This window comes from Ochlerotatus camptorhynchus, unplaced genomic scaffold (assembly GCF_037179485.1).
Source record: "Ochlerotatus camptorhynchus isolate MF236.1 unplaced genomic scaffold, CSIRO-AGI_Acam_v1.1 ptg000167l, whole genome shotgun sequence".
In the NCBI taxonomy this organism is placed as follows: domain Eukaryota; kingdom Metazoa; phylum Arthropoda; class Insecta; order Diptera; family Culicidae; genus Ochlerotatus; species Ochlerotatus camptorhynchus.
Window position 1 is genome coordinate 2147865 of NW_027040657.1, and position 137136 is coordinate 2285000.

Genomic DNA, 137136 nt, shown 5'->3' on the forward strand with positions numbered 1-137136 from the left:
CTGCGGACAGAAGAGTGACGTTGTGTGTCCGAACCGATGCAGGTACTTCCTGAAGCAGCCATGACCAGACAGGAACTGCGTCAAGAGGAAGTTGACTTCTCCATGCTTCCTGTTCACCCAGGTCGAAAGAATCGGTATTAGCCTGTGTGTCCATCTACCGTTCTCTGCTGCATCCCACTCCTGCTGCCACTTAGCCATCGACCCCGTTCTCACCATTTTTCGTAATTCTCTGGTTTCTCTCGTCATATAGCACTCGTAGTCCTCCGCCAAGGTGATGCCGATTGGGATCATACCGGCGATAACGCATACTGCCTCCATCGAAATGGTTCTGTACGCACTCATGACTCGCATGGCCATGAGCCGGAACGTACTGCTCAATTTCCTTTTTTTAAGTAGTAAAATTATGTTTATTTCTGTTGATTTGCATAGATATATCATTTTAATTGATTAGCCTATCTGGCTCTTCATCTTTGTTTAATTTGATATTCTAATTTAATATTTGCGTTTTCCAACTAGTTTACAGAATACCCCTTTGGGGATTTGTTTTATTTGAATTGAAAAAAAGTGATTACCTACCTAACTACGAGTATAATTTAACCTAACGTGCTAGATCACGTATGATCTGATGAGACAAGTGTCTCTGAACCTTTCCAGGATGAATACTCTCCGTTCTTCTAATGTCTGAATTCCAGCCAGGAGGTGGATCTCAGAATTTCTAGTCCGCGGGGGACTGTTTCGGACCATCCTAAGGATCTTGTTTTGGATCCTCTGGAGTTTAAGGTGATGGCATTTTGCGCAACTCTCCCAGATTGGCATACCGTACTCGATTACAGGAAGGATAATTTGTTTGTAGACAGCAAGCTTATTTTTCAGGGACAGGGTTGACTTCCTATTGATAAGTGGATACAACGATCTTATCAAGATGTTGCACTTGGTTTTTGTTTTATCAACGTGCTCCCTGAAAAGAAGCTTGCTGTCTAATGTTAGCCCGAGGTACACGACCTCTTTGGACCATTCCACCACTGTGCCGTTCAGGCAGATCTTGTTATTCTCCGACGGAACAAGTCTAGGAGATTTAGAGTGTGGAAAGATAATGACCTGGGTCTTTGCCGCGTTGATACGGATTTTCCAGCTGTTGAAGTATTCAGACAGGACGTCTAGGTCTCTCTGAAGTTTGGCAGTCAGAGCTCCGATGACCCTACCCTTGTAGACGATGGATGTGTCATCTGCGAACAGAGACAATGATCCACCATCAGGGAGAGCCGGCATATCGGAGGTGAACAGGTTAAATAGGATGGGGCCAAGGATGCTTCCTTGTGGAACCCCGGCACCGATGTTGAAAGCATCCGATGTGATGCCATTCAGAGAGACTCGGATGATAGATAGTTGTTTATTATCTTCACTAGGAAGATTGGAAGACCGCACTGCTGCAATTTGAACACCAGACCATCATGCCAGACATTGTCGAACGCTTTTTCAACGTCCAACAACGCCAATGCAGATGTTTTCGAAACAGACTTGTTCCGTCTGAGAATGTTTGTTACTCGAGTCAGCTGGTGGACGGTCGAACGACCTTTCCGAAAACCAAACTGTTCTTCGAGTAACAAGTTGTTTTCATCGGCAGATGTTAGGAGCCGGTGGTACACTGCTCTTTCGAACAGTTTTGATAACCCTGAGAGAAGGCTGATTGGTCGATAACTTGAAGGAGAGGACGGATCCTTCCCAGGTTTCCGGATAGGTATGACTTTAGCTGACTTCCAACACAAGGGGAAGTAGCCAAGTCTGAGGCACTGATTGAAAATCAGTGCCAGATGGTTTTAGAATCTGGAACTCAATGGTTCTGTACGCACTCACGACTCGCATGGCCATGAGCCGGAACGTACTGCTCAATTTTCTTGCCTCGTTTTTAGCGCTTCAATCCAGGCTGGACCTCCGTACTTTAGTATCGATGGGGATACACTGGCCAGAAGACGCCTCATGCTGCTGCTTGAACCAGAATGGTTCGACATGATTCTGGCTTCTGGCTATTGCGTTGATGACCTTCGCCGCCTTCTCGCAAGCATGTTCAATGTAGCTGTTAAAGCTTAGCCGGTCGTCGATCATCACTCCCAGATACTTCAGCACGCGCTTCGAAACAATGACGTGCTCTCCAACGGTGATTTCTGCCCGCTGAACTGCTTTGCAGTTACTGACCAACATCACTTCTGTTTCGTACCTATCGCCTCGGCCGCCAGCATTTCCACTTCTTCCAGCGTCTCACCGGTTACCGTCAAGACGACATCGTCCGCAAAGCCAACGATCTCAACTCCTTTGGGCAGCTTGAGCGTCAGCACGCCATTGTACATTCCGTTCCACAGCGTGGGGCCTAGAATGGAGCCTTGTGGAACTCCCGCCGTGATTCTAAGCGATTTCTGCCCCGTGTATGTCTCGTAGACCAGGACCCGGTTCGGGAAGTAACTACTTAGAATCCTGCAGAAGTAGTCTAGAACCCTCATTTTTCTGTATGTGTGTATATATGTATGTATGTATGTAAGTTCGTATGAGTGTAATTCACTCAATTTTGGCAGAGATGGCTGGACCAATTTTATTGGAACAAGTTCCAGAAGATGTGTTTCAGATCCTCATAGATCGTTATTGATTTTTTTCCTAATCGGATTTATATGAACAAAAATGTGAATTCCAGATTTCACTGGGGGATTCGCAAAAGACTGATATACCATCATGCGATTGAGGTGTCGAATTTTACTATTAGATCAATGGTGGACAGATTCTGACATGCGCCGAAATGCCTCTTGCGATATAAGAGATGAACTCTCTAAATAATCTCTATAATAAAGACTAAAAAAAAAAAAAAAAAAAACCTCTTGCGATACCTCAATAGGAATCACATGGAACTCAACATTATGATTAGTGCAAGTATTTAAATTGATTTTCCTTAACTTATAGCTTACGGGATCCTTTGAAAAAGTTCGTGATGGGGTTTCCTCCCGGGTTCCTTTTGATTTTTCTCGATTTTATCCACATTTTTACGATTCGCTAAATCTCTATAATAAAGACTAAAAAAAAAAAAAAAAAAAACCTCTTGCGATACCTCAATAGGAATCACATGGAACTCAACATTATGATTAGTGCAAGTATTTAAATTGATTTTCCTTAACTTATAGCTTACGGGATCCTTTGAAAAAGTTCGTGATGGGGTTTCCTCCCGGGTTCCTTTTGATTTTTCTCGATTTTATCCACATTTTTACGATTCTTATGAAGGTACAAAACGGCGAAAGTGGCCAGTCATGTTATAGCCCGGTCAACGTGAGTTGACATCAAATCGTATCGAAAATGTTCGTTTTGTATACAACATGGCAGCACATAGACAGGTCTTTAACTATGACTAAAGAGCCTGAATTTATAAAGCGACGATATCTTATCCATTTGACAGGTCTCCTGCTGGATTGGAATGGCTTTTCGTATGACTTTGACAGATAATCGATTGTTCAAATTTTGACATGTCGCCTTTTTATAAATTTAGGCTCTATAAATTTGACCATCTATAACAGTGACAGCTCGTTCGTGTGGTGGATTTGAAAACGGGCGAGTTTCTAATGCGTGTTGTAAAATGTCGCACGTGTAATTTGATTAAAGATGTAAAACAGTGTTACCACATAAATTTTAAAATTTTCTCTTGATTACAAAAGTCTGTAAACATATTTAACGAAAAAAAAATGTCGGTGAAAAAAATTAAAGCCTGTAAATTCACAGACATGTCTGTAAATCTGGCATCTCTGGTCTATATCCACATTAATCCGGACGCTTTCAAATCACAGTAACTTTTGAAAAATGGCACGTAGTATCCCATTAAGTACTCATCCCCTAGGTAAGGAGTACTTAATGGGGTTGGATTAATATCCATAGAATCATCTAATGATTTCCTCAGAGTTCATCGAAGGTATTCCCTTACAATTTATTGCTCTAGAAACTATCTACAGAACGCTATTTTTTTGTCTTTATTATAGAGATATGTAGCCATCTCTTACAGAACGCCATTTGATTCACTCTGTAATTCTGATGAAAGTCTTAAAATTTTTAGGAATTTCTCATAGAATTTTCCTGAAAATATCTCTCCTCAGTATTCACCAGAGATCGAAATTTTCTTGAGAACAGAAACGTCATGTTTCACCTGCTAGGAGAAATAGATGAGAATGTGAGAAGCGAGAGAATATTATACGCTCACAGAAGTTTTCGCGAGAAATGTAACAGTGATTTATTTTTTTCGGAGAGCATGAGCGGCAGATAAATCGTTTCTTTTTCAGTAAATTCTTGATGCCGATTAAGATTATTCACTTCTTTCATACACCTGAAAATTCACTTTGCGCACGCAAACGATGATCCGAAATTAAGAACCAAAACAACAGTTAGGGCACATCACCCACCCATCCAGTCGTAAGTTGGTAGGTACTACATTCGCTTTTCCACTCCTTCGCTCGTCACTGGCTCGAATTGGATCAAACGTTTTGAGGTGTACGAATTTACTACTATCTGCCTTCGGTAGCACCACTGGTTCTTCTCACAGGTGAGTTGAACAGTATATGTCCAGCCGAAGCAGACAATTTGCATACTACATTGCCGATTCCTTTCGATTCTCGGATATTTCAACGTTTCGCCAAACATCGCGTGGAGCAACGCATCACTAGTACCTACCAACTTACGACTGGATCTTGGTTCTTCGTTTCCGTACCTTGATTCCTTCGACAACAACCATGTCAACGAAGATTACCAGGTCAACCGACTCCTTGAAGGTGTTGAAGTCAAAACTCAAGGGTCTTCGAGCGTCGTTAAACAACATAAGTCAGTTCTTTAGGTATTATAAAGCGGGTACAACAGCTAGTCAGGTCACTGTCCGCCTCGAACGCATAGATTTGTTGTGGGAGCAATTTAGTGAGACTTCTTGGGAAATCGAATCGCATGAAGACTACGAAGAACAAGAAGGTGTCGAAAAGGAACAACTGGAGTTCGAGAATCGGTACTACGATGCGAAATCGTTCTTGATGGAAAAGGCCAAGAAGTTCCAGGAAGAATCAGCACTAAACCAGTCAACATGGAGTGGGGACACCGCCAGTACACATGGTACAATGGACCGTGTACGCCTGCCGCAAATCAAGCTGCAGACTTTCGACGGAGACATCGATGATTGGCTGAGTTTCAGGGATCTCTACACCTCTCTGATCCATGAAAAGCCAGATCTTCCGGAAGTGGAGAAATTCCACTACCTCAAGGGTAGCTTAGCAGGCGAAGCTAAGGCACTATTGGATCCGTTAAAGATCACTAGTAACAACTATCCGATTGCTTGGAAGTCGTTGCTAAAACGATACAACAACCGCCAAGGTTCATGGACTACATACGTGCCCAGCCTTCATGGAAATGTCGCTGTCCAGCAGGGAGTCGTTCATTCGAGCACAGTCACTCTGCCGAAACTGTCTCAAGCGAGGCCATCTAGCTCGAGATTGTTCGTCAATGTTCTCGTGTCGCAACTGCAAGGCTCGACACCACACACTGCTGTGCTTCAAGGTCGAAGGAAGAAGCAGTAAAAATGGATCACCCAAGAAGTCCAATACGGGTAAAAGTGGTAACTGGAACGACTCAAGTTCTGATCCCAAGGCAGCGAATGCCGCATCGGTTCAGATAGTATCGTCGAACACAGCACAGAGTCACACGTCACAGGTACTTCTGGCTACAGCAGTTGTTGTGATCGAGGACAACCAGGGTTCTCGCTATCCGGCACGCGCACTGTTGGATTCCGGGTCGCAATGCAAATTCATCTCTGAAGATCTAAGTCAGCTGATGAAGGTCTCTAGAAGGTGGATGTTTCGATATCGGGTATCGGACAAACCGGAACAAGAATCAATCGCAAAATCCAAGCTGTCATCAAGTCTCGGTTCTCGTCATTCTCTCGAACAATGGAATTTCTCGTCTTGCCGAAGGTCACAGCTTGTCTGCCCACTTCTACAGTGCAGGCAAATGGATGGGACATACCGGCAGACATCGAACTGGCAGATCCAGAATTCTTCCGCTCGAGAAAGGTCGACTTGGGGCATCCAAGCTTTCTTCAGCTTCTTCCCATCCGGAAGAGAGATTCCACTGGGAACCGATCTGCCAGTACTCACCGAAACAGTTTTCGGTTGGATAGTGACAGGCGAAGTTACTACATCAAGCCAAGGTACGAGATATGCTTGTAACATGTCAGTATCGAACGATCTGGAGAAGTCCATGGAACGGTTTGGTCCTGCAAGGAAGTACGAGCCGTCAGCAAATACCCGCCGGACCAGACACGCTGCGAGGAGCTATTCGAGCGTACAGTCGAACGGGAATCGGATGGTCGGTAAACTTTAACTCTTTCCAAGCACAACGAAGTTCTTGCGAAACTGGGTGGATTGAGCTGCAACTGTGAAACGGCAAGGTATTCAATTGAACCTACCTGGAACGGTGGGTGAGGAATGGCGAACATTCCACGAGAGAAATGCTTAACACGATTGAAATTACGTGGCGAACAGGGTCGCCAAAATTCAAGCGCTGACAGAGGGGAACGATTGGAGAATGATTTGGGAATCACCAATCTTGCTGATCCAAGACATTATCGAGAATGCCCATAGGTCTACCTGGTTGGAGGATCCTCCCGAAGATTGGCCAAAAGGTGTTGGAAATCCACCAGAAGAGGAATAGGAGAGACGACGCAATGTGGTGGTTTGCGCTTCGTCGAAATAATATGGGTACATTTCGGATTACTTAGCAAATTTCTCTAACTAGGCTAATTCAAATGACTGTTTACCGACTACGCTACACGACAACTTACGGTGTCCAGGAGACCAAGGATGGACAGGTTTTCTTCTTAACCAAGCCGAATGGACGATCATCCGGAAGGTACAATCTGAATCATTCTCAGAGGATGCTCCTGTTCGTCCAAATTCTACTTTACGATGATTACGACGATTACGACGACGAACACGGAAGCCTGCGAGTTGGTGGTAGGCTAGCGTACTCTGAAGAAACACAGCAGATCAAACATCTGATGGTTTTGTTGACCCTCCGTCCACCATTTAATCAGCGGAAGAACAAAAAAGACGGCGAATTACCAAGCCTCAACTGTTTACATCACATTGGGTTGGAACCGAACAATTTGGGGTGGTAACGGTTCACAACTCACCGAAAAGTAGCTTGAGTGAGGAAATGCTTGTCGTTCAGCTGAGTGAGAATTTCTATCGCTGGTATTCACTGAGCATTCGTCTAAAATAACTATGAATAATCTTTGGAATTTCTTTTCAGAATTCCCTTCTCCTTCTTCTATTGGAATTTTACTTACAAGTACCTCGGAGTTCTTTCATCTTCTTTAGAATTCATTTTCAGCTCTCCTTACAAATCCCTTAGGAAAGCCTCCTCAAAATTGCTTTGCAGTTTAAGTCAGAACTCTCTTTGAAATTGCCTTGGAATGCTCCACAGATTTCTCTTATAAATTTACTTTAGTTTACTTACTCAGGTTTCTTTGGAATTCTACTCCTTACGATTCACCTGGAGAATGGAATCCGTAGATTTTCTAGATTTTTATAAATATTAATCCTCTGAATTCCCTGTAAATTATTCCAATTGATCTTTAAAAATTTTCATCAAACTTATTAATGAAGATCATAAGCTTTTAAATTTTTGCGAAGCCCTTAATTAATTTGAAATCTGGGTTCTTATAACTCATTCAAAATTCGTAGTCTTGTATATTTATTTATGTTCGTTCCAGATTGAGCATGAGCATAGACGACCATACATGTCCGAAAAAACAAACAACATATTATGCGCGATCAAGATTACCACGCCGGCAAATCTAACCATGACCAATATCAAAGACCAATATGCAACCGTGCGGATTCATACGTTATGAATTCAAACTGCATTTGATTCAGAAATGGCACATAACGACCCGGAACTCGACCACCTCAAATAATATTTATACATTGTGCTAAATGCAGACGGTCCCGAATCATATTTATACACGTTCCAGAATCTGGAAAATTATCCTTAGTTTAAAATCAGTTGAAATTATCCATGCTCCATAACCTTAAACAAACTCAATTCAAGCCTGAGAATGTACGGTATCACTGAAGATAAATTCACATAAAATTCCAGAATTATTATGTTGAAAGAGTAAAAGCTTCTTACGGGGAAGATAAAGTTAGTTTTACTATGAAATATTTTTAAATTCCTGAGAAGGTACTATGGCATACTTCAATATATTCTATTCTTAAACATTTTCTTAATGAATGAATTTGAAAATCACTGAGAATTCCAGGTTTATCCATGTAAAATAAACTCTCCTGAAGATTCCAGGTTTTCCAGATTTTTCCAAGCTCTGCTTAGGTAGTAGACACCCTGTACTGAATACGAGTTATAGGACCTACGGATGATATAAGTTATCGGACTTTCTAATTATACAAATTATCGTTATAACTTTTCAAACAATAGCTTATTAAGTACCCACCACTAGACAGTTGAAAACCAATCGTTTGAGCTGACCAGACTGCATATCGAAATTCTCGCCAATAATTAACTAACAGTGGGAGAACTAAACATAAAAATAGAATGTAATTTTTGTAAACAAAATTCTTGTACGTTTCCCAAAATAATCAATGAATCACATTATTAAAATACACTAAAAAATCAAGCCTCTGTCGAGTAGGATAGTTTGTGTCACCGAACAACGATCAAAACAACCCAAATTTCATCGCACGTGTATTAGAATGTGACGTCAACTGCCTAAGCCATAGATATCTCATAGTTCCTTTACCCATGCTTTGCGTACTATAAAACCCCTTGTCATTCCGAGATAACAAAAAAATAAAATCCTAAATTCATATTTCCGCTACCCAGTGAAACCGCACCCACTGTTCACGGTCAATCACCCTGTCGATTGAACCGATTTGTCATTCTCTGGCAAGTGCAATCTTTACACAGTTGCAAACTCATAATTTCGCCTCTCAACAACCAAGCTAAAGCCTGCGTACTTGAGAAATGCCAATTCAGTTCGATAATCCTAATCGCCAATCACTCAATCACGCGCGTCTATCGGTTGTCCCGCCATTACCCTCTTTTTTCTACTTTCAGGTGCAAAAGGCTGTTGAAAAAATGATTTCGATTCCCACTTGACGGGACCGGGAGTACAGTCGAAACTGATAACAACGCTAGCACGATGGAACCAGCTGGAGTTCGGGCACGTTTTGATAATGCTTCGTTGTGTGTGTGTGTGTGTGTGTGTGTGTGTGTGTGTGTGTGTGTGTGTGTGTGTGTGTGTGTGTGTGTGTGTGTGTGTGTGTGTGTGTGTGTGTGTGTGTGTGTGTGTGTGTGTGTTGCTATTCAGTGTCTATGGCCACGAAAATTTGGTCATCGTCTGACGGTCCATCAAGTTCAAGGGTCTTCTGCCGTGCCGTGGGTCAGAGAGGGGCTTTCTTTTCGTTCTACGTCAACCTGTAGACAGATCGAACGGTTCTTATCGCAAATTTTTACTTTTCATTTCATAATTCAGGTGCAGATTTGATTTGTAGTCAAATGAACTACGTTCGATTCACTAGGGAGAGGGAGAGAGACTTTGACGTTGATGTTCAAACATATGATTTTGGTATTGGTAGCTAAAATTAACGGTTTAATACGATACCTTTCAATGTAAGGAAAAATGTGCTATCACGTAATCACAGACGATTGCTTTACATTCTCGTTAATGGTGCTTTTTCCCAGAACGATAGCTTTAAGTAGGAGAAAGAAGACTCATGTAGGCTTTCAAGGGGGGAAAGGGATCAATGGTAAAGGAACAATGGCAAGATCGTTGGACAAGTGGTAGGATTAAAGGTCAATCGTTTCGCACGTAGCTAAATGATTGATAAGACAGCATATTTGACGTATGGAACCCCTCGGAAACTCATTGCACGTTATCATCATCGTACCAGCCGAACTTAAACAATCTACCCGAATGCTAGAAAAAGTGTACCTTAACAATATACTATGCGTTGCAGCAGATCACTACCGTTTGTTCAACTTGTACCACAGCACGAACAACGTTCCGATGTACATTGTTATCACGATCGACACAATCAGGATGAAGTTTTTCTCCATATCCACGTGCTCGATGTCCATGTCCTTCTGGAACAGAACGGGGTTCTTGAAGTGACAGTAGATTTGCGTTTCCGGACAGTACAGGTCGTCCCGGTTCATGCCGTAAACCGAGTTGAGGATCCCGTGGAAACTGGCCCGGTAGTAGCTAATGTGCCACATCCATTGGAACAGCGGGGTGATGTCCACGTACCGGGTGCAGAAGCCGAATACGGAGAACAGAACGGCCAGGATGGGCCCGATGAAGACGGCGAGCTGAAACGAATAAAACACTGATGAGCACTCGGTTGATAACTGTGGTAGTATTCATAAATCATATAAAAAAAAATAATTAGCAGTAGTTGTATAATTAAAGCTACACAACCATCCTACCATTTTTCTCCAGTGTATTCAAAACTTGCGTCGAAGCAAGTTGCGATGCATGCCATAAAACAACTCACACTCAACTTGCACGCAACTATTTTTCTCACTCAGCTCAACACACCCTCGTTTCTCACTCTCATGCGCTCTCTTGCTCACTGTTAACCCATAATGTGACTCACCTTAATCGAGAGCGTCGCCCCGATGAAGAAGCCCCACGCCTGCGCCGAAATGGATCCCGCGACGCAAAACAGCGCAAACAGTAGAAACCGATCAAATGTGTGGTAGTTCCCGGTCAGATGGTAGCTTATCACGACGTAGATCATTGAGCAGGCGATCTGAACGAGGTGGAGAGGAACATACACAAACGTTATCAAAGACAAATCATATGTTTGCAAAGAGTAACGAGGCTTTAGGCAATTAAACTTCAGCGCGGCCGCGAGTTTCGACGGCGTTCAAGCTCACATGTGTTGTTTTACAATATTGACTTTATATCTCATGTCGGACTCTTTTGAGTCAAGAAAGCGTGCGACGAAGGAGTTGTCTGGCAAGAAAAAACATGACCCACTGTTCAACGAGACGGGCCTCTGATATTTTGTTTATGTGATTTGAACTTGACTTTGAGTCGTCGGGTTGGAATTATGTCGTTTCGACAGCGGCGGTCAAGGTTTTGCTTATTTTTTTCGTTTTATTTGCTCTGATTATACCAACCTGGACAGGAACTTCAATGATCAACACCGAGAGAAAGTAGGGTCCCAGCTTGTACCATCGGTTGAAGTGCTCCCGGGTGAGAGATTCCATTTCGACTTGGACTAGAACGAGATTTTAGGTATTATATTCAAATAATTGCTATTGGAGGCCGATCGAACCGCAAACTTACATGATAATACGACTGCCATTTTCCCCGTGTAGACCAACATTAGCAGAGATCCGTACAGGTATACGTAATTGGCCAGCACTTGATTGGCGTTCGGGCCGACGCCTTGGTAGATGTATCCGAACAATGTTGCGATGGAAGCGTGTGCAAATAGGCGAATTCCCAGTAGGAACTGCAATTGGAAATGTGGTATTTGATGAGTAATTTTCAATCGATAAAATGCGAAATGTTAAATCGGCAAGATAACATTGAAGATGATTAATTAACGCGCATGAATGTAGTATGACCACTCGTACAAGTTCATGTGATTTCGAACCGGTTTACCGAGAATAAAATCAATTTGATTGCCATAGGGGTGAGCGGGGTGAGGATCAATTGATCTCTTTTGTTCTTATATTATACGGGATATATATTGTGATTGTCTATGAGAAACCATCTGTCTCAGAGAATACTTAACCGGTTTCAACTGCAGGAACAATGTATTCAACCATGCGCTTGACCGGCGAGTTCAAATAATAGAAATATTAATAAGCGTTACTCCGTTCTGTCTGTAAGTTGTAAATTTGATTGATGGTTTAACTTCATCAAGGGGTCAGACAAATTTTATACATATTTATAAATATCATCAAATATTTCAAAATTTAAACGTATATTTCCAAAAAGTAGCACAATGCTTGTTCTAAAAATACTATTGTTTTGCAGTCTGTATGAAAAAACTGAGCATCAAAACATGTTTTGAGAAATTTAGCCAAGTGCACATTACATATATGAAACTGCATGGAAAATAACTTACTAAAAGCCCTTTTTTTGTTGCCTGGGAGGTATAACTGTTAGGGCCCATGCATTAATTATGTCACGCTAAATCGAGGAGAAATTTACCCCCCCCCCCTATCGTGACATTTTTCTTATACCTAATGCATTTCTTGTCTCAAATCTTAGACCCCCCCCCCTAGAGCGTGACATAATATATGCATCAACCCTTATAGTTAGCCATCGATCTGTCAAAATAAATTTGTTGTGATATCGACACTGTGCGTTCATAAAGACCAATGTCGAAAACTAGTTGAATGTGTAATGTGGTGTTCGTATTTCACCGCAGTGTTTATCTTTTTACACGAAACAGCTGTTGTCTGTGTGATCAAGGTAGGCCGTGCATCGAAACTGACGTGTTTTGAAATTGCTGCTGCTTTATTTTCCGAGATGTTTATTGAAAATTTAATGCAATAAGTCCTTTAACTGGTGCATTTTGTACACCTGAAAACTTTTTCAATAATTTGGCGTGTGTTTATTAGTGCTGTGTTCGGTTATTTAAAAAAAAAATAGAATCGAAAGAGTTTTTAAGATTACCGCCGCCGTGAAACGTTGCGAAAAAGCAGATCTCTTCTTCTTCTTCTTCTTTCCTTTATTTAACGTCGGTTTCTGTTCCGCAATCTAGTGCCAATCACCGACGGACATCGATTGCCATCCATTGACGGCAATCGAATGTGCAGGAAGGCAGCTTCCACACCTGCGTACGATATCGCACCCATTCACAACACACATGGGCCGGGACCAACGGCTTTACTTCCCTTTCGAAGGAAGACGTGACCAGAGATTTTTATGCCTCAGAAAAATCCCACCGACCTCGGCTGGGATTGAACCCAGACCCAGAACACCACTACACCACCGGCGCCGGCAAAGCAGATCTCCACTGAATTTTCTAATGTACGCTGTTGAATCGTGTCCGTTTGGGTTTAGTTACAAGTGCATAACGATCCGGAAGCCGGAAGTTATAAAATAAGTCCAGGAGGTAACGGTGATATCCAGTGGAAGTAGGTTAAAATCGAACGTGCAAATTTTCTCCAGCAAAGTGCTGCTGCCTGCAAGCCAAAATGGGCGCGTATCTATCGGAAACACTCACAACGAAGGATTCGAGCGAGGAGGCAATTGATTTGCTTGCTTGCGGTTCCAGCTCGATGCAAGGCTGGCGCATCAGCCAGGAGTAGTAGTTTCTAGTGAAAGAAATGATCTCCATCACATCACTAAACATAACCACGAGCAATGACGAGGAACTGCATCCCAAAACCCATGATAAACAAGGAGCGGATGCATCCAACGAAACTTTTAAGCGCAAAAGAATCATTACCAACATAGGAAAAAAAATACAACGGCGCCGGTGGTGTAGTGGTAAGCGTGATTACCTCTCACCCCAGCAGGCCTGGGTTCAATACCAGTCGGCGCCGCCGGGATGTTCTGAGGCACAACATCTCTGATCACGCCTTCCTTCGGATGGGAAGTAAAGCCGTTGGTCCCCGGTTCATGAGTTGATGGGTCGATAGGTAGGGTCCAGGTGTGGGAGCTGCCTTCCTGGCACGTCGGTAGCATTTTTGCTCAGCACGGAAAACAAGATCGACGGAAAAAACAAACCAAAGGAAAAAAAAAAAAAAATAGGAAAAAATTCGGTAAGATCCTTCTATTGCATTATTTTATGAATCTTCAATATTGTACAAATATTTACACATTACACACAACTACACATAGTAACTCGGAGCGTTTGGTACGGTATGTCCACGCATACTTCCACCCCTGTAGATTCAAGAAATGTTCCCATTCATTTCCAAGAATCATCTTTGCGGCAAATACAACGCAGTAGGCCTGGCCGTATTGATGTTTATATCATATCTCAGATATGCTGTAAACATCAATTAGACAAGCAAAATGATTAGACCTCATCTAACCTAATCATTTTCCAGGATGCTGCGCTTGTATTAGATTTGATTAGATTAGAAACAACTCTTGTCTGTGATGTCACCTCTGCTGTTCGCGGTATGGAATGTTGTGCTGACGTGACGTCATCATTGTCGGAGGTTTGGGCAGTGGAATCCGCGTGATTCAAGTGTGGAATTCGGGGTAATAAAATATGACTCGCGATTATATTGTACTTAACTGAATTGCGTTTTATTTGTAACTGATCGATTGCAAAAACAAAGAGATAGAATAGGGTTACCAACTCTGTGACATCGCACTATATGCCCTGTGGGGACAAAGCGGTTCAACACTCCTCCTCGATGTTCAGGGTTGGCCGGCTGCTTCACTCCGGAGGCCCAGCATTTCGGAAAACTTCCGAACCTTGACAGCTCCCAACGGTTTTGTCATTATGTCCGCGACCATGTTGTCCGTTTCGCGATACTTCAGGATAATCTCCCCTGATGATGAAAGCTCTCTGGTGAAGTGATACTTAGTATCTATGTGCTTGGAACGAGGGTTCTGCTTCTCCAGAGTAGCGAAATCCAAACAGCTTTTGTTGTCTTCCCAAACGATGGTTGGACTATGTTGTTCCTCGTTGAGCTCCTTCAACAGCCTACGTAGCCACACAGCTTCTTGTCCAGCCTCTGCCAACGCCACATATTCGGCTTCCATCGTTGAAGTAGACACGCATGATTGCTTGCGACTTCCCCAGCTCACAGCTGCACCGCCAAGAAGAAAGACGAATCCGCTGTTCGACTTCCGATCGGCAGTGTCACTTGCCCAATCGGCGTCGCAGAAACCCTCCAGCTTCAGGTTGCCAGCATCGAAGTACAATCTGTAGTCCACCGTTCCGCACAAGTACCTTACAATCCGCTTGAGTTCATTCCAATCCGCTTGCAAGGGGTTGTTGATCTTCCGGCTCAATATTGACACTGATGCTGCTATATCAGGCCTGGTATTGGTGGCAATATACAGCAGCGATCCGATCAAACCATGATACTCGACGTTGTTCGCCAAGCTCTTCGACTCCAATCTGCTCTTGTAGTAGCCAGTATCCATCGGAATAGTCGACCGTTTCGCCTCCTCCAAATCGTAGACCTTGGCAATCTTCCGGATGAAAGATGCTTGGTTGATTGAGTAAACTCCATCCGCTCCTCGTTTCACACTGATCCCAAGAAAATGACGGATTACTCCCAAGGAAGCGATGTTGAACTTCTTCCGTAACTACTCCTCAACCTTGCGGATCTCCTCCTGCAGACGACAAACGACGATCATGTCGTCCACGTATAAGAGCAGTTACATTCGCTCTCCGCTCCTCAGATCCTTGATGAACAAGCAGGCATCCGAGGCAGACTGTTGGAACCCAATGCTAATGAGGAAATCCTTTATAGTATGGTTCCAAACCCGAGCGGCCTGCTTCAGGCCATAGATGCTCCGGTTTAGCTTGCAGACCCAGTCCTTCTTTCCGGGAACTTCGAAACCGGGTGGCTGAGCCATGAAAATCTCCTCCTTCAACTGGCCGTAGAGGTAAGCACACTTAACGTCAATATGCCTCACCTCCATCTTCTTGCTGCTCGCCATAGCCAGTAGTACCCGGAATGTTTGTTGCATCGCAACCGGCGCGAACACTTCCTCGAAGTCACGCCCGAATCGCTGAAAACAGCCTTGCGCTATAGCCCTGGCCTTGAAGCGCACAACTTGACCATCCGAATCCTCCTTCTTCTTAAACACCCATCGACTACCAACGGGTTCGCGCCCCGCAGGAAGCTTCACCAACGCCCAGGTATCATTTTCTTCCAGGGAACACATCTCCTCCTTCATCGCTGTCAGCCATTTCTTCTTGTCAACGGAAGCCATCGCTTGCTCGTACGTCGTCGGTTCTTCACTGCAGTAGGTAGCTAGGCTAACCTCACCTACTGCATAGTCGTTCAGCCGCTGCGGAAGAACACACCGCGTGCTTCGTTGCGATCGGCGCAGACCACTAGCTTCTCCTCCTGTGGCTTCACCGTCCGTATCTCCCGCTGAATCGCTTTACTAATCTGATCCGGAATAGAAAGATTCATCGCCGTCTTCGTTATCTTCTTCATCCTCATCCGGGACCACTTCCGGAATCAAATCCTCTTCGGTTCGGCCGATCACGACTTCAACATCCTTTGAGCCGCAATCTCCTTCTGAACGGATCTCCGCTCCCAGTTCCAGAAAGTGAGCGTCTCTGCTAATAGTAACCCGTCGAGTCTCCAAATCGAGGAACCGATACGCCTTGGCTTGGCTACAGTAGCCAATGAAAATCATCTTCTTGGCCTTGCTCTCCAGCTTTCCCCTCTTCTCGCTTGGGATGTGGACATAGGCCTCGCATCCGAAAACTTTCAGATCCCGCATCACTGGCTTACGTCCGAACCAGCGTTCAAACGGCGTCCGGTCGACGGAACGGGATGGCAGCCGATTCTGGAGAAACGTCGCTGTCGACACTGCCTCACCCCAGAATTCCTTCAGAAGGTTGGCATCGATAAGCATACACAATGCCATTTCTTGGAGGTAACGATTTCTTCGTTTGGCTACCCCATTCTGCTGAGGTAGTGTACTCAGTATGGGGTAGTGTACTCAGCTTTAATGCCTTCCTCAGCGAAAAAACTTCGGAGCTCGTTGTTTACGAACTCGCCACCGTTATATGACCTTATCACCTTCGGTTTCCGGTCGAATTGGTTCTTAACCATATTCACAAATTCCTTGATCTTCCCAGGCACATCAGACTTATTTGCCAGAAGATAGACCGTAGCATATCGACTATAGTCGTCGATTAATGTGAGGAAGTATTTGTTTCCTCCTGGGGTGACGTGCTTGAACGGACCGCACACGTCCGAATGCACTAGCTCGAGTATTTCCGTTGCACGCCTCTGCACTACCTTCGGGAACGACTGCCAGTGCAGCTTGCCTTCAAGGCAACACTCGCACACCAGCTTTATCCCGCAATCAACCACCTTCATCTGGGTGCCGAGCTCCTTTTTGTTGATCAGGTCCACCACGTCGTAGTCCCTGTGGCCAAAACGACGATGCCACGTATGCTGGCAGAAATCGGTATGCCGAGCAGTAGCAGCAACCATAGACCTCGCAGAACATCTCAACAAATACATCCCGTCGCACAGGTCGGCGACGGTCACCGTATGGCCCTTGGTATTTCGGATTCGACATCCATGTGAATCGAACACAACAGAAATATTCTTAGCTACTAGCTTACTTACTGACAACAGGCTACCTTCCAGCTCTGGAACGAACAGGACATCTTGTACCTTCACCTCTTGATCCTTTCCGTTGCCGTTCACGCACAGCAGCATCCCGTTGCCGACGCCTGCAGCAACTGTCTTCTTCCCGTTCGCAAGAGTAACATCGACATGCACGTCTTCCACCAGCTCCGAGAAAAATCTCCTGTCGCCTGTCATATGCTGCGACGCGCCGCTATCGACGAACCAGTAGCTCTTCAAACCGTTTGCAAAACAGCACTTCACCTCCTCGGCATCGGTGGTTCGACCTGCACTCGCCCAGAATAGTAGGGGTGCACCGGAATCCTGTGCTTGCTTCGCCTTTGGTCCATTGGAACTCCTGCTGCTTGCTGCTTCTGGTTATCCGGCTCGCCTTTCAGTGAAGCCAGATACTTCCGGCAGTTCTTGCGATAATGGCCGGGCTTATTACAATGGAAGCAAACCTTTTCCGCAGACTTCGATTTCGCCATCGTCTTCAGTGCCTTGCTGTCATCGGAGCTGCGACCACGATCCATCCGCTTCTGGTATTCGTCTCGAAGTTTTGACTTCATCAGCTCCATCGTAATATCCTCGTCGGGGCGACTCTCGAGCGCAGTCACCAGGCCATTGTACGTTTCCGGAAGGCTTCTCAAAACCATGGCAACTTTCATCTCCTGCTCGAGCTCCAAACCAGCCGCCTGCAACCGATCAAAAAGCTCCTCGACGTCCAGCAGGTGCGATTCCATATCGCCTCCTTCGTGCAAATTCTTGTTGCATAACTTTTTGAGCAACGAAATCCGTGACGTCACAGTAGCCTTTTCGTGGTGCGTTTTCAACGCATTCCACATCGCACGCGCACTCGTTGCATTTTTGAGCAACCCTAGCTGATTGTCTTCGATGGTGAGACCGATGGTAGCTTTGGCCCTTTTATCCTCCTTCGTCCACTGCGCAGTGACGGGCTCGGGCTTGGCCTCGTCAATGACATGCCACAACTCCTCACGAGTAAGCAGCATCTTCATCCGGAACTTCCAAACGTTCCAATTCGTGTTGGAAAGTCTCGGGAACGAAAACTTCGCAGCGTCCGCCATCTTCCTCCACCTCGAGAAAAAAAATCCTCGTGCGCGCGACTGACCGAAAACTTAAAACGCGTAAAACTCGGAACCTCCCGATTGTCCGCACAAAAAAACTGGGCTCATAACCTGTCGGAGGTTTGGGCTGTGGAATCCGCGTGATTCAAGGGTGGAATTCGGGGTAATAAAATATGACTCGCGATTATATTGTACTTAACTGAATTGCGTTTTATTTGTAACTGATCGATTGCAAAAACAAAGAGATAGAATAGGGTTACCAACTCTGTGACATTGCACTATATGCCCTGTGGGAACAAAGCGGTTCAACAATCATTCGCTTGCGCAGCAATGTTAACAACATTTCTGCTTCTAACACCAGCAAGCTGCCTGCTGTTGCAAACCTTGTATGATTGACATCGGGTAATGCGGCCTTTCATTTTTCGACTAGCTCTACAGGGGGTTTATCAAGGGTTATATTTAACTAGTATTTTCCAGAGACAATATTGTATAAGAGACGCGCGGAGAGAACACAAGTAAATCTGGTTGCACGGCCAACTAATGTCTTTTTCTGCAAGGTTTGGCAACCCGTAATTTTGTGTTTACTTCGAGTGACTTTTAATTTGAGCGGTTCTCGTCTGCTTCAACATCACGGTAAAATGAATACTTTTTAACCGCATCTGTAGTATCGCTATTCAATGGAAGTATTTGAAGAATCAATTTTTGACAACTCTGAGTGAAACCACATTGGAGGGTTTATTCTACGGAGCGTTGTACAACATTATTTAATCTGCGATTGTTGCTTCCTATCATGTAAATATGAGTGAAATCTCTCTTTTGAAGTCTTTCACAAATTTTACTTTCTTGAAAAATTACACCGGAAGCGCCTTGATCTTTGTTACAGAGCCTGTGTAGATATATTTCGTTGCACTGGAGCAAATATTTCGTGAGAACATAACGAGGGCCTCCCTTAGCTCAGTCGGTAAAGGCGCAGCTACAAAGCAAGACCATGCTGGAGGTGGCTGTGTTCAATTCCCGGTCCGGTCTAGGAATTTTTCGGGTTGGACTTCCCTGGGCATAGAAGTATGATTGGACTTGCCACACAATTATACCAATGCAAAAATGGTACAGGCATCTAAAGCTCTCAATTAATAACTGTGGAAGTGCATCTAGAACACTAAGTTGAGAGCACGCAATAAGCTCATATGCGATATGCAATAAGCTTGAAATGCAAATAAGAAGAAGAATAACGAGAATACAGCTGGTGAATAACAATAATATTCCCTGTCCAATTTCACTTTTCATACGCAAACCTAATTATAATTATTTAAATCTCAACATTTAACCAGCGTCTGGTTAAAAATCTCCTTAATAAAGACAATCAACCTCAACAATAATCAACACCAATCTCAATACTTCCCACGCTATTCCTCGTAAAGTGCTCGTGTTTATTTACATTGCTCGATTGGAACCGCGTTTGGCGGTACGATTGAAAATTTTGGCTTCAGTCTTCGCGCGTCTCTTATTTAACATCGTCTCTGGTATTTTTTAGCCGGTCAGAAGCCAATCAAGAGCGTTATTAACCAGTAATTTTGAATATTTACAGATGCAGGGCTGGTAGTGCTGATGCGATATAATAGTAGTGACTTTAGTGACTAAAATTACGGAAATAGTGACCAAATAGTGACTTGTAAATACTAAATAAGTAACCATTTATATGGTAACTTAGAAATTCAAATACGGGTTTATATTGAAATAAACTTTTTATGTCATGGAACTTGAAATCAAATTTCATAAATTTCTCTAATTTAATCGAATCTCACAACGGAATCTCCTGTGAAGAGCATTTGAAGTGATTTGAATAATTTACTTTTGCTTACGTTGTACATGATGACTAGCAAATAGTAATTTCCATTTTTTTTTTATCTTGAATTTGATTCTGCGTTCGAAATCTTTAAATATTTGATATATCTAGGTAGATAACTTAAACAATTTGCTATGAATTTTTCACAGAATTCCTTCAGAATGATCTCTAGAACTTTTTTAGAATAATTCCCCTTCTCTTAAACTTAGAGGCAAATCAGCTTTTACAAACATAATATTGCATTCTTGAAATTCTTTGCCGAAAAATCAACAAAATTCTTGGAAGTAGATTATTTTCGTAGTTGGAAATGCTTAACATTAAATATCAGAATTAAAATGGACATTGAATATGATGAGGATGATGAGGAGATGAAAGTAAAGTAGATTATTTTCGATTTTTCATTGATTCTTCTAGGAACTCCCTGAAGGCTCCTTCCATAAATCCATCCTTATAATTTCCATGCAATTAACCTCATAAATTTCATAAATTTCCGCTTAGAACAAACATAATATTGCATTCTTGAAATTCTTTGCCGAAAAATCAACAAAATTCTTGGAAGTAGATTATTTTCGTAGTTGGAAATGCTTAACATTAAATATCAGAATTAAAATGGACATTGAATATGATGAGGATGATGAGGAGATGAAAGTAAAGTAGATTATTTTCGATTTTTCATTGATTCTTCTAGGAACTCCCTGAAGGCTCCTTCCATAAATCCATCCTTATAATTTCCATGCAATTAACCTCATAAATTTCATAAATTTCCGCTTAGAATAATCTTGGACTTCGCCCTTGCATTAAATTTTAAATTCAATTCGCATTCTCCTTAGAATCCTCAGAATTTTCAAAACAAAAATGCATCACAAGCTTTGAAACTCGTCTCAGAATTCCGTTGGGATTGAACCCCCAAAATTCGATTCCATTGGAATTCTTCTCGGAATTTATTTCGAACTCTTTAGAATTCTCTTTGCAGTATCGTCAGAAATCACCCCAGAATTCTTTTAGAACTATCCACGTTACAAAACAAGTCCAGGAGGTAACGGCGATATGTGGAAGTAGGTTAAAATCGAACGTGCAAATTTTCTCCTGCAAAGTACTGATGCAAGCCAAAATGGGCGCGTATCTATCGGAAACACTCACAACGAAGGATTCGAGCGAGGAGGCAATTGATTTGCTTGCTTGCGGTTCCAGCTCGATGCAAGGCTGGCGGATCAGCCAGGAGTAGTAGTTTCTAGTGAAAGAAATGATCTCCATCACATCACTAAACATAACCACGAGCAATGACGAGGAACTGCATCCCAAAACCCATGATAAACAAGGAGCGGATGCATCCAACGAAACTTTTAAGCGCAAAAGAATCATTACCAACATAGGAAAAAATTCGGTAAGATCCTTCCATTGCATTATTTTATGATTCTTCAATATTGTACAAATATTTACACATTACACACAACTACACATAGTAACTCGGAGCGTTTGGTATCGTCCACGCATCCTTTCACCCCTGTAGATTCAAGAAATGTTTTCTCAGAATCATCTTTACAGCAAATACAGCGCAGTAGGCCTGGCCGTATTGATGTTTATATCATATCTCAGATATGCTGTAAACATCAATTAGACAAGAAAAATGATTAGACCTCATCTGACCTAATCATTTTCCAGGATGCTGCGCTTGTATTAGATTAGATTAGATTAGAAACAGCTGTTGTCTGTGATGTCACCTTTGCTGTTCACGGTATGGAATGTTCTGAGAATGAGAATTCTTTTAGAACTATCCACAGAGACCATCTTTGGAGTTCACGGGATTTTCATGGAATTTTCATCCGAGCCCACTTAAGTAACATTTCAGAAATAATTTTGAATTCTTATTAGAATTTGACCTAGAATCCTCATCCAATCATCATAGAATTCTTCTCAGAACTCTCGTTAAAATGCACTCTCATTTGTTTCTCTCAATTGTTTCGGAGCTGAATTTTGTCTCAAATAATTTAAACAATTATCAAAAGCGACGCTCGTATGTGTTAAACCAAGTTTAACTATATAGGTAAACCTGGCTTAAGATTAAAGCGGAGAAGAAGAAATCGGTCCTAAGAGCACTTAATTTTTCATGAGACCTTCGTAGTCTGTACTTTGATATTCTTCTCCGATATATCTTGGTGTCATCCCTAGAATCTTTTAAAATACTCTTAAAATCTACTTTGGATTTTTTAAAGTTCTTAATCATCCTTGAAAGACTTTTGAAAATCTATCACAGACAAATACCTTTGGAAAGTTACAATTTATTTTCTGGAAAAGGAGGTATATTTTTCCCGATTTTTAATCGAAATTGTAGGCATTTCCCAACAGATTTCCTGGTGTTCAAAAGTTTTGCGGTTCACTGGTCACCCTGGTTAAAATTTTCAATTTTTTAACAGATATGTCTATTTTGTTAAAACTACTGTAGACTTTCTTAGAGCCAAGTACTCAATTTAAACATTTTGTTGATATTTTTAAATTTCACTCTATTTTAGTAGTGAAAAAATTACTTCCCTAAAAATAGTCACTTATATAATTAGGGAAATAGTGACTTTAGTGACTTTTTGGTGTAAAAAGTGACTTTTTAGTGACTGGCTTTAAAATAGTGACCAAATCACTAAAAAGTGACCTGCTACCAGCCCTGCAGATGTAATATTTCTTAGTCTCTTTGATCTGGTTGAATTAAATTCGATTCATTACGTAGATGTAATTGCATGCAAACAATTCGAAGATTTTATGTTTGCGTTGAATAGGTGTAATAAAACATTTTATATAAATAATAATGTTCACTGTGTCATAACAAAAGTCAACTTATGAGTGTCATAATACATCAAGAAATATTCTGTTGACATTTATAAAAAGTCGCAATTCAGCTAAGAAAGCTAGAAACATAACTAGGGTAGGTGTACCAGTTTTAGGCCCTAGTGTTCGTCGAATTGGCCTTATCTCAAATTTTACATTTCAACACTCTTTTAAATTTGTTTCGATACAAGGTTAGAACATGGTACAATGGCCAAAAACTGGTACAATTATCCTTTGTAAAATAGATTCAAACGATTACTTTCGCTTGTAAATAGTGCTTATTGTTGCTAGAAAAAATAGCAGTTCCAGGTAAGTTTGAGACAGCTAGCTGGGAGCCCAAGGATGGGACCTTAGCCATAGTGAACTAAAAAAGTTTGCTGGGAACGCCCTTCCTTTGCCTTTTCGATCAATCTTTCCACTCAGTAAAAAAAAAATTTAATATTACATCAAAGTAGATGCACTTCAAGCAACCGGTGGAAACTAGCGATTTTAAATTGGCTCACTACTTGACTAGCCTATTGGTACCAAGCAAATCGATTAACGTACCCTATTCTAGTCAAAGTTCTAGTACTACACTATGTTTGTTTTGATTCGCTTTGAAAGTTTGACAGATAAAATGAGGGGTTCGTGGATTTTCCTATGTTTTGAGTGGTGCACCGATTAGATAGTACCAGAGCTGAGCCAAAAAGTTAAGCATTTTTCTTCGGGACCTACTAGTCTTAGAGTTACCTCTATGACCCTACTGCTTTTTCTCTGAGATGACTACGTTGGTCATGACGAGAGCAGCAAAACAATAGTTGGGTAAAGAAGAGTTGCATTATAACACGCCATTGCCTGGATATGCTTTCGACAACTTGGGGGCTTTAGTTAGTGATGAAACATCGCTAGAACTTTTCCACAGCCGCAGATAGCATGAGCAAGTCAAACGCACTATTCTACCTCTGGATTTGAGAGCATACCTCAAATCAAGCTAAACAATGCATTAGGTCCGATGTAAAATTTATCGATTCTCTTCATCGACTTTCTCTTTTGGGACTTAACTGGCCATGAGGATGCAAAGAGAAAGTCCACGAAGAGAATATGTAAATGTGTTCAGCTTGAAATTCCCTCTTCCATCCAGGGTTCCTTCCATTCATTTTGGCTAAAAAAATGTTTTATAAAATTATGGAATAATAAGATATTATAATAATATTTTGTTTGTGTAAGCAACAAGAAAAGATTGTGGAGTTTGTGTTTGACACATAATACCAGCCAATGTTGCTGCATGAGAGTCGCAATAGCTTGCTTGCTTGAGCTTGAGCTTGAGCTTGATTGACCGCCCACGGTTGCTACTCTGTTATTGCCAGATCAGCTGTAATTACACAGAGAACCAATAGATAATGCTTGGGACTAGCAATCATCCTCAATGTGTAAAAACTGGTGATCTTAAATTAGGCATGCTGCATGCTGCATGAGAGTCGCAATAAGCGATTTTGTCATTTATCTCACCCACTCTTCACTCTTCACTCTTCGCGAAGAGGCGATCAGAAAATCGCTCATTGTGGCTCTGTCAAAGCTAAATTTACAGGTTTTATGTGTCAAACACAAACTTTAAAAATTTGTCTTGTTCCTTACACATACAAAATACCATCATAATATCGTATTATTCCATAATTTCCTAAAACATTTTTTTAGTCAAAATGAATGGAAGGCACCCTGCTTCCATCAATGTATGAGCTAGGTAAAGGAGTGCGCTTTTGATTAGTATTGTCGCATTAATGGCCCTTCGTTCAATTTCAACTTCTGTTCAATTGTCACACTGCTGTACTCTAGCGGAACTATCAATCTATCACAGCGTTTCACAATCTTCCTTTTTTTTCTTCTTTTTCTTATTTTGAACTTTAATAAGCTCCCAATCCATCAATATTGAATACAGATGTAGTTTTTCTATACATTTTGATGCTATATTATACATATGATTAACTGAAACGTAAAAACAGATTGACATGAAAAACATGAAAAACATAAAATTCCTACGTTCGGTCGTGACCCGCCAGTTGGATCGCGACCCATATTAACTCTAACTGATAAATGATCGCACTAAAGCTTCGAATTGATATAAGTATAGCATTTCCTCCCAACTCTGAATATCGTAAACTTCACGTATGAAGTAACAAAAAACACTTTTAATGCAATACAATCAGTTCTGGCAGTAATTTTGTCCACATTTAAACAAGAAAGCAATTTTGAAAATCAACCAATTAACCACTTCATTCGAGCAGTTAAACTGACGTTTACTACCACTCGAACTTTGAAATAAAACGTTTTTTTGAGATTTTTTTCTTCTAGAACCTCGAGAAAAGTAGCCAACATTTGTACGCTTCATATAAAAATAGAAATTTTTTGGTCCAATTTTGTGAAATCGCTGGTAGAAAGTCACGCCAAAACTGCTTGACAAAATGGTCAATTAGCAACTGAATCAAAAACTATACCGCAGTTGACTATTCCTAGGAACTATCACAGTTAAGTGAATCAATTTTCGGAAATTATTCTACAGGGTGATTCAAAATAACTGTCACCGATTTCACAAATATGCAATTCTCAATGGGTAAAATGGGTATATGTTCAAGTATTTTTGTTTTAAGTGTGTACAAATATCAGCTTGTATTGATAGTAGGATTTGAAATTTCATTCGTTTGTGATTTCAAGCAGCCATTGACGTCAAAATGGAGAATGGCATAAATCTTTAAAAAAATCGTGTGTTATCTTTTAGAAACTGAAATTTCTTCGAAAGAATGTAACATTTATTTTTGCATCATTATAGAGGTACAAAGGAACCATGCTTGGAAAATCCGTTCAATATCAGAGCTTAAACGCATCAACAGGACTCAAAAACTGCTGGAACTAAAGCGTGCGTGCCAGCTGTGGTTAATTTTCATGACAAATGTGGCTGATAATTAAGGTAAAGGGAGAGAGATTTGGAATAAACTCTGCTTAGTTGAAGATTATATATGTAGAATATCTGGAATATAATGATATCAAAAATTCATGCAAGCGTTCAATCGTTATGACCATTTTAAAAAGGGACAGTTATTCCGAATCACCCTGTAAGTGTAGTAAAAAGTTGAATCAGCATGGTTGCAAATACTTATTTTGCATAAAACCATATATTTTAGGAATAATGAAATCAAAAGATAAGAGGATGTATTTGACACAAGGGGTAGGTCACTCCGCACACCAATCTTGGGTCATCTTTTTTGTCAGTGTGCCGCAGATGTACCGATTGTGCCGATCATAGAGCAAGCTGCGATTGTTTGTAAAATACCCATCCCGGCAACCCGGTATTTCTGACACCTTGAATGTTTTGGTTTGAAATCGCAAGGATAAATCGTATTAAGAATGACGAGGGAAGTGGTGGGTGTGCGAAATTTTGATGTTTTGTATTCAAAGGATAGTAAAAGTCCTGTGTTTTAGGGTTCTATAATGCCCTCAAAGGCAGACCAGAAACCTAGCATTTCGTGATGCGAAAACAACGGTCTATCAGGGGTCGTAAAGAGTTGGAACCGGTGGGGAACATTTTTGGAAATCGACTATATTGTTTTGTATGAGTTGCAGCATTATTTGAATTAAAGGTACTAATGAGGTCTGACTAAATGTCTCTTTCCCTTGAGCCCACTCAAGAGCCTACATTTCGTTTTCAGATCTATAAGTGAACTGCTGGTCTGAGTTCCTCTGGTATATTCACTTAGAGGATGTTCCTGAATATACAGTCAAACAGCACGTACTGTTGTGAACAACTTCAATAATTAGCTTGGGACCGAAGATAGTACCAGAGCTGAGACAAAAAGTTGAGCAGGTTTCTTCGGGACCTTCTGGTCTTAGAGTTACCTCTATGCTTTTCAGTATTGTCAGCACGTCGGAGGGATCAATAGCTCTCTATGTGACTACAAGCTCGCATGCTTCGACGACGCGTGTTACGACATATATGCCTTCACGGCGTCATATTTATTCCCACAAAATTTGCATTAGCTTGCGCAGCGCACAAATGGGTTATAACATTTCAACAAATGGATGCAATTTTACCCCAGTGTGTATCGGAACGTATTCTATAACGCCCACTGTGCAACGACCGAGAATCCCATTTCCGTGCTAATGGCAGTAATTTCCATTAGCGCCTGGGATTCCAACTCACATTTCAAGCACGCGCACGGCCATTAGATTCTACTTTTCACCAACAAATCCAACAGATGTCGCCCCACAGTGGTGGAGATTCTCGGTTATTCAACAATTCTTCTAGCTAAGTTATATCAATCGAATATACATATCAATTTTACATTTCATTACAGTACAATCGTAAAACAATTTGTTTTAATGGATGGTGAATATACCCATCATTCTCAAGTTGATTTTCCACCAGGCCATTTGAATGCGACTCGCCCTCTCGTGGTGACTACTGTCAGAAGCAGTGCGAAATACCTCATTGGACAGAAATTCCGAGCTATGATGCCCACGAACAGTTCTAATGAGGGCGAGAGGCGATACGCGGCGGGGAACTAAATCAATCAGACAACCTTTCAAATTGATAAATGAATAATGAGATTGTGTGCAAGTGGAAACCGGTTTAGGAACTGTGTTCAAACCGATTTATCATCAGCACATGCTACAGGTTGTAAATCATCTGACCGATTTGCAAGGCAGCCGGCAATGAAATCAGCGAACGGGATCAATCGGGTAAATCACAGTGATTACGCTTCTCTTTCACAATGCCGGGGTGTCAAACGGCTCACTATGGAATTATAAGACCGGAGTTATTTAACGCTTCAATTACCGCATTTAACAAAAGACTGCACTTTAAGATTGTGGCGTTTTTCATTGTTTGTTTTTTTTTCCTTTTGTAGTGACTCGTCGCATGATCATTATGACAACTTAGCACGGAAAATGGAGATCGCTATCGGAGCAATTTAACATACGCGAAACGAAGCGCTACAGGGAACCTCCGCATTTAAATCGTATCCCCATTTTATTTTTCGCGCCGACTTCCTGTTGACGTGCGTTTAACAAACTTGCGTGATTTAACAGTGCACACCATGGAGGAGTGAGTGGGGAAAGAATTAACACAACTTACATAATTCCGCCTCAGCATTAGCAGATTCCGATAGAGCAACAGTAGAAACTGCATCACCAATGACGCCGGCATGGTGTTATCGACAATCTCCGGACACAGCTCACTGTCTGGGGAGTCTAGGGTTCCGCCAGCGATGCCACCTCGTTCCTTGATTTGAAGCAGCTCGTCCACTTTGCTGGCGGCAGTGTCCTTTGAATCAACATCGGAAAAGTCAAACCTGGCCACGACGGGTTTCACTGCAATGGAGAAGTTTATTAGAAATTTGCGGTTTAACAGTGGCGATTATTTGCCAGCTTGAATTCATATTTTTGACGTAGACTACATCTTACGGGAAGGTACAGGGGGTAGATCTTAAATCTAAAATTGCGACGGTCACAAAAGGTGTTAGGTTTTGAACGCTCCTAACTTTGTTATTTGTAGATGAAATTGAAATAAAAATACAGCAATCGATCGCAAATTCAGCAATGCGCTGAAATAAATCATTATTAGTATTGACTTCTTCAACCATCTTACCCTTATCTTCAACAAATGTTTGGAGCTTGGCTACTTCCCTGCATGTTGGAAGTTAGCCAAAGTGATTCCAATACACAAGCCTGACAAAGATCCTACCAGTGCCAAAAGCTATCGCCCCATCAGTCTCTTGTCCTCCATCTCGAACTTATTCGAAAAGTTGATACTCAGCCGTCTACTGGTGTTTTCAAATGAAAATAACATCTTTCTCAAAGAGCAATTCGGGTTTAGGAAAGGCCACTCTACCATCCACCAACTCGCACGGGTTACTAACATCATCAAGCGGAACAAGTCCGTTTCCAATACATCTGCCATGGCATTGTTGGACGTCGAGAAGGCGTTCGACAATGTCTGGCATGATGGTCTAGTGTACAAGCTGCATCGATACAACTTTCCGAACTATCTCGTGAAGATCATCAAAAACTACTTGTCGGGCCGATCATTCCAGGTCTACTTGAACAATGTCCCCTCTGATACGTTCAACGTAGATGCAGGAGTCCTTTAGGGTTGCCTGCTTGGGCCTATCCTTTTCAACATTTTCACGTCAGACGTACCTCCCCTGCCGGGTGGTGGTATCCTGTCTATGTTCGCAGATGACATCTCCATCATCTATAAGGGTCGAGTGATCCGTGCTCTGGCAAGTAAACTACAATCAGGCCTGGATGTTCTGTCCGACTATTTCAAGAGCTGGAAGATTTGTATCAATGCAGCTAAAACACAAACCATTCTGTTTCCACACTCGAATTCACCTCGGCTTGTTCCACCTGTTAACGTCAAGGCCCACCTTGATAGCACTCTCATTGAATGGTCGCGAGAAGTAGTCTACCTTGGTCTCACCCTTGATAGCAAATTGCTATTCCGAACCCATGTGGAAAAGACATCCACCAAGTTTAACATCTTGATCAGGTCGCTCTACCCTCTGATAAACAGGAAGTCCACCCTGTCCCTCAAAAACAAGCTTGCTGTCCACAAGCAGATCATTCTGCCGGCTATTGAGTATGGTATCCCAATCTGGGAGAGTTGTGCTAAACAAGGTTTTAAATACTCATTTCAGCTAAAACAATGTTTTTTTTTAATTATGAAATAATTAGATGCTTCGATCATATTTTGATATTAATATATCGATATTGATTTTTGGTAAGATACAAGAAGAGGTTGCAAATAATCTGTTAGACACAGCGAATCCAAACACATAAAGCAACCAACGATACAGACAAAACGGTTGCTACGACTACCATGACAAACTCGCTCTGTAACAAAGCTCGATCCGAGTGGTAGAAGGATAATGATATATTGCTTGCCTGCTTTGTTGCAATATACACGGATGAGGACATATGAATCGGGAAAAGACATAACAAAAAAATTCCCATTAACACACGTGTATCATCTTCGGCTTTACTTCGTGAAGCAGCTTGCCAACAATTTGCTCGTTTCCTTCTACCGCCCCGAATGAGTTGGGTCGCACGAGCTGCTTGTCATGAAAAAGAACGGTGAAGATTATATCATTATTGTTTTCCACTTCTGACATAGCGTTATTATTCGGTTCGTTGATCGCTTGTTATTTTGTCATTTGGAGATATTTTTGATTCCTTGGTTAGACATATTAAACCTGTTTATTTCACTTCATGAGAGTCACATCCAGAGATTTTTCACACACTCACTCACTCAGCGATCAGCAAATCGCGGATTGTGACTCATAGAAAGCAAAATTTACTGGTTTTATGTTTCAAACGCATACTGTGTAACCTCTTCTTGTAAGTTACAAGTAAAACATGTCATCATACCATCTTTTGGTTTTATTATTCCGAAAAACATTATTTTAGCTGAAATGAGTATTTGCAACCTTGGTGCTAAGTGCCACCAACTAAAGCTTCAGATGATCCAAAAGAAGATCCTCAGAATGATCCTTAACAGTCCAACACGAACTCGTAATTCTGAGATTTACCACCTGGCCAGCCTTCAAACACTCGAGGAGCGAAAGACGTCCACGCTGTAAAGGTTCAGAGTCGCCTGTCTGCGATCAAACCACCAGATCATTCGTGATTTTGCAACCTAGTTAAAGACGTTAGGTAGGTTTCTGTGCTCAAGTAGGTAGGTTATCAAATTTTTTAAATTGAAACGAAAACAATCCCATAAAAGGGTATCCTGTATATTAGCGCTAAACGCAATCATCACATTAGAATAACCAATTAACTAGAACAAAGATGAAGAGCCAAAGGCTAATCAATTGAAATGTTAAACTAAATGTTGAAACATGAAAAACCAGAAAATAAACGTAAATTTTGCTGTGGCATTGTAAGTCCCTCCTACTTTGAGAATTATGCTATGAAACGGCTTGCTATGCCCCAGATCCATTTAAATTTCCCGGATTTTGTGCAGATCGGGGGCGGAGCATAGCGAGCCATAGCAAGGTTCCATAGCAAAATTATCCATGTAGGAGGGACTACATAGTCTACATAAATTATGCATGATTCTACGAATACGCTGTAAAGTACATAATGATCATGTTATAGGGTTGACCTCCTAATTGGAGAAGATGATCATTATACCATACCATTACCATTATACCATTATATCATAATTGACAGGCAACACTGCTCTGTGTGCGTAATATTGACAATTATCGGTCGTGATTTTTTCTGTTATTTTCCGTGTTTTTCAACTCCGTAAATATTATTTCCGTTGTTACGTCGTCCAGTTAAGCTCGGTTAACGAAATTCGTGTGTGTACGTGCTTGTTTATTTGTGCTACGGTGATATTTTATCCCATTCCGCGAGTGTTTTGTTTTCGTCAGTGCGATTAAACAACAAAGGCCTATTACCTCCCCACGCCGATTTTCTCTCCTGAAGCGACATCTGCTGGCGAATAGCGCGAACCAACATTGCTTTGTGGGCACATCATCATTTTCCAAGCATACTGGTAGGCGATTTTGGTTTACATCAACGCGGTACACATGATGGAGAAGGCTTGCTCAGAATGTTGCCAAGCTATCGTTGGTATCGATCAAGTGGCTTGTCGTGGTTACTGCGGTGGAATTTTTCACATGACGTGCGCTGGTGTGTCACGAGCGCTTCTAAGCTACTTTACGTCGCACAAGAAGAATTTATTTTGGATGTGCGTGAAGTGTGCCGAAATGTTCGAAAATAGCCATTTTCGTTCAATTTCGTGTTGTTCACATGAGCCGTCTCCGCTTGCATCGTTATCGGAAGCAATCAACGAACTACGTACCGAAATTAAACAGCTTTCAACCAAACCCGCCACTCTTCCTGCTCCTCCTGCATTACCAAGGCCTGAACCCCGGCCCCCTCAAGCTCCAAAGGCACGTTACATGGCAAACACAGCAGCTCAATACGGATCGAAAGAATCAAGTCAGAATATTGTCACAGTTCAAAACTCTACTGTCGGCAATGACAAATTCTGGCTTTACCTGTCGCGCATCCGTCCCGACGCAACGAACGAATTGATTTCGGCGATAGTGAAAGAATGCTTGGAAACCACCGTTGATCCTGAAGTGGTGAAACTGGTACCAAAGGGCAAGGACACCGCTGGCTTGTCATTCATCTCTTTCAAAATCGGCCTCGACCAGGATTTGAAGACAACGGCATTGGATCCCTCAACATGGCCAGAAGGAATCATGTTCAGAGAATTCGAAGATTATGGTTCGAAAAACTTTCGGAAGCCATCAGAAGACTAATCATTGCAATCATTACTTGAAGACTCCCAACCTGCAGCAACCGACTCCACCAAAACTCACCTCATCACTGGGATGCACGCCTGAAAGCCTCATGGAAGCCCCTAATCCTATCGTCACAGTCGAGCCATTCCTGCCAGCGTCCTACAGCCATCCCGGTCCTGTGCACGATATCGGTGAAGGGGTCTTCCAACCAGCTATTTCAGGCAAGTACAAAATCGATTTGAACATTTCACTTCCGGTAATGCCCATCGCTTCCAGCCGTTCAACGCCAGGAGATCAAAGTTCGAAACCTCACCGATGCTTCTCGGAGGATCTCGGCGAATTCAGTCGATCATCGTTTCCTACCTTCTCATCATCAGCACTCAAGCCACCGGGATGCACGCCTGCAAGCCTCACGGAAGCCCCAAATCCTATCGTCACAGTCGAGCCATTCCTGCCAGCGACCAGCAGTCATCCCGGTCCTGTGTACGAATCAGGTGAAGGGGTCTTCCAACCCGTTATCGCAGGCAAGTACACAATCAATTTGAATACCTCACTCCCGGTAATGCACATCGCTTCCAGCCGCTCAATGTCAGGAGACCACTGTGCACTCTCATTATCAACACTCAAGCCACCGGGATGCATGCCTGAAAGCCTCACGGAAGCCCCTAATCCTCTCGTCACAGTCGAGCCTACACCGCCAGCGACCTGCAGTCATCCCGGTCCTGTGTACGAAGCTGGAGAAGGGGTCTTCCACTCCGTCGCAGCAGGCAAGTACGCGCACAGTAAGAACATTCCTTGTCGGGTAACGTCTATCGCTTCCAGCTGCCCAGGGCCGTCAGCGCAGTTCCACTCAGCCGCTCTTCAATGCATCACTGAAGTTATCACAACGAGTCCAGTCAACATTACGACGTCCCTACAATGCTCCGTTGTTTCTGGATCAGAAACTAAAACAAGTTCATCTCAACGCCTCATCTCGGTGTACTATCAGAATGTCAGAGGCATGCGTACCAAAATTGTGCAGTTACGTTTGCTTCTCTCCAGCTGCGACTACGATGTGCTCGTCTTCACGGAAACTTGGCTTCGAGCAGATATCGATAGTACTGAAATTTCGTCCGACTATACATTTTACCGTTGCGACCGTAGTGCATTGACTAGTCAGCATTCTCGTGGAGGAGGAGTGCTAATCGCGGTCAAAACTCACCTCGTTTGCAAAGCTATGCCACTGTTGGATTGCGATCATCTTGAGCAAGTCGCAGTTTGTGTACGACTGGAATCTCGATCACTTTACCTTGTTGCGATTTACCTTCCACCAAACTCAAGCGCCGACCTTTATTCTGCACATGCTAACGCAGTGCAACATGTTGCAAACTGTGCCACCGCAGCAGACATCATTATGTCTCTGGGTGACTTCAACCTTCCTAATTTACGCTGGCAGTTGGACGAAGATGTAAACGGTTTCATACCCTTGAATGTTCATTCCGAACACGAACAGGCACTCATAGAAACTATGTTTGCTACTGGTTTGCAGCAAGTTAACCGCTACGTGAATGGGAATGGCAGACTACTCGATCTCGTATTCGCCAGTCTTCCAGAGCAACTGGACCTCGTTGAACCCTCCACGCCTCTGCTGCCCGCTGACATTCACCACGTGCCTTTTGTTTTGCTGTTCAATGAGAGCAATGACAATTTAGTGGTAGAGAATGAGTCGGACGAAAATCTTAACTACGATTTCCACTCGTACGATTTTGGACAGTTGAAATCGGCTCTGGCTGCAATCGACTGGGAAGCTTTACTGCTATCTGAGCCTTTGGATGAATTATTATCAGCATTCTATGAAAAACTTTACGCAGTGCTCAACGACTATGTACCTCGGCAAGGTTGCAAAGACTCATTTCAGCTAAAATAATGTTTTTCGGAATAATAAAACCAAAAGATGGTATGATGGTATGTTTTACTTGTAACTTACAAGAAGAGGTTACAAAGTATGCGTTGGAAACATAAAACCTGTAAATTTTGCTTTCTATGAGTCACAATCAGCGATTTGCTGATCGCTGAGTGAGTGAGTGAGTGAGTGAGTGAGTTTGTGAAAAATCGCTGATTGTGACTCCCATGAAGTGAAATAAACAGGTTTAATATGTCAAACACATTCTTTGCAACCTCTTCTTGTATCCTACCAATTCAAAATTTGATCATGGCATCTAATTATTTCATAATTTAGAAAAACATTGTTTTAGCTGAAATGAGTCTTTGCAACCTTGTACCTCGGAAAAGGCGAACGTTCAGTCCAGTTTCCAGTAAACCATGGTGGACCCCTGAACTACGACATCTTCGCAACATCCTCAGAAAAGCACGTCACCGTTTCTTTCTTTCGAAATCTGAGAACGACCGCGAGTACCTTCGTGAAGTGGAGCTGCAGTACAAAACAGTTCTTCTATCCACCTATGAACGCTACCTATCCAGGATCCAGGACAGTGTAAAACAAAACCCGTCGTGTTTCTGGGACTTCGTGAAGAATCGGAAAGCATCTACTCGCATCCCATGTAACGTTAGCTACAATGATCTCCAGGCTAATACAAATGTGGATGCTGCTAACCTTTTTGCCATATTCTTCGAGAGCGTGTTTAGCAAAGTGTCACCTGTACCAAGGCGCGACTGCTTTGCACATATTCCGTCGCACATCATCAACCTTCCTGTCATTCAGTTCTCCACCGAAGAAGTTCTACGAGCCATCGATGACCTTGACATCAAAAAAGGATCCGGAACAGACGGTTTACCACCTCTGCTGCTGAAAAACTGTTCCGAAGAACTGGCGAATCCAATTGCTCACTTATTCAATCAATCGCTTCGTGAAAGGACCTTTCCAGCGGCTTGGAAATCTGCTTACGTTGTTCCTATACACAAGTCAGGCAACTGTAACCAGGTGACAAACTATCGCGGAGTATCTATTCTTTGTTGTCTCAGTAAAATATTTGAAAAACTGGTGCACAATATTTTATACAACGTAGCGTCTCCGATTATCTTCGAAGGTCAGCATGGCTTCATGAAGCATCGCTCTACAACAACGAACCTCATGTGTTACGTCACCACAGTGTCCCGCGAAGTAGAAGAGAGGCGGCAAGTTGACGCGGTGTATGTTGACTTCGCGAAAGCCTTTGATACCGTACCGCACATTCAGCTCATTGAGAAACTGAGGCACATAGGTTTTCCAGATTGGATTACGGAGTGGATTTCTTCGTACTTATGTGATCGTACCGCATATGTTGTGATCAACTCGGCTCGTTCCCGCTCTTTCAACATCACGTCTGGTGTACCCCAAGGAAGCGTTTTGGGACCACTATTATTCAACATTTTCATCAATGATCTGTGTTTGCGGCTTTCCTCGTTCAAGCTCTCATTCGCTGATGACCTTAAATTCTATCGTGTCATAGCTTCTCTCTTGGACTGCTTTGCTCTGCAAGAGGATATCAACACTATGATGATATGGTGTAGCGATAACGGCATGCGAGTTAACAACAAGAAATGCAAAATTATTTCCTTCAGTCGCTGCAATAGCCCCATTCTGCATCAATACAGGATGGAAACGGCGGAATTAGAACGAGTTTCGTCCATCTGCGACCTCGGTGTTACCATCGATACGAAACTAAGGTTCAACGAACACGTGGGAATTATGACTGCCAAAGCTTTTTCTGTGCTGGGATTCATCCGTCGCCATGCGTCCGAGTTCACCGACATTTACGCGTTAAAAACTCTCTACTGTTCGTTGGTTCGTAGCATTCTGGAGTACGCTGCTCCAGTTTGGGCCCCTTACTATGTAGTTCATGTTCTTACCATTGAACGGGTACAGAAAAGGTTCGTACGTTTTGCATTGAGACAGCTTCCCTGGAACGATCCGTCTAATCTTCCTCCCTATTCTGACCGATGTAAGCTCATAGGATTGGAGCCACTATCTACCAGACGAGTTACGATGCAGCGATTATTTATTTTTGATGTCATCGGAGGATTTATTGATTGTCCTGAACTTCTCGCACAGATCCCACTAAACATTCCTCCCCGACGGTTTCGGAACTCACCTTTATTAGCAGTTCCATACCACAGAACAAACTACGGATACAACAACCCGTTCGATTCGTGCCTTCGCTCGTTCAATGTTGTTTGTGACGAATTTGATTTTAATTTGACCAAAAATGTTTTTAGAAATAGGATTAGAAGCAATCTTTAGTTTATAAGAAAATAGTTCAGTCTGTACGACTAGTCGAAGACGGTGATATATAAAATAAAAATAAATAAAATAAAATACCCCTTCTTCCCCTACATTAAGTTCAAATTGAAAGTACCGTCTTCTGATAAGGAAAACACCACTGCCTGTTGCGTTATTATAAATTCCAACCTTGACTCTCTTCTTTGCTTCAGAGACCAAATTTAAAACTAATGACGGAACAACTGAAAAAAAGTTATCGTAGTTTTTGAGAATTGGGTTGCGTTTTGGATCAGATTCAAAAATTAAGGTGGGGAATTTGTTTATATTTCATTATATGTTCCTATTTTAATAATCATATCTAATTGCAAATTAAGGAACCAAATGTCATAGACTATGTGTTCGCATTTGTATGAGGTCCTGAACTTGGATTAGTTTTACTAGTATATAATCCAAAATATATGTATAGGACCGATATAATAGGTGACGTCTACTGTACTTTAAATCAATACCAAGAAAAATGTACGAGAAGTTCACTAAACAGCTTAACGTAGTCTACGTCAACCATGCGACCGCACCGATTTTTTTATGATCACTTTTTTTACTGAATAAAAATTCAAGAATTTGTGAACAGTAAGCCACAACAAATGTAAAATGGCAATTTGAGAGCAATATTTGTGAAGTAATGTGAATACATTTTATGGATCTTAATGAAGCCTTTGGCCAAAAAATACGTGGCACCACTGGTTTGTGGTGCCACGTATTTTTGGCCAAAGGTTTCATTAAGATCCATCAAATGTCTTCACATTACTTTACAACTTGTCCGACTGAATATTTCAAATTTGTAGAAAATAATGACACTATTTCAAAGAATTTACTAAACCATGGTGTACTCAGGCCATTTAAAACATTCTCAGGGTATTTTCAATATCAATTTCCAAGCAATAATATACTCAAAACGCTAAACTAATTTCTCAGGAATTTTTAATGTTACATAATGCAATCAACTTTATCTTTCTTGTGGGTTTCTTTAACTCATTAAACTTAAAAATTTCGAAGCGTATTGAGGTTTAGCAAAATAAAATAAAAATCTTGGGCTATATTTCAAAATTCCATATTTTTACAATCTCTCTTAATTATACGAAGATCTTTGAGCATCTGTGCCCTTTTGGAGAGTAACCTATCATCTACAAATATTCCTGAACATCTGGAAAGCTCCTTGAAATTAAACGAAGTTCCCAAAACCCCCAAGAAGTTGATGGAGCTTTTTCGAAGTAAAATCTTTGGCAAACTGCAACAAAGTTCCCTAAACTGTAGTTTATTGAACTGCTTTTTGATTTTCTACAAAATTCCCTGAATTTTTTCAAAATTCCTTACATTTATATAAAGTTTTAAGCAGCTCCTCAAAATGCTAGAAAATTCACATAACACCTGAAAAGTTTGCTGCACTTCTACGTTTTTCGTTGATTTTCCGCGAAGTTCCCCGAACGAAATTTCTTGAATTTGTACGCAATTTCCACAACTATTCCAAGTTCACGTGACTTCAAAAAAGTGCCCTGATATAGAGGTTCCCGATCAATAATGAGCTTCACTGAAATAAAAAAAAATCCCCTAACCTCTACGAAGCTTCTCAAACTTGAATAAATTTTCCACTTTTACGCAGTTTTCAGAACTTTTCGAAACTCCTTGATTCTAAGAATGTTTCTGAAGATCTATGAAGTTCCCAGAATTTCTAATAAGTTTCTTCAATTTCTACGATGTTCCTTGAACTTCTTAGAAGTCCTTGAAGTTTCACGAAGTTCCCAGAAGTTTAAGAAAAATCCCTGGGCTCATGGCCAATTTGTAGAGCCTGAAGACGTCTTAATATGCCATAGATTAAGTACCGATCTAATATAATTTCTCAAAATTGCTTCTTTTGGTCCAAAACATAAGAAAATTTGTCAATTTAAAAGACTTTACAAAATAGTAACATCGGTGAATAAAAAAAAAAACACCAAAAATTGGCACCCCCATTAGCTACGCCAATGGCAAATACTGAATTTAAAAGGTAGCGAATGTATAAGCAGATCATTGAATGTTAATGATTTAGGAAAACTAGCAAAATACCACAAACATTGCGTCAATCGGCTTCCAATCTATCAAATCGTTTGAACCTTCAATGACTCTACATCATTCGATCTACTGTTCACCAAAAATGTTAGATCAGACGAATTTGAAATTTAAATTGAAAACGGAATGATAGTACAATCGAATTTGCATAGCGAATTTAATCTCCAAAGAAGAATGCGAGGATGACGGCATTCCGCACAGAATTTATAAAAAACAAAATCGACTCCATTACCGGAAAAGGAATAATCAAACCATAGAATGAGAATTATAATCACAATCTTAATTAATTCAACCCGGCATCCAAAAAGCCAAAAATCTTCCAAAAAACCAGAATGTTTTCCACTGACCGAAACTGGTTTCAAAGTTCATTCGCGCGTCAACCGGATCGAACAGCATTCTTTTTAATACTGTTTCAAGTTGCTGTGTTTTTTTTCCTTGATTTGTTTTCCGTCGATCTTGTTTTCCGTGGTGAGCACCAATGCTACCGATGCCAGTGAGGCAGCTGCCACACCTGGACCCTACCTATCGACCCATCAACTCGTGAACCGGGGACCAACGGCTTTACTTCCCTAGCGAAGGAAGACGTGATCAGAGATGTTATGCCTCAGCTGCGTCGATTGGGATTGAACCCAGGCCTTGCCTTAAAAAAATCCCAATAAAATGATCTCCTCATCAAACGGGTTTTTTTCAATAGCTGTGAGTGTACCGGGCTAAAGCTTAGCTAGAACCAGTCCCGTCTAGAAGTGCGTGCGTGTGTGGCTTTTTTGTGTCAAGGATCCAAGCGGCGCGGTCGATCGAGAAGTGTCACGCCAACTAAAACAAGAGGGTGGGTCTTGGGAATTCTCGCTCAACTCAGGGTGGCTGCCAAATGAAAAGCAAAAGTTCACGACCACCCCAGTCAAGCAACAGGCCAAGCTACTTTGTTGTAACAGTGTTGAACTTGAACTTGACACCGGTAAAAGCGTGAAGCGTGTGCCGCCCGTGCCGCCGTGAGACGTCTCTCTGCATTGTGTGCATAACCCATTGTAAGCAACTTGGCGAGAAGACAGCCGCGATGAGCCGTGGACGATTTTTTGGACCAAGGGAACTACATTTTAACTCAGACAAAGGTGCTAATGTAATCAGAGGTGCCTCGATGAGCAAACTAGAAATCCTCCGGTTGCCGATCGCGACTTGACCATGACTCATTGAGGAACACGATGAACACACAAAATTAGCATTCACCGGCAGTGGCCGGTTTGATCGGTTTCCAACGGCTTATTTATGTTTATGTTTTCGTTTCGTTTGCTTTCGCACGGAAGGGATTGGACAAGTTGAACGACACCCCTCCCGATAGGGTATGGTGGGTGACGGCGATGTGTCGGTGTATGTTCTCTGCTGGAACCGGCTTCGAAACGCTGGCACTGCAAGGTCGTTCTATCGGATAGTTTTACTACACTGTTTTTAAAATTCACCTCGTGAAGCATATCGGACGTAAACAAACTGACCTTAAGGTTTGTTGAATTGGTAATGCGGTAGAACGGATTTATTATTCGGACTAAAAAGCCGACAGTTCTTGTCTGAAACCACTGTTGGCTGGTCAGATTGGCACAAAATATGCAACACAGGGTGGATTCGAAACTTCGCCAAATTTGAACAAATTCGGTTACGATCTGGATTTCCGTGGAGCTTGTCAAAATTTAAAAAATCGCTCAGTTTTTAGTAACCCTGGGATTTAGATGTAAAAAAAATTATACAGAATACCAATTTTTACGAATTACTGAGAGCCACTTATATCGTTTTGTTATGGAATGGATGAATAAGTCTCTATGTATATGATATTCATATGAAGTGCCCAGGACTAGTCATGTTCTAGGAACCCCGGAAGGAATTGAAACGGAGACAAATGAAAACAAATCCTAGGGCCTACTTTTTCTCAAGATAATATTATCTGTTTCTTTGGTAACAAAACACGCCGAAAACGACGCAGAAATCATCGCCATAAAAATTCCTATGGCGACGATTTCTGCGTCGTTTTCGGCGTGTTTTGTTACCAAAGAAACAGATAATATCAAAAACGAGATTGTCCTGGGCGACAAAGGTTCTATACACCTGCCCGGTGGATCAATATGGGTTTTTACGGAGGTAAATGGGTTTAAAGATTTTAAATCCCACTACCCTTTAACAAATGGTTTAGGTCATATTTCCGGGGAAAATTGGAATATTAAAAATGTCGATTACAGGTGTCCGGAAGCAAACATTTCATGGAACATATCCTGAAAATCTCGTATTTTAGCGTCCCCTCCCTAAACCTGACATTCTCCCACGATTTACGATCTACAATAATTATACAGCAATTAATATATACTTCTATCGCGGCATTTTATTCACTCCCATCGATTCAAATTCTAATCATTAATGCACATTGCAGCACGCTGAATCAAACGTCAATCGTAGCTGCTTTCTCACAGTCATCATCTTTTAAATATTCACAACAAAATGTTGCAAGCGTCAATCATGAATCACTTCCTGTGTAGTAATTCTGCATCTGCTATGTAGAAAGCAGAAAACAAATAAAAACCACAAAGGCGACAACGCACTTACTGAGTCTTCTTTCGATACGATTCGATTAAACTCTGCTCCCACCGAGGGAGAGCGTGGCCATGAACCAACCGTACGCTTTGTCAAGGTTCAACGAATCAACCGAAGGGCTTGTAGATTAATTGCAGCGGATGCCGGACAACAGCATGCGCATAAGTTTACGGTACATTCAGCAGCAGAGCCCTTCAATCATTGCTCAATATGGTCTGCAGCACGAGAGCCCAAGTGCTGCAACTGCAAGTGTAATTGATTTCAACCAAGTTAGCTGAAGCCACAAACGTGCAGAATGCGAATCGGTTGATTTCTTATGGCCACTAATTGAAAACTTCAATGACTAATTCCTAGTTCAACCAACCAGTCGTACTTGATTCTATGTGTCTATTAGCCATATAAATCATAATCCGAATTCCAGCAAGCAAATGAAATCCTTGATACAGAAGAAATCCATGAACCGCCTCAACGAACTCTATTACCACTATTAAACTTTAATTACATTGAACAATTTCTGCACTTACCATCGTCAAAGACTGGATCTAGCTTGATGCATTCGCTGCTCATTTCGTAGTACTTTTTCAAGGCAGCCTTTATCACTTTGGCCACATCGGCTCCGTACTCACCAACGGCGATCTCCATCACTGTTGGAATCAAAAACCACCCCATTAGAATCTCCAGTCCAATCTGCTGCCATGGTTTGAAATACTTACTGAAATCCGCTGGATTGTGGTAACTTGGGCAGTTATATCCTAGATTAGATAGGAATGGTAACAGTTCTTTCGCTGGGCCCTGATAGAAACAGTGACCCTGGGTAACGGTGTACAGTTTGTCGAACATTTCAAACAGCAACGCACTGGGTGTATGGATCGTACACACTATCGTCCGACCGTCTTGGACCAACCTTTTGAGCAAAGAAATACACTGCGTGCAGGACGAACTGTCCAATCCGGTGGTCGGTTCGTCCAGGAACAGTATCGGTGGGTTGCTGATCATCTCCAGCGCGATCGCGAGCCGTTTCTTCTGTCCTCCCGATAGGCCGTGGGTGGGTGTGTTGCCCTGATGCTCCAGTCCCAGCATGAACAGGATCTTCTCGATCAGTTTCTGCTTCTCTTCGTGACTTATGCTAAAGCCCAGCTTCAGGTGGGTGGCACAGCTCATGGCTTCGTTGACCGTTAGCCAGGGACGGAGGGCATCGTGCTGTTGGATGTAGCAGGACAGCTTCTTGAAGCTTTGTGAATTATGCGAACGGTTTTTGCCATTCACCTGGACCAACCCGCTGACGCCGGAGGATCTGGTTGAGGGATGAGGATGGTAAGAATAAATGGAATCAATTTGAGGGAAATTGTTCGATTGAATACAAAAGAAAGGAGAAAGATAGATTTATAAAAATAATAATAATAAACCAGTGCAATCCTGGGAAGGAGCCTGGGATTGAACCCACGATTTTCTGTTCAGTAAGCAAAAGCGGTCACAGTTTGACCACCGAGCTCGTTATACAGCAGCAAACTATTGCTATCGAAGATCGTTTATGCCCAACGTCATAAAGTTTATGAAATAAAATGACATCACTGGAAAGAGTTCGCTATTTTTTCGAACCCAGATCAAGCATACACACTTATATATATTCATGTAAATTTAGGTGCTCTGAGAGTGACATATATGAGCGTGAGTTTTTACATAAATTTAGTCAAAAAAGACGCTAAATATGGCTTAATCAAACGTACTTTTCGTAAAGTTCAGTTTCGGAGCACTTCATATCACATGACATTATTGTTTACGTCTCATCTTTTATTTCAAAGATGGATTCCATCACTTGTAAAATTAGTTTTTTTCTAAGTGTTTACGGCATAAAGATTGTACTCGAAAAAAATGCAACACTCTCTTTTGTACACTCAGGTCTTTTTTTACACGGGGGATACGTACCGTGTAAAAAAAAAACCGCGTAAAAAAAAACATGCTTAAATATTTTGAAAAAATCGGATGCCATTCGATTACTTATAGCTTGAAACGGATAATGTGATTGGAATGAAGTCGATAGGTTGTATCGTTGTCGAGAAATCGTTAAAAACGTACCGTGTAAATGGCGAAAAACCGTGTAAAAAGACTTAAGTGTATATAACTTTTTATTGCATGGGTAAAAACTGATGAAATTTTGAGTAAAACTAGTTTAGAGTGTAATATTTACATGTGCAAAATATCGTCACAATCTGTCAAGTGGTTATCGAGATGGCTTCCAAGCAAGAAGTGCTTCGACAAAAAATTATGGGAGCGGTCGTGGAAAATCCAGGCCAGTCCCACAGGTGGATCGCAAAACAGTTGGGAATCGACCGTGTCCAGCGACGAGCTGGCAGCGGAAGAAAAACGAAGACGAGTGAACCCGGTGAACGCAAGGAAGGTAAGGAATTACTTCAAGCGCAATCCGAACCTTTCGATTCGGGCCGTGGCCAAGAAGGTCAATTCTTCCGTCTGGTCCATCCAGCAGACAATGAAGTGGGCCGAGCCGATAAACAGAATACGGTGGCCAAATCCCGCGCCAGGAAGCTGTACCGCGAGTGGTTGGTGCAGCCGAAATGCATCGTAATGGACCAGGCTTCCGAAAATCTCACGCGTACACAAATGCGACAGCGAGCTGTGAGACGGAGCGACGCATGACTCTCAAATCCATGGTGTGCTACATTAATTGTACAAAAGAGAGACCAGAACGATGCGCGCGACAAGCAACACGCTCTCAACATATTTGAGCGTTTCAATTTATTTTTGTCTCATCGCATTGCTCATCACATGCGACTGTTTCATTGAAACACCTCAATGCGCTCTCTCAGGGCGCCATCGCCGTGCGCTGTTTCGTATGCCTTGACTCTCGCGGTCCCATCATATGTGATGTTGTCGGGTGACGAGAGAAGAGGCTGCAAGGGTTTGTTCACAGAAGACTTGCGTGCCCTTTTCACACGTGGCTTTTGAAATGAGGTGAAGTTTTTAGATGGTTCCAGAAATATCTTCTAGTATAGATTCAAGCAGGGTCAACACATGGTTCCAGAGATAAAGGGTGATACGGTCAAAATTTGGTCAAGGGAAAACGCGTGTAAATCGGTGAAATCGTTTATTTAAAAAATCAAATTAAATTTCTTTTTCAAGTTCAATTAGTATAAAATTCAGGAAAAATATTCAGTTATTCTTCCGCTTTTCCAAATCCGAATTGCCGGGCCTTACGCTTGACCCCTGCCATCAGATTTTGTACAGCCACCTTGTCCACCTTCTTCGCCGCAGAAAGCCAGTTTGCCTTGAACTGCTGCTCGCCGTTAGCAGTTTTTTTGGTCTTCTTTAGGTTCCGCTTGACAATAGCCCAGTATTTCTCAATTGGGCGGAGCTCTGGCGTGTTGGGAGGGTTCTTGTCCTTGGGAACCACCTGCACGTTGTTGGCGGCGTACCACTTCATGGCCTTTTTACCGTAATGGCAAGATGCCAAATCCAGCCAAAACAGTACGGAACAACCGTGTTTCTTCAGGAAAGGCAGCAGACGTTTATTCAAACACTCTTTCACGTAAATTTCTTGGTTGACAGTCCCGGAAGCTATGAAAATGCTGCTTTTCAAGCCACAGGTACAGATGGCTTGCCAAACCAGATATTTCTTTGCGAACTTTGACAGTTTCATGTGCTTGAAAACATCTGCTACCTTTCCCCTTCCTTTTGCCGTATAAAACTCCTGTCCCGGAAGCTGCTTGTAGTCGGCTTTGACGTAGGTTTCGTCGTCCATTACCACGCAGTCAAACTTCGTCAGCATCGTCGTGTACAGCCTCCGGGATCGTGCTTTGGCCGTCGTATTTTGTTTATCATCGCGATTTGGAGTCACTACCTTCTTGTAAGTCGATAGTCCGGCTCGTTTTTTGGCTCGATGCACGGTTGTAGACGATACACCCAGCTTATTTGCGGCATCTCGGAGAGAGAGGTTAGGGTTTCGCTTGAAACTACCGGCAACTCTCTTTGTCGTCTCAGCGGCTTCCGGTTTTCGATTTCCCCCCGATCCAGACTTCCTGGCTGTCGACAAACGTTCCCCAAACACTTTAATTACATTTGTAACGGTTGATTTGGCAACTTTTAGCGATTTTGCCAACTTTGCGTGCGAGTAGCTCGGATTTTCGCAATGCGCGAGCAAAATTTTGATACGCTGCTCTTCTTGCTTGGACAGCATTTTGACAACTGAAGAGTGAATTCCAAAATCAAAATAGGAGCAACATTCTACACACACACACCTTCAAAATGAGGGGTGTTCAGGTTTTTTAAATGCAAAATTGAAAGAAATACGTCAAGTTGATATTGACCAAATTTTGACCGTATCACCCTTTAGATTCAAGCAGGCTCAACACATGGTTCCAGAGATATACTGGAATCACCGTAAGATCACCACTCATGCTCCTAGGAAGACGCAATTGCTTGTCGAAAGGATGCTAAAGGAAGGTAAAGGAAGACTACGTGAGCGGTGGATGGCAACCTTACGGTAGTTGGGATACCGTTAGCATGTTAGCACCCCAAATAATACCGGAATATCTCTGGAACTATGTGTCCTTCAACAAGTCCTTATGCGGAAATCTTCCAAAATACATTTTTTGAAAGCCTCTGAAGCTTTCAGCCCATTTGGTGGAAAAATAAACAAGTTATTGCGCATTTGCACCAAATTAGACTGCCGCGCTAAAAAAATCCATCAGAAAACTTTTACTCAGACCAGTAAAAAAAATAAATGGACGATTTTGAATGTAAAAGAGCACTATATTTTACTATACAAGTTCATATGGTCGGTGTTAAGTCAGAAGGGACTAAGTAGCAAAATAAAAAAAATGAGTTAATTATATCATAAGATCAAGAATTCCGTCAGCTACATTTCACTTTTTCAGCCAGATTTGAAAAATTAGAGTAGCAAGAGAAAGCAAGAGAAAACTTTGACTATATGTTTTAGTATTACTTCTACGTGAAGTCAACGATTTAAATAGTTGAAGATGCTAATTTCAAATAACAGACTAGTGGTAATTTTTATACGATAGATGGAGTAGATGAAAGCATAGAGTTGATAGTTCCGTTAGAGTACGGCAGTGTGAAGATTGCATATAGATATTCGAATATAGCGAGCTAGGACAACTTTTAAGGAAGGTACAAATCGGTTTTTTGCCAGTGGTGGCGGGGGGACACACCCCTCACCATCCCTCTCCAAAGGGGGAGTTTGGTAAAGAGAGATGAAAAAACCGATTTGTACCTTCCTTAAAAGTTGTCCTAGCTCGCTATATTCTAATATCTATATGCAATCTTCACACTGCCGTACTCTAACGGAACTATCAACTCTATGCTTTCATCTACTCCATCTATCGTATAAAAATTACCACTACAGTCTGTTATTTGAAATTAGCATCTTCAACTAAGAGAAAACTGTCAAATGATTTGTCCCATTACATAAGACACAATATTGAACAGCCAACTTCGTTTTTCTCGAAATCAAAAAAAAAATGTCACAGTTCGGTCTGACTTGACTGATCATATGAACACGCTAGTAATGATAGAACTCTGAAGATTAATATTTGTATTTTGTCTGGCTTGAGTGAACACTATTTTAATGGATTATTTTCAACGTAGAAGTGTACTTTGCTACAAAAACGTTGATGGTGACTTCTCATAACATACACACAAGTCTACACTTAAAAATTAACCAAGTTTAACATGTTGTAAATTTGTTCTGTTATGATAAATTGAGCTGAAATTTTGACTAAAAACTTGCTTTTTTATTGACCTTTGTCCGATCAGCTATGCACAAATTTTAATTTTATAATCATCTTCCAGCAGGTGCTTCAAAAAATTTGGTATTTCTTACACGTGAAATTCAACATATTTGTAGTTTTTCGTCAAAATTTCAGCCCAATTGCTCATAACAGAACACATTTACAGCATGTTAAACTTAGCTAGTTTGTATGAAAACGACCTTTGTCCGATCAACTTTGCACCACAGTGTACGTAGGTACGAAATGCTGGATTAATGTTAAGGCAATACATTTAGGAAAAAGTTGTGTCATATCTGTATTAAGGATTGTTGCTAAGCTTCTTGCTTCAGGAATTGTATTGAATACCTGTCAATCAACAAAATTTACTACGGCAGCATCTGAATTCTTCAGATGTGTTAGTGCTCACAGGATAGTTCATACCAGCCACCATGATGCTGAATTGAAACAATCAATTTGCGACAACAGATTTCCAAAAAGTCCTAAATAGTGTTAGTACCGTGGACCCTCGGTGAAATTGAAAAAAGCATATTAACGAGCAAATAAACCACAACGTGATTGTACATTTCGCTTACCAAAGCCACATCTCTTCCTTCGTTCGTTATGAATGGGCTATTTTTCAAATTGCCGCTAGGAAAACTTTGTTGGTTATAGCCATCTGACGCCTCTTCTCCATGTTCGATAAGAGTGTAGTAGCTAGGTCACTTTCCATCGTTTTCAAAACAAAACAACACTTTTTCCACATCAAGAACACGAGTTGGTCTTCCAGTTGAATTTGTCATTTCGATGTCGCATTGAGACGTCGCTTAGCGACGTCTCATTGAGAAAAGCGCATGAGCTTCGCCTCACGCGACGTCGCATGATACTCGTTCTGATGAAACGCATACATCCGGAAATGTGCCGGTGTGACACACAAACATTATGAGAATGTGAGATGACACAAAACTGAAGAGAGAGAAACAGAGTGCTACAAATCTCTTGCGCATGAGACTGCTATAACTATGAGGCTATTCGTATTGCGTCTCGCATACGGTAGTGCGCGCACTGGAAGTCTGGTAATGCACGACGAGACGTACACTACCAAGGACACCTCCAAAAAACCATGCAAATATGTTTTGTTCAATTTTCGATCTCCAAATGTTATTTGAATGGTATGAATGGTATAGCATAAAGTGCTCTACTACTACTTTTATATCAAAATTTATATCAATTCTGAGAAAATCAATCACGATTCTTCAGAGTAAATTTTGAAAAATATTGTAACTTTGGGTGAACTTTAAGCACACAAAATTTTGAAGTTATATTGAACAATTTACCTACGAGAGAAGTTCCATTCAATACCTTTCAAATGATCTAAACAGAACGAAAATTGGACGTAACATGACAGAGATATGAACATAACGAAATTGTCATGGTTTTTTGGGGGTGTCCTTAAACTTATGATCGGGAGTGTAAATTAAAGCGACGCCAAGCGGATCCCCGGCCTAGCGGTTTTGGTCCACAAGTCCCGCCTGGATGTTCCGGAGAAGTCTGGATGAAGAAGGTCGACAAATTTGCCAAGAATTACTTAGTGTGGTAGGCGATCTGTGGGTGCGGCAAACTCAGCAAGCCGTGCATAACGACCGGCACCATCAACGGCGAAATATATAAAGAAGAATGCCTCCAGAAGCGTCTGCTGTCCTTCCTCCGATCCAACGAAGGTGACACTCTGTTTTGGCCGGATCTGGCATCGTGCCATTACGCGAAACCGGTGATGGATTTTACGGATGTTTTCCGATCTTCCGGAGGACCGTTTTGTTGTCTCCAGGATCCATATGTAGGAACCATGACTGCATTCTGACTAATTACTAACATTTTTCTTCATTAATCTAAATTATAGGACTTGAGCCACTTGCAAAACCCATAAACACACCTTTAAAAAACGTGTAACGACTTTTAACGTAGGACTACGTGTTTGATTTCTATATGGGGGTACACTTTGTGAAAACCGAAAATAGAACATGTAACAAATTAAGAAAATTTTGAACGTTAATAACTCAGCTGCCCCTGGTTCAATTTCAATAATTTTATCTCCAATCGATCAGAAATATGGCTACGCATCGATAGCAATGCTTCCGGATGTTGATTTTTAACAAGAAACTGTTGAAAAACTGGTAAATGTCCAGCATTGTCCAAAAGCGTCGAATTAACTAACAAATCCACCAATTACCTACATGCATATGCTGCTTCCCCAGCACAGTCGTCAGAGAGTAGTAAGTAGACGAAACAAGTCGAAGTATCATTCGCCTCCGATCCTCGGGCGCGTGCGAATAGGGAGGATGGAATTGCGTAATATTTTGCACACTCATCGCCATACTCAGAACCACACGCTCCCAACGACCACACCACTGTGTGGTGGTGTTCGGTCGTCGAAATTAGTAGCAGCAGTAGCAGTGCTTTCGGCGTGTGGCGTTGAAAATTGTTCTCCAGTAACAACGAAAGGCTGCCTGCAAGCAGCGAGCTGCAGATCCCACATAAGCAACCATCAAAGTAGGAAGAAGCTGCACCGCTATGCTATGGATCGGAATCAGTAGCTCTTCGTGAGTCGCTGTGGGTTGGTCATCTATGCCATGCGTGTCACCCTCGCTCCAAACGACATACAGCTCGACAGCCTCATCTGTGTTGAACACCCAGCTCAGAATTACTCAACCATCACTACAAAACGTTTCTTTTCAGGACCACCATAAATTTGTTAAGAGTATTATTTGGACATATGTCAAGGTCATCAGTTCCCGCAAGCAGCTAGCTATCAAGGCTCAACCTGGTCTCTATGTAAGGTGTGGAATTGTAGACCCGAATGTATTGGTGAGATTATTCATCGTCCGACCATTTTCCAGAAACGCTGGTAGGAAGTGTTAAAAGTCGATATGTAGATGGGTAGTCGGGTAGATGAATCGAAAATACTCAAGTTGACAGTTCCTTGGATTCTCTTCATCAACTTTCTCTTTGAAATAAATACTACACATTTGATACGCTTACAAATAAACAACGGAGAGAGTTAGGATAATTGATGATTGATCAATTAAAAGAACTAAATGTTCACATTTGTTCCGTCCACTAGCGGTCCTACGTCAAGCTTCCGTTCGTGCCCCTAGGCACAGACCCTTCTACTTTTTTCACTTTTTAAAAAAACTACAAAACCCTATTTTCAATCTTTTTACGATCGAAACAATCTACAGACCCGAGGAATTCTAGAGGTAGGGGGAATGGATGTAATGTCAGCCTAAATGCCCCTAATTTGGGCCCAGCAATCGAGTAAATGTTCAATAGCCATTAGTACCGTCCCAATGACGCGTTCATCTAGATAAAATTGAAAACAGCAGATTTTTAGCTATGGGCCCAATCTTAGACCCATAGGCCAACATTAGAGCCATTTCCCCTACCACATATTATGAAATTCATCAAGAAATGACTAAGTTATGTCATTGCAAATTTGCCGTTACACGCTTTTCGGAGGGTTAGTTGTCGTCGTAAATTGTTTTTACCCACCGTATTTGGAGTGTTAAGAACAAACAGGATTAAAATTGGTCGATAATAAGAAGGGTCATAAATGTCACCGGATTTAAATACTGGCGTGACTTTATAGATTTTTAAAACATAATGATGAGATCCAGTTACCAAGAGCTTAACAATAATCTTAGAAAGTGAACCAAAGCTAGTTTTCATCAAATCTGCCGGAAGATTATCATACCCTCTGCTTTTCCTAACTTCAAGCTGCCTTATTAAGATGCTAACTTCGTTTGCGCTTGCGGGTCCCAGAAAAATCGAGTTATTAACACACTTTACAGGTTTCAAAAAATCAAAATTGTTATTTGGAAGGTTCGGCCAAAAAGCTATTGCAAACTTCAGCAGCATCGTGATCTGAGTATAATATTTTCCCATCAGTTCGTAATTTTATATATATATTTATAAAATATCTTAGTCTATCTGGAGATCTTTTGATTATTACCTGCTGTTTAGGGAGGATGTCTGAAAGCATATTCTGTATCCTATGTATTGTTCCCTCAACAGCTAAAAAATTCACTTAAGTTTTTAAAAATTTCCTCCCTTCTAAGAAGTTTCCTGAATTTATTCCAAATTCCATCTTTTTTACATCTCTCATAATGCTACGATTACTTCTGGAAAGACCCCCATCATCTACAAATATTCTTGAACATCTGGAAAGTTCCTTGAAATTTAACGAAGTTCTCAAAACTTCCAAGAAGTTCAATGAGCTTTTTGAAGTTAGATCTCTGACAAACTGCAGCAAAGTTCCCTAAACTAAAGCGAGGATCCTTGAGGATCTTAGGAGTTTGCTGGACTATTTTCAGTTCTTCTACAAAATTTCCTGCACTTATATGAAGTTGCATGACGCTTTTCAAAATGCTACGAAATTCACAAAACTTGCTGCACTTCTAAGATTTTCGAAGTTCTACTTACGGAATTTCTTGAACTTGTACTTAATTTCCTGAACAATTTTGAAGCATGGAATAATGAGAATCTTTGAAATTAAATAATGTTTAACTTCTACAAAGATCCCAAAACTCTATTTAGTCCCCACTTCTGTGCAGTTTTCTGAACTTTTCCAAAGCTCCCTGAGTTTCTACGATTTTTTTCTGAAGCTCTATGAAGTTTCATTAATTTTTACGATGTTCCCTGAACTTCTTAGAAGTCCTCATAGTTTTACGAAGTTCTTCTAGTTCTCGAAACTGCTTGACAAAATACCGGAGCAAAAAAACACCCAAAATTCGCCAATGTTTAGCACTAGACCTAAGTAATTAATTTCATGTATTTGAATAATTGCTAGTAATTCCTAAGTTACAATATGATGAAACAAGACTTTTTGTTTTTAATCTGCTCTCTATTGGTGGAGAACCAAATTGGGAGTACATGGAGATCATTATGCATCATATTTTTTTTTAAGTTTCTATGTTTTTGGCTTTGTATTTTGTTCCGTCTCCGCCGAAATTGAACCAACCATCTTGACAATCGCCGCTGATGAACAGCGACAAACAACACTAACCAATCAGCGACGTCCATATCACCATGCGCAGACAGCGCGCTCCTATAAAAGTGGCACCCATTAGGCAAACTGAATTCGTCACCTGGAATGCTTGCTCTGTAAGAGCAAAAGAGATTGAGCTTGCCGACTTCCGCCGCAAGCACAGCATCGACGTGGGCCTTCTAACCGAGACCCATCTAAAGTCCGGCGACAGCTTCTGGTTGCCTGACCACAACATTATCCGGCTTGATCGCACCAGCTCCAGGGGGGGTGGTGTTGCGGTCGTCGTCAAGAAAGGAATAAAATACCACACTCTGTCCCATATTCGCACCTCTATCATCGAGGCCCTTGGTGTGGAGGTGGAGTCGTCGACTGGATACGTCCAGTTCATCGCCGTCTACTGCCCTCGACAGTGTGCCGCCAGCAGTGGACTAGCGGCTAAATTTAAGAAGGACCTGTCCACCATCACCCGTACCGGTTCCCGCTTCGTTGTTGGAGGAGATCTGAATGCTCGTCATGAGGCATGGCGGAACTACCAGCAGAACCAGAACGGTCGTCTGCTGTTCGACCATTCGCAGCATGGGCTGTACTCCGTTTGGTTCTCGGACGAGCCAACATGCATCTCACCGGCAGGCAACCCATCGACGCTAGACCTGTTTCTTTCAAATACCGGCTTGTCCAAGCCGGTAGCCTTAAACGAACTCAGCTCCGACCATCAACCGGTGGTGGCTGAACTGGGATACAACGTAGCTGCTGCTCCAAGCCTGCGCAAGGACTACCATCGCGTAAACTGGGCCCAGTTTGGACGCGTGGTAGACAGGCACATCATCGACAACCCGCCGCTTGATTCCGTGGAGGACATCGACCGAGCGTTGGAAGTACTCCACCAAGCCATAACCGTGGCTGACGAGGCGTGCGTCCGACGAGTTCCAGTGAGGGGTAAGTTTATTGCCATTGATTCCCACACCCAACTCTTAATTCGCCTGAGAAATGTTCGTAGACGCCAGTTTCAGAGGACTGGAGATCTAGCGAGGAAACGTGAAATGGCCAATCTGAACAAGGAGATTGCTTCCAGAATGGTCTCACTCCGGAACGAAAGTTTCGGGCGGCTTGTCCAGAATCTGGACGACCGCTCCAGACCATTCTGGAAAGTTGCCAAGGTCTTAAAGACGCACCCTAAACCCATTCCGCCACTAAAAGATGAAAATGATGACGATCGGCTCATAATCACCCCTCAGGAGAAAGCAAATGCGATTGGTGAGCATATTGCCAAATCGCACTTGCTTGGCTCCAACATCCAAAGTCCGCTCGAAGTTCAGGTTGAGCAATGCGTACTCAACCTTGATTCCTCCCCTTGTGCCATCGCTCCGGAGGATAGAATCACAGTGGAACAGATTTGCTCAGCGCTGAAATGCACCAAAAACATGAAGGCCCCCGGGTTTGACGGAATATTCAACCTAGTGTTGAAAAATCTCAGCATGAAGGTTCACTCTCTGCTGGCTGCTGTCTTCAACAGATGCTTGGAACTGCACTACTTTCCAAGCATCTGGAAGACAGCGAAAATCATACCTATCCGCAAACCCGGGAAGGACCCAACGCTAGCTTCAAGCTACAGACCAATCAGCCTCCTTTCAGCGCTGAGCAAATTGTTCGAGAAACTCATTCTCAATCGTTTGCTCAAGTTTGTCGAGGAAAATAACATTCTCCTTCCGGAACAGTTTGGGTTCAGAAAGGGGCACTCCACCAATCACCAGCTAGTGCGGGTGATGAATAACATCCGAAGTAACAAAGCTGTATCCAAGTCCACAGCCATGGCATTGTTAGACGTTGAGAAAGCGTTTGATAATGTCTGGCACAATGGGCTTGTATACAAGCTTTGTAACTTCAACTTTCCATTACATCTGGTTAAAATCACCCGTAGCTACCTCCAGCAAAGGTCGTTTAAGGTATCGTTGAATGGTTGTCTTTCCGACACGTTTTCCATCCCAGCAGGAGTCCCGCAAGGCAGTCTGCTGGGCCCCTTGCTTTACAGCATTTACACTTCCGACATTCCTCCCCTTGGAGACGGTTGCGTGTTTTTCCTGTTCGCAGATGATACCGCAATAGCCGTCAAAGGAAGGATGCCTCGCGAAATAACGAACAAACTTCAACGATGCCTTAACGCCTTTGCTGATTATGCCACCACGTGGAAAATCAAAATCAATGCTTCCAAAACACAAACAATCATGTTCCTCCATCGGCAATCACCCAAACTAAAACCGGCTCCCTCTTGTACTGTAATCATGGATGGCACAAGGGTTGAGTGGTCCGCCGAAGTAACCTATCTCGGGATGTTGTTTGACGAAAAGCTCCTATTCCGCTCGCATGTGGAGAAAACCGAAGTCAAGTGTTCCGCCTTGGTTAGGAGTCTGTATCCGCTGATTTGCCGCAGATCCCGCCTCTCAAGGGTGAACAAACTGGCCGTCTACAAACAAATCGTAGCACCTGCGATCCTCTACGCAGCTCCGGTGTGGGAATCATGTGCACAGACTCACAGGAACAAAATTCAGGTCGCTCAGAATAGAGTGCTAAGGATGGTTCTTGATCGTCCTTTCGACACTAGAATAACAAATTTACATGAAGAGGCAGGCATTGCCAAAATAGATTCCAAAATTAACGAAATTAAGACTAAATTTACACAAAAATGTAATTTATCAGAACATGCTTTGATAAGCAATTTGTATATAGTAGGTTAGGTGTATATAGTAGTTGTAGGTTAGTTGTAGTTGTAAATAGTAGTTATAAGTAGTCTCCTTTTTCAAATTTAAAACAAACCAATCCCACCAAGGTGGTCATACTTTAAAATAGACCTGATAGGACTAGGAACTGCAAATAATAATTAAAATCTCAAATGTACCAAAGTTGAAAAGACGAATCTGTGTCACTTAACAAATTCATACATGTAAACCACATAATCACAAGAAATAAAGATCATTTAAATGCAAAAAAAAAATGCAAATGCAAACTGAATTCAGTTTCCTTTTGACCGGCCACGAGCAAGCATCAGCAGCAGAAGAAAGCAAACCTTTGTAGAGAGAAAGAGGAGAGAAATAAAGTAGTTACTAGCGTAGCCGTTCGCCGTTTGAATAATTACCCAGCACACATCCCTGGTTCGGAGCAAGTGTTGAAACCCACCCCCAGCTCTTTTCAGAGCTCAAAGAGTTCGATTTAGATCGACGCTTGCCTCCTCCACCAATCATTGCCGATACAGTCCACTGCCGAAAGGGAAAGTGCCTTCCCAGACCGAACATATTTACAAACAGCATCATTCGCGTAGCATTGTAATGTACCTTTCAGAGGCAGATTAAATAAATCATTTATAAAAATATTGAACTTTAGATCCAAGGATCGATCCCTGAGGCATACCAGTTTTAAACACTAAATGATCACTCAATGTCATATTAGCATAACAACACTGCTTGCGATTTGAAAGGTAAGATTTCAGTAGATCGATGATGCCGGTTGGACCCACGTGTACCACACGTGATACTCCTACGGACTCCGAAACTATGCTACTGCGGACTGCACATAGCCGATGTCGTTTTCCAACTACGCTTCACACGCTGAGTTGTGGTCTTCTACCTAGACGGGGTACGGCCGTCGCATCGATGGTTGTCCCCGACGACGGGAAACTGCGGAAAGTGGTTGCCGCTGGAGAGGGAGGTCACCGGTTCGGAACCAGTGGGTTGCTGCTCACTGTGCCTAGGGCGCGGAAACCTTTTTGCTGCACTTTTCCAGCCTCTGGTACCACCGGGTGTTCTTCGAAGCTGGAAAATGGGGTCGAAAACGGTCGCTGACTGATGTGGGTGGTGTGACGAGCTTCGCAACTTGCCACAAATCTGCCAAAGAGAAATGCCGTCGCGTGGCATTCAACATCTGCACACTGAACAAAGTTATGCACACAAAATTACCTCGGTTTCAATACACCTTCGCACACTCCTAACCGCCGAACTAACGCACTAAGCACTTTCTGCTCTAATTTCGAAAAGTAACGAACTAATCGAGGGAATTTATAAAGAAAATCTAAATTAACAAAATTAAAGACAATTTCACGTTTACTAATTCACTTTTAAATTCACACCACGGCGCGATAACTGAAACTCGGACCGCTCTCGCCTCTTCCACAAACCAGAACGAAGTGAAAGAATCAAGTCTGAAGGTCCTCAGATTAGGCGCAAGAATTGCAATCTTCGTCGCCGGAAATTACGTGAAATCAACGAAGTTGATTTTCACGAAGTTCAAAAAATCGCCTTCACGCATACTAATTTTTTGTAAAAAAAATACGAAGGAAGGCATTCTCCTTCTATCAAGTTAACGCATATGCCAATTCGCTTCCCACCCGAAGTGCATGAAAGGATGGGACGGGTCAACAAATCCTGAAAGCAGAATTGTGCAGGTCGATGTCCGTGCGTTTACGCGTGGTTTGCTTAGACTCTTCGTTTGGCTATCGAATTACGCTTTGGCGCCCGAAATGGTAGAGAGAACTCATTTACCATCTGATGAACATTTCGGTGAGTGAACTTTTTGGTAATTCGATGGTGTTTGAAAAATTTCAATAAATGTACAACTTTTTACATTTTGATTTTTATAATATGGCACCTGCCACAAGGTTCTTCAAATCGTCCTGGAGTTTAGATAATTTCATCTACAAGATCAACCGAGACTGGGGCAATGTATTTAGTATCGAAATATTTCCAGACAGATGCACAGTATCTATGTGGATCATACAGAACTATTGTCATGTATACCAGACGTTTTAAGTTCTCCAAATCGTTCTGGAGTTCATATGATTTAATCTACTAGTTCAACCATGACTGGGATAAAGTCTGTAGGATCGAAATATGTCCAAACAGATTCCTAGTGTCTATATGGATAATGTTTAATTATTTTCACGTATACCAGATGATCTAGGTTCTCCAAATCGTCCTGCAGTTCAGATGATTTGTTTAACTAGATCAACAAAGACTAGGATGATATCTGTAGTATCAAAATATCGATTTGGCAATCCTAGAACATTTGGCATACACGGAAATAGGTTGGCATGACCCACATAGACACTGCAAATTTGTTTGGGCATATTTCGATACTGCAGATATTGAATTAATCTCCAGAATGATTTCAGAACCTATAACATCTTGTATACGTAGCAATAGGTCGGGTACAATCCACATGGACACTTTGAATCTGTTTGGACAGATTTCGATACTACAGACATTATTGCAGTCTTGGTTGATATAGTAGAACAAAACCTAGAATATCTGATATACATGTCAATTACTCGCATATATACGGTTCGTTTATGATTTAACATCGAAAAATGCTATGTTCACATTGGAAAAAAAAAAATACATTTTCACATTGGACAGACCTCAGGGAATTTCCGGGTAAATCCGATGTGACTCATGGAATTGAGATCATTTCTCGATTATTTGCAGGGTGTTTGGTTTGAAACGGTAAACAAATTAAGAGCCAAATGAACAACAACATTTATGACAGCAAAATAATCCGGGACGGAAAGGTAACAATGAATTCCACAATTTTTGTGACAGCACATCAGTCCCTTCGCGATTTTCGCGACATCATTTAATGTTTCCGCGATTTTCGCAACTGAAAGTTTTTATCCGCGAAATCCGTGCCTGTTGTAACAGCCCTGTCTTCTAAAGGCCTTAAACCTGTACTACCATCGACCCTTTTCAGGGCCACCAAGATTTTCCAAAAGAGTTAAATTTCTGAACACGTCCCAACTAAAATTCATATCAAAAGGTTCTTTTCAGGGCAATCATAGTCATACTAAATAGTATAAACAAAGAGAACCCCGCACAAATTCCTATTGCTACGCAAAACACAAGCTCCTGTTGCAGTTAACAAATAACATTTATTATATAAGACCACGTAGTCCAACGTCACCATTGCGTATAACCCCATAGGGCTGTCCCTTGTGTGTGTGATCTTTTTAATGACTTTGATTGATAGATAGCTAACATCGTCATCTAAGCTAACAATCTAAGTCATAAGTCAATTCGCATAGAGGTATTGAGCGAATACCCAAAACTTGATAACTTCAAAAAATATAACTCAAAAACAAACAAAACACACATCTCTGATTTTTTAATATGATGTGTAGAAAAGCCTAAATTTTCAAGGAAAAATATATAAAACATATGTTGCGCCCTCTAGAAACCATGAACCTCATAAAAATCAATTACAATCGATGTTTTTCAAAACAAAATTTAAGTTTTTGATTATCATGATATGTTTTAATTAACTTTCATTTGATATTTTGATCTTTGAAATCAGCTCAGTGGTTCAAAAGCTATGATTTTTTGAAAAAAATCGATTTTTTGGATCACCCTATCATGAAAATGGACACCATAATAACAAAATATAAATATATGGGTGTAATTTTTTAAGATAAGGAACAAAACTACAAGTTTTTACGAACATTATGAGAACCACGATATTGTTGATAATTTTCAAATAAAAAAAGGTTTAAAATTTGACTTCTAAATTATGAGCCCCAATTTTGCTCAGGTTCTTTTTTCGAGTCAATAGGCATTTTGTATATGGTCCGTTTCAAACCCAAAATTCATTGGCACCCTAATACACATGTTATTACAAACTTTCGAAGATGAAAATTGTTTCAAGCTACCCCCAAGTTATGACATTCTCTTACTCGTGAAACATTGATAGATCGATATTATAACAATGTACAAATCAACTCGCAAAACCAGTTTATTGTTTGACCATAAAGAACCAATCAAAAAAATCTCTGCCAAAACCGCACAAAATGCAAATTGGGCAGTCTCAAAAATCAAATCATGCCCGATGTTTTGGCCCGATCGTTTACGTCACCAGCGGCGACAATTCATTGGATTTTTTTTATCAAATCAATAATACTTCAGCAGCCGGTTAACTATCTTTAGCCAACGAATCAAGTCGACATGGGGAATGAGTTGGAATCAGGTGGTCGATACTTACACGTAACCGGCTAGAATGTTGAGCAATGTGCTTTTTCCTGCCCCCGAGGGGCCCATGATCACTGTCAATTCTCCGGCATTGAACGATCCATTCAGGCCATGCAGAATTTCTTTGCTTTCTGTAAATAAACAAAAGAAAAAAATCATATAGAAAAAGTAGTGCGGAATTCAGTCGAATGAAAGTTTTGATTCGAAGCAAGGTCAAGTTGAAGATCCAAGCAAAAACTCCAATTATCGCCATTTGGTTGTTACTAATTGCGATTTGCTTTGAGTTACATTTTTTTCGGATGCAATTGTTGGAAGGTTCTAACGTGCAAGAACAGAACACGTTAAACAGATGGACGAAGCAAACGGTTCAACTATAGCGCCACTATGACGCCATCGCGAAGCTTGATCGTTCAATTCTAACTGCTAGAAACCTAGGCCGAAGGTACTTATTCGTAATCATCGAGCACCATATCTGACTGCGTGTACATTAGGGTGGGTCAACTTTACAGCCCCCTGTTCTCGATTGCTCCCATCAACGGAGTCAAATTTGATCGAATTTGGTTCTGCTCTGGACTTGTGGGAGAATTTTAAATCTTCAATGGGAAACCATACAAACTTGACCCACCCTAGCGCACATGCATGCACGCATTCGACTGATGTAACCCGTCAAGTACGACAACATTACACTCACTCATTCACTCTACAGATGGCATAGATTTATCCGACGGTGATACTTTCGATGTTCCGACAAGCGGCATCACTTTACACGTTCATCTACGTCTATGGTGTCATCTCAAGGAGCCCACTTGTCTACCCTGAAGTACACACCGCAGTGTAAGATCGTTGACTCCAACCGTTGATCGGAGATCGATCCGAGTGCGGGAAATTCTAATATCGAATCAGTTTGTGAATGAATATATTAAAGCCCTAATAAAGCGTGACCGTATGACTCCGGGACCATACATGTCAACGCCATACGAGGAGGGCGGAGTTACGATTGAACCGTACCGGCAGCAAACGTTAATCGATTAGCATCTGCACTGCAGGTTCAGCGCCGATTTTACGCTGCATTGAGATGTGCTTTGCGTTATTAAGCTATGAAATGGGAAATAAATAACATTTGCTGTGCCTGTGGCAGCAACCTTACCCTCAGTCGGAACCAGTGGCGGGCTATTCATGGTCATTGAACAAATCTACAACTATCGGTCTGCTGATAGGGGGTTCAAACAATCCACACACACACACTCTAACACGTGCACCTAGGTACCCGCCGCCGTGGTTGGAGCGTGACTTATCTGCAGTTTCTGAGGATGTTCGTTCCGCGTTAGAGGAAAATATTTACCTCGTGCTTAATTGCTTGCACCTACTTGTGCTTCAACAGAGATGCTCTCCCTCCGTGAGGAATTTCGAACCATAAACAAGTTCCAGCATTGGCAACCGAACAGACGGTTTGGATATAGTTAATTTGCGGCAACGGAAAAATTACATTTGCAAACTCATCAGCCTGTTATGAATCACATAACAAACCTGGATTAAGCCAATTCGCATGTGAACATAAAAAAAAATACATGACACACTGCAATCAAGTGGACAAGCGATATAGATTAGATCTCTTTTTCCCTTGATTACCTGTTGTTCTTTGACTGTTGTTTCATAGACAGAACATAAAACCCAGTGGAAATCCAATTGATTTGCATTCCATACGTTTTGCAGGCGTGGTCTTCCACCGCTGCCACCTCTCCTATACCAAACAAGCTTTACAACAAGGATGCCGACACACTATTTGCAAACAAATCCGACAGTCAATGCAACTGGTATGCACAGGAAGTAAATAAATCACCGGTTGCACTTGCTTACAAGGCAAATTGAAATTGCTAGAATCAAACAAGGAAATAAATGAAAGCAACGGATGCCATCGTAGAAATCTTCTCTCCATTTTCATCTGTCGCATATGTCATTCTATCTGCCTATGCTTGCTGAACGTTATCAGTTCGTGTGTGCAGTGTCCCTGATATTGCGGAGAATTTTCCCCCCCAATAACTTCTTGAAACTCTACAAGCTGCATTATCTACACGATCAGGGATCTCGGAACGCTGAAGTAGACGAGAGGTTATATTACTATTCTTCGAACGATCATTCACTTTCATTTGCCGTAACATGGTAACTCATGGTGAGACGTCACAAACTGCACTCGGAACGGGTTTTGTTTGTCATTCCGTGGCGTGTGTCAATCTAATTTGAAAATCTTCCGGAAGTACACAGCAAAAAATCTGAATTTAATTGTGTTGTAAACATTGATTCACTGTCATTTCACCCAAACGAGCAGCTTGTAAGCAATATTGTTAAACAAAGATTGGCTTTTCTCACGATTTATAATGTAATCCTATATGATATGTGCACTCAATTTATGAGCATCATATTGAAGAGAAATTTACACATTTTTTTCCGAACTGTGTAGTCAGTAGGACAAAAACATTATATATGTTTTAATATAGCATTGCACAACCATCAAAGTATCGATTTCAATCTACACCCACAGCTTACAAACTAACCAAACGCTAGCAGACTGAACAATCTGTGCCACACACATAGCAATAATTTCACTAATTCCTCAAGAACGAACCTCGAATGCCGCTTGTTTGCCTATAGCCAAGAGGGGCAACTTACCGGTAGCTTATTATCTCCGCATTACTGATTACCTTTGGCCGGATCGCCGATCATCCATTACCTCTACCACTACCATCGGTACTGGTTCCTATCGCTCTCTAGAATGCTCGCTTGGCACCTTCCAGCGTGAGCAAGCGAAATCAAAGCCAAGTACGTACCTTACAGTGCAGAGCAAAACGCTAGAACAAACGAGTCAAATGAGGTCAACTGGTTTCCAACCTCTGGCTGCATTCGAATAGAACAGAAGCGATTGATAGCTGTCGCTGGGGACGGAGTTAAGTACACACCACTAGATGATGGTTCAAGTATTGGCTACTTTGGATGTCAGCCTGATGATTCTGACCTCAGCTTTATAGGCTTCAGATGAAAGGGGGTAGGTGAAATGGATGTAATGTCGGCCTAGGTGCCCCTAATTTGGGCCCATACATAAATTCAGCAATCGACTAAATTTTCAATAGCGACCAAAAATGTCCATTAGTACCGTCTCAATGACGCGGTCATCTAGATAAAATTGAAAAATAGCAGATTTTTGGCGATGGGCCCAATCTTAGATCCATAGGCCAACATTAGAGCCATTTCCCCTACAAACTTCAAACACTTTGTAGAAGTAGCAAATAATTTTTAGTTTGGAATTTAAAGAATTTTCACATATTCGACTTTTATATTAGGGCCTTCATTAGCTCAGTTGGTAAAGATGCAGCTACAAAGCAAGACCAAGCTGGAGGTGGCTTGATTCGATTCCCGGGCCGATCGACGATTTTTTCGAGTAAGCAAATTTCTCGACTTCCCTTGGCATAGAGTATGAGTGTACTTGCTTGCCACACAATTATACTAATGCAAAAATTGTACAGGCATCGAAAGCTCTCAATAAATAACTGTAAAAGTGTATCTAGCAATAAGGAATAAGCTTGAAATTCGAAGAAGAAGAAGGAGATGCAGAATACGAAGAAGAAAAATAACAAGACGAAGAAGAAGAAAAGAAGAAGAAGAAGAAGAAGAAGAAGAAGAAGAATAAGAAGAAGAAGACTAATAAAAATAATCTGGTAAAGGAGTGCTATTTGGTTCTTACAATCAAGGTTCTGTATTTTCGAAACAAAGAAAAGAAAATGAACTCTCCGCAAAATCGCTTCATTTCGAGCAATATAATTTTCGTGTAAGTCATCGTGTTTCTTGTTGTCAAGTCACGATGAACATTCCTCTTTTCAAACATGACTGGACTATCACTTGTTTCGTTCGTCGAGTGCTTCAGTTCATTTCATTTGAAGCAAAGACTTGTTTCAATTGACGCGATGAATGACTCGAAAACTTCTTCCTTCGTTTTTTCCACTGTCACTTCAATTCGGAGCTCATTCGACTTGTCACGACCCTACGACGCAGTAGTAGTATCCGGATAGTATCCGCACAATATAGGTTTCCGATAGAGAAGGCATCCAGATTATATGCAGTAATAAATAAATTATTTTATATTAAAAAAAAATAAATTAACGAGGCCATTCTGGCCACCCCAAAATATTTTCGGAACGAGGACGACACGAAGGTATGGAAAATCGATATTCGACGTTATTTTGGAATCCAAAATGGCAGCCATCAAGTTTCCTAAATCGTGTCAAATACCCTAAGATATTGGTATTTTAAGAACGGAGACAACGCGTGGCTTCCGAAAATCGATATCCGATGCTATGTTTGACTCCAATATGGCGGCCATCGGATTTCACAAAAGGTTTCAAATACCCTAAGATCTGGGTATTTTCGGAACGGGGACCACGCGTAGATGCTGAAAATCGATGCCATTTGTAGAATATTTGACACTTCTTCTTAAATTGGAAGCTATCATCTTGAATTTCAAGATGGCCTCGCACATCGATTTCTGTCTTCTAGATGTCAGCCCGATTCCAAAAAACCCACATTGATCAGTATTTGACAGTATTTCACAGTTTTTTTTTCTGAACCAAAACCGCCATCTTGGGTTTAGAGACGGCGTGACATCAATTTTCGGAAGCAAATCGGAAGACGCCGTCTTGGATTACAAAATGGCGTCGTATATCGATTTCCAGCTTCTAGACGTTACCCGGATTCTAAAAAAAAAAAACGTTAGTATGGGTATGTGATAGAATTTACAACTTTTTCCCGCCATCATGGCTTTCAAAATGACGTCGGATATGATTTCCAATCTCCAGACGTCACCCCGATTCCAAAAATACCCATATTGATGGGACGACATCAGCATCTCCCATTTTTTTTTTTCTGAAATAGGAAGCCGTCAATTGGATTTCAAAATGCCTTCGGATATCGATTTCCGGCCTCTAGACGTCATCACAATTTTAAAAATACCTATATTGATGGGTATTTGATAATATTTCCCACTGAATTCGGAAGCCACCATCTTGGATTTCGAATTGCCGTCGCATATCAATTTTCGATCTGTAGACTTCATACCCATTAGTACAAAAATACCAATATTGATGTGTATTTGAATGTATCTCCACTTTTTCGTAAATCGGAAGCCACCATCTTTGATTTCAAAATGGCAACGGATATCGATTTTCATCCTCTAGACATCATCCCGATTCATAAAATACATTTATTGATAAGTATTTGACAGCATTTTCCACTTTTTCTTAAACTGGAAGCCGCCATCTTGGAATTAAAAATGGCGTCACATATCAAATTTCGATCTCTAGACGTCGCCATGATGCAAAAAATACCCATATTGATGAGTAAACAAACCACCCAACAATGATAAATTTTACAACCACGTGCACAGATCTATGCGCACACGCTTAAATAAACCGAGTGAGCAATCAACAAAAGTCATAAAAACTGCGCAAATTTGGATCGAATAGCTTCGCTTCAATGCAAAAGTAAATTCATTTGACAATGTAAGAAGAAATGAACACGAGTCAAGCCAAAACAATCAGCATGAAAACCGATCGAAAGTGGTTCTGTTGATGTTGACGGGGATCTGCTCGAAGAGAAGACAGAATGACTTTCAATTGAAAGTGATGGTCGACAGCTTCATCGTCACTTGACGATTTTCGATTGAAAGTGACTTTGTGGGGCCCTGCTTACAATATAATTTAAAACTGTTCAAACTTCGTCTATAAATTTTTCACAAACTTTGAAAATCCTCAGGTCTTTGAAAAATATATTGGGATTAGTGAACTAGGAAAATGTTGTCGCTTCGACGAAGCCTGCTTTTTTGAATCGGCGCATAAACTTCAAAAATAAATTCAATCGATAAAATTGAAAACTTTTGATAGAATTTACGGTGGCTTAGAGCTTGTCAATTTCAAAAGCCGGGTAATGTGTTGGAATTGATGGTTTTAATTTTATCAATTTATGGACTATAGGAATGAAAATGTGGTACAGTTTAAATTCATAGTGTATGAATACGCATAATTGAACAGTTCAGGGGCATAGCATGGTAAGGGCAAGGAGAGGGTAGGTGGTCCACTCCGGGTGTCATCCTGGGCGAGAATAAATTAAAACTCTAAAAAGCTCTATTTGCGGCATATTATAAATATATTTTCATGTATCCCGAATTCCGATTAAGTTTATGTCTTAGAATCTTTCAGATGTTTAATATTCGGGGAGCTAAAACAAAACTACAAGAAACAACCCTATAATAAGTGTTACTTCACAGCAAAAAAATAATTTTGATATCACGTCAAAGAGGATGCACTACAATCATGTCGAAAATATGGTGTAATATTACTTGCTAAAAAGGACAAAATTATCATTAATACAATGCATGAACTGACATTACGCTGCTTTTACTGCATTTGTTTATTTATGTGGTCATAAAAATTACATGAAATTTTCGACATGATTGTAGTGCATCCACTTTGATGTGATATCAAAATTATTTTTTTGCTGTGTTGTTAACTGCAGCAGGAGCTTGTGTTTTGTGTAGGAATAGGAATTTGAGCGGGGTTCTCTCTGTTTATACTCTTTAGTATGACTATGATTGCCCTGAAAAGAACCTTTTGATATGAATTTTAATTGGGACATGATCAGAAATTTAAATCTTTTGGAAAATCTTGGTGGCCCTGAAAAGAGCCGATGGTAGTACAGGCTTAAAGCCTTTGGAAGATGATGAGGACGTGTAGGCAGCTGGATAAGCAAATCGGGGACAAGCCCATATTCTTCGGTTCAATAATTGGGCACTCGCAAGAATTGCGGCCCGTCTGCTGCTGGACAGTGGTTGAACTGGTGTCTGCGTCAGCTTGGAAGGCCGCAGAATATCAGTGTCCACCCAGCTAAAGCTCCTCCCCTTTCAAGTTTTTCTCGTTAAACTCCTTCTCTCAACAAGTTGGTTGATCTTAGCCTTTATCAGAAAGACGTTTAACACTTTTCTCGGAAAATTTATGATCCTGTTTCAGGTCATGGTTTTTCTCTATGCCTATTCATATAAATTAGTACTTTTATTTATTTTTTCTACTGCACTAAATCAAATGAGTCGAAATAAGAAGGGATGTCGGTTACGTGCTCGAATAATTGAAAATTCTATAAATATTTAATCGAATAGCTGGAAAAATCTTCACTATATATAATATGCTCTTCCTATGCTATCATCCAGAACAACAAAAGTATCAATGAATGTATTTTCGGTCGAGTTATTAACGAAACAGAGAGTCAATTAAAAGAATCGATCAAATCACTTGCACCCCTACTGCCAAGTTTGGTTATAAGATTACAACTCTGGAGAGCATTTTGTGTGGTCGTTGGGGGCGTGTGGTTCTGAATATGGCGATGAGTGTGCAAAATGTTATGGAAATGCATCCTCCCTGTTCATACACGCCCGAAGACCGGAAGCGAATGCCACTTCGACATGTTTCGTCTAGAATGACTGTGTTCGGGAAGCAGCATATGCATGTATGTAATTGGTGGATTTGTTAGTTATTTCGACGCTTTTAGACAATGCTTGAAAATAACCACTTTTCAATAGTCAGTCGGAAGCATTGGTATCGATGCGTAGAAATGTTTGTTATAGATTGGTGATTAAATTATTTAAATTGGTCCAGGGGCAACTGCATTAATGACGTTCAAAATCTTTCATAATTTCGTGAGATGTTCTATTTTCGTTTTTAAAAAGTGCACCCCCATAAAGAAATCACAGACGGAGGCCTACGTCAAAATGTCCAAGATTTAAAATTAAATTTATTGATCTAAATTACTTTTTGTACACGGAATCTTGAAAAATTGTCGGAACCAAAATTACACTGAGAATTTAATTTCAACAGTTCACAGGTTTTCTTCAGAGTATTATCAATAATTTCCTTAAAATCATTCAAATATTTTCTCAGGGTGCGTTTCAGAATTCGTCTAAAACTTTCTTAAGTTTCTTCTTAGAAAACTAAACCATTCACTTCTTATCTTTTTAAATGATTATTAAGAATTCTGCCAAGAATTTTCATAAGTCAATTTCTTTGAAATTTCTGCAAAATATCAGTAAAATATTTCTAAGAATATTTACTGTATACCGTACCTGAAGTTGCTTGAGAATTACATTGGAATTTGGTTCAGCATAATCTTAAATACATTATTTACATTCATTTACAATTCTTCTTAGAATTTCCTTGCAATTTTCAAGAGAACACAGTAAATCCCTCCCCTTGGCTAGTTTTTTAATCTGGACGTTGGTGGGCGGGCCTAATTTTATGCTTCATAGTGGAGCGTTGGAGACGGTTGGTTTAGGTCCGGCATCGCTGGCTCATGCCGTGACAGAATAGCGTCATAAGCATGCGATGAGGATTACTGAGCTTCCCCTCTCTGATGAACCATTGCATAAGAGAACCAAAGTTCTAGCCTGAAGTGATAGTATCACACTTGTTACTCCTTTATTTGAAAGCCGCGTTGTAGTACGCTTACGTATAGGTACTGACGTTGGGTGCGATACTGGCGGGTTTTGCCGCAAATCACTCTTATTTTATTTATTTATACGCAGATTTATTTGGATTTGCAAGGGAATGCTAGTGCTCCTTCTACTTGCGTGACAAGCTTTCGTTGTTGTTTTCATTGAGGTATTACTCAGGGAACAATGTTAAACACCATTTTTGTACATGGTATTCCAACTAATCTTATATGTGCTTCATTTTTAATTGGGATAAGTGTTTGAACTATGGCTCGGGAGTTCCACTGTGGCGTGCTTCTATTGTGACATACCCATACGTATTTTTGTGGTGCGACATAGTGGAAACGTGTGAGCGTAGTTGAAGCATATACCCTATGTAATTTAAAAATCAGCTAGGAAACTAACTTCAAAGTGAAGCATTTTAGTCACTTGAAGGTGTCAACTGGGACGAACTAATATATATTAAATATAGGTCAAAGTCAAAAACAACTTGAAACACGTTAAATTTTAGATTACATTCACAAGTGCAGGTACTTAATAAAGCATGGTAGGTAGATAAGAGTTTTCAATTATTTATTAAATTAGACTAGAGATATCATAATCATCAAACGAACTTAAATTAAATTCAAACGAACTTAAACTTGAAAATTTAGACAACCTAGTAGCATTAAGTGGATTAACAGAAGAGTTAGGATGCGGAGGGTCCGCTTAGGGAGGCAACTAGCCTTTAAGGTTCAATTTCCTTTGATGCATTTTTTTTTGGAGGTTTGGGAGTGGTTTTTTTTTCGGCGCGTTGTTTTGGATTGCAGAAGGCTCGCGTCATTTTGTGTAAAATATCAAAAGGAATCGAATGGTGCGAGCTTTTTGCAGTCTGGAGTAGTGCGTCGGAAGGGGCTGCTTTTGAAGTTTTCCGAGGGGCATCGAGGTGGATTGAACCTTAAAGCAACTGGCAACTAGCCTTTTCATGTATTGTCTGTTCATTTTTATTATCGCTTTAAAATATCAATTTGGTATATGTGTGAAAGGATGAATCAGTGGGAGATAGATTTTCGGTTTCTTTACATTTAGCATCACTATGTGTCATTTCAAAACCCCCCAATAACCGACCTCTTCAATCCTTTCCTTTTCCCATGGTGTTCAAGTGGTCCGCAGTGGTCTTTGCGCTCCACCAAACGCTGCAAAATGAAAATGAAAATGAAAATGAAAATTTTCAAGAGAACACAGTAAATACTTTTACTTTTCGGAATGGATCACATTATTCGAGCAGTTCAAAATTATTTTTCCTACTGCTCAATCTTTGCCGTGGAACAATATTGTGATTTATTTCTAGTATCCTCGAGAAAATGTGTTCTTATTCATACTAAGCTTGAAAAATCTGGAATTTTTGAGTAATATTCGTAAAATTTCTGGCATAAGGTCGCCTCAAATATGCTCGACAAAATGATTAATTCACTTGAAACTCTCTTCTAAATTTTCATGGAACTATTCTCAACATTATGTTCCAATTCGAAATAAAATTGAAATTATCTTAAAAATTTGTTTCGAATTTTCATCAGAATTTTCTTTAAATTCAAGTCACAATTTCTGTACAATCTTCATCGAAATACTCTTGAATGCCTTTCAAGATGTCTTTCCTTTTAGTTCTACTACCTTTAATAGAAAGAAAATTAAAAGGAAACGCATCGTAAATGGTATACAATTATTCTACTAAAACGCTCATCAATCAATTCAGATTACTTTTAAATAAAGTCCATGAGCCAAGAGAGTTTTAACCAGAATCTCAATGTTATAAATCTAGGATTTTGACATCTCTGATCACGGGTCCCCGGTCCATGAGTTGATGGGTCCAGATATATGAGAGCTGCCTCCTTGGCGTCGGTAGCATTGGTACTCAGTACGGAAAACAAGATCAACGGAAAACAAATCAAGGAAAAAAAGTATTTTTGGTTCAACATTGGTCTCCATTGCGCAATAAAGTGCCAATCATCGACGAGCGTCGATTGCAAATACATCACTGACAGCAATCAAGTGCCAGTTGGGTGACTTTCACACCTGGAACCTATCAAACCTATCCCTTTCGATGGAAGTCGTGACCAGAGATTGTTTCGCCTCAGACAAATCCCAATGACCTCAGCTGGGATTCAATCCAGACACACTGGGATGAGCAAGCAGTCACGCTTACCACTCAACCACCGTCACTGTCGATCTACGAAGTTCACTTAACTCCTGTGAAGTACGCTGTATTTCTACGAAATTTCCTGAGGTTTTACAGAGCTGCCTGAAATACTTCGTGTCGTGAATCGTTGGAGCACACCAGCCGAACCAATCCCACACTCGCACACAGCACAACACCACCATTCGCATCAATATCCATTACAAGACTGACTCATTCATACACAGAACAAATCACACAGGCCAAGCCCTCGGCGCCTAATACATAGGTGCCACAGTCGGAAGAAGTGTTAGTTTGTTTACTAAAACGAACCATGCCCATTTTGTTATGGCATGTTTGCTATAAGAAATGCGCCTCGTGTTTATTAGCGAATTTCACATCAAAGATTGATTAATTGAGTAGGAAATCAGTTTGGCACGGCATTTGTGACCAGCATACACCTTCCGGTAGTATGAAACAGGTCAAAAAACTGTTCAAATCCGCAGATAAAAATTTTTGTTTTGAATTTCTGTATAGCAAAATAGTGAACTTTTCCTGAACATTAACGGCAAAGAACTCACCAACACTGGGAGACCGTGAGCTCCTGCCCACCTGTCATAAAACCGTCTTGGGCTAAGCCACGGTTCGTTCACACATACATCTGTGTGTGTCACAGAGTGTGTTAACTTAAATCAGACTGCACACTGACTAGATTTCACTCAAGTTGAGTGTAAGACGATCTTAAGTTTTTAGTTCATTTAATGCACTGTAATATTATTATTATTATTATCATTATTACAAACCAACCATATCTACCACACTACGGAATTACCATTAAACTATAACGAAGTGCCCTGATGTTAAAAGAAGGTCCTGAAAAATTGTTTATGGTTCCAAAAATTAAACAAACTCAACTTGAACGAAGTTCCCCAAACTTGTAAAAACTTCCCACTAATACGAAGCATTCCCGAAGTACAAAGCTCTCTGAGTTTCAATTACATTTCATGAATTCAAGCTATCTTTTTCGTTCAAACTGAACTAGTGTTCATATGTGTTATTCAAAAATGTTTGCTTAATCTACCTGTTTTTGTTTCAGCAAAGACAACAGGCACAATAGTTTTTAATTAATTTTTAAAAAGCAGTTGTAGGAAATGCTCTGCCCTTTTGAAGTACGCCTATAAGATTGAGCAAATGTTTTTTGAATAGCCCATCCGAACATGCCAACTCGAGAAGATGGGAGACTCCAAAATTATTTCAGTATGTAACTTTACTTCCATTGATATATGTGAGGGAGCGGAGGAAATACAGTAAGCTACAGCGAAATACGCGTATCTGTCAAGGATAAGCAAATAAGGTAGTGGAATTAAATGGAAATTACTAATATTTCTCTCTCTCTTTATGAAATTGATATGATTTCTCATATAGAATTTCTTATGTTATGTGATATTCAGATAACGATCATTATTTTTGTTATTGGAAAAATATTATGTGCGTTCCTAATAGAAACTAAGTGAACCCTTTTTTCAGTGTAAGAAACTCCAAAGTTATTTCAGTATGTAACATTAGTTCTATTGATATAAGTGAGGGGGCGGGTGTAGTAAGCCCTCCCCCTCCTTCTTCTCTAACTACGCATTTGAGATAGAGTTATTTATTTCTGAATAATTCATCCGATCATACCAAATCTATAAATTAAAAATCTACGAAAATGTTTAAGTTTAGAATCAGACTTCCGGCAGTGTTTACAGAAAAAGAGATTTTTGGAATTTATTTCAATCCATAAATAGTTGAATACTTATAACTTTTTTTAGAGACATTCTAGTACCATACATCCTTGAGCAAAGTTGTTACAGACTTCGTGTAATATATTTGTACATAGTTGATTGCCTAATTCAAGCAAAATTGTAGATGGGATGAAAATGCAAAAACGTAGGCTTTGCTATATTAATTTCCATATAAATTTTCCACAGTTGTTTGGGACCACAAATTTTCTCGCTTGATGAGGTTAAGTTTGCGTTTTACCATATAACGGTGCCCCACCCTAATACCAATCTTTGTAAGAAGGGTAAAAACAATCCTCAAGACCTCTTAAAGTAGGCCATCTGCCTCTTCGACCATGAAAAGTTAGAGCTGAGAAGCTTTCTAATTCTATGTTTACCCTTCCAGAAGGTTTGACGGATTCTGCAAAATTCACGGGCACCTAAAAAAAAACGGTAAATGCACCCGAAGGACGTCTCTTCAACGTCGTCGCCGCCATACCGTAAATGAATAGATGAATTATTAATTTGCGTCGAAATGGAAAACCGGTACCGCAGTCTACCGGTTAACTAATTGGTCTATACTCGACCTACCAAAAGATCCGCTGGTTTCCTCCGCGGTAAATAAAGCCGGTCTGGAATTTAAGGCACACAAAAAATAGCACCATACCTCGCTAATAATCCGAGGGTTATTTCGCAATACGAAAGCAGACCGTTGAGTGGATCTGTGTTGAATTATTTGATGCCTTTCTGGCAACAGTTCGTCCAACAGCAGGTAGCAGTCCGTTTCACTGTCAAGTGTTTGAAGGTTATGTGTATGCTTTTTTTCGAATGACCATTAGTGCTGGAGCGCAGAATCGACTCGAATTAAATCCAGTGGCGCAGAACAGCTTTCCAATTCCGGCTTCTGGGAGGAGCCACGTTTTTCGGTCGGCACTTTGCCACGGCCAAGGAGATTTGTTTGCAGAATTCCGCTCTATCGTTTCATGATCAAGGCGATGGGAATTCGAGGTACATTAGAAAGGAATTGGCACTCGCTTTCAGTGCAGCAGAGTACATTTGGCGAAAGGAAATGGTTCCGTTCGAGAGCTGTATGAATGTGTTTCATCAACATAGAACGTTTCGAAAACTTGATCGTTTTCCATCGCTACCACAATTTCGATTGATTAGTAATGCTTGTGGATTGAATCGATGTTGTACATTTCAGCACTTGGCGCTAAAAACAACAACAAACAGTGAAATATTCAATCCGCTTTATTTATTAAGCTAATAACACCGGTAGCCGTTGATTAATACAGGTTTCGATAGCCAAGCGAAGTGAGTTTGCCTATGGGTGTATTATGTGCGTGATGTAAATAATTATCTTAAAGTTCCGTGCGTCCTAGAGGATCTGCTTTGTCATTATTCAACTGAGAGAAAAAATCGGTAGAACTATTACTACTCCAGTTGGATATTAAACTAAGCGGCGTTGTTTCCAAATGCTGCCGACTAGGTTGGAATAAAAATGCGTGTCGAAATCTCTAGAAATGATCGGCATTCATGGGAATATCATCAAACGATGTCCGTGTATTGTTGTGCCTTATTAGAGTTCCTGTGTATTGGTTCCACAATTAGGCTGTTTAATGTTCTAGGTAGATAAATTATTCTAAATTGTTTCCGTCACGCATCAGACAGAATGTAGATAATAACAGATGGAGAAAAATAGCTTCGATCATGATTTAGATGGAAAATTCCCAAGGTCAATTGCATTCTCAGACGATGTTTAACTGCTTTCATTTTTGTGGATTATATCAGCATGGATTCCCAAGCTATTCATTCAATTCATTCAATATTTTGAATAATTAATGCATTAGGAAATGTTAATGACCCTAGCAGAGCTTAGAAGAGTTGCAGTTGTTTGTTAAGTGTACAACTGACTAAAACCGGTTGAAACCTCTGATGGATCATGCATCTTTTAATAAACTTTAGACGTAAGCAATGGTTCTCTAGCTTTGATGACCGCGACCCACTTAAACTTCTCTGATGAGGAAGAAGGATTGCATAGATCAGTTGTGCTCATGCAATGGCCCGCGGGCTTCATGCGGCACACCGAATGCTTTCAGTCTGTGGATTGTATGAAACTTTTATCAAATTAAGATTTCCTTTCTTTTGGAACTCTTTTTGAAACTTCTTGTTTTTCATCTGCCGAGTTATTTTCAGAATTCCATCTAAATTTTCAAAACTCCTCTCTAATTTTCCCAAGAAATTTTCATATTTTTCGATTTCTAAGCGGCATGATCTAACTAAAATCTAAATCATCATAAATCTTGATAATTTCATGAATTGAAAGAACTTTCCTTTTTGTAACATGCTAGCCTAATAAATCAATGTCACAGTTTTCACTTGCATCGTTCATTCAGAAGATTTAACGCAATTTGCGCTTTAGAACTATGGGCTGAACATTGAGGACGTCATTTTGAGACGGGCTTTTAAATATGGTCTGCGAAATTTATATGATGACTTTATATTGGTATTGGTGAATCCACTTGCGTTGACGACGAGTCTGCAATTCTTTACTTCTGTAGAAACATCCCATAATCAAATGTCAGTTTCGAGAAACATAGTGGATGATTTCTTTACATGAATTTACAGGAAAACATTAAAATTGAGTTTCGATTAGAATTGGCATAATCCAAAGGTAATTCCGAGGAGATCCCGTAGGGGATTCTGGAAATTATTCTTAAGGAATTCCGAGGAGACTAGAAGGTAATTCTGAAAAGAAATTGACAGGCTTTGAGAGGAAAGGTTCAGCTACTTGGGCAATTTAAAGGTGGAATTACATGGGAATTCTGAGGAAATGTCCAAGAGAATTTCAGATAATCTCTGAGAAGAATGCAGAACTAAAAAAATATCCATTACTCCACAACTCCAAAGAAATTCTGACAACAGTACCAAAGCAACTGACAGAAACTTCTTAGGAGTTCTCTTATTAATTTCAAAAGAATTGTGATAATAATTTAAAAGGAATCTGTACCTGAAATTGATTCAATTCCAATGGAATCTTAAGGAGAATTTAACATTTTTGATAGGCTCAAGGAGAGGTTATTTAGCATTAGTTTTGAGTTAAATTTCATTGAAGATCAAACTCACAACATCTGAGGATGGTGTCAGTGGCACGAAGCTAGATCCGGCCAGAAGATCGTAGGGCCCTCGTGTTGCTTCAACAGAGGAAGCAGACGCTTTTGTAGACACTCCTTGAGGTAGATCTCCCTGTTTACAGTCCCAGTAGTCACGAACGGCGCACTCCGTTTGCCACATGACCAGATCGCTTGCCAAATCATGTATTTCTTGGCAAACTTTGAAAGTGTCTGCTGCATTACTTCCTCCGCCACATCAAATTTGTGCTGGGCGGTGAAGAACAGTACCCCCGGAAGTCTGCCGGAAGTCCGCGTTGACGTAAGTCTCATCAACCATAATGAGACAGTGAGGCTTCGTCAGCAGCTGGGTGTACAGTTTTTGGGCCCGTGACTTTCCCACCGTATTTTGCCGTTCGTCACGATTTGGAGCCTTCTGCACTTTGTAACGAAAGACTTGGACAGATTCAACTGTTTGGCCACATCCCTGACCGAAGCATTGGGATTCAGCTTAAACGCTTTCACGACAAGCTTGTGATCCTGATCACTAATAGAGCATCCATTCTGACCGCATTGCTCCTTCTGTTTGATGCTCAGAGTTTCGTAGTAACGTTTAATCACACGACTCACCGATGACTGCACGATTCCGAGCTGTTTTCCGATGTCGCGATGAGAGAGTTAAGGATTTTCTAGGTGCTTGTGCAAAATCAATTCAGGACGTTGCTTTTCGGGTGACGCCATTTTTTTTTTCAACTTTCGAAAAACTGACAGCGATAAAAATACAGTGTAAACAATACACTCTAAACTACTTCTACCCAAATTTTCGAGAGAAAATACCCAATGGTAAATTTTCTACAGCTTTTTTTTCCATGATGCAATTTGATGTGGGACACCCTTTATTGATTAAGCAGGACCGAAAATTGTAAAACTCACTATTTTAACATGAAAAATCTCCAGATACGTGGATGCAATGTCGGTCTACTGTACTCAAATTGGAAATGGATGCAACTTCGGCCTATCGAAGATGACCCTCGATCTACATTCAAACGTAACCACATTGTTGACGTCACTTGCACTTCTCGCGTAAGAACTGATGAGGCAGTTTTCTTTCCGGTTGACCCAGATAACCACGATGCTTTTAGAATCAACATAAAAGCCAAATAGATCATCTCACTACCACACATATAACGAACTGTCAAGTCAAGTCTAGAGCAACATGTGAAATGAGCATATGTTCCAAATGTAAACAATGACTTTAAGCGTTGATTTCTCGCGGATCTAGGGCTAATTCAGGCAAACTATCAGCAGAATCTGGTAGAGTAAGTTTGCTCTATCAAATGGTGTAGTTAGTTTGCATGAACGTGTTGTTATTCATGAGCAATCGACGTTTAAAGTCATTACTTATATTCGGTTCGTATGACGTTATCACATGTTGCTCTAGTAGTAATAGTCCGAAGTATAGATACTATAGATTTCATAGATAAGCGGAGGCACAAAAAGTGGTTTTGGCAACCATAAAAAATTAATGATCTTACTGGCACCCGTGAAAAAGGTTCATCAGAGCTCTTCGTTGTGCAGTTTTGTTTTGTTTCGTGCGTAAAAGTTCAAAATGAAGTGCAAAGCAAATCTTTGCAACAATGTTTCGAGGAATGGTTTGCTTTATCTTTCCTTCTTCCGTTTTCCGCGAAATAAATCGGACTGTGGAGTGTGGAAAGCGTTTTGTGCTCATAATATTACAACACTTCTCCCTCAAACAACACCATGATGACGTCATGTTCGTTTGGCTATACTAACTGACAGTTCATTTGGCTACATTACACTTTTCCTCCGCTTATCCATGGAATCTATAGTATTAATAGTCCGAAAGGCCTATTCTGAATTTAATGCACGGTCGATGAAATCCACTCAAATTGAGTGGCTTTTCACTCACAATCACAAAAATGTACACACTTAAACTTTTTCGCCGAGATTCCAACAGCTGCCAGCGCCGGTGGTTTAGTGGTAAGCGTGACTGCTTTCTCACACCCCAATGGGTCTGGGTTCAATCCCAGCCGAGGTCGGTGGGATTTTTCTGAGGCATAAAAATCTCTGGTCACGTCTTCCTTCGGAAGGGAACTTAAGCCGTTGGTCCCGGCCATGTGTGTTGAATGGGTGCGATATCCTACGCAGGTGTGGAAGCTGCCTTCCTGCACATTCGATTGCCGTCAATGGATGGCAATCGATGTCCGTCGGTGATTGGCACTAGATTGCGGAACAGAGACCAACGTTAAATAAAGGAATTCCAACAGCTGGGTATTTCTGCATTTTGTTTTGCTGAGATTCAGTAAAACAATTGCCGAGACTCAGCTATCGAATAACGTTTTGCTGAGATATCAGCTAACAAACAGATATTTTGCAGAGATATCAGCAAAAGTAAATGCCGAGGTAATCGGCTGTTGGAGATTTTACCGAGCTAGAATAAGTGTGTAGGTCACTCATGACTGAGTAATATGGTCTCGCTTTTCATCGTAAATTTGCTCGAATATGAAGAAAATCGACGAGTCTAAGAGCATACTAATAGACTAAGTGAAACTTCTAACGATTTTCCTCATATTCGAAACGTTTTTGCTGAAAAACCGTAGAAAATTTTACTCAGTCTTTGAGTAACCCGCGTTATAACGAATTTGCGGAACTCAAATATAAGTCAAATTTGACGGCTGTGTGCCTTATGAAGTTAAATAGTACTTCTAAAAAATACTGATTAATCCTAAATCTTATAAAATTTTTATGAATATATCTTTCTTTTCGATAAATATTCATTTTTGGAATAAACAACACTGTTACTGTTACCCAGTGAGTGGCAATGATAAGAGGGAATTACAATGAGTTTTTATCAAACGGGTTAATAATATGTGCGTTATCGCAAAATTGCTATTGAGATTGTTAATATGTAGCAGTCGTTATCAATTCAATTCATCTTCTCGTTATACTTTTGAAATATACATCAAACTAGCCTTCATAATTCAAATGATCAAGTCTATCTTTTTTTTTTTCTTTTTTTTGTGATTTTTAGCCGTAGGCTAGTTCATCACATTTGATAGTAGAAGGTCAGGCTTAGGGCCTGCCTCTAAGGAAACGTTTCAGTCTAACATTAACGTAACGTAAAACTGCCTCTGAGACGACATTTAAAAAAAAAAACTTAATGTAAAATGGGAGTTACATCGGGACTGTGGTGAGGAATGGATGCGCGAACAAGGTAGAGCTCCACCGTAAGAGACAGTGCCCCAGTCCGGCAGAGATACCCCGACGGCAGGGAAATAGGAAGGTGGAAGAACACGGACAGCGCAGCCAACGACGAGAGTGCTAGATTTGGTTGTAAGGTGGGCGTCCTTCAAGAAAGCAATCAGCGCAGCCAGCGTCGAGGGGTCGTTGCCAAGTAGCTCCCTGATGTTCTCTGGGAGTCGGTGTTGTTCGCGTAGCCTTTGAAACTCTGGGCAGACACACAGCACGTGTTCCACCGAGGCAGGGATGCTGCAGATTGGACAAACCTTGTGGAAGGGTGTCCCACCAAAATTGTGGGAAATCCTCGCATGGCCGGTCCGGAGTCTTGAAATGATCCGTTGGTCCTTGTACTTGTGGCTGTCTAGCCAGGGTCGTACGGTTTCTCTGATCTTTCTCAGGAAAATGGTCCGCGACTGAAACCATTCCTCCTGCCAGGCTTCCATGATAATATTCGCGATCCAACGCTTGACGTCTAGGAGTGGTACGTTCCTGGTGAAGCGGGGACCAGATGGACCAGATCCCGCCAGCCTGTCCGCATCCTCATTTCCAGGAACACCGCAGTGCCCGAGAATCCACGTAAAAACGGTTGAGGGTGGGGCATATCGTGTAATGGCTTGTATCCAGGGGTGGCGCGGGGCTCCGGCTTCCAGCGCCTGGATGACGCTGTGTGAGTCCGTTAGCACAAGGATCGGTTGATCTGCAGGAGTGATGGCTGCATCAAGAATAGCAGCGGCTTCTGCGGAAAAAACGGAACACTCCTCCGGTAGACTTTGACTTGTTGCGGAGTTTGGTCCTGCCACTCCGAGTCCCACTCCAGCCCGTGATCGCGATCCGTCCGTAAAGCGAGGGACGTGCCCCGGATAGACCGACCCAAGAAGTTCTGCAAATGAACGCCTCAACGCTACAGAGTTATCTCCGGCTTGGAATCCTCTCTTAATCCTGTTATCTATTTTGATAACGTTAGATCGCCAACTTTTCTCTCCATGCCAGTGGACCCTGGCCACCGGGGGGAGGTCAAGGTTGGCTGCAGTGCGGAGGGCTCTGTTCCCCTCGTTGAGGAGAAAGACCCTATCATTCCCGGATGTCTTAGCAGCGAGGGCAGCGGCTTTCGTAGCAGTAGCTGCAGCAGATCGATAGCGGAAAGGGAGGACTCCGATTTCCGCACAAGCAGCGTCTGCAAGCGTGGAAGGTAGAAGGCCGGATACGATGCGTACGTAGGTATTGTATACCGGAGCGAGGATGCGGTTCAGCTTCTCGGTGGCTAAGCAGGTAATTTCAATGCCGTAGAAAAGTCGACTGTCGATAACAGCCCGGGCGACACGAAGGCGGATCTCGCGGTTACTGGAGCGGTGTGGGCGGGAGATTGTCCTGACGATGTTGATGCGGCTACGACAGTTTTCTTTCACCGATATGAAGTGCTGGTCGAAACTTAGAGTCCGATCCAGAACAACCCCTATAACACGTACTGTTTTCTTAAGCGGAATTGGATGGTCCTGGATGGTGATCGGTGGTTCCCGAATCAGATGGCCTGAGTGGCAGATATGGCACCGTACACTCTTTGGAGCGGAGAGCTGGAAACCAACAGAAAGCGCCCACCTGCTGACGGCGGAGACAGCTGCTTGGGCAATATTCCTGGTCCGTTTAGTCGTTCGTCCCGTTACGACGATGAGTATGTCATCGGCATAGACGATTACGTGCACGTTCTTGGGCAGTCGGCTAACACCCCGTTCATTGGCACCAGGAATAGCGTAACCGCTATGACGGATCCCTGGGGCACTCCAGTTTCCTCGGGGAACGGATCCGATCGAGTGTTCCCGGCAGTCACCTGGAAGGTACGATCAAGGAGGAAATTCTGTACAAAGTGCGTGATGTGGCCTTTCAGGCCCCAGCCGATGAGCTGTCTGATGACGCCAGGCGTCCACGTCCTGTTGAACGCCTTTGATATATCAAGGGATACTAACTCCGCATGGTGACCGTTGTCCTGGGCTTCCTTGAGTACATTCCCGAGGGCTGCAAAGTAAGTGGAGGAGCCATGTCCTTGCCGGAATGCATGCTGCCGTTCGTCAAGGAGACTGTTAGACTCCAGGAACTGCCTAAGTCGACGATTTACCATTCTCTCCATCACTTTTGCCGCGCAGCAAGTGAGCGCAATCGGCCTAAAGGAGGAGGCTTCTCCACTCGCCACGTTGTTCTTCGGAATGGGCACTACCAGGCTTTGTTTCCAGAGGTCCGGATACGAGTCAGTGAGCCATAAGTCGTTGAAGAGGGCGAGTAGCCTCATTTTTCCGTCGAGGGAGAGGTTTTTTAACACCGGGTATCCAATCTCGTCCGGCCCGGCAGATTTACCAGTACTGCTGCCGAGGGCAAACTGAAGCTCCCGGAAGGTAAGAACATCGTTGATCTGGAGGGAAGGGACATCGGGTGGAATTCGCAGGTCATGAATGCTGCTTGTGGAAGGTTTGACGCGCTGGACGAAATCGCTGTCGTAGCCACTGACAGCGGACAGGCCGGCAAAATAGTTCCCTAAATTGTCAGCGATGTCCTGCGGTTGGGATTCGTCGATTGAATCCAGGAAATCCATCCAGCTGGATCACTTTGCGTCACGGATCACCTGTCTGCACGAGAGATGGCGTTCTCGGTAGACCTTCAGCGCTTCCTCCCTACCAGGATCGTCTAAGGCTAGGCGCTTAAGCCGGCGTAAGGCTTTGCGTCGCGCTTTTACCGCACATTTGGTATCCTCGTTCCACCAACGTAGGGCTTTTCGCCCGGGTACGCTACTAGTCCTTGGGATGGATAGTGTTGCAGCGTCGTAGAGTACTTCCGTGAAGCTGGAGATGTCGTTCGGTTCGCGTTGCTGAAAGAGAGCGTCGGATTTCTCCCTGAAGGCGTTCCAGTCGGCTTCCTCGAAGCGCCACCTGGGTCTCCGAGTCGTTGGGGGAACCGCAACTACGGAAAGCTGTATGCGGATCGGGTAGTGGTCACTACCGTGCAGGTCGGTACTGATATTCCACTGTGCCCTGTCCACTATAGATCGGCTGGCAGTGGCAATGTCGATCGCGGTGGTGTGCCGTCCATTAAAAAAGGTGGGAGCGCCATCGTTCAGCACCACCAAGTCCTCTCTCTCAAAAATGCTCGCCAGGATAGAACCTCTGGGGTCTGGGCGAGGGCTGCCCCAGTCCAGATGGTGCCCGTTGATGTCACCGACGAAAAGCCGCGGTTCCGGAAACTTGGAAATAACTGCACTTAAGTCTCTATCCAGATTGGCTGTCCGTCCGCAGGGCAGGTACGCACAGCCATTGGCGCAGCGCTTGTAACTCCAATCGTATCTCCCTCCCAGCGAACGATTGAGTTGGTCGGTTGTGACTTTGTTGACCTCTTGTAGAGCGATTATCCAGGGGGCATTGCTTTGGCAGAGGAGCTCCAGTCTATCTGTTTTGCATGTAAACTACAGCTTTACAGCCTCAAAACCATCCCAACTTTTATCATGTACAGAACTCAGGATACACGTTATTGCTGATTGAAACCAACATGAAAAAGGAACTTCTAAGCTACTTATTAATTTTGCCATTCATTCAGCATAGGACTTTAAACCAAACCCTAGAATCCCATAGAACCAGAATGACGAAATCTAACACATGCTGGTTTCAATCTAAGGCTGTGTTTCATTTGGTTAATTTTCACCTACATTTTAAGGATAGGAAATTTTCAAATAACCCTGGTCTTGCACCAGACTTATTTCTGACCGACAAGTAATCGATTTGGACCAACACCTTCTCGAAAAGTGACCAATCAATTAGTATAAGATATTCTCGAAATGTCAAAATTAAGTGAAAATTTCCCAATTGGATTACAGTCTAATAGTACGTTCAGACTATAGCTGATATCATTTAATATAGGCTATCTTGCAATGAGCACGCAATACATAGGATTTCCAGTGAAAACTAGACGTATGAGTGCTCATTGCAAGATAGCCTATATTACATGATATAAACCATAGTCTGTACGGGGTATAAGGCTGTGTTCCATTTGGTGATTTTTCACTGAAATTTGACTCTTCGAAAATAAATTATAATGATCGAAAATCCCTCTGTTCTTGATCGTCTGATTTTCGAGAAATAGTTTGTCAAAATTGAATGTCTGTCAGAAATAAGTCTAGTAGAATGGAAGGTTTATTTGAAAATTGTCCAACTGTCAAATTTAAGTGAAAATTCACCAAATATACCGCAGCCTAATTGTAGGGCTGTTGACAGCTGTAGTATACTGCTGGTCCCACTATCGAATGGCATTTGTTAGATAAGACGAGGTTGCGACATAATTAAACACACATGCCCTACAACAACGCTCTTTGAAAATAATTTTATAAATATCCCAAGAAAAATTTTGGTTATATGAAGGATCTGTAGACCGTAATTTAGACTTGTAGAATGCTTTAAAACCTCGATAAAACTTACAATGTTACTTGGGATGTTACTGGAAAAAAAAAATGCAACGACTAAAAAGGAGGACATTTTCGGGCAAAAGGAGGATGTAGACAAAATATTGAAAAAGGAGGACAGGTCCTCCTTTAGAATACCATATGGTAACCCACAATTCCACCAGTGATGATTACTAGAGACGCACAAGGAATTAAAGTCATTAGGTATAGTTCATTTTATGCGATTACAGCAGCAATTTTGCCTGCCATAACTGATAATATTGTTGATAATTCTCGCAGCGCGTAGGTAGCTGTAAAAGATCATTAATTAATTGAAAAAATCAGTTCATCAGAAACGTCTAGTGAAATTGTATTTTTCCCCAAAATCTATCAACAGACTCATATTTCAGTAAATTAGCAAAACATTGCATCAGTTCCTTTGAGAAATTTGCAGCTTGTAGCAAATACCAAAATTTCAATCAATTCAGAAACCACTGCAATAAATGTTTAAATTAGTTGGTCACCAGTTCCGGATAGAAGATTCAATCAGCTTCATGCATGCATACATGACGAATGTAAACATTCATGCTAGCTATTAATGGCGGCATTTCTAAGTACTAAGTAGCTATATAATTCAGAGCTAGTGGCAGGAAGAGCCGCGATAGTAATTAACTTAAACACTTGTGAAGAAATTGAGAATAGTTCTAAACAACTTTCAAATTTGATCCAACATGCCTTTTATGAGGGTTGCATCGAAAAGGAACGCTCTACAAACAACAGGTGGAACAACAGGCTACAGAAACTTCGTAAAAAAGCCCGGAAACTTTTCAATAGGGCTAAACGAACACAACAGTGGGAATCCCTCACCGTCTATAATAAGGAAATACGGAGATCAAAGAGGATACACTGGAGGCATACATGAGAGAACATTGAAAATACTCCAGCAACTGCAGAAAATACTCGCTAAAGATCATTCCAATGGTCTGGGCACTTTGAAAAAAGAGGATGGCTCTTTTACTTCTTCTACAAATGAAACGTTAGAGTTGATGATGAGAACGCATTTTCCATGTTCTATTATTAATTCAAACGAAGACCAAAACGTGACGACAACAGCAATATTGAATGAAACGACTGAGTTAGACAGAACAAGAGCTGATGCTTGCACTTTGGCCAACAAAATCTTTACTGAAAGAAAAGTTGAATGGGCGATTGACTCCTGTGAACCTTTCAAGTCACCAGGTAGGGATGGAATTTTTCCTGTACTACTACAGAAGGGAAAGGCGGTTTTAATGCCTATTCTAACAAAGATATTTCGAGCAAGCTTAATATTAAGCTATATACCGGCAGTGTGGCGACATGTGCGAGTTAGGTTTATCCCCAAGGCTAATAAAAAGGATAAAACTTCACCAAAATCCTTCAGGTCTATTTTGCTAAAAATAGTGGAAAAAAAAAATAAAAGATGAACACATAAAGTCATCATATTTAGTTACAAATCCTCTGAGCAAATATCAATTTGCATACCAGGAAGGTAAGTCATCAGTAAAAGCACTCCATACGGTTGTTACAAAACTAGAAACAAATTTCACTTGCTGCATTCGTTGACATTGAAGGTGCATTTGATAATTCATCTCACGATTCAATGACTACAGCTATGATGAAACGTGGTTGGAAATGTTATCAAAAAGAGGAATATCAGCAAACCTTGGAAGCTCACTCATCAGTGTAAGAGCAGCCAAAGGATGCCCGCATGGAGGCGTGTTATCACCTCTATTGTGGTCTTTAATAGTTGATGATCTTCTCAAAAATTTAATAGAACAAGGCTTCGAAATAATTGGCTTCGCAGATGATATAGTCATAATTGTACGTGGCAAATATGATTGTACTATCGCTAACAGAATGCAAATTGCTTTAAATTTTGTCTCATCGTGGTGTGATAGGGAAGGAATAAACATAAATCCTTCTAAAACTGCTATCGTGCCATTTACCCGAAGGAAGAAATTTTCATTAGACAACATAAGATTGAAAGGCACACTTTTGGAACTTCCTAATGTTGTCAAATATCTTGGAGTAATCCTTGATAGTGAACTTAATTGGAACATGCATCTAGAGCAGGCAATTAACAAAGCTACTAATGCTCTATGGATATGCAAAAGAACATTCGGTAAACAGTGGGGACTGAAACCGAAAATGATCCATTGGATTTACTCGGCAATTGTGAAACCCAGGGCTACTTATGGTGCATTGGTCTGGTTTCCAAAAAACAAAAGAGAGTGTTGCTCAGAGAAAGTTAAAAAAAAACTCCAAAGGTTAGCAACTCTTTCAATAACAGGTACAATGAGAAGTACACCATCGAAGGCATTGTATGCTTTGCTTTATATGCTACCATTGCATCAATTTGTACAATTAGAAGCCGAAAAGTGTCCTCTAAGGATTACAAGGTCAGTGAAACTCTTTGAAGGAGACCTTAGAGGACATCTTAGGATTCTAAAAACTGTTAGTATCAACTCTCTAGTAAGGAACAACGAAGACTGGATGGTGAAAAGGTAGAATTTCAATCGACTTTTTCAATTATTTGACCCTGGGCGTAATTCATAGCAATTTGGTGATCCGATTCTTCGTCCAGGATCGATTGTTTTTATACAGATGATTCAAGATTGAACAATCAAGTGGGAGCAGGAGTAACTGGCCCAGGGATAGAAATATCGGTTCCTATGGGCAGATGGCCAACTGTGTTCCAAGCTGAAATCTAAGCAATTTTAGAGTGTTCCGTTATATGTTTGCGTAGAAACTATAAGAATTCAAATATATGCGTCATGTCCGACAGTCAAGCTGCTCTAAATGCTTTAAAGTCGGCGACATGTATATCAAAACTTGTCTGGGAGTGTGTTCAATCACTTCAAAAATTGTCTTGTCATAATGAAGTCAACTTATATTGGGTTCCTGGTTATTGCGGGATTGAGGGAAATGAAAGAGCTGATGCACTAGCAAGACTCGGATCTTCTCATAAGTTCATCGGGCCAGAGCCCTTTTGTGGCTTATCGGCTGCATCTCTTAGAATGGAGCTAAAAGCGTGGGAATCTTCAAAAGTGGAGGAAAACTGGAAGAACACTTCTATTGCTAGGCATTCGAAGCGATTCATTAATCCAAACATTTCTGTGACCCACAAAATCCTGGAACTTTCTAAGAAAGATCTTAGTATATATGCAGCTCTTATAACAGGTCATTGTCCGAGCCGTTATCACTTGAAGCTGATTGGAAAACTTCAAGATGATGTATGTCGCTTCTGTGGCATAGAAAAGGAAGACTCGAAACATTTGCTATACCACTGTCTGGCAATTTTCAATAAAAGGCGTAAGTTCTTCGACAAGGGGCTGATAGAACCCTTTGACATTTGGAGAACAACTCCCAGTACGGCAGTGCACTTTATTCGAAGTATAATGCCGTGCTGGGATAATGCTATTAGTCAAACGATGGCGATCACTCCTAATAATAGTGATACGGCATCTTGATATAGCTAAAGAAAAAAAAAATGGGGAATATATCACAATAGATCAGAAAAATGGTCGCAGTGATGAAAATATCCGACTAGGACAAAAAAAAGTACTAATTTAAAATATCACAACTGTTGACTGGTTTTGTTTTTTCGTGTACGGGTATTCACCCTTTAGGGACCCAATTCGCTTACGGAAATGGAATTTTCACGCAAAGATTGACACTTGGCTACGAGATTTTTCGGTAGAGCGATCGAATAAGATAAAATTCGCCATGTTTCACGCATCCAGTGACGTTAGCTTATCGGATTTCCCCATAGGAGTAAAGAGTTACAGAAGCTTTGTAGACGCAAACTGACGTACTGTAGAGTGAAATCATGAAAAATTTCGTACTACAATCTTTCCCTGTCCAAAATTCAACCGTGGCGTTCAGCATAGCCTTTGGATAATTTTCATGATTATTTAGCTCGGAAAACTTCTTAAGTCTTAAAGAAGCCTTGAAAATCTTGCGAGATATTCAATTTCAAAACATTAACTTAATTTTTAAGCTCATAAAATCTGTTACAGTTTTATGGAAATTCAAATGATTCGTGATCTAATTTTTTTTTCTACAAGATCCAAAATATAAATTTGGTACTGATACAATAAATTATGAGGAAATTCGCTAAATAAAAAATCTTTTAATTGCCCCTTTAGCTTGCCTTCCTTGGTCGTTTCCATAATCTCATTAATAAGGTGCTGAGTCAGGCCCGCCATATGCCTTCAGTTGAGCACCACTGCCTATGACAATAAAGGGCGAACACGAAATTATTGCGACACATTCAACAGGGCATAACTTTTTTACCATTGGGTAAAAATCAACCAAATTTTGCACACTTTCTCATTGATGTGTATTGTGTACATGCTGTCAAACTCGAAGTCGTGTTTTTCGATTCAACGAAAATGGAGGTGAACCAACGCGAGTTGAGAGAACAAATTCTTTCCAAACACCTGGAATTTCCTGACCTGTCGCACCGGCAGTTGGGAAAAATGTTGAACATTCACCATTCAACCGTCTCCAGAGTGTTGAAGTGGTTCCAGGAGCGGTTGACGTTGGACCACGGCAAAGGAGCTGGAAGAAAACCGGGACCGGAGAACAAAAAGACGGAGGGAAAGGTGAAGCGGATGATTAAAGCAAATCCCAACGTCTCAAGCCGTGATTTGGCTAAAAAGATCGGCATGTCGCAGAGCTACGTCCAGAATGCAAAGAAGAGAGCTGGACTACATACATACAAGGTACAGAACTTCCCAAACCGCGATGAGCGGCAACAATCGACGGCTAAAACTCGGGCACGGAAGCTCTACGAGAAGATGCTGACAAAATATGGCTGCTGTGTGATGGACGACGAAACGTATATAAAAGCCGATTTTAAGCAAATTCCGGGGTTGGAGTTTTTCACCGGCAAGAGCAAGTTCGATGTGGACGACAAATTTAAGAAGAAGAAAATGTCGAAGTTCGCCTCCAAATATCTCATTTGGCAGGCCATCTGCTCTTGCGGACTGAGGAGTGAGCCTTTCGTGACAAAGGGCACAGTAAATGGCGAGATCTACAAATCTGAGTGCCTCGAGAAGCGCCTTTTGCTGTTCTTGCAGCAGCACGACGAAGCTCCGCTATTTTGGCCAGATTTGGCATCATGCCACTATTCTAAAAGTGTCCTGGAGTTATATGAGGCCAATTCTATCCATTTTGTTCCAAAGGACATGAATCCGCCAAACTGTCCGGAGCTGCGCCCGGTGGAGCAGTACTGGGCAATAATGAAGCGGGAACTTCGGAAGAGCAAGAAGACAGTCAAAGACGAGAAGGACATGTTAAGAAAATGGAAAAAATACTGAGAAACTGGTACCGGATGACACTGTAAAGACTTTGATGGAGGGCATCAAGCGAAAATGCGTGCAATTTTACACTCAAGGCTCCATCGATTAACTTTTCTTTTGATTTTTGAAGTAAATATATGTATAAAACTACCCTAAAATTTTGGTTTGATTCTAAACATTATAAGAAAATTGGCATGACATTTTCGGTGTCGCAATAATTTCGTGTTCGCCCTTTAGATGGTGTTCAGATTTGAACAAGATTCCAAACAAATATTAAAAAGAAAATATGAATTTTCCGACTACACCTACGGTATTTGAGAAGTCTCACTCAATGCTACCGACGCTAGGGAGGCAGCTCCTACACCTGGACCCTACATATCGACTAATCAACTCACGTACCGGGGAAGGATTTACTTCCCTTCCGAAGGAAGACGTGATCAGAGATTTTATGCCTCAGAAAATCTTGGCGGCGCCGACTGGGATTGAACTCAGGCCTTTTGGGGTGAGAGGCATCACGCTTACCACCACACCACCGTCACCACTAACAGGATAGTTCAACAATGTCAGCATCACGATATATTATATAACATAGTATATCTTTGCTTGCTAGTGCCATCGTCTAGCGCCATCAGAGAATTCTCACTAAGCTGAGCAACTTTTTCCAAGACATGGTCTTTATGAGATGTTTAAGTTTTAATCACTATTTTAGAAATTTTTTTTATCAAAATTCAAAAAAAAGAAAACGTTTACATTATTCCTAGCAAGACTTAATTTTTCTCTAAAAGTTTGTCTCAGCCGAAATTTAGATCAGGAGTGACGTTTTCGAACTATCACATATGTCATTTTGATAAAAAAAAAATACAATGAATGCCAATTAGACTGATGGAAAATTTGAAATTTTTGCTCCACAGTGTTCAAACGGATTCAAATTGGGTCCTGATTAGCCTCCGAAAGTTTAAACTCATTTGATAAGAAACTGACTTGGCACAAACCATTTGAAGTTTACATGGAAATTACTATAGGAAAACAAACTTTTTGTTCATTGTCTTCTAGCCTTTTTCCATATTGTACTGTTAACAAATTGTATTGCTATTTTTATGGGAAATTTTATCAGCTACAACTTTGCAGAAAATTATTTTTCAGCCAAATTAAATAGTTATTAATTGTTTAAGAGATTGATAATCTTATGGCAAGATTAAGCAAGTGTATTGTTGGCAACACTGTTTTATGTAGTGTGACATAGTAGCCATGATTTTTGTCCTCTATTCTACGCGCCATAAACACTATACATACTATAGATTCCATAGATAAGTATAAAAATTGGTTTTAGCAACCATGAAAAATAAATGATCTTACTGGCATCCGTGAAAAAAGTTCATGCCATCTTAGAGCTCTTCGTTGTGCAGTTTTGTTTTGTTTCGTGCGTAAAAGTTCAAAATGAAGTGCAAAGCAAATCTTTGCAACAATGTATCGAGGAATGGTTTGCTTTATCTTTCCTTCTTCCGTTGTCCGCGAAATAAATCGGAATGTGGAGTGTGGAAAGCGTTTTGTGCTCATAATATTACAATACTTCTCCCTCAAGCAACACCATGATGACGTCATGCTCGTTTGGCTACACTAACTGACAGCTCGTGTGGATACATTTTGCTTTTCCTCCGCTTATCTATGGAATCTGTAGTTTCTATAATAAACACCAATGTTGGCTGCTGAACAGTTGATTGAGCATAATCATACGACACCAGTGACAGGAATCATTAATAATTTTTGTTCCTTACATTTGATCGAAAAGTGGTCGATCGATTGTAGCTGAGAAAATTCTCAACAAGCTCAGCTATAATTTTCTAAAGTAGAGTGATCTGGTGAATTTTGAGATAGATATGAACCGAAATTATGGTTTCCCCATAGTAATTTCCAAAACCTCAAACGGTTTGTGCCAAGTCAGGTTCTTACTAAAGAAGTTCAAATTTTGGGAGGATAATCTGGACACAATTTGGAACCGTTTGAGCACTGTGGACCGAAAATTTCAAATTTTGCATCAATCTAATGCCCATATCAAACAATTATGCAAATCGCAGAAAGTCGAGTCAAAAACTATTTTTTATTGGATTTTGGTCCGGAACTACTCCTAAAAAGTCCACAATGACCGAAACACTAGTGTACTGAACAAATTTACCGAAACATGAATCTGTTTCGGATATTAAAATATTAACGATAAAAGATTATAAAGGACGCTGAGCGAATACTAATAAAGGACATGCAAAATCCTACTCACCGAATTTCGCTTTGGTAATGTTGAGCTTCTTCACCGTATACCGAATATCCCGGAATTCAATATCCACCGGTGGTCTCTTCGGAAAGTGATAGTCCTCCTTCTCCAGGAACCCATTATGGAACATGGTGTTATTGTTCCCCTGACTGCCGCCCTCACTCAACTCGATCGAATCCTCTCCAATCGATGAGCTTTCACCATTCGCTGGACAACAACTGAATGTGGATGCCGTCGATGATCCACCCGTTGTTGTTCCGGTCGGTGCCACGGTCAGAGTAGGACTGACACCTGTCCCCGTCGCCGTCGCCATCACGCTTGATTGAGGAATGGTCATCGTCGTCTTAACTGTAGGGAAATCACTGACACGCAAACACACCGGCCGAATCGGATTCACCTTTGAGCCCGGCTTCTTAATTGGCTTTTAAACTGACTGCTAACTGGCGGTGAATTACAATGATCGCAGCATTGTCTTTCGGGTTATGGTCCGCTGCACGCACGCTTGCTCTAATCTGTTCCACCTGAAAGGAAAATGAAATGGGAAGATTATCGATTAGTACTTGTACTACTGAACAATAAGTCATTACGTAGGACTGTGCGAAATTCTCACATTTCACTACGCATTTGTTGTGCGACCGCTTTAACCCGTACCGGTGATTCTCAAACAATCAATCTATCAGAATAATTCATGATCGTGTTACACCAAGCAAACCGCGTGCTGGCTGAACCGAGACCTTGACTCATTTCCAGAGCGAATACCCGACCACAGGAACGTGCACTTGAAAACGGCCCACTGTCAGCTGTTTCGACAGCCAGCACTGGCACCGACTGGCGGTAGACAGGAGGTGGAACTGGTTCTGACTCCGAAACGGTTGAATTTATTATCAGCTTATTGATGAAAAGTTGTTGGTGAATTGGCGTGGCTGTTTTAGTTCCATGCTCACGTCTCCGGGCGGTTGTGCTTGTGGAGGTATGTAGGGGAAAAGGCTCTAAGGTTGGCCAATTTTTCCTTAAACCCATTTCTGGACAACACAAATGCATATTTTCAGTTGCTAGGTAAAAATTGTGGATTTCCAAGCGAAATTTATGTATTAGGCCGACATTAGGGACACTAACCCTAAATGCAAGCGCAGATTCTAATCGCAGACTGGAATGAAACGATTCATGGTCGACTGTTCATGGGATTTTCTTGTTTTGCCGCAATTCTACAGTACACGTTCAACCGAGTTTTCGAAAAGATGAAAATTTTAGATTTGATGTGGCTGAATGGTTACCTAACCGACGCGATGAATAGATCATCGTTTTCCGGGAAGAATCCTCTGCTTCGTGATGCATTTGTTAAGATAAATGATGCATTATTTATTGCGATCATGCACCATCGATCCACTTATTTGTAATTCCCGCCGACTGCTGGTGTGCTCGTGCCAGTGACAAACAATCATGAGGCTATTATTTTCTAGCCAGTGGAAGAGAGTGAGCTACAGCGCATGGATTATTGGATTCAGATGGATGAAGTTTATTATTTTAACTGTTTAGAGACAATAATTTTTGCAATACCATTTTTACCGTAGTTATTATAATGTTTGAAATTCAGTAGAAACGGAAAAATCACAATTTTACTTTGAATATCAAGCTACAATATAGTAAAAAATAGGACGTTTGGTCGGCGCAGGTGGTGTAGTGGTAAACATGACTGCTTTCTCACCCCAATGGGTCTGGGTTCAATCTCAGCCGAGGTCGGTGTGATTTTTCTGAGGCCCGTTGGTCCCGGCCCATGTGTGTTGTTGAATGGGTGTACATTCGATTGCCGTCAATGGATGGCAATCGATGTCCGTCGGTGATTGGCACTAGATTGCGGAACAGAGACCGACTTTAAATAAAGGAATGGATGAACATAGGACGTTTTGACTAGTCAAGTTGTACATTGGTTGTCTTTGTGGCCACAGATCCACTTTCATCGCTCAATATTTGATTCTCCAGCTAATCGATAGAGTGGATCATATTGTTACGATAATTATCGGATCTGCATACGATTTCACCCAAATTAATTCAACACGACCTGAAAACGTTTGAATGCTTGTTCAGTCCTATTCAAAACATTCGCTTTTATTTTTGTTTGTCGAGACTAATGATCGATTGATGTGATTAATCGATTACATCACGTCATGAAATGAAAAATAGGAATCTATTAGCTTCTAATCGATTTTTGAAAAAAAAAAACATCTGACATCACTAGCCACAAACCCGCTTAACTCAAATTTATGTTGAACAAACCTAAAATTTGGGAAGTTTTGCTTTTCTCTGTAGCTTCCATCTATTTCCCCTTACCTTCTGTATTCAAACAAGCATGTACTTTCATTTTCTAAAGCCTATCAATTTGTTGCCATAGGTAACCGTAGACACGCAATTAAAGTGTAGAATTTTTCCACAAAGACCAATCAAAATCCAGACTCACGGTTCCACGGTACGAGCTCTTTGCAGATTCTTCATTGTATGACTTCTTCTGCTTAATGGCACGCAGCCGGCGCAACCGTGGTAGGCCAGACGGAAAAGTAAAAAAAAAACAATATTTACGTACATATTGGCCTATGAGAAAGAGCGTAGCCGGCCGGGTCCGGTCTAGCCAAACAGCGTGCAAATTGTGTGTGCAAACTATTAATGAACCGGATAATTTGGGCTTACTGAGTGTGTATGTCTACCTACTAGAGATCATCTGGATTACCCCTCACATTGAGTGTTTATTGGTTGAGCAAATAGTGATCATTCATGATGTTTTTTTTGCGGATAGAGAGACGTCGGATCTAGACATTTCCTATGTCCTGAGTTTCTGTCCTATGGACATTAGGGTGGGTCAAGTTTATATGGTCGATCACAACCCCCGGCTATGCACAGCTCTTCCGATTCGTATTGAACGGTCCCCAGCAACTGTGCTTCATTTGAACAGATTCGGTTACGTTATGGATTTGCGGGAGACATTTAAAGTTTGTATGGGAAAATGTATGGAAAGCGAAACTATTTATTTACTCTCAGGTATTTTTAACACGGGAGATAACAATGTTTAATGCTTTAAAAATTCGTTATTATAACAAGCGAAATACAGTAAATGTTTTTCAGTACAAAATCTCATTTTTTAATATCGTTATAAAAAAAAGCATTTTTAATTACCTTTAATTTGATATTTCGATCATTGAAAGCGGCTCAGTGGATCAACATTTATGAATTTTTGGAAAAAAAAAGTCATTTTGGAAAGAAAAAGTACGAGGTTGTATCCAAAAAACGACCGTAGATTAGGATTACGAAAGTTAGTTACGATGTCACGGCAAAAGTATATTATATATTAAATTGATTTCTTAACTCGTTATTAGTGAATAATTTCGATTGTTTGAAATTCGGAAGCAATTTGAGAGTTCTGTTTTTAGGGTGCTCTGTCGATGCCCATGTAGTACAAGCCAATCCTGGACGATATGTCTTGGATTCAAGCTCTTACTCTTTAGTTTACTCTTTTATTAGTCGTTTGTGGTCCTGAAAAGAACCGATGGGTTAGAAGCTAGCTAAGAACAATACTGTGGAAACTTTTCCTCGATGTTTTTTGGAAATGATAGCAGTGCGGAAATGACATATGTAGAGGAAATGGATGTAATGTCGGCCTAAATGCCCCTAATTTGGGCCCATACATAAATTCAGCAATCGACTAAAATTTCAATGGCGACCAAAATTATCCATTAGTACCGTTCCAATGACGCGTTCATCTAGATAAAATTGATAAATAGCAGATTTTTTGCGATGGGCCCAATCTTAGATCCATAGGCCAACATTACAACCATTTCCCCTATTAGGGAAAACACATTAATCACAGAATCTGAGCCTACCGAACTGTACCTACGATTATACCTTTTGATGCAAATTTTAAGCCCTTTCTATTAAGAGAATTCGGAAAGGTTTTTTTTTGGCATAATGCTCTTAATAGGAGGACTTAGAATTTTCACTGAAAGGTATAAATATCGGTACCGTCTGGCATGCTCAGTGCTTGGTATCAATATTCGGCGACTGTGTTAGGGAAACCACTTTTCCCATCACGGAAACGGCTCGTTTTCTGATGACAAAATTACGCATTTACGTGCACAACACGCACGGAATTTTTGTTTTATTCAATAGATAATATTCTATATATATTCTATGGATGCTCATGTGGGCCTGCAGCTCGCTGTTTGCAGGCTGCCTTTTGTTGTGTACTGCTGCTGCTGCTGCTGACACCGACGACCGAACACCACCACACACGGTGATTGAATGAGCACCGTTCAGTGAGACAGTATCGAATTCGATTTATAAATCTGTGTTAGGGAATGCGCTGTTTGCAGGCAATCGGTGATAATTTTGATCACCATTGCAACAGTTGGACATTTGTGTATTTTTCAATAGTGACCTAATGAAAATTAATAAAATGTTCATTTGAGCAGATTGGTAGATACATTTCCAATCGATTGGTTTGTTTAGAATTAAAATCCATCTGCTATTGATAGAGTTATATGTGGTCAAAACCTGACATCTTTTCGTAACGCGGTCGAATTTGATTTTTTAAAACCCCCAATATGTTGCCGAAAGACATAATCCTACGTAAAAAAAAAACATTTTTTGGATTACCCTTACATGGAAATGGTCACCATAATAACAAAATGAAAAAAAAAACAAGGGTCTAATGGCGATAAGGAACACTATATCGTTTATATGGAATGGCTGTATAGATATATTAAAAAAAATCTGTATTACCTTTGTTACTACCGTAACATAGGTATAAAAATCGTATTTCACACGTCTTGCCGTCTGTGACCGATAGCCATCCACACAAGCTATCTCACCTGTATACAACATTCCCAATCGATAGAAATCTGCTCGATCTGGTTCGACAGTTTGATTACGACATCGTAGAAGTCAGGGGAAGGCTTAATGTTTAGTTTGGGCGTTATCATTTCAAGAAGAAATCGTATGCTTTTGTATTGTGTTGATGCCGAGAGTTTTCATTTTTACTGTTTATCCCAAAAAGACCAGTTGGTTTTGGTCCCTTTAAATTTGTGCACGGCCGATGAGATCAACCTAAATTATAGTTCAGTTTATTCTTAATCGCAAAAAGTGCAGGAACTCAGCGATGAGCAAATTATGCCCATGTTTTAAAACCCGAATAAACTTTTGGAAAATGAGATAAATTGACGGGAATTGTATTCAGTATTGTAGACCGAGCAAATCCTACCGTCGATGTTATCATATTCTAGAATTTTTTCCTTGAAAAAGCGCGAAAAAGCTGAAAAAACATGAAGCAAATTTACTCATTGCTGAATTCCTGTACTTTTTTGCGATTTATGAGTAAGGAAAATCAAATTTGGGATGGTCTCGTTGGCCGTGAACAGCGTGTTTTCCTCCTTTCTGCACACGATATGTCTATACATTCAAAATTCAGTAAGATCTACTCATTTCCGTTAGAAGTAGGGCTACCCAATATTGAGCAAAGAAGATTGTAACTGGCAAGATAACAAATTACCATTCGGATTCAAGTCAGTGGCGACGCGTCCACATGTGCAACCTGTGCACGGCACAGGTGTAAATAATTAAAAAAAGATGCGTTTAGATTTGTATAGATTTTATGGTCACATTATAGCTGTGCTTCTTTACTCCAGACCACAAGTGACCATGAATACACTATTTTATAGTATGGTTCAATTAAATCTTCGACCTTGGTTTGCTTCAAAAAGGATTAAATTCAGTTCGGATGGTCTGCCTAATCCCTAATGCATTGATTTCTTAGCATGTCGATAACACTAAGATGACAAAACTCGTTAAATAGTGCACCTAAAAGCGAGTTTTTTTGGGTGGCGGGTGGCAAGTTTTTGAATGGTCAAATGCCTGATGTAAGCCAAGCAGACCATCTATCATCTCTTGTAACATACCACAAATTTTACACAATACATGGCGGTTTGCACCGCTAGTTTTTATTGAAGCTTTCAGCAGCCACGCGTCAAACGGGAGTAACACGGAAACAGACCGGTTTGAATGTGTGAGTTTAAATTAGAAGAACATTCGTGGTGTATGGGTGCCCAAAGCGTGCATTTCTCGCTGTGCACTTGGATATCTGATTGCAGACAAAGAGAGTGATGGAGAAAGAGAGCGCATAATCCCGCTATCACTCTCTTGTCAGCTGTGAATCTCTCAATTACCGATAGTTGCGCCGGTGCGCCTGTCAAAACTTATGAGCTTCCCGTGGTTCATTCTGATAGTATTGTTCTGATGAATAAAGATTTAATTAATTCAAGTTTGCTACCCAGGGGATTATAAATTTTCTCTAGATTTTGACAATGTTATGCATCTAAAAATATTTTCGGAAGTGTTTGACGGATATTCATTATTACACTTCAGTCGAAAGAGTTAGCCTTTTGATAAAAACGAAAATTCAAGCTGAACATTGTCCTAAGTAACATTGACAGATTCTCTCCGTCGACTTTCTCTTTGTATCTCCACGGTCATGTAAAGACATTCCCAGGTATTTTCAGAACACAGATCGATAAAAGAAGCTTTTATCTAGCATCTAATAAGGTAGAGAACTACTTCGGCCTAAGCGCCCATTTTGGGCCTATCAATCAGAAAACGACAATAAATCCATAATTTCGGCGTTAACAGGTAAATTATGCGTTTGGTACGATACTTTAGTTCAAATGCTACCGAACAAAGTCAATAAGAACGCGTGATATGAATGTTTGCACCCAATATTCTCAAATACAAATGAAGCGCTCCGATCGAATCAATCTTTATCTTCATCCGATAGGCCGAAGTGAATTCATTGGCGTTTCAATGCGTTAGGCCGAGTTTAGAATCCGTAGGCCGAGTTTGGCATCAAGAAGCAGTGTTAGACTTTTAACAATATCTCAACCATTTGTTTCTCTTTATCAAATCTTACGGTACGTACGGAAAGGTATATAAATTTGGAAGCCATCAGTGATAAAAAAACATTCCGTTTGGTGCTCAACTACGCTAGATTAAGAAAGACTAAGCTGGGTTGTACTTAATAGGCCGGAAATGGGGTAGTTTTCCGTATGGTTGACAAACACAACAAGAAACGCTTATGTGCTCAGGTTATAAACGAAATAGAAAGTCGACGAAGAGAATTGATCAATATTACTTAGGATCTAATGAAAGAGTTCAGGTTGAATAAGTTAAGTTTTGCAATTCCTCCTACTTCGGTTAGCGTGAAAAGGGCCATACAAGCTTTGTTTATACAAGATGATAGGCCTTTCAAATGTTACTTGTTAGTGATTAATATAGTAATGGAGAATATGTGAGCATTGACAAATAAAACAAAAACTAATATGTGGTGATAAACTATAACGAACAAAGTTTGGTGCACAAGGTAAACAAATGAGGCACAAGACGCCTCTAGTTCATTCGTCATCTTGTCAGTCTCAACTTTGTTTATTCAATTTTGATGGATATTAGTAGATCCTACTCAGATTTGGGTTGTTTAGAAATTGCTTGCAGCCGTGTATAAACTGAGCAATTCGCATAACCTTGGGCTAGGCATCTAAAGCGGACGTTACACAAGTCAATATATTCACAATAATCGTATTCAATTTCAATTTCTTCAATATGTGTAGATTGACAATAATAATGACAGTTTAACTTTATGCCATCAATATTTTCGACAATATTTCCCTAATGTTTGTATCAATATATTGATAAGTGTAATTAGGGCTTTGAATCTTTGTCTATACATCATCCTCATTCTTACATTCGCTAACAGAACTGGTAAATATAATGAGACGTTAGCTTGTTCAGTCGGTAATCAGTCGGCACCACCGTGGATGTTCTGATGCATAACACCACGCCTTCACGGCTTTACTTCCCTTCGAAAGGGAAGTAAAGCCGTTGGTCCCCGGTTCATAAGTAGATGGGTCGATAAGTAGGATCCAGGTGTGGGAGCTGCCTCCCTGGCGTCGGTAGCGTTGGTGCTCAGATCGACGGAAAACAAATCAAGGAAAAAAAATCAAATAGACGTTACATGGCTGCAGGGACATTTGCCTTACCAACCAGACTAAGGCCTTGATGTCTCCACTTTACTCGATCCATGGCCATATGTCGCCAGCCTCGTAGTCAGCGAAGGGTCCGCAGGTCACCTTGGTAAACTTGGTCGATCCACCTTGCCCGCTGCACGCCTCTTCTTCTTGTTCCTGTTGGGTCGCTTTCGAGAACCATTTTCACTTACGACGTGCTAGTCACTGGGGGAGGGGGTATAGAAGTGATGTCAAATCAGCCTACTGATCATTCTTGTATGAAATTGGTTCCAAACGTAAACAAACACTGTAGGTTTCTTATGGGTTGTTTATGTTTGGAACCAGTTATGCGAGGTAGGCGACGATTTTTCGTATTTGACAGCCACCTCTCCCCCTTGGCCAGCTCACCGTAGTCGCCTAATTTGTGCAATGTGGTGGACGATAGATGGCTCTCCTACAAGCTAATGCAATTCGTGGTTCATTCGCCCATATAGAGCTTCACTGAAATAGTTGAAAACGTAAACCCGCTGGTGACAAATCGTCGTTTTACCCGTGTAAATTTGAACTGTTTTAGTAGTGTTTTGTGTTATAGAGTGCGAGTTCGTTTGGTGTACCTCTGTGAAGTGTAGGATTTCGTGTAGCTTTGTGGATAAGTTGAGAAATTGTAGATTAAAAGTGTCGTCCCGTGGAACAGTGGTGTCAATCTTCATTTTATTTACATTTTTGTTTTGTATCTGTCGCTGCACTACTGCTACCGTACTTAGCGTACCAAATCGTCAGTATCTCTTGTTGCATTACACTCTGCTACCGTACTTTTGTGTATTGAATAATGTTTCTACGTCTGATTGCCTCGTTTCGCGCATCGGAAATTTGCTATAGTTTTTCGTTACGTGGTAGTCTTTGTTGCGTGTATAAAGTTTGCGTCGCATTTTTTGTGATCATGGCTTGCAAGAAGTGCCAAAAAACCATTTCGGACTCCGAACGTATTGTTTGTCGCGGTTTTTGTGGTGACACATTTCACGTAATTTGTGCCAAAGTTGATCTCGAACTTCTCGATTAACTTGGATTGTACGAGAAGAATGTCTTCTGGATGTGCGATCACTGTGCGGCGCTTTTTTCAAACGGCCACTTCCGTAATATCGTGAGCCGTGACGTCAATCAGACTTCTGTGGCTCCAAACGCGGTTGATTCGATGAAAGAGGACATCGAGAAATTGAATTCGGCTGTTATTGCTCTTGCAGCCAAAGTGGAATCGAAGATCCCAGTCAGCTCAACTCCACGTTGGCCTAAAAATGACCGCTTTGATTCCGGTCGTGGCACCCCGAAACGTCGCCGTACTTCATCTAGCACTGACGACAAGCCCATACTGTGTGGTAAGAAAGCACCTATCGACTCGGTCAGAACCGTGGACCTGAACGATGATCTGGTGTGGGTGTACTTATCGGCGTTTCATCCCACTACTACGAACGATGAAATTTCATCTCTTGTCTCTAAGTGTTTGTGTCTGGAAACAGACGAGAAACCTCGGGTTGCCAAGTTGGTTCCCAAAAGAAAAGATCCGTCAACGTTAAACTACGTTTCCTTCAAAGTCGGCGTCAACCAAAACAAACGGGATGTTGCCCTTTCCTGCGATTCGTGGCCGGAGGGCATTCAGTTCCGTGAGTTCGATGATTCCCGATCAAAGAAGGTGACCAAAATCACCCGTATTGGTCCAGCACAGTGACACCAGTTCCAGGATACTTCCTTTTCAATTACTAACGTGCTGTTGGGCGGATCTGGGACGCAACAACACAGCGCTTCGGAAGCCTCTGATCCCTCCGAACCAGTCGAGCTATTTGTAGATCTAATCATCAGAAGTCGTCCTGGCCCTGGTTTTGGAATCGGTGACGAGGTCTTCCAGCCTGTACTTACAGGCAAGTATCGATACGTTCCAAAACCTTCTTTTTCTGAGCCACCTTCCGCTTCCAGCAACGAATACTTAACGCAACCATCCGATCCAACCTCGCCTTCTGAAAACGACGTATTAAGCTCGATGTCTTCTGAACTCTGGATGAACCAATCTGCTTTGCAACCGGGACGCATCGTGGAAAGCTTTATGGAAGCCCCCGGTTCCTCTAACTCAGTCGTGCTAATTCCTGTCAGCGTTCATCATAGTCGTCCTGGCCCTGACTTTAGATGTGGATTGGGGGTCTTCCAACTTGCTAGAACAGGCGAGTACATAATTAATAGCGCAAATACGATGTCTGATGCCGATCCAAATTTCAGCACCTTGAATGCCGCCGAATCAACTCTCGTACCTCGGAGCCCGGAACGCGCCGTAGAAAGCCTCGTGGAAGCCCCTGATCCCTCCGTCTCAGTCCAGCCATTTGCTGCCGCCGCTCACCATAGTCGTTCCGGACCTGTAGTCGGATGTGGAGAGGGGGTCTTCCAACCCAGTCACTATGGCGAGTATCCGCATGGTATTGTTAATGTTCATTCGCTGCCTGATGCTTCCGTGATTTCTAGGGAGAACAGACGTTCGATTGTAAGCCGCAAGCAGGACATAGTGATTTTCTTCCAAAACGCCGGCGGAATGAATTCTGATGTTGACGACTACCGGCTTGCTGTATCGGATCGTTGCTATGATGTGATTGTCCTATGCGAGACGTGGCTCGATTCGCGAACGCTTTCCAGCCAGGTGTTCGGATCCGATTATGAGGTTTTTCGTTGCGATCGGAATCCAAACAACAGCCGAAAATCTACTGGTGGTGGTGTTCTTGTGGCTGTCCGTTCCGGATTGGATTACATTACATTAAACTGGGCGATCGCACATTATTTTTGTGCGCATTGTACATGCCACCAGATCGAGTTCGTGATCTTGAACTCATCGAGACTCACTGTCAATCAGTCTTCACAGTAATAGAAAGAGCGACTCCAATTGATGAGCTATTCATTTTTGGGGACTTTAACCTAGCAGGCGTTTCGTGGAGACCATCCCATAGCGGCTTCCTCTATCCAGATCCAGAACGTTCTGTATTTCATGCAGGAGCTATCGGCCTTCTCGATAACTATAGCGTAGCAACGCTTTCTCAAATTAACTACGTAGTCAACGAGAACAACCGTAGTTTGGACCTCTGCTTCGTGAGTACTCAGGACAATGCTCCGTTCATTTCCACAGTACCTTGTCCACTAGTTAAGCTTGTTCCGCACCACCCTCCTCTGATTGTCACTGTTGAGGACAATCTCGTTCGTGATTTCGATAGTCTTCCTGCTGCGGTTTCTTATGACTTTCGAAAGGCCGACCATCGAAGCATTGTAGATGTGTTGTCAAACATGGACTGGGAGAACATTCTCGATCATGACGACGTTGAGGCCGCTGCGCAAACTTTTTCTCATGTCTTGGCATATGTCATTGACAGACACGTCCCGAAAAGAATTCAACGCAAAGACTCTCACCCTCCCTGGCAGACGATTGAGCTGCGTAGGTTGAAATCGATCAAGAGAGCAGCATTGAGAAGATTTACGAAGTATCGCACGCTTCCTCTGAAACATCACTACGTGAGGCTTAATCACAAGTATCAGCGAGCCAGTCGTCGATGCTTTCTGCGATTTCAACGAGGTATTCAGCGTAACCTTAAACTTCACCCGAAATCCTTCTACGTGAACGAGCAACGCAGAGAATCTGGCCTCCCATCGTCAATGGAATTGAACAGTGAAGTCGCTTCCACTCCGCAGGATATTTGTCGCCTTTTTCTGTCAATTTTGCCAGTGTGTTCACTGATGAGAGACTAAGTGACGACCATGTTTTCCTCGCAGCCAGGAACATCCCACTAAATGGTCAAACGCTGAGTGCAATTGATGTCAACGTTGAGATGATTTCTAACGCTGCAACGCAGCTCAAATCGTCCTTCAACCCTGGACCCGATGGAGTTCCGTCCGTGTTTTTGAAGAAACATATTGCTTGCTTGTTAACTCCACTTCACCGTCTATTCCGGATGTCTCTCTCCAGTGGTATATTTCCATCCTTCTGGAAATGTGCACACATGTTTCCTGTCCACAAAAAGGGAAGCAAACGAGCCGTGGATAACTATCGTGGAATTACATCGCTGAGTGCTGTTTCGAAACTATTCGAGCTTGTTATTATGGAACCGTTGCTCTCTCACAGCAAGCAGTATCTGAGTGCTGATCAACACGGGTTTACTGGCGGTCGCTCTACAACCACCAATCTGCTATGCCTCACATCCTACATTACCGATAGTATGACTGAACGGGTACAGACGGACGTTATATATACCGATCTATCCGCGGCATTCGATAAGTTGAATCATGACATTGCGATTGCTAAACTTGACAGGCTTGGGGTGAGCGGTAATCTCTTGAGTTGGTTCCGTTCGTATCTTACTGGTCGCCAACTTATGGTTGCTATAGGAGATTGCAAATCAGCTAGCTTCTTTGCCACATCAGGTATACCGCAGGGAAGCCATCTGGGACCGTTGATTTTTCTACTCTACTTCAACGACGTGAATCTGGTTATCGAAGGACCTCGATTAGCATATGCAGACGACCTCAAAATATTTTTACGAATTTGCTCGATCGCTGACTGCCACAATCTAAAACATCAGCTTAATGTCTTTGCCAGTTGGTGTACTTTAAATCGAATGGTAGTGAACCCAGCAAAGTGCTCTGCCATAAAGTTCTCACGAAAAAAGCAACCGATTGTATTCAGCTATGACCTGCTTGGAACGACACGCGAACGCGTGAATCAGGTGAAAGACCTGGGTGTGGTGTTGGATTCACAGCTAACATTCAGGCAACACATTTCTTATGTCATCAATAAGTCGTCTAGGACTTTAGGATTCATCTTCAGGATAGCTAAGAATTTCACCGATGTCTACTGCTTAAAATCTCTTTACTGCTCCCTCGTACGATCGACGCTTGAGTATTGTTCTGCGGTTTGGAATCCGAATTACAACAATGGTGCCGAGAGAATCGAATCTGTTCAACGTCGCTTTCTTCGTTTTGCGCTTCGTAGACTGCCCTGGAGAGATCCGCTTCGGCTGCCCAGCTACGAGAGTCGCTGCCAACTGATAAACCTTGAACCTCTCCGGATTAGAAGGGACACCAACAGAGCTTTGATTATCGCCGACACTCTACAGGGACGAATAGATTGTGAGGCTATCCTAAGGCAAATTGACCTAAACGTGCAACCCCGACCACTCCGTAACAACCTCATGCTAAGACTGCCACTGCATCGCACGAACTACGGGGCATATGGTGCGATTTGCGGACTACAGCGTGTGTTCAACAGAGTCGCATCTGTATTCGACTTTCACCTCACACGTGATGCGCTTCGTCGGAGATTCTCATCTGTTTTCGCCGGCCGCAGTGACTGACAGAGAAAATTAGTGTATTTACATTTATGTTTTTTACATTCTGACCATGTTGCTTTGTTTTTCTTTCTGTGATTATTTGACATTTAATTTTACTATTATTATTATTATGATTAGTATTATTAACATCATTTGGGCTACAGAGCCTGTTGATGTATGGCAACAATAAACAATTCGCCTCCCCACGTTCCGTCATCCATCTACACTTCACCGTACTTAGATGGTACGCAACACCTTCCGTTCGAAAACACGAGAATAGTCTATGTCTCGTAGCCGTAGAGGACCACTAACAAGCGTCTTGTAGATAATCCACTTCATGCGGTGGCGAATTTTATTCGACCGGAGCGTCCTACAGATTCCCTGCCGTAATGTGTCATAGAATTTCTCTGCCGGTATCATTTTTGACCATCACCAGTGAGCCCACATACACGAACTCACACGAACTTGATCATCTCAATTTCGACACCGTCAACCTGAACTAGAGGTGGGAGGCTAACATGGTTTTCCCTAGAACCTCTTCCTCTCATGTATTTCGTCTTCGATGCATTGATGGCAAGTCCAATCCGCCTAGCTTCAGTCTTCCGCCATCGTCTCAAAGTTTTTTGCCATCATGTCGATGTCATCGGCGAAGCCAAGAAGCTGGATGGATTTCCTGAAGATCGTGCCACTCGTGTCTATCCCAGCTCTCATTTTTACACCTTCTAATGCGATTTCAAATTAGACACGAAAGTCCATCACTTTGCCGTAATCCCCTTCTAGATTCAAAGGGACTCGAGAGTGTCCCTGATACTCGAACAATGCACATCACTCGATCCATTGTCGCCTTGACCTATCACGTCAGTTTGTCCGGAAATCCGTACTCGTGCATAATCTGCCATCTCGATCGATTGTGTCGTATGCGGATTTGGTGTTCAATTGTATGTGTATTAAGAAGAGAAGCAGAACGCGATGGAAATCGCTCCTCTTAGAAGTAAAATATAAACGTTGTTTTCATTTAAAGTAAGCAGGATATCACATTGGCAATCCTGCCAGATATGTAAATCTTGAAGAAGCATGAAACCAAATATGTATTCCCTGGGATTAGTCATGTTTAATTGACTTGTAGCTCGTAATGTTCATGAACTACCTAGATCCATCGAATCAAAACGAAAACATCGCATGCACTGAGTCTTCTTTCTAAGAATAAAATCAAAAAAGAGATTACACACTTAAAAATTATCGCCGACTTCGGTAATTTTTACCGAAATCTGACCGGCTGAACTGTTCGGTAAAATTAATGCAACTCAATTCAATTTCTTTTCAGCAAACTAAATCTCCACTAAAATGAAAAGATTTGATCATTTAAACAAAGTGGTACATTTTTTGAAATTATTTTCAAATTCAATGGCCTTTAAAGTGAAGGTCAAAGTTTTACCGAACGTTCAGCTGTTCTGATTTTGGTAAAATTTACCGAACACGAAAACAAAATCTTAGTGTGTATACTGTGTAACAAAGGTTCTATTCACCTGCCCGGTGGATCAATGTGGGTTTTTACACTAAAAATGGAGATTTTTTCAAGGTAAGCCTGGGATTTAGATGAATCAAACTATAGAAAACAGCTTCCTCCAAGATTGCAAATCGATTAGACTAATTCTGTGCAAAAAGTAATTATTTTTTTACTGTTGGCCTAGTGTTCTGCGCATACCGACAAGCTTATATGCACGCCAGTAGGTATGTGCGAAGCATATGGCAATAGCTAAAAGATAATAACTTTTTGCACAGAAGTCGAATCGATTTGCGGTCCAGGACGAACTTGTTCTGTATATTTTTATCAATCAAAGTCCCAGAGTTGGTAAATATTGAGCAATTTTTGAATTGTTGACAAGCAATTGAACATTTTTGGTCCATTTCCCATACATTTTCCCACACAAATTGTAAACCTCTCCCGCAAATCCAGATCGTAACCAAAATCGATCAAATTGGGCACAGTTGTTGAGAGCCTCAATATGAATCGAAAGAACTATGGGGAGCAGGGGAATGTTAAGTTGACCCACCCTAATGAACAACGAAGTTAACTGCGAGTCTGCGAGAACTTTTTGCAATGGAACATCAGGACAGCAAGGACATCAATATCAACTAGCAACCATCATGCACCACAAGTATCCCTAAGATGAGTTAAAATCCCGTTGAATATTTTGAGAATCATCAGAGAGGAATGTTGTACCTATGGAAAAAGTGGCTTCTCGGTCTTAGATTGAAGTTTTTGTTTTTCTAGTGATATTATAGCCTAAAAAATAAGACAGGCTGTCAATGAATGAATCATCATTTTTAAAGGTGAAGATGTTTGTCGATGGTCCATCCAGACATGCTTGAATTATTTTATGAGCATTTTTTGACGAAAGATGACTTGACAGAAATTTTGAAAACTTCATCGACTGGAGATGTTAAAACATCTTAAATGTATCCAGGAAATTAAAAGTCAAGACTGATTTGTGATTTACGCGGAACTGTTTTGGTAAACAACGACTTCAATCTCCGTTTCCCTTCTAATTTGATTCTGAATCTCGCAAACTAACAACTCAAACAGGTAGATTGATTATTGTTAATCAAATTCCAACGTGACCTCTAATCGTCTTTTTTGCAATATAAGGCAAATAAAGGGCATTCAAACTTTAAATCAGCCGTATACTTATACCTTATAATTTTTTTTTCAAAAAGTGTAATTTGCGGCTTTTTGGTAACTTGCGTTTTATGTAATCAGCACAGGAAATACATAACAAATACTCTCAATTCGATTGAATTTCAGTCATTTGATGAATCATTTAAGGTTGTTAATAAGCTCAATCCACTGAAGTTAATTTTCTACCACAGTTCCCCATAAATCAATTCTACTGTCGGCTTCTGTTTGACTTATAGATACCTGCCGTTGTCATCATCATCATCATCATCGCCAACACGATCTGGAGCCGTAACTGTGATTATTGAATTTATTGCTCTCGACCAAGTGAACTGCTTCATCAAGTGGCTTCTTTGTCATTAGTTAGCAAGAAAGCTTAGCCTATGACAACACTCACACTCACTCGCGCGCTAGGTGGGTAAGTCATTATTTATCTCATTTGCATATTCCAACCGTCACCGTTCACTTCTCGGGAGCAGCCAACTGTTTCGCTCCGTAAAACTCACCATCGATGTCATCGCCAAGCTGTTGAACAATTGAATCTTGTGTGTTTAAGTGAATTAGTTGTATTGCTTTCGAATGTGTCCCACGTGTTGTTGTTGTAGTACGGTTTACTGCGGAAAACACTCTATGTTTGGTGTTCGGTACTGGCCGAGATGGGAAGACGTCACACAGGGCGCAAAAAGGCATACATTGGACAATTAGCAGGCGAGGTGTGCGGGATAGGTGTGAATCGGGTTGTTGTTTGCTCGAAATCGAGAATGTCTAAATCACGGCTGTTAGAAATCATTTCAAATTAGCTGAAAATCAAAGCAACCTTAAAACATAAAACTGCATGAATATTAATTTTGACAAGTCCACATTCTCTTGACAACATTTGCTTTGGGGCATTCTTGGATGGATGTTCAATATCGTTTGTGATTTTGTTGTCAATATCGTCTAAGTGGTGATGATTTTGAATATCAAATGCATAAATAGGGGAATTTACGTATTCTCGTCAATCTAAGCAGCGTCCGAACTTCGATTAGCGATTTCTAAGCGTCACACACATACATGACAGGTTTGTTTGTTGACATTTATCTGCTGCTTGCTGTTCTACCAATTCCAATCCACATACTTGATCAAAACGGGTTGAACATGTTTTTACAACGCTCCAAACTTCTCAGGTGAGAGTGACTATTGTCGGCAGTCTCTTTTTCTTCGGCACCCTTTCCATTTGAACTGCGTGTTAACCAGCTGTTCTATTATCGGCAACTCGAAATCAGCCGTATTTTGTAGTATGTATATTTCATTTAAAGAAAAATATGGTATAACAGGAATTCACAGTCGTAAAAATGTAATCAGATTGAAGCTGAAAAGGTAAGGAATCGGCTTAATACATTCAGCGAAGAGTTTTGATGGGAAAATACAGTGAAATAAACGTTTCAATTTCGGTTGCCGAAAACAGTCAATGGGTGCCGAAGCCATAATTTACCCTATAAACGTTGTCGATCGATTTTTGTTGCTTTTCGCATTGTTGCTAAATTATTGCTGCATAACTTATGGTAATGTAGAGGCTTTAGACTCTGGCATCGATAACATTCAAAATAATACGTTTTGTTTGCTTTTAACTATAGCTCCAATTTTGACAATGTTGTGTTGAAAATTCAACCGTTGATGAACCTCAACAAACACCTATTCGTCGATGGACAGTTAACTCATTATTTCTAGATAGAGCTGGAATTAGGGCGTAACAGCTTTTGTAAACAATGACTTCTATCGTTGATTTCTAGGAACTCAAGGCACGCCCACGCAGACCAACATAACCATCGGATAGGGGAAGTATTTCCCTACCTGGTGAGGATGTTGTTTTGCGTGGGCGAGTCGAATTTCAAGAAATCATCGATAGAAGTCATTGTTTACAAAAGCTGTTAGGCCCTAATTCCAGCTCTATCTAGAATTTGTCCATTTCACCAGTGCGTGACAGCAATGATCTTCAAAACAAACGCAATTCGTCACCCCGGCTTGAAGCGTTAGTCATTGGGTGTGATGGTAAATGTTAAAAGCAGACACGTCCTGGTCGGTATGAATAATATCGTTGCAATGAAATGGTTAGTTGAAATTCCAACAGGGTATGGACGAATGACGAAACATAGCAACCGGGATGCGAAACTGTCGGTTGCTTCGATCGTTGGAAACAAATAGGTGGGGAATTTAGTTGGAAATGTATCTCTTACGTGTGAAAAAATCTTAAGACGAGTGGTTTGTTTTCTTTGTTCTAACTAAAAAAACATGATTTAACCCAACGAAATATTCGGCTTCAACGACCGATGCTTCGCAATCGTTTGCCACAACATCTGTTAAGGTGCTAATTTAAATATCAGCATACACACGTCAAAACAGATTGCTTTTGACTAGTCATCTATGTTTTTTTTTCAAGACAACATTTTTTACCAACTCATCTTAGGACTCATCGCAGGTGGCGTTCAGTGAACTGAAAAGTTTTCGGGTTTGTTTATCTCACCTTCTTATCATGTATTGAGATACCTGATAGTGGTGAGGACCACTAGGAATCAGTCTCAACCGTCTCAATGCTATTGAATAGTTAATTTATCAGCATTGGTTGAATGTCAGACCAAAGCTCGCAAAATTTGTTTGAAAATAAGAAGCTTTTTAGATGCAACAATTATAACATCATAAGGTTAGTGAACCTCCTGCATGACCCCATAAAATGCTCAGCACATGCAGCAACCTATGTTCCAGAGTCGCCCAACGGAAGGTCAAGGTAGTCTACATTCCAGTTTTGATCCCAGCTTATAGCGTTTACAACATAAACAGAAAGGGATCAAAACAAAACCGGAAAAAATGCAACGGTCAATGTTGGTTTTACCCGTACCGGCTCTTTACAGCGACAGGTTTCCAAGCATAAAAAAACATCGCGAAGCAATTCGAAAAACCGGATTACTGAGATAAACGGGAGAAGGCAGAGTGGGCTGGAAATAGTAACGGTCGTCGCTTTAAGCATTTTGAATGAATAACGCGTAATAAGAATTCCCTTTGGTTCATCTAATCTTATCCAATACAAATGCAGCCCGTTCGAAAAACCATACTGGATTATGATTCCGTTAGATAACACTGAATCAATCATATGACACTCGGGTCTTCCTCATTGCGAAGTTCATAAAATGTGCACAACCCATCCGTTTTGGCGCGTACGTTGTTTTTGAGTGAGCCCACTGGGGATAAACATGCAAAAATGTCTCAAAGTTCGACAACTCCAACAACAACTGGAAAAACTTGATCGAATTATATCATCTTACTGGAAAAACGTCAGGAATCGAATGAACTGGGAATTTTATGATTATGTATCAATCATCATGCTTCTGAGGCTTAACATTTCATGTTCACATTTTGGATCCTAGAAAATGTTTTGAGTTTTTCGAGATTCTAGCACTAAGCGAAATTTTCAAACTTTGCTACGGTGAATCGACTGGTAAGCCCAGCTATTCTAGTGTTTTTGGAGAGAGGATACTGAAAAGCAAAGCACACCTGATGAGAAGGGTGATTGCGAAAAAATGAACGGCAACTGGTCGGGTTTGAACCTACAAATTCCATTCAGAACACGGTCAAACTTCGTAAAAATGTTTAGTAGCCTGAATTTGAAGATAAATTCAAGTTCTAGTAACATCAGAAATGCATGTTTTTTTGTAGTCTTATTTGCTGTTTTGTTTTGATTCTGCATTCCGTTTCGCAATGTTCCATTTTGTTTTCCTTTATTCCATATGCTGACTGACGTTTGAGCAATTTTTAGTTTGCACGGCGTGCAGATTAGCGGGATTCAAATTGAAAAGTGTTCATATTAAAAGCATTTCAATTACCGGGGGTCCACGATATGTTAAATGTTCAAGGCTGTTGGATTTGGAAAAAAAAAATCAGGAATCTAGGAATAAAAGATTACTTATAGAGTTTTCAGAAAATTCAAAGCAGTTTGAACTTTAAGGAGAATTGCATGGGAATGGTAAATGAAAGCGAGGATTTCGAATAAGTTCTGAGTAGAAGCCCACGATAATTCAATAAGGATTGTCAGGAGACTTCCTAGTAAATTCTCAGAAGACTCCCAAAGAACTTCAGAGAAGAATTAAATCTTATTAAGTAGAGAGTTCTAGAGATACTAAACAAAGGATACAGATTATAAGCATATGTTTTAAAGTTAGGCCGATTGAGATAAATTAAATTCAATTGATATTTTGAAGAAACCTCAATTAGAATTCTGAGCACAATTCCCAACAATTCAAAGAGAAATGCGAGCAGAATTCTAAAAAAAATTTGGTTGTTTCACAAGTATTTCAAGATATTCTATGAAAGTTTTAACCTTTTTGATAGAGATATTCTGATGTATGTCTGGATTTTTTTAACTGTTTTAGAAGTCACCCACGTTTGCCATTGCTAAATGAAATATATTTTAAATCAAAAGGTTCTTCAATTTTCACAAGTATTTAAGAATATTTTGCGAAAATTTCAGCCTTTTTGATGAAGGTATTCCGATATATCTTGGTATGTTTTAAGATAGTTAGATAAATTGAACTAGGGTAAATTATGGCTTCGGCACCCATTGACTGTTTTCGGCAACCGAAATTGAAACGTTAATTTCGCAGTATTTTCCCATCAAAACTCTTCGCTGAATGTATTAAGCCGATTCCTTAACTTTTCAGCTTCAATCAGATTACATTTTTACGACTGTGCAATCCGTTTATGCCATATTTTTCTTTAAATTAAATATACACACTACAAAATACGGCTGATTTCGAGTTGCCGATAATAGAACAGCTGGTTAACACGCAAATCAAATGGAAAGGGTGCCGAAGAAAAAGAGACTGCCGGCAATAGTCACACTCACCTGAGAAGTTTGGAGCGTTGTAAAAACATGTTCAACCCGTTTTGATCAATTCTGTCGATTGGAATGGGTAGAACAGCAAGCAGCAGATAAATGTCAACAAACAAACCTCTCATGTATGTGTGTGACGCTGAGAAATCGCTAATAGAAGTTCGGACGCTGCTTAGACTGACGAGAATACGTAAATTCCCCTATATAATCAACTCTTAAAGAATTCATCCTCCTTTGCCATTGACGAATAAATTATTTTTTAAACCAAATTGGTCCCCAATTTTCACAAGTTGTTTCACAAGTATTCGAGGATATTCTGTGAAATTTTCAGCATTTTTTATGGAGGTATTCTATCAGTATGGTATACAAGAAGATCAAACGTTTCATTAAAGATCTACCATTTTGAAAATAATCCGCCATCTGGGAGCCGTCAATGTGCAAATAAACCGACATCTTCAAATTGAAATTGTCATTTCAGTAGTGAAATTATCAAAACTATACAACAATATTACACTTAAGATGATTGACTTTTTCACGATACCTTGAAATCAATATTTTGACATTCATCCGCCTTCTTGGATCCACTATTATTTTAATTACCCGTCATTTTGAAACCACCATTTTGAAATTCGTCCTCTATCTTGAAATTGTAATAGTCATATAAATATTGGAATAATTATAACTACACTATAATCACAGACAAACAGACATAACTCTCGCAAGTTGTTTATTGAACAAGCATTTAACGGACAATTTAAAACTATCGTAGTTGGTAGTACCGCTACCTGTGGCGCGCGTAGTCAATGCCCTTGCGTTTGACGTTTACACACTACCGCCATCTGTTCAGCGTACTACCCACCACAGTGTGCTCAACAGATGGCGGTAATGTTTTAGTGTGTTATGTCTGTTTGTCTGTGCTATAATATTGGAAGAACGACTTTTCTCTCAAATTAAACATTTTGAATGTCATCCAACATTTTGGAATTGAAATTTCCAATTTCATTAGTGGAGTTATTATAAGCATACAGCAGTAATATATTTAGAAAAATCGAACGTATTTTAAATCAACCATTTTGAAAATCATTCGCCGTCTTGGACCCAACATTGTGACAATAAACCAAAATCCAAGCATTGAAATGGCAGGACTTCCCCGACCTTCGGCAGGCCTTCCCTGAACTTCGGCAGGAGTTCCCTGAACTTCATCAGGGCTTCCCTGAATTCCAAGAATTGAAATGGCAGGACTTCCCTGAACCAAGCATGGGCAAATTCATTCACTCGCGTGAGCTCGACAGAATCAAAATAGCCATTTTCACCTACAAACAGATTGTCCAACGAGTGTAAATTCTTCCAACCAAGTGACTCTGAAGGTCGACTCAGCACTGACAGCAGTAGAAGGAACGAAAGATAAACTGAAAGGCAGCCAAACAATTTTCTCTACCGAATGTTAACGATTTAAATAGCCGAGTCAGATAGTGTTTGGCTCAGTTGATTTAAATCAGTTGAATTGTTGTTTATTAATTTATTTGCCAAGGCTTAATCGAATTAACTTTACAGAGCCGAGAATTCTTGTTAACTATACAATACATCTTAAAACTAAAGTCAAAATATACAACACAACAAATACTTTATCTTCCGCTATCCAATAAACCTCCTCCATCAGAACGAGAGTCGCTTTAAGTAGTTTCATTGTATAGCAGTATCGCCAACGAGGGGCAGACCGCTTCGATTGCAGCAATGGACGCAAAACGTGATCAACACTCACACACTCATCACGAAACGGATGCTTTCCAAAGTCGACGACGCATCGACCGAACAATGAAGAACAATGTAGGATTGGGCGATCTTCAGAGAAAGATCGATCTTGATGGATATTTGGCTCTAGAATCGATCCACTGATTAAATCAGTACCAAAGAATCGATCTTTGGTAGATCGATCTTATGGTTTTTATTTTAGTTGACCTTTCTGACGTTTATAACTCGCGCACTTGCGTAATCCCATTTTAAAGTGCTTAGTTTGCTATCCTCATTTTCGCTCTAGCCAAAAATGTTGGTTTGTTATTGTTATTCTCACTTTTGCGCTAGACGCTTGTTTACGTTGGTACCCCAAGAAATTCTATTCTTTATAATATTCAATTTAATGTTGTCGTGACGGTAAAGAGCAATGAGCACAGGTGGAGGTAGCGAAAACCTTCAAATGTTGCTGTATTCGTAAATATCGGAAACGCAAATAGTGACGCCATTGTAGGGAGCGATGCTGATGTTGACGTTATGTTCGTTAAATTTACCACGCAGTCTGGGGTGAGAGTAAATCGTTTTTTCGATGTACATACAATTACAAAATTTACAACTATTGTTTTTGAAGATCGAAAAGATCGAAAGAAGAGATCGATGAAATAGATGGATCTTCCAAAGATCGATCCAAGATCGCCGAATCCTAGAACAATAAGGAGGACCACACAATGATTGCTGCCGAGTAAACAGACGATCGCATGACACACATCGTCACAGCCGTTTTACGGTATTTGCGTGACACTTATGTTAATGTGTTACAGTATAACAGTTTTCTCCATATTAATAGCAATTTAAATGTCTAGATAAACATTTCAAAAGGTCCTATCTGCATTGATCGATTCTCTTCATCGACTTTCTTTTTCTTCAATAACTCAGCTGCAAAAACTTTCCCTATTGTATTTGACGTTTTGGACGCTCGATAAGAACCTCCTTTATCAAACTATGTAGTAAAATTAGCGCGAAATCTGTTTGAATAGCAGTGGTTATGAAAAGAGAAAGTCGGTGAAGAGAATTGATCAAAGCAGATAGGACCATTTGAAATGTTCATCGAGATGTGTCAATTTATGTTTAAAGCTAGAAAACAAAAAGTGATTCTTTCTGCAAAATTCTCATTCAGCTCACTCAGTAGAATGCAATCGAAAGAGGCTCAGCATGGAAAAAATAATAAATGAAGAATCGTTCATGTTACACTCAGTTGTCTGTTTTGCTCAATTCTGCGTTCATCGAATAAAATAGAAGCAATGCGAATACGAACAAAATCAGTGCGGCTCGCACAAGCTGCTGTTCGTTTATGATGTTGTATGCATGTGAGTGAGTAGCTAATGTAAAATGAAACGATTTTCCCACGCTTGCCCTGAACTTCGGCAAGACTTCCCTGAACTTCGGCAGGACTTCTCTGAACTTCGGAAGGACTTTCCTGACCTTTGGTGGGACTTCCCTGAACTTCAGTAGGACTTCCCTGTCCTTCGGTAGGCCTTCTCTAAACTTCGGAAGGACTTTCCTGAGCTACGACAAGACTTCCCTAAACTTCAGTAGGACTTCCCTGTCCTTCAACAGGCCTTTCCTGAACGTGGAATCTTGGAATTGAAGTTTGTCATTTCAGTAGTAGAATTATTATAATTATACATTAATATTGTTTTTACGAATACATATAGTCAAAATTTCAATACTACCCATTTTGCTAATTTGTAATGCTTGTTAGTTTTCGTGCATTTTGAATTTGGGTGTGGTTCGAACGGGTGCGGAGTCTGTATCAACGTAAAAGCATTAACTTTCAACTTAATGGAACTATGCCGGCCCTTAACTTAGAGTTCTTTGAGCACTTCCACAGTTGTTAGTTGAGAGCTGTCTAAGGCTGTACCAATTTTTGCATTATTATAAATTGTGTGGCAAGTACAACCGCACACTATGCTAAGGGTGGTTGAGACATATTTCAACTCGAAAAATTCTTAGACCAGATTGGGAATCGAACCCGGCTACCTCCAGCATGGTCTTGCTTTATAGGCACGCCTTTACTGAGCTAAGGGAGGCCGTGTTTTAATTGTCGACAATTTTTTGGAAGAAGTCATTGCTTACGTTTGCGAAATTGACCCTTATGAAAGAACAGAACTTGTCGCAAACCAGGTGTGGAAACCTCTTCGTGACTCATGGACGAACTTACAGGAAGAATTCTCAAGAGAATTTCCATGTATTCGGAAGAGGATTCCAAGAGAACTCTAGAATATTTTCTTAAAGAATTACGAACAGAATTCCAAGGCAACTCTGAATAATATTCCTTTGGCTCTGCGAAAATAAGTTCAGGTCGGTTCTTTAAAAAAATCTTAGGGAGCTATAAGTAAAGGGTGTCCACGATGAAATTGCCACACTATGAAATTGCTCTAACTTTTTAACCGTTGGGTAGAATTTAATGAAAATTTGGGTGGATTTAGTTCATAGTGCATTATTTACATCCTGCAAGTTTTAAAGTCCTGTGATCAAAACTCGCGGAAATGGAGTCGAAAGAACAGCTCGTGCGTGATAAAATCTTGCGCATTCATCACGAGAACAAGGATTTCTCGCATCGTTCCATCGCTAAAACGTTAGGAATCGCGAATTCCACGGTGTCGCGAGTGATTAAGCGGTTCGAGGAACGGTTGACCACCGATCGGAGGCCCAGAAGTGAAGGAAAAAGTATTCCGTACAACACCAAAAATCACAACCGCGTAGTTGGGGCCTTCAACCGAAATCCGAACGCCTCCGTTAGGGATGTGGCTAAGAAGCTGCACCTAAGCCGAAGTTTTGTCCAGAAGGCCAAAACTAAGGCTGGGCTTCGAACGTTCAAGGTACAAAAGGCCCCTAATCGCGACGAGAAGCAGAACAAGTCCGCCAAAACCCGTGCCAGGAAGTTGTACCTCAACATGCTGACGAAAGTTGAATGCTGCATCATGGCCGACGAAACATATGTGAAGGCCGACTTCAAACAGATCCCCGGCAACCTGTTTTTCACGGCCAAGGATAAGTTCAGCGTTCCGGAGCATGTCCGCACTCAGAAGATGTCCAAATTTGCGAAGAAATTCCTGGTTTGGCAAGCCATCTGCACGTGCGGGAAGCGGAGTGCACCTTTCGTGACCCAGGATACGATGAACGGACAGGTGTACATAAAAGAGTGCCTCCAGAAGCGGCTGCTTCCTCTCCTGAAGGCCCACAACGTCCCAACAATCTTCTGGCCGGATTTGGCCTCATGCCACTACTCCAAGGACGTGCTGAAGTGGTATGCGGACAATAAGGTCAATTTCGTGCCGAAAATGTTCAACCCTCCCAACACTCCGGAGCTCCGCCCCATCGAGAAGTACAGGGCGATTATGAAGCAGCACCTTCTTAAACGACCTAAGGTAGTGAAGACAGTCGAGGAACTGAAGAAAGTATGGGTTTACATGCAAAAAACGGTTGATTCACAGGTTGTGCAGAATCTTATGGCCGGGGTTAAGGCCAATGTGCGGGCATTTGCGTATGGACTGTAAATAAAATACGAGTAAAATGGTAAAATGAAGTTTAATAGTTATTTCTCAATCCCTGAAAATTTGATGGCAATCGGATGAAAACTCGAATTTTGCGAATCAATTTTGTGTGTGGTAATTTCATCGTGGACACCCTTTAGAAAAAAATAACGATTCTGAAGAGCATTTTACGGCGATTGTAAGGAGAAATTTTTGAGGAGCATTTCAAAGGAACTCTGAAAAGAATTCAAAAATAAATTGGACCGAAATATCAAATAAATAGTAATGATAATTTCAAGAAAATTCTAACAACAATTCCAATAGAATTCTAACAAGAAACCTAAGATAATATTTATGGAAATTCTAGGGGAATCTGATCTTGAAGATAGGTCCACATAAATTCTTAGAAGAATAACAATGTTTCTTTTTTTTTCCTTTATTTGTTTTTCTGTCGATCTTTTTTTTCCCTGCTGAGCACCAATGCTACCGACGCCAGAGAGGCAGTGGGAGCTGGACCCTACCTATCAACCCATCAAGTCATGGACCGTGGACAAACGGCTTTACTTTCCTTTACTGATCAGAGATGTTATGCCTTCGAAAACCCCAACGGCCCCGACTGGGATTGAACCCCGGCCCTTTGAAGTGAGAAGCAGTCACGCTTACCACTACACCACCAGCACCGCTTGGTTACAATGTTTGACAGCACTTTAATCAATATGAGGTTCCTTAAGGGAGGCTGTGAAAAATTCCTATGAAATATTATCATTAGCAGTAGAATTCCAAAGAAGTTCAGACCCAGAGTTTGTTTGGATGGGCATCCAAGTATTTAAAAAAAACTACCTGGGACAGCCCTATGGGGTTGTACGCAATGGTGACGTAGGACTACGTGGTCTTGAATATTAAATTTTATTTGTTAACTGCAGCAGGAGCTTGTGTTTTGTGGAATAGGAATTTGAGCGGGGTTCTCTCTGTTTATACTCTTTAGTATGACGCGCTTGGCGCCACAGCGACTCACGAAGAGCTACTAATACCGATCAATTGCGGTGCGACCAGCTTTTCGTTGTGTGCTGGAGAACACCACCACTCACCAAGCGATTAATGAATAAACACCGTTTGGTGAGACCGAATGGGATTCAACTTTGAAATCTGTGTTAGGGAAACCGCTTTTTGCAGGAAATCGGTAATAATTTTAATTATCATAGCAAAAGTTGCACATTCGTCTAATTTTCAATGAGATGCGTAGAAATATTTCTAATCGATTGGTGATAAAATTATTGAAATTGGTCCAGGGGCAGCTGAGTTATTAACGTTCAAAATCTTTCATAAATTTGTTACATGTTCCATTTTTGGTTTTCACAAAGTGTATAGATATCACAGATGTAGTCCTGCGTCAAAAAAACAAGTTTTTGAAAGCTTGAAATTTTAGAAGTTGTGATACTTTAGAAAAATGTCGTTTGTGTCTTCTCAAAAACTTGGAAATTCCGAAATGAAGATATATCTGGTTTTTCTATGCAGCAATCGAACCGAATCGGAAAAAAAACTCAACCTTCTCAGATTTGCATGAAACTTCGCATTATTCTTTTAAATAAGCAATCATTCAGATTTTTCCAAAATAAACGGCCATTTTGGATCTTGCCATTTGTTTTTCAAAATGGCTTCTTTTACATTCTGCAATATATTGAAGCATGATCGAATTGACGATTGAGACGAAGTTGTAGTCTTTTTGGTAAAAATATAAACGGTGTATTTTTTAGTTGATTTGAGTAAAAATTCCAAAAAAGCAATAAAAAATCAAATATCTCAAAAATCATATCTTCAATTTTAATAAATTTTGTTTAGAAAAAATCCAATGCAAAATGAAAACTTTTGAAATATTTCAAACCATGGACACCTAAAAATTTACAAAAACCGTAGAACATCAATTTTTGATTATATTTTCAAACTATTTGTTTTTTTTTGTTTATTAATTTATTTGATCAGTCTCAACCGAATTAACCATACAGAGCCGAGGATTCTTGTTCACTATACAATACATCTTGAAACTTTAAACAATAAACATTTTATCTTCGGCTATCCAATATGTCTCCTCCACCAAAACGGGAGCCACTTCTAGTGGTTTCATTGTATGGCAGATTTGCCAACGGGGGTCAGAGCGCTTCCATTGCAGCAATGGACGCAAAACGTGGTCAGCAGTCACACATTCATCATGAAACGGTTGCTTTCCAAAGTCGACGACGCCTCGACTGAAAGAACTGCTGATGAAGAACAATGAGGAACACCTTAAAATCAGACGATCACGTGATACACATCGAGGGTGGCCTGCTTCTGTCGACAGCAGAGTGAACACTGAAAACTTCTTGTTAGCAAGCTTTTTTATGTTAAAAATTACAATTACACAAATAGGGGGCGACCCCGGCGTAGTGGTTAACATCCATACCTCTCACGCCAAATTCACGAGTTCAAATCTCACCCCCGGATAAGTCACGAATGACCCAAGAGTGTTAAAGCGACTATAATAATAAAAAAAAAATTACAAAATATGAATACTTGTTTATAAAAAAAAACAATTATGCAAATTTCCATGTGAATTCTAGAAGCACGAGTATAAAAAAATATGTTTGAGCTATTTGGCCGGAACTACTCAAAACAAGAACTTTTTGTCATCTTTCAATTTTTTTTTGTTTTTTTTTTTTTTTTTATTAAAACGTTTTGTCGAAATATCTTTGCTTAGAAAACGATCGTTGACACATTTTTAATCATTTTATGTGAAAAATTACGCAAACAATTGTAGTACCAGAACGTTAAAATATAAAAAAGTACTTGTTCTACGATTTTTTCAGTTTTCAAGTGTTCATGGTTTGGAACATTCCAAAAGTTTGCATATTTTAAACTTTTTTGTTAAAAAAAAAAACAAAATTAAACTAGCCAACTGACAGAAAATCGCAATAATAAAGAAAAAAAAAATAAAATTGAAAAAATACAAAAAAATCAGACAAGAAAATTTTGAGATATTTGGTTTTATTTTAATTTTCATAATTTAAAAAAATAATTTTCTCGTAAATATTTAGTTTGTTTGTTTGTTTGTTTGTTTTTTTTTTTTTTTTTTTTTTTTTTTTTCAAGGAGACCATATTTTTCTCTACAACTATTTCGCAGATGTCATTTCGATGGGAAAAAATCAAACACCAAATTTTGAATATTTCATAAGATCCTCAATTTCCGAATTATAGCAAAAAACGTGAGTCATTGGCCATTGCAAACAATTACGCAAAGTTTCATACAAATCAGAGAAGGCCAACTCAAAAATTATTATTTTTTTGCTATATCGTCTGGAATTGCTCTATGGCGTGAAGCTTTATTGAGAAAAAAAACCCATCTGTTTAGAAACCTTATGGACTTAATGGTTTTCCAATCCATTACTACACCGTGTACTGGACCCTTAATTAAGTAAGTAAGTAAGTAAGTAAGTAAGTAAGTAAGTAAGCAAGTAAGTAAGTAAGTAAGTAAGTAAGTAAGTAAGTAAGTAAGTAAGTAAGTAAGTAAGTAAGTAAGTAAGTAAGTAAGTAAGTAAGTAAGTAAGTAAGTAAGTAAGTAAGTAAGTAAGTAAGTAAGTAAGTAAGTAAGTAAGTAAGTAAGTAAGTAAGTAAGTAAGTAAGTAAGTAAGTAAGTAAGTAAGTAAGTAAGTAAGTAAGTAAGTAAGTAAGTTAGTAAGTAAGTAAGTAAGTAAGTAAGTAAGTAAGTAAGTAAGTAAGTAAGTAAGTAAGTAAGTAAGTAAGTAAGTAAGTAAGTAAGTAAGTTACTACGCCGCTGGCTTGAAGACATGAAATAGACCGGAGACGAGCCAGCCAACGGCTGAAAGTCTCCTTAATAAAGATATAAAAAAAAAAACATGAAATAGACATTATTTTTGGCACCGTGGATGGGCATTACAATCGTTTTCAGCTCTTCATTATTGTTATCCTTCACTCAATTTTATTGTTTTTTTTTTAAGTTTTTTTCATGCGTATTTTTTTAAATGTGTCATCGAATGAGTACAGTAATTTCAATACCTCCATATTTTCCTTTGATTTTTTTTCAAGTTTGACTAAATTGTTGTTGCAACTTGCAATTTTAAATCAAACGATCAAAACTACAGATGAACAAAAATCCCATGTAAACAAATTCAGTGTATAGGTTTCAATATGGCAGTACTCTGGTACCATATTGGGTGTAATACAATAATATTTTTATTTTATTCCCATGATATTTATTTAAAACAAAAATCCACCAGCATAATCATACCCTACACACCATCGGATATAAACTTATAATATGCTAACCTTCATTAAAATTAATAGCGCAATTGAATTCGATTTGCTTACCCCCAACAGTACAAGTCAAACCCAGAAATCGAATAACCTCTTCCTAAGCCTTCGAACGCACAACATTCGCCAAGTGCATGCCGCCAGCAGTAAACAGCTAGAAGTGCATAGGATTTGATTACTACAGTCAGCTAAGTTATGCAGCTAAGTCCGAAGAGCATGAGGGCAGAAAAAAAAGAGCTACAACTAATCACAGTATGATGAAACATAGTCAAGTCGTCATACTACTGTTTTACATTTACTTACACTTTTCTTCTAGCTGCTACAAACAAACACACGTGTCACCACTGTTGTCGTCATGAATCGCACTTAGCACACTGCACAAGTATGTAACTGCGAAGGCACCACTCCACTGGTTCTGCAGTTTGTACGACTCTCGGTTCAATTCAGTTACCCGACAGACAGAGAAAATCGATACTCGGTAACACTGAAAGCCACACTTTCCCGGAAGAAATGGCTTTCACAATTCTACTGTGTTACACCTCACCAATATCACCCTAATTAACTCGCAAAAAGCGAATAGGCAGACGACTCTATTGCAGCAGACTTTGCTCGAAGAAGGTTTTTTCGCACGGGTTCACAGTAGGGGGGTCAACCGTTTCAATTGATTCACTTAACCAATTTCGAGTTTGGCTGTGAATTCTTCGATGCTTTTTGTCGATGACACAGTGGTATTCAATATTTGTCTGTCACTTTTATCGCTGAAACCGTACACTTCCGTACTGTGAAAACACTCGAATGGATTATTCACTGCGAAATCTGTGGCTTTAAACAATGATAAGTCATAAAACGTAGAATGCAATGAGTGTTCTAGATGCGCGAAACTAAATTAAAAGCACCACTTGCACCTTGCACTATACAAATTTTCAAATGTACAAAATTAAAACAAACCTTAGAACCGTAAATCTGCTGTAGAATGATTCTCAAATCTCAAGCCACACATCAAACTAAATAACACATCCACCGTTACAAACACGCTATCAACAAGTGTAGTGGATTGCCAATGTATACACTCTTAATACGATCGAAAACAAACCTCAACACTTTACTCGCTAATATGTATCATCAATTACAGAACAAAGTGAATTAAAGGCACGGAATCCATATCACGAAAGCGAAAATAAACAACAGCAAAATCATACACAACAATCGCAAAAACGATTAGGACAATTCGCGTCCAACAGCGACCGCGTCAAAAATACAACTGAGAGAATAAAATAATGCTACACCACCGACCGGACGAAGATCGACGAGCCGCAACAAGTCGCTGCTGTTGGAGGAAGCTAACCCGAGCGCAGCGAACTAATTTCATCGAAAAGTGGTTTACGCTGCGAACGGTGGATGCCTGCTGATAGGGTCGGGTCGGGGTGGTGTTGCCGCGTGAGTAGTGGAAGAGAGTCTCTGTTCTATGTTCTATGTTTATCACGTTCTAAGGAAACCACGCGGTTGCTAGACCGGTTGTCATGCACATTTTTAATCGACCGACCGACCAACGAAACGGCCGTTTGTAAATAGTAAACATTCTGAGTTAACAAGTGGTCGTGAGCAAAGTGGATCGTTTTTTTTCTAAAGGGGTGAGTCGTGAGAGAATACGATCGCGGTGAAGGTGAGCCAGTGTTTTGGACGATGCTCACGGAATATGTTTCTGGTGTTAACAATTAGCACGGTTGGAAAGGATGAACTAACATTTGCTGATAACCACATTTGCAATTTTTTGCAGTAACTGGAATGATTGAAAGCCTAATTAGGGTTTGACCTTGTTTTTTTGTCGTAGGACTACGTCTGTGATTTCAATATGGGGGTACACTTTGTGAAAACCGAAAATGGAACATGTAACGAAATTATGAAATATTTTGAACGTTAATAACTCAGCTGCCCCTGGACCAATTTCAATAATTTTATCACCAATCGATCAGAAATATTTCTACGCACTTCCGACTGTTAGTTTTCAACAAGAAACTATTGAAAAGGTGATAAATGTCAAGCATTGTCCAAAAGCGTCGAAATAACTAACAAATCCACCAATTGCGTACATGCACATGCTGCTTCCCCAACACAGTCATCAGAGAATCGTTTCTAGACGAAACATGTCGAAGTGGCATTCGTCTTCGGTCTCCGGGCGTGTAAGAATAGGGAGGATGCAATTGAGTAACATTTGACACACTCATCGCCATATTCAGAGTTGAAATTTGGTAACCAAGTGCAAGTGATTTTGATCGATTCTCTTCATCGACTTTCTTTTTCGTTAATAACTCGATGGCAAATGCATTCATTGATGCGATTGTTGTTCTGGATGACAGAAGAGCATAGCAGAATTAGTGTGAAATAGGTTAGTGAAGCCATTGTCATCAAAAGAGGAAATTGACTTTATACGTTTTCGGCTTTCGCACCGATAGTTGCTAAACTTATCGTCGAGCTTCGAACTGAAATTGATCACAGAGTATTGATATACCTAACCACGAAGACTGAAGATTGAAGGTTAAGATTCAACTACAGACCCAGGTACTCAAGAAACGGTCCTCCGGAAGATCCGAATAGCCCAGCGACTGCGTAAACTGGTGGTCACGAAACTGTCCTCTGGGAGATCTGGAACATCCATAAAAGTTGTCAATGCGTAAAAATTATCGAAATATCGATCTTCGTATGCTCATCTTATAAAAGTTGCGCACCAAAAGGCATAAAGGCATTTTCGGATGCCAATCTGGATTGGTAAATTACATATTTGAGCTTGCGAAATTTGTTTTTTTTTTTTTGACAACAATTTGTGAAAATGTTGAAACCTTTAAGACGTTCTGATTGATAGAAATGTGAGGGAGTTAAAAGATCTTTAAGCAAAGCAATCTAATAGATTCCAGGAAAATTTACTTTAGCGAAGATCAAGAGCTTCAGGGCAGTTCCATTAAATTCAGGAAAATTTAAGCTCAAAGACCTATGAGTAAATTACTTGAACTTCGGGTAGGTTCTGAAAATTTTAGGGCAGTTCCATGAATATCAGGAAAACTGTGAGAACTTGAGGGACGTTCTTAAAACTTTAGGTTCGTTTCGAGAACTTTATGGCAGTTCCATTTATTTCAGTAAAATAAAGTAAACCATGAAGAAGTCCGAAAATTTAAGGATAGTTAAAAAAACTTCAGGGAATGAACTTAAAAACATTAACAAAGCTACACACAAGATCCATGTTTAAAGGGAAGTTAAATAATCTTCTGGGCAGTTCCATTAATTTCTGAACAATTCCAGGAACATCATCAGGAGAACAAAAGGCAAGTTCCGTAAACTCCAGGAAACAATAGAGATCTTCAGGAGAGTCTGAGGAATGAAAAGAAGTACTGAGAATTTCAGGAATTTTTATAGGTAAACTGTGGGAACAAAAGGTAATTTCCGGAAACTTCTGAAAATTTTGGTGAACTTCAGGCAAATTTCAGGACTTTCAAAGTGGTTCCAAAAACTTCAGGAAACTGCAGGGACTTTTAAGAAAATTTGAGAAATTCAGGGATATCCAGAGAACTTCAGGGATGTCAAAATAATTTCAGAGATGTGGAAACTTGAGGAAAATTGACATTTTAGAGAACTTCTAAGTACCTCAAAGAAGTTTGACTAGAGAGCTTTAGAGAATTTCAGAGATATTAACGGCACTTCCAATAACGTCATAGCTTCGTGAAATTCAAGAAATTCCAGACTTTCAGGGAAGTTCGAAGATTTTTTTTACTAGTTCGTTTACTTGGAAGGCTCAATCGCGTTAGCTTTACGGAGCCGATAGTTCATTGTTCTTTGTTTGTAACAAAATTCACTTAATTCTATGTCTAGTAGGAGTTGGGCCGAATACTCGCGGCTTAAGTTCGAAGATTTGTATGGGTAAGGTACGGTAAATTCCGGTCAATTCCATAAACTTCAGAAAAACTTCGAGATTTTTTTTTGACAGTTCTATTTAGTTCAGGGTAATACCATAGAGGTAACTCTAAGACGACTGGGTCCCGAAGAAAATCATTATTATTTTTGGCTCACTCAGTACCAGAACAACGGTCCCAAGCAGTCCCAAGCTATTTCACTCACCCCTGCATGTTCTGCATGAATCCACACACCCCTGATGTTATCTGTCAAACTTTCATAGCGAATCAAAACAAACATAGTGTAGTAATAGAATTTCAACTAGAATAGGGTACGTTAATCGTTTGCTTGGGACCAATAGGCTACTAAAGTGGTGAGCCAATTTAAAATCGTTAGTTTCGTATTGATTGTTGGTAATACCATAGAGGTAACTCTAAGGCTAGTAGGTCCCGAAGAAACGTGCTCAACTTTTTGGCTCAGCTCTGGTACTATTTTCGGTCCCAAGCTAATCGATTCACCCTTCGAAAAATAGGAAAATCCACTAACCCCTCATTTTATCTGTCAAGCTTTCATAGCAAATCATAACAAACATTGTGTAGTACTAGAATTTTGACTAGAATGAGGTACGTTAATCGATTTGCTTGGGACTAATTGGCTAGTCAAGTAGGGAACCAATTTAAAATCGTCAGTTTCTACCGGTTGGTAATACCAAGAACTTCAATAGAATGGAGAGTACTTCAGGAATGCTTCGAGATCAGAAGGACTGATCAGAGAAACTAAGAGCAGTTCAACTAATTTCAAGGAAATTGGAGAATGTTTAAGAAGTTCCAAGAAACTCAGGGAATTTCCGAAATTTCATCTAAGAGATGATACATGAGCATCATGAAAATGAGACATCATTTTAAGGGAGTTCCATGGTTTTCAATGCAGTTTAAAAAACTGCAAAAAAATGCAAGAACTTCAGCAACGATCAGATTATGTTCATACTGGTTTCAAATCCAAATTCATTCATGCAGCATAACAACAAGTTGAATAAAAAATCTAGATCCTTTTTTACTAATTTTCCGCATTTATGGATGTTTCGGGTCTTCCAGAGGAATGCTTTGCTGTCCCTTGGGTTGACATTTTTGCCCCAGATACAAATTCATTCAAATATCACAATGTTCAAATGAAAAACAAAACAAACATTTCATAGATAGCAACGTTTGTTATCGTGTTGCTATATTTGTCAACCCGCTGTTCACCGATAGGCAGATTGTTATTTCCCGCACTTGAATAGCAACCCCCAGTGCAGTTACTGCGTTATGGTGGAGGTTGCTAAAATAGCTTTAGCAACGTGGTGCGGGTGCTCTAAGCCTCTTAATTTAGTCGTCGTTATAGCAATGAAAACTAGCATCGCACCACTTTTGGGTTACAGTTGCTGGTTGCAATTCTGCTGTTCGACATTTTCGAAGAACCACCAAAAACATGGAATTACTCTATTTTCTAGGGATGCCTAAAAGTCCAATTATTCGATTAACGATTAATCGTGAAGGTTTTTCCAGCTAATCAAATATTTATCGAATTTTCAATTATGCGAGCGCGTAACCGACATCGCTTCTTATTTCTACTCGTTTGATTTAGTGCAGTAGAGAAAATGAATAAAATTACTAATTTATCTGAAAAGGCATAGAGAAGAACCATGACGTGAAACAGGATCATAAATTCGCCGAAAAAAGTGTTAAGCGTCTTTCTGCTAAAGGCTAAGATTTATCAACTTGTTGAGAGAAGGAGTTTAACGAGAAAACCTGAAAAGGGGAGGAGCTTTAGCCGGGTGGACACTGATGTGTCGACTCCAATCCACGCCCGAGGTGATCCTCGAATGGAATTGAGTAATCCGTTGGACATTTCAATCGAAACCACTTTGTTCGCTGAAGAACATCCACTGGATTTATCGACTGGTCACACGAGTGCTGATTCTACAAAACCAATCAATCTAGTACTTCCTCGAAAACCAGAGGAAACGAAATCACCAGCCATCCCAATGGATTTGCGTACTATCTCGAATAGTACACCCAACAACTTCAATGAGGTGCGTGGGCCTTCGGTTCAAAAACGTGAAGCCTCAGAACCGGTAATAAGTTCATCGCCACTCAAGAGAATCAATATGTCGCAAGGTATGTATTGTTTCACAAACTAAATTTGTTTACAAGGTAAATCATATGATACGGATTCTGAGGAGCAGTCCGAGGAGCAGTCATCAACAGCTCAGCAAGCCGATCACTATCACCATCATTTGGATGTTGTCCCTCACGCTGATGTCCTTAATATCTGGACGATGAACCAGATGAGGTGGAAGGTGATCCAACTCTGTTGAACGAACTATCCATGTTCGAATATTTTGAAAAATATCAAGATATTGAAAGTGATGACGATGACTCTGATGCGTAATTCGTTGAAAATTCTAAACGAAACCACAAACTTTCAGAAGCGGTCTTAGATCCAGCGCCACCGAAATATGCTGAAGCACTCCATGGTATTTTCTTTGCGGTTATAAAAATATTACAATTTTCTAGTAATATACATTTTAATAGGTGAATTGCAAGTTGAAGGGCGCAATCAAATCGAGCACACCAAATCGGCGTTAAACATGACCGGTGCTGAAGCATTGAAGTTGGATTGTCAAGAGCTGCAGCAGAAGAAAATCGATATCCGAAAGCAGAATAAAGTGCTGAAGGAAAAAGGTTTGAGCTACATTCGGGCTGAAGGAACAACAGTTCCAATTCGGACAGTTAAACCAGTTTGCGAATGCAGATTGAAATGCAATGAGAAGTATAACGATTCTATCCGTAAGCAGTTGCTGACAAATTTGCTTCGACTTAAACTGTCGGGTCAGGAATCAGTTCCTGTCGTCTCATATCACAATTACGAAAACTGCTCGACCACAAGTAATAATATAATTTGTTTAATTCTTAATAACTTTAAATTTTATTATATTTTTTTTATTCAACAGGATGTCAATTCTCGCCGACAGTATTCCCAGTATTTCTATCAGCTACCGGGTGTAGATGGCTCGGTTAAAGTATGCCGATCGTAGAGGTTTGAACACTTGTCATTAGCTGGTGAGCCCAGACCATAGACATTTTATTGAGCATTACACCGATGTTTCCCAGCATATTCGAGCCACTGCACCCGTGAAAAATCGAACCGGCTGTACCTATCGAGTGACCTAAATGTGGTTCGTATGTATGAAATGTATCAATCCATGTGTTCTTCGGAAAATGCATGGATCCCAGTGCATTACAATACATATAGGCTAATTTCAATTCAATGAATCTCGCATTTCGGAAACCAAAACTGGTTACGTATGGTGAATGCGACAAATTTTCTAATAAACTCAACCTGGCAAGAGATGATGCTGAGAAGGACGAATTAAAACGACAACACGAACTACATCAGATGTCAGCCAAGGTAGTGTACGACGAGAAGAAGAAAGACAAAGCGCTTGCCAAAGAAGATCCCACTGTTCGGACCGCAAGTTTTGATCTGCAGAAGCAGCTTCCCATTCCACATTTGACTTGTGCGCAAGCGTTCTATGCACGGCAGCTGTACACTTACAACTTAACTGGGACGAAACGAAGGCGCGTAGAGGTTCACAGGAAGTGGCTTCGTGTTTACTGTTGAATCTACAAAGTACACCATCGACTGTAGAACACATTATTTATTATAGTGATCGATGCGCTGGCCAGAACCATAACAAAACTGTTGTTGGACTGTTCACCTACTTTATCGAGCTTCAGGCCTCTATTGGAAGAAAGTTAACAATTGAACATAAGTTCATGAAGACTGGTCACTCCCACATGGAGGTTGACACTGTACATGCAGCTATCGAGAAATAGAGACACCACATGACTGGGCTGTATTTATACCGGCAATAAGACGGTCCGTTCCGTTCAAGGTGATTGAACTGGAATAAAAATCTTTCATCGCCTTTAAGCTTTTGGCTGATCGATACTGTTTTCCAAAGCGATCAGAAGAAGGGAATTCAGTTAAATTCAAAGACATCATGGTATTTCAATACACCACGGAGTCCCCAGGAAAAGTTTCATTTAAATATGAACCGACGCAAGATAATTTGGAAGCAGTTCGATTGTTAAAGGCAGCAACAAATATCGATACAATTGTCTTGAAGCCATTGAATTCCGGGCCTCTCTCTTTGTCTGCTGCAAAACTCTCAGACCTTCGAGGACTACTTCCGTTTATCCGACAAAAATAGTACTACCAAACGTTCCTCAAAAGCTTGGTTCCAACAAAAAGAGGCCGTAAAGCAAAATCAACCAAAGAGGACGACTTTGAAAACGATTTGTATTCCAATACTGATGTATAAGGTGAAGATATGTTGCAGTGCTTAAAACTTGCTAAACGGAAATGATTGAATTCAAATTTGAAAAAAAAAAACAATATTGAAAAAAAAAATCTAACCTTTATGCTATTTTTATTTTAATGACAATTATATACCACGCACTTACACATAAATTCAAAGCTGGAGTCACCAGATCAAAACATTCACTCAATAGCATTCTGCCTAGTAACCTTCAAGCACTCTTTCTTTCTACATTCGCAGCAGGTGTCAAACTATATTCAGCTTCAGTTCTTCTAGTAATTCTAATAGATCATTTTTTTGTATAACGTTCCACTCAAGCATAGAAATACTACCAACGAAAGGAATCAAACGGCCAGAGATGTCACAAAGAAACTCTGTCCCAGATAAGTCATTTTCCTCTTCTGCTCTTCCCATTATCTTACTTCCATTCTGATGATGATGCTTCATGGCAACCCGATACTGGTTGTGGGTTTGATCATGTAGGATTACATCCGGTTACGATGAAGTCTTTGTTTGAATCCTGCAAAAAAATGCTGTGATAAAGGGTGATACGGTCAAAATTTGGTCAATATCAACTTGACGTATTTCTTTCAATTTTGCATTTAAAAAACCTGAACACCCCTCATTTTGAAGGTGTGTGTGTAGAATGTTGCTCCTATTTTGATTTTGAAATTCACTCTTCAGTTGTCAAAATGCCGTCCAAGCAAGAAGAGCAGCGTATCAAAATTTTGCTCGCGCATCGCGAAAATCCGAGCTACTCGCACGGAAAGTTGGCAAAATCGCTAAAAGTTGCCAAATCATCCGTTACAAATGTAATTAAAGTGTTTGGGGAACGTTTGTCGACAGCCAGGAAGTCTGGATCGGGGGGAAATCGAAAACCGGAAGCCGCTGAGACGACAAAGAGAGTTGCCGGTAGTTTCAAGCGAAACCCTAACCTCTCTCTCCGAGATGCCGCAAATAAGCTGGGTGTATCGTCTACAACCGTGCATCGAGCCAAAAAACGAGCCGGACTATCGACTTACAAGAAGGTAGTGACTCCAAATCGCGATGATAAACAAAATACGACGGCCAAAGCGCGATCCCGGAGGCTGTACACGACGATGCTGACGAAGTTTGACTGCGTGGTAATGGACGAAGAAACCTACGTCAAAGCCGACTACAAGCAGCTTCCGGGACAGGAGTTTTATACGGCAAAAGGAAGGGGAAAGGTAGCAGATGTTTTCAAGCACATGAAACTGTCAAAGTTCGCAAAGAAATATCTGGTTTGGCAAGCCATCTGTACCTGTGGCTTGAAAAGCAGCATTTTCATAGCTTCCGGGACTGTCAACCAAGAAATTTACGTGAAAGAGTGTTTGAATAAACGTCTGCTGCCTTTCCAGAAGAAACACGGTTGTTCCGTACTGTTTTGGCCGGATTTGGCATCTTGCCATTACGGTAAAAAGGCCATGGAGTGGTACGCCGCCAACAACGTGCAGGTGGTTCCCAAGGACAAGAACCCTCCCAACACGCCAGAGCTCCGCCCAATTGAGAAATACTGGGCTATTGTCAAGCGGAACCTAAAGAAGACCAAAAAAACTGCTAAGGGCGAGCAGCAGTTCAAGGCAAACTGGCTTTCTGCGGCGAAGAAGGTGGACAAGGTGGCTGTACAAAATCTGATGGCAGGGGTCAAGCGTAAGGCCCGGCAATTCGGATTTGGAAAAGCGGAAGCCTAACTGAATATTTTTCCTGAATTTTATACTAATTGAACTTGAAAAAGAAATTTAATTTGATTTTTTAAATAAACGATTTCACTGATTTACACGCGTTTTCCCTTGACCAAATTTTTACCGTATCACCCTTTATGTTTGTTTTTGTATTTCCGGGAGCAACATGTTTATTATTTCAAAATTATTCTAATAAAATTGCACTTTAATCTTGACTTTATTATTGAACTTCACATACCATTCTGACCAGGGATTTCCTTATACGAAAAACAGGGATTGAACCCAGGCCTGCTGGGGTGAGGGGTAATCACGATTACCACTACACCACCGCCCCGGCGCCCGCTGTACCTTATTGTATCCCGCGTGTCAGAACAATAGAAATATCAGATTATATCGTGAACGTTGTTGCTCTATTGATTGTTAAATCAATTTTTATTTTTATTTTGTTTTTAATCAATTTAAATTTAATTCTATCATTCAGAATCATAAGGGCCTAACTGCAATGATCGATTCTCTTTTGTTAATAACTCGTCTGGATTAACATTTCTCGGTGCGTTTGATTTTGCGTTTGCTAGCTAGTACAACCTTTCACTACATGGTATTGTAAGAATTTCGGAAAATTGGTTCACTGAACTGTGGTAATGCGAAGAGAAAATCGATGAAAAGAATCAATCATTGTAGTTAGGCACTTATGATTCTGAACGCTAGAATTTGAATAATTTAATTTTTAAAGTCAGTCGCCTTACTGGTGATAGAGGACCTCAAACTATGCAAACAATTGTTCTACACTATTCCTCAATACCTGCTTATGATGGAGATATCCAGGTTTTAATGTGTTTGACCACTAGACCTGTACCAAACGTCACTCCAGTACAGCAAACCTCAAACGGACTATATTATCGTAATTGCGGCAATTGAAAATTCTATCGATGATTAACATAGGTGTAACTTCTTACAAAGATATCTCTTTTGAATAGAGCGGCGCCAGTGGTAAGCGTGATTACCTCTCACCCCAACAGGCCAGACTTCAATCCCAGTCGGCGCTACTGGAATGTTCCGAGGCATAACATCTCTAATCACGCCTTCTTTCGGAAGGGAAGTAAAGCCGTTGGTCCCCGGTTCATGAGTTGATGGGTCGATAGGTAGGGTCCAGGTGCGGGAGCTGCCTCCCTGGCGTCAGTAGCATTGGTGCTCAGCACGGAAAACAAATCTTGTTTTTTATGATTTTTATTGTACACCATCTCGAAAATTTCGAATGTAAATAAACATATACATTTGATTCAAATGAAAGTAAAAATATTAATTAATTCCGGGCTAATAACCAACTATTAAAAATTATACAATTTACCCTAGATATGGTATTTTGCCACCATGAAAATTGCAACAAAGTTATCTAGCGACTATAATTATTTAATTACTGCTCTCCGATTGACATTGAACGTAACGACAATTACTCGACAAGCATCTCAATCTGCCAATCAATCACATGCTGTCAATTACAAATCCTGACATTTCTATTGATTCTCAACCAACAAATCATTTGATCTTAAAAGTCATACTAAAACCTATAGCAAATAACTCCAAATGATAACCCCGGAACTATTAGTAGCTTAATAATCCCTCACGGCCACTTCGATATGCGGTACTAATTGATAAAACACGGTCATTATCGTTTGGCATCACAATCATCATCATCCTCACTACCACCACCATCATATCCAACAGCAACAGACACATCAGAACGCAGATCGTCTAGGGTCGATAGAGATTAGTGGGAACGTTCACACCCCATCATAACCACTGCGATGAGATCGGTGTTTCACAATGGAAGCTACCGCCCGGCTTTCTGCCTCAGAGCGTTTAATAATGAAAACACCTGCACTGCGTTGCTTCTGCGGTCGTTTGATGTGGTTTCCAAGAACTAGTGCACTAGCTAGTAACGTGTCGGTAGGTAAGTAGTGTTGCAACAATTTAGAACCTGACCCGGTTCTGCTACCATCGATCGTTTTGTGTGGAGAAATATTGCGACATGTGATAGGAGACGAGCTGCTCTCAAATGTCACGGTCTACTGTGGGGCAGACGACCACCGGCAGAGGCCTACTTGGATCTAGTAGATGAACTAGCTATTGGCAAGAAGTAATTGCTTTTTGATCAAGTGACACGTGACTGTGTAACTGGTCTGTGTCAAAAATGACGGCAAAATCAAATTATTGTCAACCGTTCTGTATGTGTGTGCATGTTTATTAAAATATTAGGTCTCATGTTTCTCGGCAACCACTGAGCCGAAATGGACGCAACAACCACCAAATGAAAGGTACTACCCAAGTAACATTTTAAGTTTTATGAAATACTACAGAGCAACTATAAAACAACATTCATAAAACCCTGGTCAAGGCTATTTTGTCATTAATGCATCCACCAAAACCTCATTAAGACTAGAATATGTCTAGTTGGCCCACCCTGGAGAATGTTCTGAAGGGTGTATTCTCGAAACTCGTCAAGATTGATTTACTGCAAAAGGTTGTATGACGAACGTATTCAGAACCATTTGAAAGCTACAATAAAAGCTATTTAGCAACAATAAAAACCCTTTTCGAGCCATTTCCCCTAGCCGCATGCTGAATCCACTAGGAAAGCATCAATCAAGATAGAAAAGGATTTATGAATCCGATCTTATCAAAATAATTAAAATAGAAACTGATGGTACAAAAATATTGTTGTATATCCAAATTTATTACAATAGTTCTCATTAAGTGACCTAGTTTTAAGTGCCATATTCAATTTTATGTGAAATGTACGTGAAAACATCGAAAAAATTAAGTCCACCCTCGTAAAACGTCGATTTGACCAATTATTTAACATTGAAAAAAAAAAATATATTCTACAGATCGAGCTTGGCCGACATTTTTTTATATGATTTTCGCATTTAAATGTTTGCTCATTGCTAAATTTACCAAAATATAGTTATATCTAAGGCAACATAGATTGAAAATCGAAGATTGTAAAAAAATAAGCAAACTAATTGTAACACGGCGGTGGCATAAAAGTTGATTTTCATAGGTCATTTGTGAAAAAGTTGTTTTGCTTTCAAGAATTCCTTAACAAATTAATAAGGTTTTAAAATGGCTTTTATGAATAAAACTTGAAGGCTGAATTGTATTTATCCAAAGCCATTTTGCTTGATCCTAAACCATTCAGATTAATGGCAGCATTTATGGAGGCAAAGTTGCCTGCAGAAAGTTAAACGTCAAAGTTTGTTTATCTTTCGATAGTTGCGCTGTGAGATCCAGGATTATTCCAGGCGGTTTTCTCCCGATGGATTGTGAGCAGTTACTCAGATAGTTTGCGATAATGTTTTACAACATTTCGCATTTCGAACAGCTGGAAGCGCAATCGTTCCCGAAAAAGATCCCCTTCTTCCGGATGGTTACAGTAAAGCACCATCCAATGATGCAGAGATGTACGGTTGAATAAAATTTTCGAAGAGTCTTTTGCCGAATAAAATCGCTGCTTTGGATCGGAAACCAGCTGATCTCCGCTAACTAACAGTTTCAGTGGTTTGCTCCCGGTTGTTATTTCGATTGTCATCGCAAGATCTGGAGAAGGCTGGTATGTTTTTCAACTTTAGACAATGTTTTATGAGTTCGAGGGCCCCGCTCACTTTACTCTACTCCGACAGATGGTCAGTCGTTGGTGTTGTAAAATGGGAAGTAAATTCATCTGAAATTGACTTGATTTTTTCATCCTACTTCGTCTATCCTTCGAGATTTCCTTGTCATAGATTTGGCATTTAGTAACTATGAGGAACCATCTTTTAAGCTCAATTTGTAAACAAAGTAATTGGGGGGTTAATGCTAATAGTTTTATGGTTGCTTTTATAATGATAGAACATGTTTATAAAGTATTTTATAATGACATTAATAAACAATTGCTAATAACGTTTATGCTTGAATTATAGAACAGTTTTAAGGAGGGATTGATAACTGTTTTAAATTTGTTTTTAAAACAAGACAGTTTTTGACTTTCTTGCCAGACTATAAAAGGTTTTTAAAACAGCAAAAAGCTGAAATAATAAGCAGGAATGTTTTACACTTTAAAATGCTATATTTAAACTAAATGGATTGTTCATTTCCGTTATAAAACCATCTTAAATCAGAGTGGATGCTAAATGGTTACTGCATTGCTACTTGGGTATGCTGCCATATAGTGAACATTTTTGGAATCGGACAACTTTTCCCGTAGATATGACCTGAACATGTTCTGATTTGTACGGGCCATGAGACTAAGGTCGACCTGAAACGAATAATACCTATGATGGGACTCATCAAATGACATGAGAATAAAATAAAATAGTTCAATGGATGTCATTTGGAATGCCCAGGATCACACTGGATACAATCGTCCGGGTACCTCCGGAGAAGTGGCCAGTTTCCAACTAGGGTCATTGAGAACATATGAGCACTTTTGTTTTTGTAAGAGTAATTAAAGTAGATTAGTAAGAAGCGTCAGCTCTCACCATAAGTGGATCGATTCAGGTTTGAATCACGTTCACGTAGCGCATCCATTGTGAACCAAAGTGAACTTGGGTGCGAATTCCAGAAAAGAGGAGCATTGATTACTTTATCTTATCGAAGCCCGACTGAATGCACCGATAAGGTGTATCTAGCTGGGAGCCATTTCCGATTTAGAAGACCCAAGCATAAATGACGTAGTATATTTTTGATCAATTTTAGATGCTCTCTGGTAACGTATTTTGCTAATATTAACTTATGGCTGGCCACAACTTTGTTTAAACTTCACCTCCCCCACCCTCTGAAATGCTTCGGCATTTATACATGGTCCATAACTCTAATAATAGGAAGTCGATAAAACGTGTGCAGAATTTTATCTGAGACTCAGTGACGGGACGTCTCTTATCAGATAGTGTATACGATGCCATCCCGTTTTTGATGATATTTGATATTTGTTTTATCTGATATTTAGCAGGATATGCTATTTGATAAGATTCATCGATCAATTTGATATAATAGGTAATAACCGAAGGAGTCATAGAACCAAAAACGGGAATCCACTGTATTAAATTATATCATCTTTGGTCTGAACGTAGCATAAAATAATGTTAAGTGCTTTTCGCTTTAAAACTCGTTTGGAAAATGATTCTTTATATATATAAAAGATGTCATATTGATATAGAATCTGCTCCCAGAGCGTTCAAGTCAATACTTACCACAACGAGTCAAAGAGAAGCAGCACAATACAGTTTAAAAAATGCACTTAAATATGCTTTTACGCGATTTTGAATTTTTCGATTTCGTCCTTATTTTAGATGAGTACAGAATCTTCAATTCCACGATATATTTCCATGATTTTTAATTTTATTTCTAAACAAGTTTCTCTAAAATAAAAAAATGCGTAATGTAGTTTGCTACGCAGAAGCGTTTTAATAATTGTAGATGATTGAAAAACATTTTCAGGGGCGAAACATTTCAGGATGTAGTGAGCTCAGTAAAAGTTGAAAACCCTGTATATATATGGAAGGTCAATCATATTCTATGTCTTTTAAGTATACCCTTTAATTGATAAGAACTCATTCAGCTACTAACTCTATTCAATATTTATCTAAATAGATTCAAACCAACTGATCCTATTAGTCTCAAATATCACACGTTTTACAGCAATGCATTCGTAATTATTTCGCGTGGATCTCGCAATGTTTCTATCAGCTTAAAACATGTACCATTTATCACCATAACATTGAAGGTCATACAAGCAACGCTGGTGTTATGACCGTTACGTCAAGCGAATGGCAAAAGAAATGAATGAATGAATGAATGAATGAGCTTTATTAAAAAGCTCTATGAAATACACACAAAAGCCTACTTCTAACGGATGTAACGGCAAATAGTTCAACTGCTTCAGACATAGGTGTCGCAGCCGATAAAAAGTGACTGTCGAAAATGTTTGGACCGCAAAGGCCATCATATGCATTATTCTCTCTGCACGGATACAGGTTTCAATAAATCAAACGATATGAATGGGGTGATAAAGTTTTTCAAATTTATCAAATCATTAGATAGAGGAAATGGATGTAATTTCGGCCTAAATGCCCCTATTTTGGGCCCATACATAAATTCAGCAATCGACTAAATTTTCAATAGCACCCAAAAATATCCATTAGTACCGTCCCAATGACGCGTTCATCTAGATAAAATTGAGAAATAGCAGATTTTTAGCCTAGGGGCCAATCTTAGATCCATAGGCCAACATTAGAGCCATTTCCCCTATTATGATCATATTTTTTATTTGTAAGATACAAGAAGAGGTTGTATTTGTGACCAACAATCCTTCCCCACCAGACTACATCCCTGAACCACAGCAGATAAACCATTAGATAAACATGGATTTGTTCCCAAAAGGTCGTCTTCCACTAACCTTGTGACATTTACTTCTTTTGTCGTTCGCCAAATGAAGAAAGGCTCGCAAATAGGTGCGATTTATACGGATCTGTCGGCTGATTTCGCTAAAATGGATCACGAAAAAATTCCGGAGCCCCAGGAGATGTGGCCAATTTTCAACAAGAACCAAAACCCTTTGTGCGACATATCAAAGATCATGATTTTACCAAACTCGACCGGTAATGGCCTTATTGACAGTCCACGGCCACATTAGTCCTATGTGTCCAATTCTCGACAAGAACTAAAACCCAAAGTTCATGACTTTACAAAATTTGACCGGGAATGGCCTTATTGACAGTCCACGGTCCCACTAGCTCTCCTTAATATGTTTTTAAGCCCCCGAGGATGTGGCCAATTTTTGACAAGAACCAAAACCCATCGT

At 40.6% G+C, this 137136-nt stretch overlaps 1 protein-coding gene across 7 annotated transcripts; it reads right to left on the bottom strand.

Annotated features, from left to right (window-relative positions):
* Positions 1–9634: 9634 nt before the first annotated feature.
* On the bottom strand, positions 9635–121598 carry LOC135701541 (ATP-binding cassette sub-family G member 1). 7 transcript variants are annotated; one of them, XM_065222367.1, is made up of 11 exons: positions 121299–121598; positions 120654–121129; positions 89866–90380; positions 59047–59164; positions 41961–42541; positions 41772–41891; positions 28187–28422; positions 11375–11543; positions 11206–11306; positions 10677–10832; positions 9635–10389 (listed from the first exon to the last, which is right to left on the bottom strand). In XM_065222367.1, exons 3-11 carry the CDS (start codon positions 90194–90196, stop codon positions 10045–10047), a joined length of 2157 nt encoding a protein of 718 aa, XP_065078439.1. In that variant the 5' UTR covers positions 90197–90380; positions 120654–121129; positions 121299–121598; the 3' UTR covers positions 9635–10044. The 7 variants fall into 7 exon arrangements, with proteins under 7 accessions (XP_065078439.1, XP_065078438.1, XP_065078437.1 ...); XM_065222366.1 differs by having other exon boundaries at positions 120654–121166; XM_065222365.1 differs by having other exon boundaries at positions 120654–121172.
* Positions 121599–137136: the final 15538 nt, after the last annotated feature.

Coding starts and splice junctions, on each gene's coding strand:
- LOC135701541 (XM_065222368.1), bottom strand. CDS start 90,196: ATGACCATTCCTCAATCAAGCGTGATGGCGACGGCGACGGGGACAGGT. Junction 41,892..41,960: donor CCACAATCCAGCGGATTTCA/GTAAGTATTTCA, acceptor TGATTCCAACAG/TGATGGAGATCGCCGTTGGT. Junction 10,390..10,676: donor GGGCGACGCTCTCGATTAAG/GTGAGTCACATT, acceptor TATTCGTTTCAG/CTCGCCGTCTTCATCGGGCC.